Source organism: Sylvia atricapilla, chromosome 4 (assembly GCF_009819655.1).
Source record: "Sylvia atricapilla isolate bSylAtr1 chromosome 4, bSylAtr1.pri, whole genome shotgun sequence".
Classification (NCBI taxonomy): domain Eukaryota; kingdom Metazoa; phylum Chordata; class Aves; order Passeriformes; family Sylviidae; genus Sylvia; species Sylvia atricapilla.
In genome coordinates this window covers 66,221,947-66,337,409 of record NC_089143.1, presented here as the reverse complement: position 1 = coordinate 66,337,409, position 115,463 = coordinate 66,221,947, and the positions used below count along the sequence as shown (strand labels likewise).

Below are 115,463 nucleotides of genomic sequence, written 5' to 3'. Positions count from 1 at the left end.
GCTGAGAGCTTAAGCCTTGATGCTCGGCATGTACATTTTTTGGTCAAGGACCAAAAGAAAAGATCTTAAAAACTGGATATTATTACCCCAAAGATGGAATCTACTTGATGAACTTGCATAGCTTACCACTTAGCTTTGGTCATTTAGCTCTCTAATGAAAGTGTCTACAATGTATTACACAGTAGAATCGCTGTTTTCTTCCATATGTCTTAAACGTTGTCAAGGTCCAATGTATGTCCCAAATATATTCCAAATGCTCAGTCAGTCAGTGAGGTACTGCAGCACTTGCTAAAGCCAGTCACTATGGACTTCAAACCACCCTCCTATTACCAGAGAGGGAGTGGGCTACTTTTAACCATGAAAAGCGGTTTCTTTACCCAGCATAACAAACTAAAATAAGTTGCACTGTAATGCTTCAGTGACTTGAACTCTGTCCCAGAAACAAATCCAGATGTTAACCAGGCACTCCTGCAGCAGTTCTCCCATAGGAGGTGTTGCTGTTGTAAACAAGTGAAGAATCCCAATCTTGTTTCTGGGTTTGGCAGCTGTTCTATCTTCAGCCGTGCCCTTCATCTTCTACTGCTGTTCATGCTACAAAAAACAGTTCATGACTCTTGGGAGAGGTGAATATCCTCACATAAAAAGGAAGCATCATTTATGGCTGTACATAAATCTGCCAGACTAGTTCAAAGTGCTGGAATTGTATCTTTGTGACTGACATGAAGTGACTGAGGCGCAGGTACTTTGCTCTCATTCCTGTTCCTCTTACTCAGCTGTAAGTTGGCATGTTTAATGCCCTTGAACAAAAACGGAGTGACCCTGAGGAGAGCTGTTCTCAGTGTTGAGTTCTGCCATGGCAGTCACACCTCTGGCACAGAGTGGGGGACTGTACTGCAGCATCAGCTGTCCTCTCAGGCTGAGCTGGCTTTAACACCGTGCGTATCCTAATGGCTTTTACCACAGCAGCGTCAGGAGTAGCATTCTCAAGTACTGGCTTCCTAAAGTGCAGCTGCACAATAATTTGTCTAGGTAGACTTATTGGTACCTGTGGCAGAAGAGCACAAAACTGCAGAAATGTCCAGTGTCAGCTCTCCAGTAGCTAAAAGGTCATGTGCAAGAACAGAGTTTCCTCTGCTCATGGCCATCAGATGCTTAATACTACATCACAGATGTTCGAGGCAATGCTTAGGATAAAGGCTAGAATAATTCTGCACGCTTCAAAGCAGATATGGTTCAGACAAACAGTTGTAGTTAAGTTTTCTTACTAGAATAGCGTGGGTTTTTGCTGTGCATCTGGTCTGTCTCATGATCCCTGCTGAAGAGGAATGCTGCCCACAGAAGCTGGCTCTGAGGTCTGTGTTAGGACTCCTGTTTGGGAGAGCAGAGTTCATCTTTGCACAGTGAGGTTCACATTAATATATGACCTGCTTATACGTAATCTGTTTCCTGTTACAAAAAGGAGAGTTCACCAGGACAGATTTAAGTACTTACACACTTTGCACAGCTTGAGGTTTTCTGTGTCTACCCTGACAGCACCAGAGTGAGTGTCTGCAACATAAAGTTTTGTTAGGGAACCAGCGGTGGTCTGCTGCTCTGCCTCTTGTATATTGTAACAGCAGGTATTTGTTCATAATGTCTTACTTGAAACTTTCTGCTGAGGGCAAGATACATGTCTAATATTTGAAAATGTTCCCTCTGTCCCACAAAAAGGAAAAAAGAAACAACACTATCTTTGTAAAGGCCATAGAGTTTGTTTAAAATACAAAAGTTTTGTAAACCAGGTTCTGAAGTTTCATGTAAAGATCTAGTTACAAACCAGCATAAATACCTTGTTTCATTTTACCAGTAAGAGCTTCCTTCTTTCCTTTAAAGAGGACTCATTGTCTTCTGTCTGGAGCATTCATGGACTTGCTCAAGAAGGGACTTCGAAATTAATTTAATTTTCTTTACTAAGCTAAGTTTAGTTTACAACTGAGTTCCTTTCCACTTTTTTATTATGGTACTTTAGACTCCAAGGAGTTTCTTTGAATTTAGCATTAACTTTGAATGTAACATAAATAGATTTGTAACAGTTAAGTTGGGGTTATATGCTCTTATTTCTTGAAGCTGCTGCTTCATGACAAAATACCCCTTGATTTTGAATGAAGGTTTTGATTTTGTATGTCTGAATTTGAATGAAGACTCCTCTCCCTTGCTAGCTTCTGGCAGTGTCCTTGCACTGCTTAACTACTGCCTTTGGGGCATGTTTGCAAAGCATGGAGTGAGCAGCGGGGTCCTGATTGCTCAGAGGCAGCTGGGGAACTCCCAACCTGTATTCCACAGCCTGTGTTCCCTGTGCTCCCAAGGCCCCGGGGCAGGGCGAGGGGGAAGGTGCCCTGTCTGTGGCAGTGCAGCTCCAGCATTCTGGGCACCTGGTGGTGTGTGGGATGGAGGTTTTGCTTCTTCCACGTACAAGTGGAAGCTGTTAACGTAAAGCATCCGATCTGTGTGTTGGTGAGATTTCTTTGTCTCTTCAACATTTGAAATTCCTTCATATTTTCCAGCATCTCTGTGTGCTGAACTCCAATCTCTCCTACAGATTGCTAATAACAGTTCTCAAATACTCCATATTTAAGTGGGGGTTTTCGTGTAAGGATTATGTAAGTGTAAGTTCAGGAAACAAGGAGCTGGCAGGAGGCCTTTCTTCCCTGTTATTTTTTGACACCAGTGCGAAAAATGAACAGCCTTAACCAAACTTGGACTCTACACTTCTCAGAGCTCTGGTTTTCCATGCTGGTCAGTTAACCAATGCTAGCATCCAAAACACAAAGCTGTCTTGCAAATGTGCTGCGTGTGCTGGTTCAAAGCACCTGCCCAGCTGCTGTAGGAAAAGAAGCTCAGTTCAATTCCCAGAAATCAGTGCCACCATGAACCTCATTCCTCAAAGCAGGACTTTTCATTGCTGTGTAATCACACTGTAATATTTCCACACTTCTGTGAGCCCTTCTCAAGTGAAACTCAGATCCCTGAACTTGAGTTGTTGGCTGGTACAACAAGATCTGAGAGGGAAAAAGCTTATGCTGGTATAAATAAGCAGGTCTGCCTGATCATTGCCACTAGCTGTGAGTTTATTAACTGGATGGAGGAATATTCTGTTGCCTGTTACACTTCTGCTACTCTTAAGTTTTCTCTTTCAGGCACCAGGAGACAGAAACTCTTAAAGAGGTGGTTAAAAATATGTTTCTTATAACAAAAGGAGTTAATGCCTCATAAATTTTAATTTTGAACTCCCAAGATAGCACTTGGAGTATAAACACAAGCTACAGAAAGTGTGTGGTGGCTGACTCCTAGCTGAATTCTTAATTCTCTGCAGTTGAAATTTGAAGACTTCAACCACTTACTACACATGTAAGTAAGAGTGAAAACAACTAAATGTGACTGTTGGCACTGCAGAATACTAAACCAGGAATGTGCTTGATGTAACTTACTTGATACAGCTGTTAAACCTTGGTTTCCTTCTTTCCTGGTCAGAAGGAAATACGTCAAGCAAGGCAAACCAGGAATCATTGCATTGAAATCCATCAAGAATCATTTTAAACAAAAATGCAATTAAGAGCTACAACTGCCCACCGGCCAGCTCTACCAAGTGTTGAAATAGTTTAATAAAGTTGATCAAAAAAGCTGGTAGTCCCTGAATGTTGCAGTGGTTGGAAAAGTTTCTTTCCATAGTCAGTAACTTTCCATATCTCCACGGGTTGAGGGGGGAAGAGAGGGGAGCGTCAGAATTTCAAGCGGTGTTTAAGTCTGGCAAATGTTTACGATGTATGTAAATGGGATTCTTAGTAGTGACAGATCATGTGCAAATGGACAAGACTTCAATTTATTTTTGAATGGCAATATAGATTGTCAAGGTTGTGTATAATGATAATAAATATATAAACCGCTACTTGAACCATAAATGACCACCCAAGACCTCATTTTTCCATCAGTGTTGTCAGAAGCAGCTTTGTCTGTGCTCTGGGTTGATACAATGTGAGTTTGTCCACAAGGCCACAGGTAAGATAAAGATGGTTTTGGTGCCTCACCCTTCTGTCCCAGGCTGCTGCAGCCCAAACAGCGCTGCTTTGCCTCTGGGGAACTGCAGTTATTTCCACAGCTGCCATCCCATCTCTGTGTTTGGATGAACGCAGATTCCCAAGGTTCCAGTAACTGACCTTTCATGAATGACTTAACTGCAGCATAAAAGTTCCAGGCAGTTTTCCTGTGCCCTGAACTGCTGGGGGAAATGGATGGCTTCGGGCACAGTAGATGTCTGAGGACATGAAGAAGTGCAGCTGGAAGCAGCAACCTGTGGGATTCCTACAGTTTTTTTTCTATGTGCTAGCAGTGTAACAGGAATCCCTGTGTCCTCCACCAGGATGCAGTGACTGTAGAATTCTCCACAACCAATACAAATGCACCAAAACAACATGATTCAACATTTTTATATCCCTCTTCCTCAGTACACTTCAAAAGCTCCTCAAAGTCTGCATTTCTTCCAGGCTTTGCATTCTTAGATCTCAATAAATAATAAAATATTTCAGCTATATTAATTTCACAGGCCAGGTTTGGGATTTAGGGGTGGGGAAAGGTTCTTCCTTATTGAAAGAATTAAATGTTTACATGTATATCTGTGCATGTATATAGTGCATATGTAAAAATGAACTTGATACCTTATCAGAACAGGGGCAAATGCTGCCCTTAACGTGCTCTGCTGTCCCAGCACCTCAGACCACTCAATCAGCCCCTTCACTCCAGGGTTTACCAGCTGTGCAAGGCTGTTCACCACCAGGAAAAGTATCCCATTGTCACACTGCAAAAGGACAGTTCTAGCAAAATAAGGTCAATGTTGAAAGGGTCACAGAATATCCTGAGTTGAAAGGGACACACAAGGATCATCCAAGTCCAACTCCTTGCCCTGAACAGGACACCCCAGCATTCCCACCATTGTCCAAATGCTTCCTGAGCTCTGCCAGGCTGGTGCTGTGGCCACTCCCATGGGGAGCCTGTTCAGTGCCCAGCCACCCTCTGGGTGAAGAACCTTTTCCTGATACCCAGCCTAAACCTTCCCTGACACGGCTTCAAGCCATTCCCTCGGTGCTGTCAGCTGAGGTAGCCAGGAGTTAAAAGCACTTTCAAGGAATTAAAAGCCACGATGTAAGGCTAATGACATTTCCACCAAAATACTGAAATACATTGTGAGGCCCTAGATTTCAAATTTTGCCTGAAAACCAGCTTCTCTGAGCTGTAATATCCTAACACTGCCTCAAGGGGCTGGCTCGGTGCAGTTTCAGGGAGAAACGAGCTGCTTGCAGATTAAAAACAATTTATTCCCAGGGACTGTGTTTGTCACAGAGCTTCTGAAACAGGAGTGTCCCCGTGATCATTGCCATGGCTGCAACTAAATATTATCCTTTACTTTCTCAGCATAACTGTGTCCTACATTCTTCATTCTCCCTGCAAATATCAGTGTGCTCTTCCTTTATAAGGTTAATTAGACTTTCAGTAGTGCTGAAGCACTTGCAATTACGAAGAAGAAAATGACACCTTCTACAGCAAATACAACGTTTAAAAACTGCTGGTCAAGAGCATTTTACTTACAAATTTCTTCAGCAAATAGCCTTATCCTCACGTGAGAGAACACTCCAGGAATAAAACTGAACATTTTATAAGCAGTGAACAGACAAAAGTAAATGTGGGTTACTACTTAGGCCTCTGAAGGACAGTGAAATTGAGTGATTCAGTCAAATCACAAAATATGTACTGCAGGGGCAAAACATGCTATATTCCCAGAAAGGGAGCCAACAGCATCAGGTAGGCAACACACCAGCACAAAAACCTTAGGCCAGAGCTTTGAGTTCTCCTACCTGGAAAATAAAATGACAAAACAAAACAGGAAACATTTGTCTTGACAACACTGCAGGAAGATGTGGCCCAAGAAGCTTCCTTTCTCAACCACAAATAACCTTTCCCATTTTACTTGCTCTTTTCACACCTTTCAGATGCTCCTGTTGCAATATTCTCCACCTACTGCATCGCCTACCTGCACTGCCTTGTCTACAATGTCAAGGACAAAATACTCTTATATGGTGATTTTAGCATGGAGGGTGGAGATGGAAAATGAGATCCAAAGATCACTCACTCTATTTATGATGGCATTCCTAAACCTGTACTTTGCAAAGTCACTGATGAAATAACCACACCAGCTCTTGCAAGCTCTTATTAAGTGAAGATTAACAGCCAGCTCACAGATATTTCAGAAAAGTCACTGGCCATCCCCTTTGCTGGCTTTGAGTGCTAATTTACAAAGAACAAACAACCCAGTTTATCTCTCTGTTGCTTTTTCAAAAGCATTTTCCTGTAGCATCAAACACCAAAAGAAGTTTACCAGGCTGACACCTCCAGGCCTTAGAATGACAGTGGAGGAAGTATTCAGTGAGTCAAACAGAAGCAAGCTTCTGCCACAGGAAACTTTCCTTTTCTTCCACATTACAGAAAGTATGAAATACATTTTCATAAATCTCATTTGACTGGTAGAAATATAAAATGTATCTGAATTCACTAAATTGCAAAGACTATGGAAATTGTAGAGATAATTTTCCTACAACTTTTAATTACACAAATAGAGTATTTGCATTTGTTTTTGCTTGCAAGATAAACAACCATAGTCCAATTTGCTAAATTTTCATGTTAGTGCTTTTTCAAGACAAACTAACTGAGCTCAGACAACAATAACTTATTTTTCAGTATCATCCTGGGGGTGGAACAAGCTACCAGGGAAGTATTTTGTATTGCTTTCCTTTAATATTGTGTCAGAATAAACCACTACAACAACCTGCTTGCCCCACAAACAGCAGTAAGAAATGTCTTAATACGTTATTTGTCTCAATATGCTAAACTGTTGATCAAAATCCTTTCTAAACAACTGACAAATGCAAAAATCACACCTTTATGCTGGTGACATTTTGTTTTCATGGATTACATCAGTAAACCAATTTTCAAAGCCAGAGGAGCAGACACATATCCTGATGGTGAAGCATGACCTGAAAAAAAAAAGGGGGGGGGGATATAATTAGTATTTTAGTTACACTTAGGACAATTAAATTATATTTTATTGAGGAAGTTTTCAAACCTCACACTGCATCCATTGTTACCATCTTGACATCCACCTGAATGAACTCAGCAGATATGATTACCCAAGGGATTCAGCTTCTTTGCAAATCCAGCTGCTTGCTTGGTAACTTAAGTGCTAGTTACAGCTAAAAATTTACACAAGTTAGTTCAAAGGGAGTCAATCAAGATTTCCAAGAGAACACCCTAGGAAAATACTGAACAGATTTGTATTTAAATTGGGTTTTAGCTCTAGGTATCCAAGTAGCAGTGTTGCTACACCGACAAATCTGTCCTTGGCTTTTCAGTTGGTCTCACTTTGCAGGGCAGAGCATCACTCATAAGGGCACACGATGCAAGTGCCAACCCTGAGTATCTGCACTGGTATCAAACTCCTTCAGCTGTGCTGTGATAATGTTATTTTCACTTCGGGGTGAGGAATTCTTTTCACTGCTGTGAATTTCTGCACTGTGTGATGGATTTAATGATAATTCCAGACCAAGTGAGGTTTTCTTAATAAACAGTTCAAATACTGGGACCACCCTTTTTCATGGAATTTATTTTGACTTGCAAAAGTTTTCTCTACGAGAAACTATCACTTAGTGCTCCCAAGAACAGTACAGTCAAAAGAATCACAGAAAAGGCTAATGGAAAAATTTACCCAGTGGTTCATGCCCTGCTCAGGAACAGGGCACAGTCTGGGGCTGTATTCCATACAGCAACAAAAACAGACATCTGCAACAGAGGCATCAGCCAAATTAGCAAATCATTCCAACGACCTCATTGTTTCCATAACACAGGCATGATGTCAGCCTGCCTCTCGTGCTAAATCACTGACTAAGCTCAGCCTTGGTATCTACAGAGACAGGCCCAACTATACCACACAGTTACAAATTCTCTAATTCACTAAGATGGACAAAAGACCTGAGGGGCAAAAAGCTTATGCTGGTATAAATGGGCTACCAAACGCTGCCATTACAGTCCAACACAGTAAAAACAAAATACCCACCTGTCTTTGACAGTAAAAACAGTCAGTAAAAACAAAATACCCACCTGTCTTTGACAGCACTAACACAAGCAACACAAGATTCCTGTAGCACAGACTTTAGGCCACGGCTGCAGAGCCAGTAACTTCATAGGAGCGTTCAAATGTCCATAAAAATGTGTTAGTCATTGCAACAAAGCCTTCTGCCACACCAAGGATTTTACTCAAAACAGATTACATTTAATAAGCAGCTTCTCAGAAATAATCATTCTTTCAACAAACTATTTTTTTCTACACTTATATTACAAATTACTTCCCTCCAGCCACACTCCTCAGCTAAGGCTGAAACATGTTGTCAGCTTTACAGATGAGTAAACTAAATCACATGGCTAACAAGTTTGACTTGTTTCTTAAAGATTTAAATAAAAAATCCCTCCTCAGAAATAGACTGAATTTCACTACAAAAGAAGTAGGGGAGGTGAGGAAACAATTTTCCCACATCTTTTTTCTGGATCAGCACAGCAGTGGCACAGTCAGATCCAGGATGAAGAAGTTTCCAGGGGTTTTTTTTCTGTCTGAAACGTGTTCCCCCTGGAGAACTCGCTATCATACAGGTGAGAGCTGCAGCCCTTTCCTGGGTGAGGCAAAGCAGCAAAAGTGACCCAGATCCCAAGATATTTGTTTAACTCCCAGCCTTAATCAACACAGAGATTCTGCCATCTGAATTCACATTTCCTCTGAGCAGGCTGAAGAGAGAGATGTCATTCTCCTGACCAGTTACATGAGGAATCTGAAGTGCAGAAAGTTTTAAAAAACCCCAACCAAAACCTGGGCTACTGAAAGTGAAAACAGGCTGTACTGCTCTAGTAGCTACTGTTAGTCAGACTTAAGCAATAAACATGCCATGGAAAGTTCTCAAGGAAACCAGTCTGGTCTCCCTGGTAGGAGAGGATACCAGGAAGGAGAACTAAGAGCTCAATAATTAAAGCTGAGCATAGCCTTTTGCTTAAGAAAGGAGTTTCAAGGCTAAGCTTTGAACACACTGCTTCGTGTACCTCCAAACTTCAGGCACATGGCAAATACACCCGTGCCAGTTTGGAATTGCCTTGTTTGAGTCCTGGTGCAGCTGCAGCAGCACAAAGCTCCACACAGGCTACTTAATCCTCAAACACGGGCCCAGCCTCAGGCGCCAGTAAAACCAGGCAAGCGTGTGGTTCTAAGAGAAGTGACACAGATGGGAAGCAATTAACTCAAAGTACTTCTGAGACTGCAACATGCAGAAGGGAAAAAAAAAGCCAAACCAACCAACCAATGTGAATTTGGGTAAAAAAAAAACCCCAAACAAACCATTATTCTGATTTTTTGTCCTATTCAGTATAAGCAAAGCTGTCCACTATTGAGCTGCAAATATCACAGCAGAAACATAACATCCCTGCTTTTGAAAAATTTAAATCCCAACCTAGGAATCAAATTGCACCTTTGTACAAAGCTATACAACTGCTCTAATTTCAGTGGGACTACAGCTGCTTATGCTTACAGCTGAAAATAGTCCACTACAGCTTCTGTCCTTGGAAAATTCTGTCCTGTGATTGCTTCAGAGGAGCTGCATGCTCTAAGCAGGCACTTCAAACTTATTTCCAGCCAAGATGATGAGAAATAACCACATTCATTTAGTTAGTGAGTGGTTCTATTGCTAAAACTGACAGAAATCTTATCCTCTTTTCCTAAGCTCCTCCCTCATATTTTAGAGGAAGAGGAAGCTGAGGTTGTTACAGCACAGCAGCTCCATGAATGTCACAGGTTGTCTAGGATCCCAGGAATACAGCAAAAGTCACTTCAGCTTCTTCATTCCCCCAACAAAGCTTCTGTGCTTCATGTGACACAAGGTAATGCCTGATGGCTGAGTGAATAATCCTATATATTCACAGGACAAATAATTACATTGTGCTGCATGTGACAGGTATGTATGATTCCTCCTTTGCTGCTTGTGTGAAGCATAAAGACAGAGTAAATCCATTCATTCTCTTCTGACAGAAGAATAAACAGTTTTACCAAGGCAGATTAACTCAATCTTTTTACCCAGGATGTCTTAAAAAAAGCTCTGTACTCAGTAAGATGTGGGCTTTTTAACTCTAAAAGACAATTGAGATATGAATGCTTCATGTATTTAATATCAAAATTGTTTCTTACTGTATTTTCCTGCATGGAGGCATTAACGTGCCACTCAAAATCCAGTTGTTTTCAACTGGACCTCAAAATTCAGAGGTCTTTCTGCTTTCTATGGGACACAGGCAAGCTTCATGTGCTCGCAGTGAGCTTGGTGTACAGGTAAGTGCTAATCCCTGAGTTCTGAACACATAAATAAGAACAAATGCTAATTGGGAAAAGGATTAACATATAAGACAGTAATTACTCTCATGACTGTTGGATATGGCTCGGAAACACCATTAACACAGGAATTGTGCCTAAGGGAGCAGTCCACCTTTGCAAGTAAGACGCTGTCAACACCGGCAGCTACACCCACTGCTGCCAATTGAATATTCATCAAGAGAGACCAAGGAAAACTCCAGCCAACACCAAATGAACTCTTAGGAAGGTGGAAACAATGCTGGCATCGGGCAGGGATAAAAACAAGAGACCAGTGAGTCCTCAGACACCAAACCACACTGAGTTTTACTTTTGTTTACACTTCACTCAATGCCTACCTGTGCAGGGTTGCATTTCCAGTGACTGTGTCACTCAGCTGCCAAGAGAAAAGGCAAAGAAAACACCGGTGAAAAGGTTTACAGAGCAGAAGATAAACAAATAAAATTCCACCTGAGGATAAACTGGAGACCAGCATCACCTCTGGATTTTGTGATGTTCAAGATGGAAAGAGGGAGAAATAGTAGACTGAAGCCTTAACATGAATAAAATGCATTTGCAATAAATTGGTGCTGCAGTCTCCTCATTTTTTAGGCTGAATTCAGCTCAGATTAAGTCTGAGGTGGAATGTGCCTTGCATAAGCAAATAAAATAATAATTTTTTTGGGTTTTTTTTGTTTTGTTTTGTTTGTTTTGTTTGGTTTTTTTTTTTTTTTTTTTTTTTTTTTTTTTTTGTTTTTTTTGGGTTTTTTTGGGGGTTTTTTTGTTTTTTTTTCCCCAGGTTATCTTCTGAGTCATAGAAGAACACTAAACTATTTGGCTAGATTGCACCTAAGAGCACCAAATAAATTTACAGACAGTGAAGGTGTGGATACTAACCATAAGGAACAGGTCATACGCTCCTAATGGAGCACAGTCAGAGCCAAAATTTTAATAAGTTTTACTCCAAGCTTCAGCATAATCAAGACTCAGAGGTTTTGTTCTCACAAATTTTGGCCCAGTTCCTTTTAAGATATAGTATGGGAGTGGAAACCCCTTTTTCTGCTCATCTGTAAGATGTACTTATTGCAATTAAGACATTACTACATTTAATTTAAGAAGCAGAGTATGAAGACTGCAGACCACTGTAAACAGGGAACATCCAGCAAGTATGTTCCAAAATTCCTCATCAAACTGCTGAAATACCTGACTGAAGCGAGTGCCTGGAAATAAATTGTTACTGATAGAAATTTTGCTTTTCACCACTCAAGTTTTTATCTGACAGGGGATTCTAAATGACAAGAGCAGGGTTTCTCATCTCTGAGAGCAGAGCTGAAAGGTGAGCTCCAAAAGCATTTGTGTAGGTGGGCACAAAAATCAAAGCAAATTCTCATTTGATAAAATTTTATATTCTTTGTAGAAACACAGAATTCAATTTAATGAAAAGGAGACAGAAGCAGCCAAGTCTCCATGGTCACAATACTTTCCCTTGAATAAAGCAAATTAACAAAAAACACACAACAAATTCACTGCAAACATAATCTGGATTTGATTCAATTTTGGTTTGGGTAAATCACTCCTTCCCTGACCAAGTTTTGTAGCATTACCATCCAGAATGAAGAATATGGAAGAAAACAATCTATAACAGCACCTGGAACGAGCCTCTCTTGCACAGGGAAATCATGATAAATAGGAAAACAAAAGATGCATTTCGGTGCTGTTAGACATGAAAACACCCCACTGAAGTTTTGGGACTGTGTCACTACAAAGCTCAGTTTTGAAAAGTAAATTGTTCTTGACAGCAGGAGTTGGCCACAGAGTTGCACTGACTCTCTCGGGTTGCTGACACACCCTGGCAGGCTCGCAGGGGTGCTGGGTGCTTGTCCTGCTGTGCTGCCCCAGCTGCAGTGACACTGAAACACGAGATCTGTCACAGCCATCTCCTCAGCAGGTGCTGGGGAAGGTAAGGCACCATTTATTCAAATGCTTAGACTAGAAAGTTGAAATATCAAAGCAGAATCAGACACGGATCCTTCCAACCCCTTCCTATGCCACACCTTAATTGCCTTAAGTGAGTAAATGATGCCCTATGTGGATCATTTCCTTTTCTCCCCTCCACCTGAGCTCACGCTGAATGTGTTATTTCTGTCATCCTCACATATTAAGGCAGTCATAAGTGGGAGTAGTTATGCAAACTTTAAAAAAGAGAGGCAAACACATTGCCAGTGCTCTTCCTTCTCTTCAGCATGGACAGCAATGTCTGACTGACTGTCTGATCTTGGCAGCTGCAGCAGAGTAACTCAAAGATTTCTGTGTTTCTCTCTTGGTTTGAGCGTATTTTAGGCACACGTCTGGCAAAAGGCAAAACTTTGGATCCTAAATGACCAATCTAATTTAATAATTACCGCAGAAAGCCTAACTCAATTAATTTTGTTGTTAAGATTGTAGAACACGTTGATGATGTGACAGACAAAATAAACCAGAACTACTGTCAATAAAGCAGGGTCGAATCAACTAGGGGATTCCAAACTGGGATTCATACACCCCACTGCAGTGGGATAAGAAGTCCAGAAAAGAGAGAATCAGACTCAAATATTGGTGAAGTGTTCTTGTGTGATTAGAAGAAGAAATATTAGAGAGCATAGTGCCAGTGTGAGAAAAGAGTTCAGCAGTTTTAAAGAAGCTCTCTGACAGTCCTGGTCACAGAGACAGAGAGGGGTGGAGTGGCACTACCTGGAATCAGGACTGGCAACCAGCAAAATGACCTCTAAAACCCCTGCTTAGAGAAAATAATCACAGAACTACCCCTGTCTCAGTTCAACAAAAATACAATCCTTGGATATGAAGATTTTGGAACTGAAGGTGTGGAGAAAGCTTAGATTTGTTTTTTATCAAAGGTGTAAAATATTGAAAATCTAGATGACCACTGATGTCCCTGTTATAAAAACATGAGGGCTGCAAGAATAGGCTTTATTGACGGCACAGAATTAGAAGGCATCATAAAACCAGAGGGCTAGGTATCCTAGATGATGAATCAGATGACTCTCAGAATTCGGAGGTGAAATAAAATCCAGTAATACATATTGAAGGGTCATGCATGATGTGTGGATTAATAAAAAAAATAATTATGCTATGAGAAGATGTTTCTAAACTTGAAAAATGGTAACAAAGGAAGGATTTTAATGCAATTGTCGTGAAGACTATTATAAACTGCCAGTATAACAGGACTGAAAAAGTAAAATGTGATCTTCTGAAGTACCAGGAGAAGTATCTCTACTAAAAGAACAGCATCGCCCCCTAAGTGTTAATTTAACACCAGCAACTCACTCTGATAAAAAGGTGGACTTCACTTGATGAAGTACGTCCTAAATCTTCACATTTTGGGCATGCAATAAAGTTGAAGGAAGGTCTGCACGCCCTGTTTTAAGGGAGTCCTATTACTATCTAAAAGCTCTTTAAAGAAGACTTTGTGGTACCATTTCTTTCAATGCTTAAGCCTTGAGAACAAGATTAGGTAGCTCAGCTCTCTGATAAAAAAGAGTCAGCCAAGGATTTGTTACATCGTTGGTTCGTCTCACAAGCTCTGCTCGCAGCAGATGCTGACCCCTGCAGTCATAAATGCAGACCAACAACAGAAGAGCGATTCGAGTTCCTTTTCAGTGAGACAGAGGAAAGCATCATTTCACCGCATGTTGCAGGCTGGGCAATCAGTGGAGGTGCAGCTTCATCACTCTTCAGGTAAATAATCTAGCCTTGAAATTAAATTAAAACTCTCCTTTTTACTAATCTTGTTACTGAAGCCAGTGATGACTGTTCATGTTCCACAGCTCCACAAACCGGGTCTGTTCAATCACTCACACAGCTCCGGGTTTACCTGTAAGGATCCTCAGGGATTGACACCAACACTTCTCCACAATCCATTTTACACCCATTAAGGAGTGCATGAAGGAGAACGTGCAGTTTGATTACAAGCCACCTCTGTATTTTATTTCAACAATGAAAGTTGGCAGGTGGTGGGAGAACTGCTCGGGTTTACAGCCACAAGGTGGCAAACGCCAAAGAAGGTGAAGTGCTAAATCTCTCCACCTCCTCCTTGTATTCTGGATGTCTGCCGTAGCGAAAATAACTTCGGGAGCGTTTCCCTGGTTAGAAGGAGCCAGCAAGAGATGTTTATGAGGTGGGATAATTCAGAGGGCAGGTTAAACAAACAGAAACCAATAAAAATAAAAAGTTTTCCCAAGCTCGAACCAATTTTTTGCTCTGCTTCGCTGTGTGGCTGGCTTCATGAACACAAAAGTCCTGTCACACAAAAGAGGACAGAGCTTCAGCTTGTGTAACAGTGCTGCATCTGAACACCAAGAAGGAAACAAAAACACAACTGAACAACCAGTTGAAAAGTAAGGAATGGAAAAAAAAAGATTTTATCAAACACTGGGGAAAATTTGTTCTGTGCAAGAAATTGCCACCAGCTCACTACAGGGATTGAGTCTAAATATTGTTTGAAGGCATGCTTGCCCAAAAATTAATTTAACTTTTTAATAGAGCAGCCACAGATAGAAAAGTACATGAGATTGGAGGGAGATAATTGTCCAATTATCTATTAAACTGCTGAGGTAACGGAGCTTGAACATGTTCCCTCACATTTTAAATTCACCTTAACTACAGTAAGGAAATTCATCAATGACAACAGGCATCCAGCCAAGTCTATCCCATAGATAGAAGGCTTCTATACCATAAAAATAAATTTGTTTCAACTCTGTTGCTTTGTTTCACGTCAGCCATGAAGTGCTGTTGAGCAGGTCTAATTGCTATTGTGACAAAATAAACAAAAGTTAAATGAAGGAGCCAAAGGACACATGAGAATCCCCATACATGGCTCCAGGGTTTTGTTTTACCCTGTATTTTAGATAAAACACACTGCAAAAGGGTCAATACCCAATACTTTTAAAGTCACATGCAGACACATCACTCAGAGATCTGCCCAATAAAGTGTTAGCACCTCAGGGTAAAGGAAGATTTGTGGCAAGAAGAGCATGCTAAGGACAAATGATGGAATGAGGTTCATTCCTGATTATCTTGTGTTTTTCTTTAAATTTGCAGTTCAGAAATTGTTTCAGCATAAAAAATAGCTGGAAATAGCATTTACAGAAAATTAAACAAGGTACTTGGGAATTAAATCCACAAAAGGATTAAAGCAGCTGCTCTGCCTTTGCCTCTCAGTTTTGCCTGACACTCATCGCACCTCTTTGTCAGAGAAGACAATTCAAGAAAAGCTGTGCTGCATTCAAACAATAATTACAGGAATGACCACCACAAAACCAGCACAATTCCTATCTGGAACTCCTCCTATTAGTCTGGAACACACTAACAGAAGTGGGACTTGCAGTGCCTTTGAAAAAGGTTAAAGACTCAGGAGGAATTTGTTTGCAAAAAACCATGACATACGTCTAAAAGCATTGTCCCTCAGATCAGTACTGGGGTCAATACTGTTCAACATCTTGGTTGGTGACATGGGCAGTGGGATCAAGTGCAGCCTCAGCAAATTTGCTGACAGCTCCAAGCTGTTGGAGCACTCGACTCGCTGGAGGGAAGTGATGCCACCCTGAGGGACCTTGACAGGCTGAGGGTGGGCTGAGCAAACCTCACACAGTCCACCAAAGCCAAGTGCCAGGTCCTACACCTGGGTCGTGGCAACCCCAGGCTGGGCAGAGAAGTGACCGAGAGCAGCCCTGCAGAGAAATGGGGGTGATGATTGATAAAAAATTCAGCATGAGCTGGCAGTGAGCCCTCAGGGCCCAGAAAGCCAAGGGAATCCTGGGCTGCATCCAAAGGAGCATGGCCAGCAGGTCACGGGAGGTGATTCTTTCCCTCTGCCCTGGTGAGACCCCACCTGGAGGGCTGCTAATAGTTCTGGTGTCCCTGGTGTGAGGACACAGAACTGCTGGAGCCAGCGCAGAGGAGGGCCATAAGGCTGGCGAGGAGGGGAGCACTGCCCTGTGAGGCCAGGCTGAGACAGCCGGGATTGCTCAGCCCACAGCACACTGAGCCGGGAGCTCAGAGCAACCTTCCAGTGTGTGAAGGGAGCCAGTAAGGAACGGGGATAGCGACTCTTCATCGGAACTGTAGCGATGGGACAAGTACTGCATACACATTGAAAGCAGGGAAATATATTCGATATTAGGGAAAAAAGATTACTGTGAGAGCGCTGAGACACCGCGACAGGCTGCCCAGGGAGGTTGCGGACTCCCCATTACGAGCAGTATTCAAAGCCAGGTGGGGTAAGGCCCCATGTAACTGGACCGAGGGGTGTGTGCCTGCCCCCGGCAGCGGGATTCGGGACCGGATGATCCCCAGGACACCCCTCAGTATTCCAGGGCTCTCCCAGCCTGGGACACGGCGGGCTGAGGAGACCCGCGCGCGCCGCGCCGCTCCCGCGCTCCCCTCAGAGCGCACGCGCGGTAACGGCTGCCCGGCCCCGCCCCCCGCCCGCCCGCCCGCGAGGGCAGCGCGCGCGCCGCGGCGCGACGCGATTGCGTCAGACGCAGCCTCGTCCCGCGGCAGGGCGGGGCCCGGGGATAACGGCGCGACTTTTCAAAATGTCGGCGGGGGGGGCGCCGAGCGGCCGCCCCCGGGCCCGGGAGCGAGCGGCGCTGCGCCGGGGCGGGCGGCCCGGGGCGCCCTAATGGGCAACCGCGGCCCGGGGCCTCGGCACGACCGGTAGCGGGACCCGAGGGAGAGCGGTCGGCGCCATGGCGACCTGCATCGGCGAGAGGATAGAGGTGCGGCGCGCAGCCCCGCCCGTCGGGGCCGCGGGGCGCGGAGGGGCCGGGCGCGGGCTCGTCCCGCTCCCGGCGGGTGTTTGTGGGAGCGCGATTCCTCCGCGCCTTGGCCCCGCGCCCACGTGTTTGCGGGGAGCGGCCGCTGCCATGGCAGCCGGGGGCGGTGTGTCCCGCGGCCCGGGAGCGGCGGCGGGAAGGCGGCCCGGGCAGGCCGGCGCCGCTGCGCTGCCGGCAGGAGCATGCAGCGGGGGTGGCTGTGCGGCCCTGCCGGGCCCCGCCGCCGTGCCCCGGAGAGCTCCCTGCAGGTACCGCCCCGGGGTTTGCCCGCGCCTCGGCCGTGTGCGGGCTCCCCAGCTCTGGTGGAGGGTCCGCCTCGGGAGAGGCGCTGTGCGAAGCCCGGCTGACAAAGCCCCGGCCTAACGAGGGTGGTTTGTTCATCCTGCAGGATTTCAAGGTGGGCAACCTCCTGGGGAAGGGCTCCTTCGCAGGGGTCTACAGAGCAGTATCCCTGAAAACCGGCCTGGAAGTGGCCATCAAAATGGTAAGGCAGCCGGCCGAGGAGGTATCTGTGTCCCTAGAGACGAAATGCAGGGTTGCAACAGGTTGGGGTTACGCGGTTGGGCGCTGATGTTTGAGGTGAATGTTTGTACATTACGGACATTAAAATTGCGGCTCGATCCTCAAAGATGCTCCGCAACCAAACAGACTTCCTAATTAATAGAAATGCTTTTTAGTGCTGACTATATTTAGCCTATCTGCATAGCAAAATCAGATTTAAGTTTCTCTGCTTAAATATTTCAGAAAAAAATAATAAATGTTAGTCTTGATAATGTTAACACTTGACTGCTTTCAGTTGTCTCCCTCCAATTATCTATTATACTTGTTCATTAAAAGGGTATATTAAGTTAAGCTATGTGAAAACGTGCTTATGCTGAAATATTGCCAGGCAAACATGCACTGACCATCTTAAGTTATGCTGTGATCCACTTACAGATAGATAAAAAAGCCATGCACAAAGTTGGAATGGTACAGAGGGTTCAGAATGAGGTGAAAATACATTGTCAGCTAAAGCATCCATCTATACTTGAGGTAAGAACCATGGGGTTTCTAGAGAGGGCTGTATATGTGACTTCCTCCATAGTCTACAAAATGGGATTTCTTTTTTTCCTTGTTTTATGTTCCAGCTTTATAACTATTTTGAAGACAGCAACTACGTCTATCTGATACTTGAGATATGTCACAATGGTGAAATGAGCAGATACATAAAGAACAGAAAGAAACCCTTTTCAGAGGATGAAGGTGAGCTTTCCTTGGTCTGTGGAACCCTCTGCATTAATGTTTTGGCTCACTCAATAAATGTTTAATTTTAGAGGAAGAATATTCAAAGCTGCCATCACAGTTTCTATCCTTTAAAATCTTGTGTAAGTGATATTCTAGAGATTATTATTGTTCATATATTCACTTGCATTTCTATATACATTTGTTTCTGTTCGTGCTATTTGGAGTATAAAAAGATGGTGGTCTTAGAAGGCAGAGACAGATAGAAGGTAGAGCTTACCTTTGTAATTAGAATTGTGTTGAAATGCAGGTCAAGACTGGGAAGAGGAAAGAAGAACAGGAAAACTGGCAACTTCCACCTTTACTGCTTCCAGACTCACCTCACTGCTCACCTCTTGCTCAGTTCTTCCAGCTCACCTGCTTCTCTATCAGTTTCTCATTTAATTCCATGATACTGCTACAGATAGGGATTTTTTGGGACCCAGGCCACAGGACTGCATTAATGGGGTACTGCTATACAGGTGTCATTAGCTTAACTTGTATCTGTGTCCAAAAGTGATGAGCAACTTAGCTTTAATTCTTAAGAACCTGATTTTAGAAAGTTTGGGCCAATTGAGAATATTTCCAGTCCCATTTCCTGTTTTCTATAAGTTTTCATGTTTTAGAACAAAGCTGTGCCATTTTGCTTAAAGTGGAAAGGAGAAAGGTAATTCCAGTTTCACTAGTCTGACACCTTAACAGCCTTGTAACATTCTTTTATTAAAAATAAGAAAAAAAAAGAGAAGCAAGATGAATAGGAGTCTTAAAGCTGAGTTATCTTCAGAGCTGTGATTTCAAATCAACATCTGGTTTTGCTTTGACAGCGCGACACTTCTTGCACCAGATCATCACAGGTATGCTGTACCTCCATTCCCATGGAATACTGCACCGGGACCTCACCCTGTCCAATATCCTCCTCACCAATAACATGAATGTGAAGATTGCTGACTTTGGGCTGGCCACTCAGCTGAAGATGCCTCACGAGAAGCATTACACCATGTGCGGGACTCCCAATTACATTTCCCCGGAGATAGCCACGAGGAGCCCGCACGGGCTGGAGTCGGACGTGTGGTCTCTGGGCTGCATGTTCTACACTCTGCTCATTGGGAAGCCGCCTTTTGACACGGACACGGTGAGGAACACGCTGAATAAAGTGGTGCTGGCGGACTATGAAATGCCAGCCTTCCTGTCGAGAGAGGCGCAGGACCTCATTCACAGGTTACTGCGCAAAAACCCCGCAGATCGCCTCAGTCTGTCCTCAGTCTTGGATCATCCTTTTATGGCCAGGGCTAGCTCTGCACGGAGCAGAGATTTGGGAACCTCAGAAGATTCCATGGACAGTGGAAATGCCACCATCTCTACAACCTTCACAGGCTCTTCCAGCATCAGCACCAGCGGTTGCTTGAAGGAAAAGAAGAAGCTGTTAGTTGGCCAGCCGCTCCCGAATAAAATTACTTTTTTTCCTACCAACAAGAATTCCAGTAATAATTCCTCGGGAGACGGGAGCGGTTCTTTCCGACAGTGGGGAATCCAGGGAAAGGAAATGGGCCTGAGTGGCAGGGGAAGAACTGCTCAGGCTGGTGAGGAGAGGCCACATTCCCGCTACCTCCGAAGAGCCCACTCCTCTGACAGGTCTGGCACGTCCCACAGCCACACTCAGGGCATATCCAACATCGTGGATCGATGTCACTCCTTGGAAGTGCTTTCCAAGCCTAAAATAGGAACAAGAGAAAACACTGAATACTTTTCACCTGGCAACAGCTATGCTGATATAGGAGAAATATTTAAGGAGAAGACTTCTAGTACTTCTGGCTCTTTTGAAGAGCAGATATCTCCACCTGTAAAAGATCAACCACAGTAAGAATCAGTTTTTTATTCAGATGAAATTTACAGCTGCGTCATTGTCTTCTTTCCACTTGCAGCAAGTTGATTGTTTCTTTCCCCACAGTAATTGTAGTAGAGAGCTTTGCTAATTGTTCTTTGTAGAAGAGACAGATGAAGGAAGAAGGCATTCAAAGTGCAATTTTCAACATTTTTACTTGCTGATCTCTTGAGGAGACTTTTTTCTTACGCTTAGAGAGGATAAAACAAAAATTTAGTAAAGATTAGGCAGAGATTATAAAAGATTATGAAGGTGGTGTACCAGAAAGGAAAATGTCAATCATAGATCATTATCTGAAATTGAGTTCTGTACTTATTTTTAGCTTCTTTGTGAAAACCTTGACTTCTTTCTATAGGCCTTACATGAGAAGAATATCAAAAAAATTGTCTTGTGTTAGTTCCTGCATTTCTCTCCACATTAAGAACTGGCATAATTTCCTATATTTTCTCTTTGCAAATAAGTTCAAGGAAAAGACAAAGAAGCACTTCTCCCTGTAAAACAAGTAAATGGAGTAAGAAGATTTTCTTGACTGTTCTCAAGAAATTTGACATAAGCAAAGTTCAGTGCTGTTGTGCATTGTTTCTAGTTTGAGAAACGTTTGATGAATCAAAAATTTATGCAAATGTTACCATAATGTTTTCTCATTCATAAAGCCATGCTGAATGTAAACATGAGAGAATATTAATGTGAGGGGGATTAACTTAATGGTTACATCTTTTTTGACACAGTTGATTCCAGGAAAGCCTCTTAGACCTGTAGTTAGCTTGCACAGCAATCTTAAATGCAAGGTCCTCAGACTTGTTTTAGATGGTTTAAATTCTGTGGTTTTAGGGTGGTTTTCTTAAGTGAGCCCTTACCAATGGTGAAGTAGTTATCACCACAAGAAAGTGCAGACAGGTTCAGGCTATATTCTGTGAGATTAAAAACCTCACAGGAGTTTAGTGTGAGTTTACAACAGATCAGTGACTCTGCAGTAACTGGTTTTGTGTGTGTATTTATCCTTCAACACGTGGATTATATCTTGAGTTCACCTGTGGCTACATATATATCATCATCATATAAAAAGCTGCTAAAAAAGCTATATAATTTTTGGGATTGACTGTATTTTATATCAATTCAAATTATTTTGGGTGGTAGGCTTGGCATCTTTCAGCTGCCTGTTTGTTATGCTGAGATACATGGGGGTGTCAAGGCTGTCATGTCATCACTGGGTCTTCTCCAAGGCTGGGAATTCAGAGCCAGATGTGAGAACAGCTACTGCTGGCAGCATTATCATAACTTTTCATTCCATCTGGAAACTATTTTATTTTCCTATTCTTGACCCCATGAGAAAGAAGTATGTCCTGTGCTGTCTAGAGCTACAAAATGCCACCTGCGTTTCCTAAATGTATTAAGTGGTTTCTTCAGCTGTAGCATTATAACTTTTGTTGTGCAAGTGTCTTTGCTGCAACCTTGATTATGTGTGTAACTTTTATTTTGTAGCTCAAATTATCTGTGCCCAGTGAAGCCTCAGGTTGGTTTGTTAGAGCAGAAGTCCCAGGCTGAGACGATGCAGCAGTGGCTTGGAAGCATGCAAACAAATGGTGTGTTACTCATCACTTGTGTGTTTTTGCACTCAAGTTAGTGACTTGTAATAGTTTCAGTGGGATTTTCTATTCCTTTTAATTTTTTTGTACATTGAATTTGAATACATAGTTTCCTAAAACAAGCTTGTGATTTTCTACTGCTATCTTATAAAAGAAACCCAAAACCAAAGAGAAAACCAGAATTTTAGACCCTGACATAACTACTCAGTTGTGTAAATGTCTCAGTGTAAATATATGAGACAATATTAACAGGTGACTTGATAGCCCTGTTAATTTATTTGTGCAAATAGAACTCAATAAGAGGAGATGGGACCTCAATGAATGAGAAAGATAATAAGGCTGCAGAAGGATGGGTGGAGGAAAGGACAAAGACACAGAAGGGAAGGAGGTGTTCTTTGTTGTGCATCATATTACATCATTTGCAAATAATGTAATTTAATCGTAAGAATAAACATAAATCCATTCTGGCCTTTTTGGAGGTGTTGATATTACTGGTCTCCTTCCCTTCCTGTCTACAGGGAATTGGAATCAGAGAACATATGGTCTGAATAATCCTTTTTAATTTTTGGTCCCTTCTCAACTGTTCAGCCACACAGCAGAAGGAGCACAATAGTGATGTGTGTGAGGTGAAAGTTGATCAAGGGCTTAAATATCAAAACTAGGGAAGGAGTTATAGGAAGGTTAAATATAAAAACAAATGTTTAAATGAAATAAATACAAGAATTTTAAAAATAAAGCAAGGGATTTGGAATATGCATATAACATTTGAGTACTAAAATTTCTGGTAGATGGTAAAACACTAGGCAGATAAACGAGTGGTTATCTGGATGCCAGCTACTAGTAACAGTTATCTGAATGGTAAATAAGATATTTTTCAATAGATTAAACTAATTCTTGTGCAAGAAGAATTAGTAATCTATTTGATTGTAATCATTGTGTAATCTATTTGAAGTCTTTGTGTTTTGTTTATAAATTATTCTTAAAAATTATTTGATGTATAAAAACTGAAGACCATTCTAACTGAAATACAGGAACAGCTTATTTTAAGTAGCACTGGAATTTTGCTAGCACAGATATTGATGGTACTAAAGGGCCTGATGATTTGGACTGAGGATTAAAGAAATCCCATTGTTCCCTTAAATAAGCCTTCTAAGACAATCCCTTGAAAAGCTTTTAAAGCTATACTAGATATTTTTCCTTCTGCCTATGACTCTTTGAATCTCCAGTGTCCCTTTGTGGTGCTTTCAGTTCCTCTGAGACCACCTGCAGACCTGACTGGCAAGAGTAATGCATGTGGAGGTTTTCGGTACCATCTGGATGTGCAGCAGGATGCACCAAGAAATGCATGGAACACCTTAAAAGATATAAGGAATCATGATCCATCTGGGGACTGTCCACATTCTTTAAACCAGAGAAACCCAAAGAACTGCATCCCTGGAGTTGTCTGCAAAAATGAGAACATTCAATCAACATGTGGCCTTTGGTCAGCTCCAGAACAAAACCAGCCTTGGGGCCAAGAACCTTCAGCACAGCAGAAACCTACACTGCGGAGTGTTGTGTCACCTCTCACTGCTCACAGGCTGAAACCCATCAGGCAAAAAACCAAAAATGCAGTGGTGAGGATCAGGTCCAAAAATGAGAACAGTTGAAGTGCTTAATACAGTGTGACTGTCTCTTAAAAATCTTGGTAAAAAGAAAATCTTGGTAAAAAAAATCTTTTTCTTGGTAAAATAGAAACGTATGTCTTTAGGAAACTTAATCTAGAATAATTTAATTTAAAATCATATTAATAAGATGCATCTTGGTTTTTGTATAGAGAATGCTTAAAGCATAATAATAATATAATAGAACTTAATAACATATACAATAATTTGAACTAAGCAATAGTAAACAATAATTACTAAACATAACAATAATTTTGGACTAAAACACAGACAGGTCTGCTCTATTATTATTATGTTTTAAGTTAATAATAACTTGAAGCATAATAACAATAATAGAGCAGACCTGTTTGTGTTTGATTTGTCACTTAAGAAGCCTCACCCTCACTTACCAGGTGATACCCATCCTGAAGTGCTCTCTTTTACAAAAAATAGCACTAATAACAAAAGTTACTGTAAGAAGCCAGTTTGAAGTGCACTTTAGGAAAAAGAAAAGCATTTATTAAAGCATTTATGGGGGAAAAAAAAGTGGTATCTTAGCTTTTGTAGAAAGTAAAGGTCCTTTTGTTTAACTTTATATTTAATATAATTTAGGTGAGCATTCTTGATACTGGGGAAGTGTGTATGGAGTTTCTGAAAGAACACCGCTCACAGGAACTTGTGAAAGAAGTTCTCAGAATATCTTGTGATGGCAATGTTGTGAGTATATTTGTGATTTCTTCACTGGTTATAAAGTGCTTAGAGTTCATTCAGAGCTGTTTTTTTTTTGAAGTGATTGTCTTTTGGAATCCACTGTTTATATATGCACGGCTGTAAACTTTGTCCCTCCATAATAAAGCCATATAAATATAGGGAGCAAGCAATTATTTCAGAAAATTTGGACTTGATTTTTGGAATCGGTAAAGGATTGGTGAAAAAGCGCTGCTGTTAAATAGTTACTTAGAGGAATAGAGCTTTCATGGTGAATCATAGTAATTAATTAAAATGTGAGTTATTTCCATACCTGTTATAAGTGCAGAGTGCTGTAGTAAGTCGTAACCACACACAATTTTTGTTCCCTTTTTGTAGATTGCAGTTTATCATCCAAATGAAGGAAGAGGTTTCCTTCTTGATGACAGACCTCCTGCTCTTCCTGAAGGCATCTGCACATATAATTTTGACAACTTGCCAGGTAACCTGAAATTTATTTTAAAATTATGATGATCAATGTGATATTTTAAGTGAATCTTTTGACTTTATAGCTTTTATCTATTACTTTTCAGATAACTCTGAAGTAAAACTCCTTTCAGAATTAGATTCAAATTACAGTTTAACTGGAAAATGTTTTGAAACTTGAGAAGGAAGTGTAACCCACAGGTTTTGATTCCTTTTATATGGAAGCTTAAAGGATTCTCCCCTTTACATTGTAGCGTACTAAAATTAAAGCTCTTGTCTTTTCCTCATTCATACTGGGAGCTGTTGGTGGAAATAAGTCAGTTTCTTTAAACACACCTCTCAGGAACTTAAGTATTACTCACAACCTTCAGCTATCAAATAGATAATTTAAATTACTTCTCTTCAAGCTGGTGCACAGTGTTAGAATCTGCTAAATTCTAATTTTTTTTATTTTCCTTTTTAGAAAAGTACTGGAAAAAATACCAGTATGCAGCTAAGTTTGTGCAGTTGGTGAGAACAAAAACTCCCAAAGTGACGTTTTATACAAGATACGCCAAGTGCATGTTGATGGAAAATTCACCCCCTGCAGATGTTGAAATTTGCTTTTATGATGGTATGTATTCATTTTTGCAGTTATGCAAATAGGTAAGTCATGATTTTAGGGTTGCACTAAAATATTGCCTAACACTAAACAAGCACCACTCCAGTTTGAAGAAAATATTGCACTATAAGCAGTTTTTTGGACACTCACTCTGCCTTTATTCTAGCACTTGTAGATCAGTAGATTATTTAATTCCTTACTGATGCCTTCTTCAGGAAGTACATGTTGCAAAAGTGTTATTTAAGTTATACTTTGATTTTATTCATGAGCTCTTCTTTACATCTACCTGTTATAGTTAACCTGCTTAGTAAGAGGCATGTCCCTGCTCCAAGTCTTCCATGGTTAACTTATTTCATACAGCTCACACTGAGTGTTCACATTTTCTTGCAGGAGCAAAGATTCATAAGACAGCTGGTATAACTCGTGTGATTGAAAAGTCAGGGAAATCCTTCACTTTGAAAGGAGAAAGTGAAGCAGGATTGAAGAAGGAAATCCAGGCTTATATGGATCATGCAAATGAGGTAAGGTGTTTTACAGAGACTTTTTCCAGTGCAAAGCAACTTCCTGAAAATTCAGCTTTCACAAATGTGCTTCCTGTGTTGCTTTGCATGTTTTTCATTACACTGTTAAGGAGGGAGGATGGTGGTTTTTGGAAGAGCAAATATCAGTAGAGGTCATGGTTACAATCCCTCCCAAGTGAGACTGAGAAGAAATTAGTACTGGTGTTGTAAAGCAGGTTTGCCTGTCTGGTGAAAGGATTAAACACAACAGATGAAGCTGCTTTATACAACTTGAAAAATTCACTACTGTTGAAATTTCCTTGTGTGGGCTCACTTGGCACACTAAACGTTTATGAAATAGTTACACAAGTCTCAATTTCCAACGTTAATAAATTCCTCTTTCAGGGACATCGTATATGCCTTGCACTGGAATGTGCTGTTTTGGAAGAAGAGAAAAGAAGTGGAAGTGCTCCATTTTTTCCAATAATTGTTGGAAGGTAATATCTTTCAGTTCAAAATACTGATGTCTTTGAATATTTATGTATTTATTGAATATTTATTGAATACTTAGGCATTTGAACTGAAAAACAGTTCTGCAGAAGACTCCTGCCATCAGGTGCTTTGGATGGTCCATGGTAAAATGAAGGAAGAGCTGTATCTCCTCACTTGTTTCTTTAACCCTTTTGGACAGACCTTTTCCCTATTTTTCTCATTCTTCCAGAAAACCTGGTAATACTGAATCACCACAGGCTGTAGCACCTCCACTGTTGGACAAGACAAATTATTCAAAAGAAGTTATGGCATTTGATAGAAGTAAAGCTGCCAGTTCTATTCCAGTTCAGACTCCAGCCTGTGCCCCTGTAAGTACACAAGGATGTAGCATGGAGACCAGTCTCCCCTATTGATGTTTTACTTGAATTAGTGGAATTGGATTTGCATGGGCATAGGCTTTTATTAGCCATTTGTGAGCATACTGACTAGAAATGTTAACTTTGATTTCAACTACCTTTTGGTCTCTGGATTTAAGAGCATCTAAAAAATGAGAAGACTCCAAAAGCTTACCACAAATGCCTCCTGGGAAGAGAGTTTTAAAATTGCTTACTTGTGTTAGACAACAGAGTTTTCAGTTTGAGAGCTCTGGTGCACTCTGTGCTCTATAACAAATGGTGTCACAAAGGGTATTGGCATTTGATGTTGTTCTGAAATAATCAAGTGTTGGTGTGTCTGTAAAACAAGGGTAAGTGAGAATATATGTGTAGCCAGTAAGGTTTTGTGAGCAATTTCATCTGGCTTGTTTAAAGGGCCCACCAAGCTTTGGTTCCTCATACAACTTCCTCAGCTGATGAATTACACTGGGGTCCTGGCACACTGAGTTCGTACTGTGAGCTTTGTTGAATATCCATCAATCTACATTTGGTTGATCTGCATCTGTTTGATTGTGTAGTTCGTGTCCCTAGGACAGAATCTGACCATTTCCACCTGGCTGAAGTGAGCTGACAACAGAAATTGGTGTCCCTGTGGGGTTTCTGTACTGTAAAGCTGTTAAATGAAGCATAGAGGCTAAATCTCTCTGTATACATGAACAGGTGGCAATTGACCACTACAGCCCATCAGGAGGATTAATGCCAAGGCTGTTAATTCTGTGCATCTCTGGTTTTAGGTGGTGTCCTATGAAAAGCCTACGTTTCTGACTAACACTGTTGAACAGACGTGCTCCTCTGTTCATCAAACGGAATGCAGTCCAAATTCAGCCCAACTTGTTAAATCTGTTTTTGTGAAAAACGTTGGTTGGGCTTCTCAGGTGAGAAATTAATAAAGGAGTCATGTCTATTCTTCCTACTAATTTGAGATGTGTTTTAAGTCATTATGTGAACTTTAAACTTGATTTGTGAGGAATCATTCAGTTGTGAATTACAGTAAGTCTAAAATTTGTATGCACAAAGACACTTTTAAATAAGTATCTCACATAAAAACCATGGTGAATTATGTAAGTGGAAGAAACCAAAATAATAGCATCGGTATCTCACTAACCGCAGTTTTCCTGTGGCTACTACTGCCTATTTCAGTGTCCTTTGTCATTTAAATGTTCCTGTAGTAAAAAAACTGAAACTGTTTAACTTCTCCGTTCACTAAGACAGAATCAAAGGTGTCATGACAAAGTTTTTAATACATATGTACCAGATCTGTACAAGGGAAATGCATCTTCCTCTACAACAGGAAAAGCTGTTCCCTTGCAAAGTCATTTTCCCCCTCTGCTTTTCTGTTGGATAAGCTTTAGGTTTAAAACATTGTTCTTGGCAATCCAGATAAAGTAAGCTTCCTGTCCTAACAGAAGTTCTCTTGATAGATATAATCTTTAACTTATGTATAGCTGTGAACTCTCACAAATGGGCCTCTTTTTACTGTTTGGCCCTTCATAGAATTTCTTTAGGTGTGGTTAAGCTAAACATAATTCTTTATTTATCTGACACTGACAGGGATAGCTAAAGCCAAACACCTGAAACCTGAGGAAGTCAGCATGAGACTACTTCCTCCAAAGTAATAGCCATACAATCTTTACCTTTAAAAGACTGACCAAAGTACCTAAGTCCTGTCAGCAATTTTGAAAAGCTTTTAGCTTCCATTACTAGAAAAGTTCTAAGTTTATAATTTTGTATTTCATCTGCTCAAACCACAATGTAACTTCTCTCATCAGCTGACCAGCGGAGCAGTATGGGTTCAGTTCAATGATGGATCCCAGCTGGTAGCCCAAGCAGGCGTCTCTTCCATCACTTACACTTCTCCAGATGGCCAGACAGCCAGGTGAGTCTGCCCCTGCCATAAAAACATCCAGGTAACTCAGCACCAGGCTGTTGTACATCAGGGAGCTGTTGATTTTGGTTTGTACATTATATACATCAGCACTGCCATCACTTCACAGTTGGTTAGCTTATGTTAGCCTATTAAATAAAGAGAAGCACCCATAGCTGAACTCTGGATAACAAATGAGTAAAACAAGATGGGAATGCATCTACTTGGTCTCCAGAGTACAGCTACTCTGTATATGCATGAATATGCACGGTATTAAAAACAGGGGGGTTGAGGAAAGTAGTATTTTGAAGTAACTATGCTGTCATGAAATAAAACAAATTATTTAAGCATCTCCATTTTTCTGTGCTGCTTTGCCACTCTAGGTATGGAGAAGATGATAAGTTGCCAGAATACATCAAAGAGAAGCTGCACTGTCTGTCTTCTATTCTTGTAATGTTTACCAATCCAGCTGGTCCTCACTGATTAAAGGAAATGCCACAAGAGCTTAATAAAAAACTCACTCACTGACTTCCCATCAGAGTGACTGATCTTACTCAGCTTATGCAGAGATTCTTACAAAATCTGGTAAAAAGTTAGGAAGGGGAGGGTCACTCTCTTTATGTGTAGCAAATTGTGTGTGAAGTATCATACAAAACATACTTTTCATTAAAGTGATGGATAAACTCGCTCAAGCAGAACTTTGAGGAACTTAGTTCTTGACTGCATTAAGTCTTTGGAAACAATCTGAATCTATTGTATTTTTTCTTACTCCACTGCTTACTCAGTGCCAACAATCAAGGAAAATGCATCTGTGCTGTTCAAGTATTTGTATTTGTAAATAACTTGTATTTTTATGTCTTACAAGTAATATATGTAAATATGTATATGTTTTATAACTGTTTTTATTTTTTTGTAGCAGCAGCTTAAAACTTCCCTGCACAAGCATGTTATACAAAAAAAAATAAATGCAGTGGTAATTGTCTGGATCTATTTATTTGTGTCATGGTCAAGTAATGTTTAAAGGAGAAAAGCTAATAACTTTAGGTAGTTTTACCTTGTTTTACAGTTGAGTAATATGTACAGCAACTGAAGTAGCATTAACTGTAGCTCTTCTCTTAAGCATTTGGCTTCAAGTTGTGCTAACAGTCCTGACAGTGCTTGTATCTGTACTTAAATACTCTATGGCTTCCTTATCAGGCAGGAAAAGGAAGTCCTTAAATGGACTGGGATCCAAAAGGGTACTGGAGGGGGGAGGATGAAGAGTTTCAGAGGAGCTGGTGCTGGCTGTGTGCAAGCACAGCTCAGCTGAACTAATTCAAGCCAGTTCTCCTTGTTCAACTACTGTTTAAAAGACAGAACTTGAGTTGCTTTGTCACGTCCAAATCAAGTAAGTCAGCTTGCAAATTAAGAATTTAGCACTAGGAACATCAAGAACCATATACAAGTAGCACTTACTATGAATTAGCTTATAAAAGTGAAGTCCTTTTTCACAACATTTAGTGACTGTACCAGGAATAAAACTTCTGTATCCCCTTCAGTCAGTATTGAAAAAAACATATTTTAATTCAGTAGTCTTAGTGTTTGCACAATTGAGTACATAGGAATACATAATCACATTTATTAAATTCAAATAGTAGAGATATTAGACAGCAGCCACAACTCTCATACTGGAGTTATTCCAGAGGGTTTTCTTCCCCAGTAGCATTAAAACAGCTTAACAAACCCGTACAGACAAGCTTAGGCCCCATTCTGAAGGAAAATTGCAGTCCCACTTTTTAAAATCAAGTCTGAATGACTAAAACATTGTAAATTCTTGTTTCTTGTACCCTAATATCAGAAAAAATAGAAGTCTGCAGATAATAGTGAACACCTAGCAGCCATTTTTCTCCTTTCACTTAATTCAACACTGCTCAGCACAGTGCATTCAATCTCACCAGCACAAAAGTGTAAACTATTGTGCTTAGGAGTTTTTTCCTTGTTAAGAAAACTGCGTATTTCAATGCTGCAGGTTATCCTTGCTAGAGAAAGGCATTCAGCAAAACAGTAGAGGAAAAATTGCACATTTGGGTCACTGGAGTTCAAGTAACAGCTGCTCAAACTGATTTTCAGTGGCTCTTGGTCAACCTAAAGACCAAAACCTCACATCAACTACCTGTGTGGAGGGCACCAACCTTCCTCTATGCTCCTGTCACCTGTCATTTGGATTCCTGGAGGAGATGTACCAGGCTCCAGAACCAGATGGCCTGTGTTAACCAGTGCTTACAAGCCAACAAAACCAACATCAGAAGGTTTGCTCAAGTAAGGGTGTCTTCACACAAAGTGCATGCAGCTCAACTAATCTTGTAGTTACAAAAGAGTTACTAATCCTGATTCACAGAATCAAGATAATATTTCTTTTACTTCTTTCTGGAAAGGATGCACATAACCTGTGACCTTCACAGCTGCACTCAGTGCACATGTACATGATATAAACTACACTGTCAAATGTGCCATTGTATTGCTCTAACCTGTGACATTCCTTCTGCTGCTAGAAAAGCAGGACACAAAAGCCAGCTGCAGCAGGGGTAACCACACACTGGGCTTTGACCAGGTTAAGTGTTCTGTCAATGTGTAAGTACAGGTCACAGCCAACAAGGTCAGTGGTTAGGTACTCCTCTTTCAAAAGCAGTAAGTATTACTTCTGCTTGGTTTTACTGTTTGGTTGGGTTTTTTTAAATATGTATTTTAACAAGTCTCTTCCTGCATCCTCCCATATCTGACAGAAAATGCAATTAGTCTCTTGTACACTATCTCCAAGAGTAAGAGAGAGACTACAACTACTCCACAGATCAAGCTGAATGCCCAGCGTGGCCCCAGGTGAGTGTAGATTTGGCTCACAAAAACAGGGCCAAGGATCCGTGCTCCACTTCCAGAGGCAGTCAGCCATCCCATGTAGACACCCTACAGCAGATCAAAAGCTTATGTCAGTGATACAGGCATTATTTAGCTTGCCCTTAATTCCAACCCATTAGCCTAACTAGGAAATTTAGAAGTATTTAAACAACCACTTATCTTCCTTAACTCATTAAGACACTGATTACTTTGTTTCCAAGAGTACTGCTCAGCCTCTCCAAGCTTTTGTTCCAAGGATCCACTCATAGGTACTCTTCTGCTTTCTAACGTTCTGGCTCAAAGCATGAAGTCTCTTTCACCAAAATATAACATGAAAAAAATGGGCAAAGGGATTTTTTTTTTCTGTTAAGCAATAATATAAGTTTGCTATAGTGTTTCACTACTAAAAATGCCCATACTGGAGGTCTAGTAGCATTTGTAGTCTTTATATAATAAACTTAGTAAAAAATATTATTTCATACTGGTATTCCACACCTGTAATTGGTAGTTACAAAAAGGACTCTGCCAGAACAGTAATGAATTTTTCACATTTTAAAATTTGCATAAATAGCACCAGCCTTGCTTTATAATTCCCCTACAGACTTGCCTTGGATTTTAAAAAAGATTGGAGCTCCTCAAAGTTCTCCTCTGCTTAAAACACTGTATTATTTGGCTGATGACAAAAGGAATTTTAGCTAACAGTTAAATATTGTCATTCTAATAAAGAGAGTGCAGGTCTTGCAGAGCAAATGAAATAAAACCATTGAGGGCTGGTGCTCACCTGAGGCTTTGGTCCTAGGACTTTTGAGTATAAAGTGTAGGACATGACATTACAAACAGGATAGCCCAGCCCTATGAGCACATCCGAGCTGATGTACTGGGCCAGGTAGATCCTGGGAGTGTTCAGGCACCAGGACTGTGTGACAGGGCAGCCCACGGGTTCTGCTGAGTGGTTGGATGGCAGCTGCAGCTCTGGCAAACTCCAGAAAGGTGCTAACATTTCACTGGGGGCTGTTCTGGGAATGGAGTTGTTCTTTATTTCTGTAAAAATGAATTATTCATATCATCAAGAACGAAAGTGTAATGAAAGGCTTTCAAAGGAACACTACAAAGGTGGCTTAGTAAGACTTGAACTATACCTTGCCACTGGATATTTGGTAGTTTCTTCCCCCAGGGCAGTAAAATAAAGAATCCAACCAAGACAACCAGTAAGCCTGCATGGAGTATGGCACGCTCACCAGTCCTAACAAACAATGAAATTGCAGTGAAATGCATCATTTAATTAATATAAAACTTGAATAGCTGCTCATAACATAGCCCATTAGTTTGTGGAAATGATATCTGACCAAAAAAAACACTGGCAAGAAAAGTTACAAAATCACAGTAATCTAAAACCAGCTTTTCTTCAGCAATTCAAGGGTAAAAGACAGTCAAATAAGAGGGTTATGTTAACACAATAAAGAACAATCACAACAATTAAGCTGTGCCAAAACTGGAAGTATTTCATTATCATAGTAAACCCAGACTCATTACCAAGTAAAAGACTTGCCATAAAGCTTTTCATATTTAGCCAACATAAGTCATAAAATCCCAAAAACTTACTTTTTGGATAGTGTTTTAACCACCATGAAAACAATAACTGATTCAATGCCAATGGCGCTAAGGATTATTCCATTATAAAAAACAGCTTCTTTCCTGGTCCAGGAATACATATCCATTGTCAGTGGAGTAGCTATACTGAAATGACAGAACAAAAATACAGTCAGCATTAAAAGCTTCTTCCATACATGAGTATCCATATATAAATCATCCCAAACATCAATGCACTACAGCAGCCACACTCTGAAGCATCATTCATCTGTTTTTGATAGTTCATGAAAAAACGGTGGAGTGAAAGCCAAGCTAGGGTAATAGGGACAGAAAAAAGTCAGACCCTGAGAGAACAAAAAAAATAAACTTTTGATACTGTTTAAGTTTTAGCGACCAACCAGTCTCTAAAAGCGTAGTTTTCGAAAAATAATGCAACTTACGACAGAGCCATATTGTAAAACAAATTTTAACTACATTAGAGCTCAAAAAACTTGCAGAATCAATCTGAAATCCTCAAACTATTTCCTAAGTAAAAAAAAAAAAAAAAAGAGCCTGAGAGAATGATGTAATGTTTTACTTTTTTTTTTATACACAGAGAATTTAGGAGTGAATAACATACCTCTTTAAGCTAAAAAAACCCCAGTCACTTAAAACAATGTATTTCAGAATACAACTGCATTAACTCTATCTAACAATTGTTTTAATCATTACTAAAATAAAAGATGCACTGAAGCTTTTGGACATAATCAGAATCATACTAAGACATCACACAAAACCAAAACAAAAAATATAGAACAAGATACTCAACTGAAAACATGTTTTCTCTGAAGACTTTAGGTAGCTCAAGTTAAGCCTTTTTTTTTTTTTTTAATACTTAAAAAGTTGAGGATATGGGTTTGCCTCCATTCAAAAGCTTTTCCATTTGTTTTCTATACCACAAACTGTACACATCTTTAGTTATTACTGACCTTTAATTCATTACTCTGTATCAGTACACATCAACCTGATTGCCTATGGTTTTGGACTTCTGCTTAGGAAGTCAGGAAGATGAGTGGAACAGAAAAGCCTCTATATGTCTGAATATTTTGAGAGCAAATAGACAAACTTACGTTTCAAAGACAGCAAACACAAAGAGGATGACAAAGAAGAGAATGTTCAGTGCTACCACAGCAACGTGGTCAATGCTTCCTTCTGTGTTCTGATCCAGAACATCACTTCCTGCAGCAACACAAAAGAATTACCTCAACTGCACACTGAGCTTTTTCTTATACCATCACAAATTACAAACAGGAATGATTCCTTAAGTCTTCTAAGTATTTAGCATGCAAGCTGGTGGGCAGCTGGGCAGTTATACTTTGACAGTCAAAGTATAAAATTTTTACATCAAAATAGTTGTTGAAATTTCAGTTCTGCTGGCAATTAGAGAAAATTATTTCCAAACTGGTTACATGTTTTCCCAGTGAGTCCCGAGTGACAGCAAAATAAGCAAACTTCTTGAAAATTCTGAACAATGGAAACCAAAACATTCTCTTCAAAGCTCAAAATTACACAGCAGAATTCTCAGGGTGAAAATATGGAAGGATCCATATTTTTTTTTTCTTGTTTTGCTACCAGCATTATGGACACAACATGACTAATGAAGCAATTTCTGGACCAGCTACAGAGAGATACAGCCTATTTTCCACACCAACTTCCCAGTGCATCAGACTTTAGAATACTTCTAAATGCTTCTATGCAATAAGAGAGTACTTCAAAATTATAATCACAGAATGAGTTTTCAAGGAAACACTGGTACCTTCTCCATCAGAATTGATACTTTTGTATTGCCGTCCCATGTCATCCACCCGATGCTCCCTAGAAATTTAGAACTGTTTTCATTAATACACATATTTATTTGATCTATTATTGAGTTAAGTTTCTATTAAAATAATTGTAAATGGTATCATCTATATGATAATTATTTGTAGCTCCATTAAACATTATCTACCAAGCTGACACCTGGCTGCAGTGAACACTAACCTATACAACAAAGGAAATATTCTAGTGGGAGAATATCATGTATCCATATGCATCTGCACCAATGGGATAATGAATAAAAATCCTCCCTGAGATTCTTAAAGGAAAAACAGTGAGATCCCTACAGGCAAACCAACCTTATTTCTCCTTGCAGAAAAAACACGGACAGCAACTACCAACATTAAAACTACATCAAGCCTAATAGTCTAATAGCTTCAACTTTTTAAATCAGTTTACATTCTAACCATAACATCACCAAGATTCATTTATGAGCATCAGAAAAATAAAGGTATTAAAGAAGGTAGAAATACTGAAAAAATAAATAACAACTTACAGTTTTAGCATTCCAGATTTCAGGTTTATTACCCCTCCTGCTGAGCGGCATATTATTTGCTACAAGTCACCCATAAAAACAAGGTAGGGTATTTATAATTTTTTTTTTACTTAATTACCTGAATATGGCAAAGATGAGAATGATATTAATAACCCCTAAGAGAGCTCCAAATAAAACTGGTGTTGTGTACATATTCAGCTGAAGACAAAGGAATTTCCACGTTACTCCTTCTTCTCCAATAAGTGTAAAACATGTCTGAAAAACTTAAAAACATCGATGTACTGTGAAAATCTCGAGAACCATTAAAAAAACATTAGAACGCATAAGAAAAGTTGTTCTAATTGCCAAGCAAAATTTAAGTATTATACCTGTGAAATCTTTTACATTTTGAGAATTCTACTCTAAATAAACAAAATGGATACCAGTGGGATCTTGGCTAGCCAGGAAAGTACTTGATTACATAAAATATACAGTATAAACAGCATCATGACACTTATGGAACTGAATTCTGAGTGCACCAATAGTTAATTTTCTTGGCAGACAGACAATTTACTCTTCTTTTCCTTCTTGCTCCTACATGGAAAACCTTGGTCCTGAGACTGGATTATCCCTCGTGCTAAGGGCAAACTAGAGAGTAAAGATGCAGAGGGAGAGTGTTTAAATTAAATTTTCAATTGGTGCAGAGCAATTGCACAAGAATGTTTCATTTATACTGGCTTACAGAAGTACAGATGAGTGGACCCCATTTATTCAATTGTGACATTATTGACAAACTAAGCCTTAAAACCCCCTGCATACAGCTGATGAGGATTCCTGCTTCCAATGCCCAGTGTCAACCTGACAAGAGAAGTGAGGAAAGAAGCTTTTGCTTTACCTGGCCCTAATATGAAGCCAACTGCTTGGCAGGCACTGGTATTGGCCATGGCACTCGTTCTTTCTGTCAGAGAAGTGGCACCCGCAATATACGATCGAACTACAGCCACATTTCCTGCAAAAAACCCCAAAACCAAGCAAGTGTTCAGGTAAATATCAAGTTCACCTTGTTAAACTGTTGAGTGACATTTATTTTAGGCGTTTGCTTCTTATTTTGCAAGATAACAAAAGCCAGCACTCGCCCCAGTATTTTTACACAACAGCCCAATTACACAATTTTGTTACAAACCACTACGGGCCAACCCTTTGTTAAATATTAAATTATCATTCACATAATGGTAAATCTGGTATTAAAACACTATGTTAACCACCTTACACGAGACACAGAATGTAACAATGTCCAGAAATGGGAATGCTGCTGTGCTTACCTGCTCCAAACCCCACGAGAGCACGGGCAGTCAGCATGTAGTACTTGTTGTGGGAATGGGGCACGTGGACATAGGCATAGAGACAATTAGCAGCTACTGAAATAGCGGTGGAAATGACCAGAGGTTCTCTCCTGGGCCTGTAGTTGGACCACAAGCCAAAGAGGGGAGAGGCGACCATTTGGCCAATGCTGTATGAAGCTATGATCCAGCCCAGGAAGCTCGCATCCGCTGTCGGATCAATCTGCAGGAACACACGAGTCAGCTCTGTGGGTAAAGCACTGGAGTGTTTTTTATTATCACTAACACCCTTTTACAATGAGGACCTGGGACACCAAGGACTCTGTACTGTAATGCTTTGGCTGGGGTAATAAACCTTGGCTCACTCTCAGCAATGCACCAAGCCAATACAATCTGCTTGGCTTCCAAGCCTGGGGATGGCTCACTTGCAGCAAACTCCAGGAGCTTTTGTGGAGCTGTGTTCTGGGCTAGAGACAGAACCTCAGCAGCATGGCAGGCACTTTCCATGCCAGCAGCAAGGAGTCACTTCCATTGTCTCTGCACACGCCTGAATCTGTCCTGATTTACAAGGCTGGTCATGCATTTTCTTGTCTTCTGCAAGAATTCAGCATCAGCCCCACTTTCAGTGACACCTCTAGGTCCCTGCCCAGGTTATATTCTTCCAAATTCGCATTGGAAACTGCCTTCTGCAGTTCCAGGGGCACTAAAATCCTAGCACAGATTAAAATGAAGTTTTAGGGACTTTTGTGCTGCTTTTAAGATCACAAGTAAGAGGTGAAAAAACCCCAAAGAAACTAAAATCACTGTACAGGAACAAAGGCAATCCTCTGTTAGGAGTATAAAGATGTATGTGCAATAATGTGACATTTACAGAGTCACTTCTACCTCCAGTTTCCCCCTTCTTTTTTTTTTTTTTTTCCCCAAAGCACAGACAAGTCTTGTCTACTATGTTTTCATAACAAGACTTCTATTGATTTACTCTCCAAGAAATCATGGGATTAGAAACCCAAACATTTCTGGATTACGATGTACCTTTATCAACTCAGGAAAAAAACTGACAGATTTTGCAAGAAATAATAAAAGCTGTCTAAGTGGATGGCAGAACAAAAAAAGGGCTTCTCTTAAAGCCACACACCTCCCTCAACTTTTTCTCTTCCTAAATAAAATGCCAGGTTTTGTATCACCTTCTTTCTGAGCAGAAGTTTTCTGTTCTTAATTATTTTAAAAAAACCCCGTATTTACAAACCTTTTGGAGATACGGCCACACAGACATAATTACAATTGAGAAACCTGTAACACAGTAAAAACTGGAGTTATTTTATTTGCCATTTTTATCAGTTATTTTCTTTCCTGAAACACATTACAAGTTCATTCTTCTGCCTCTAAATGTGTTCTAGTATAAACCTGTGTATTTCCTGCTTTTTTAAAGGCATGGTAGTTCCTCCTAACCGGAGGAACTATTTTCAAAAGATCACTTTATAGGTGCATACACACTAAACAAAAAAACTCCTATCTTGTCCTCCCAGTGGAAAGACAACAAGGTCTCCAAAGTAAAAACAATTTCTTGACATACTGACATATCTATACTCATTTGCCAAACAGATTTTAATTCCTAAAAAAAAAAAAAAAAAGAAAAAAAAAAAAAGAAAAAAAAAAGTTACTAAAGTATCTTAGCAACTGCAAGATAATTTCCAGACCCACAGAAAGTCATCACAGGTCAAAATTCAACAACATTCTTGTTTCTGAAGGGAGTTATTTAGGAATAAAATTTCAATTTGTCCTGCAATGGAGATGCAAAGTCCAGTAGGAGAAAACAGGTTTTGATACATATTTCGAAAGAGACAGCACACAGTCCCATAAAGATCTTACCTCCTAAGAACTCCACGTTATTCCTGTTTTCATTCCCTAGAAGTTTCACTCTGGATGATAAAAGTGCAACCTTTGTTTTGTTCAGTTCTGAGCAATACCCTTACCTTGCCACTACCTTCTGCCACTTGCAAACTATTAGTGGGAATAGTTTAACCCACAGACGTATGTAACACATCACTTTGTATAAACCCAGCTTTATTACTTATCTCATTAGATGTAACTTTCTGTTTGATTTGCTAGATTCACATATTCTCTTCTGAGGAATCAAACAAATGCAGCACCTCTTTTGAGGTTAGAACAGCAGCACTAAAGAAGCTCTGTAGTTGGAATTTAGAAAGCCCTGTCATTTTCAAACCAAAGTATATTAATTAAACAAGCAACATCGGATTCCACGTGTATTTACTCACCTACACTACTGAGAAACATGGTCAGGTACATGATCCAGATGGATCTCCACCTGCTCTTATAATGTTCCTGCGTTTCCACAACATCCCTGCGTTTACAACAAAAAGCAAGAGAGAGAAAGAAATCATTAACAGATCCTCTTCCAGTTGCTCTCACATGCCACTGAAAACATTTTTCACCAAGCTCTCAATGCAGTTGTGTAACTGGTTAAGCAGAAGTGGATTTCCGCTCAGCAAAGACTATAAAGAATTTATTTTTCGCTGGAAAAATACTAGATTGGCAAATCAAACAAAATAACAAAAATGCTATCACACCTCAGATGTCACACAGGGAGATCTTGATCAACGGAGGTCTTCAATTCTACAAACTTTTTATATAGAATCATATAAAAGCTTGGAGAATCTAATGATTCATATAAAAACTTTGGAGAATTACAGATCATATAAAAGCTTTAAAAAGTGGGTGTTACACCATAAACCCCCAGACATTTCCTCACAGTTGTCAGCTGAAAAGAACCATAAACCTGGGCAACTCTTAACTTGACTGAGAGCTACAGCCAGTCTGTTCTTATGATGAGAAAATAACAAGATACAGTGTGTAAAAGATATTACTGTAGATTGCAAGGACTTAAAAAAAATAAAATAGAAGTTACAAACCAAGTTGCAAAGTAACCTCTATTCAGATGATGTAGACTCAGGTTACAGCTATATAGATGCCTAAACATAGTTTATAAAGGCTCTGTATGCAAGTCGTACCTAGACTTAGACATATCTGCGATTTTAAGTTCAAGACACTTGTTCTGCTGTCGGAGGAAAAAACCTCAAGAGACGAACAGCTGCCCACACATGAAGGCTGCTACAAACACGCAGACTTCTGCCCCACACCGGTCCTGTCCGGCGTTCTGCAGGACCTTCCCGAGCCACTGAGGTTTGTGTATTCCCACAGAGGGAAGCAGCCCCCGGCCCGCTCCCGCGGCCGGGCCCGGGGCGGACGGAGGCCGGGGCTCGGGCTCCGGGGCGCTGCGGCCGGCGGCTGAGGGCAGCGGCAGGCTCGGGCTCCCGGAGCGGGGCGGCCACCGAGCCGGCAGCCCCGGGCGGCTCCTCGCCTCACCCGCGGCGGCGGCGCCCCGCCTCCCGGCGGCACCAGCCCCTACCTGCTGTCTTCCTCCTCGCCCTCATCCGCCGCAGCCCCTGCGGACCCCAGCAGGGGCTCGTGTCCCTCGGGACGCGCCTCCGGAGCGGAGCCCGCGGCCGCCATGGCCCCGCAGCGCCGGGCCCCGCCCGCGCCCGCCTCAGGCCCGCCGCCAGGGGGCGCCCGAGCGCGCACCGCCGCCTGATCGCCGCTGGGGGGCGCTGCCTGCCGGGGCCGAGCGGCGCGCGGGGGGCGGGGCGGGGCACGCGGGGCTGAGGGGGCGGGGCACGGCACGCGGGGCTGAGGGGGCGGGGCACGCGGGGCTGAGGGGGCGGGGCTGGCGGGGCTGAGGGGGCGGGGCTGGCGGGCCTGAGGGGGCGGGGCCCGCGGGGCTGAGGGGGCGGGGCTGGCGGGGCTGAGGGGGCGGGGCTGGCGGGGCGGGGCACGCGGGGCTGAGCGGGCGGGGCTGGCGGGGCTGAGGGGGCGGGGCCCGCGGGGCTGAGGGGGCGGGGCTGGCGGGGCTGAGGGGGCGGGGCTGGCGGGGCGGGGCACGCGGGGCTGAGCGGGCGGGGCTGGCGGGGCTGAGGGGGCGGGGCTGGCGGGGCTGAGGGGGCGGGGCCCGCGGGGCTGAGGGGGCGGGGCTGGCGGGGCTGAGGGGCGGGGCTGGCGGGGCGGGGCACGCGGGGCTGAGCGGGCGGGGCTGGCGGGGCTGAGGGGCGGGGCTGGCGGGGCTGAGGGGGCGGGGCTGAGCGGGCGGGGCTGGCGGGGCTGAGCGGGCGGGGCTGGCGGGGCTGAGGGGGCGGGGCTGGCGGGGCGGGGCACGCGGGGCTGAGCGGGCGGGGCTGGCGGGGCTGAGGGGGCGGGGCTGGCGGGGCTGAGGGGGCGGGGCTGAGCGGGCGGGGCTGGCGGGGCTGAGCGGGCGGGGCTGGCGGGGCTGAGGGGGCGGGGCTGGCGGGGCGGGGCCTCGCCTCCCGCGCGCGCGCGCGCCCCCACGCCCGAGTGTCCCGCGCGCGCACGCGCGCTCGCCAGGCCCGCGCGCGTGAGGCGCGTCCCGTCCCCTCCTGTCCCGTCCCGTCCTGTCCCGCCCTTCGCCCTCCCCTCCTCCTCCTCCTCCTCCTCTTCTTCTTCCAACGCTTCCCGCTCCCGCCCTCCCATGAGGTGCCCCAGCACCAGCGGCGCTTCGGGTGAGCACGGGTGACCTTCGCGGGCCGGGCCGGGGGGTGGCCGTGCCGCCCGCCCGGGGAGCGGCGGTGGCGGAGCAGATCCCGCTGAGGGCGGCAGCTGCCGGAGCGGCTCCCCTCACGGCACTGCCCGCCCCGGGGGGAGGCTGAGGGGGGCGGAGGGGCCGCGGGGCCGTGTCCCTGTCCCGCCGCGGGCGCTGGGGCAGCGCCGGTCCCGCCCAGGCTGGGAGGGGACACGGCACAGGTTTGGGGTCGGGGTCCCGCCAGGGCCCGCGGCAGGCGTGCGGCGGGCGGCTCGCAGCCTTGCTTTAGGCCCCGCTGTTTATCCGCCTGGGTGGCTGCTGGGCGTCCGTCCCGTTCTGTGCAGGTATTGCGGGGCTTGTGTCTGCCCTGCCGGGACACCTCTGTCATTTCTTTGGTTTTTAAGCAGTCGTTTCTTCTATCAGAAGAGGACCTGGCGTTCATTGTAAGAGAGGGTTTTTTAAATAGGGAGGGTAGGGAAGTTGACAGCTCCGCCTTCTCAAACAGAGAGTCCGTGGTTTTTTCAGGGAGCTTCCTCACAACCATGTATAGAATAGAAACTGCACTGTGTGAAGTCCTGTGCTTTCCAGGGGTGTTTTTCTTGTAACTGAAGCTGTTTGCACGGGTAAAAAGCAACAGCTGACCTTTTGTGTGCTGGATTTTGGATGCATTTATGTGTCTGTTTCTGTTTCTTCTTAATGTGCTGTTGTATCTGCTGCAGTTTCCATTCCCAGATCATTCTGTGTGAAGCTTTCAGTGTTAACAATATATTCATTCAAGATTCGTAGGCACAGATCCTGCCTCTCGGGCCACACAGCATCGTTGTCAGGTCACTGCTTCCAGCTGACCTGGCTCGCGGTGGGATCGGGATGTGCCACGTGTGCTGTCAAGTGGAGGAAGCCAGGTTTCATTCTGAAACAGCCTCGCCTGATTCTTTCACCCATGTGAAGTCCTCACTGCTGAAATACTTCTGTTGATGTGAAATGATAAACTTACAAGCTCCAGCTGCTGGATTTGCCTTTCCTGGCTGTAGAACTGTTTGTGATTGTCTTGGCATGGATGGGCAGTGAGTGGAGCATGTCCTGCCCTTTTGGCACAGAGATGCAGTAGGGGACATCCTCCCAAATTTTTTATCTCAGTGATATTTCTGAGAAGTTCTATGCAGCATACTTCACATACTAGGAATGTGTTTTTGTTGTTGTTGTTTTAGCGTTTCCTGTACTCTTTCCAGTAGTGCTTTTATCTTGATGCTGATTAATTGAAATATCCCAGGTTACTTCAGAGTCTCCATTCCATCAATGGAGCAGAAGGGAGGATGAGGCAACGCTTTTGTCTCAATCAATATTGCATTTAAATATAATGTACTTGCCTAGAAAGTTGTTTTGGCACTCCCTTGGTGCAGCAGAGAGCTTGTCAGGCCAGACTTAGGACTCAAAATAAAATCTACATCTTCTTTTAAAGCAAAGCATCCCCCCTATGGCTTTCTGTTCATTTAATGTGTTTATTTTTACCCTGTAATGATTGGACCATCCTAGAGCCATTGTGGCTTTCTAGCATGCTTGTTCTAAAATTCAAGTGCCTATAATTTCTTTCGATAGTAATTTATTCTAGGTGTTAAAGAGTTCTCCTTTTTTTTTTCCCTGAATATTGGTTCTTAAATATTTGCTTTGTAGAAGTGCAGAGGAATGTTTTTGTTAATTTGACCACGATTTTGACTTGTTAAAGTCGAACAAGTTTATTTTTAAATATATTGGAGTGTGGCAGAATAAGTGCTTTTGGATGAAAATAAAATTTCAAAACCCCCATATATAATTAATCACTGTTTTGGAGTGTGATGAGATTACTGAGTACATTTAGTATGGAGGGATCTGGGACCAGAAAATGCCTGAAGTGAACTTACTAACCAAGTATTTGATTATTAAATCTGTTGTTTTCTTAGGTGTACACCAATCCTGGACTTTAATTGAGTAACCTGTATCCCACTGACCAAGAAACCAGATTTAAATTCTCCTTTTTAGTAGAATTTGGGTTTGTTTTTTTTTTTTTCTTCCTTGTTGGAAGAGCTCAGCCGTGGCTCCCTGTTCACTTCAGTAAGTATTGCTTTGCAAATAATACTCAGCTTGCCTAAAATCTCATTAGATTTAGCTCTATTTGGTGTATTTGTTGAAAGAGAAATGATCCTGGTGAGGATTTCGAGGGTGTGATTTCCTCCCAGAAAGGAGTGAGAGGAGCATTCTTTGAAAACTGTAAGAAATAGCAGAATTAGAAAGAAATTGATAAAACGAGGATTGGGATATACGTTTTACACACCAATGAAGGCAAGATTACAAAAAACAGTTTTCTCTGCAGCAGCAGTGACTGGAACAACATTCTTTCCCTCCTCCTCTCTCTCCTTCTCTCCATTAAGAAGATGAAGAGATGAAGTCTTCTGGTGGTTTAACCCCAAACATTGTTTCAAGCTCCATTCTGAGACATATTTATGACAGCCCACACTGACTGAAGAGCTGTTGAGAGGACAGGGATCAGTGCTACTCTTTGTTTAACCAGTTTAAGTAAAGTACAGTTAGGACTGGTTGAAGATGTAATTTTGATTAGTCCTGGCTTGTGGCGTAATGAATATCTGGTTTTAATTAGCATTTTAAATTCCTACATGTTGTATCAACTGCCTTTATATTTCGGTCAAAATGAAAAGAGTTGACTTGAATAGCCAGGTTAAATTTTTTGTAATACATTAGATGGCTTTTCCTTAATGCAGAAACCAGAATAAGAAGCCCCTTTGTGTTACAATCAATGAATTTGCCACTCATGTAGAGTTTAACTGCCTTGTTTTTCCCTCTGCTTTTCCCCTAGATGACAGTGTGCTGCTAATGGGTGTAAGTAAATTAGATGTCTTGTACCGGAAGCTTCTCCTCACTAAACTTTTCATCCGAGGATGGGGAAAGCCAGAGGATCTGAAAAGGTGACTTGTTAAAAAGTAACAGCAGAAATGATATGTTACAGTAAAAAAAAAAACAACCTTTGAAGTAGCAACAGTAGTTGCTATCCTGTATTTAAAATACCAAAAGTGTTTAAGCTGTTTCTGTTCAAGAGATATTTGTTTCTATACCAAGTGAGTAACTGGATTTAAAAGAAGTCTTAAAAGGATTTGCAGTTTTTTTCTGTTTAAAGAGGCTGTTGAGAGAATATCTGTGTGTCCAACGATATTTTTACTTATGTTTATCTAATGACTTCAAACAGCATTTTCTTCCAAGACAAAGCTTGATGAATTTCTGCAGAAGAATTGTTTCTGTTTAACATTAAAGTGGCTCTGGCTATCTTTCTGTAACTTCCTAATCAGTTTTAAAAGTGAAAGATTTAATCAGAAGTTTCTCTCACAACCCAAAGTGGTAAACTCATTCTTTTTAGATGTCTTGAAAATAAGAAAGAAATGGAAGTGCCTCTTAATTTTTAAGCATTTGATTATTTTTTAATTACTCTTGAGATTAGCACCTGGAAGTTGAGCATTTGTATTTCTTAAGTATAAAAATGAAGTGACAGTATATATATTCTGCATTGTGCAGTATTTAAATAGGAAGTGATAAACCTGCATTTAATAAGCTCACTCTTATGTGCATGAAAATCAATAAAGTGAACTTTGAAAACTACTGAAATAAAATTTTGTGCACTGGATAGCAGTGGAGTTTTATGGGAGGTTTTTTAAGTCCATGTGGAAGATCTGATCTGGAAATGGCACTTGGATTCTTTGTGTGTCTGTCTTCAGTTGACTTTTTCTCTTAAGCAGCAGAGTTTCCTGCAAAATGAGAATGTTTGCTTTGATTGGAATAACCAAAACCAGTGGGGTTTGTTTTGATGGCAGCATTTCTGTGTTCTATTCCATGTGTGTATCCAAAATGGGATATTTTAATGTTACCAAACTCCTCTCTTCCAGAGGCCTTTGGGTTCTTGGTGGGACACAGTGGAGTTTCAGTGTCCCCTCTCCATCCCCCTGCAGTCCAAGGGGTGTCTCTGTACAGGGAGCCTCTGGCTGATGCTTCTGCTCAGCAGTGCAAGGCTTGCCTGGGCTCTGCAGGGTGATCACACCCACACCAAACTGGGGAGTGTTGCTGCTGCTAGCAGTGATTTCAGCTACAGTTCCTCCTTCATGCAGGGGAAAAACTCTCTCCAGTTCACTGCCTTACTCAGATCCAAAGGGGTGGGGGAAGCAGGAGGCAAGCTTGCTGGTCTGCAAAGGGGAGGAAAGTTTTATTCTCTGTGTTGCCCCTGACTGGGCTGAAGATGAGCTGCTCCTCAGCAGCCTAGCTTCACCTGGATGAAGGAGGAAGAATATTTCCTTCTCCTGACTCCTCACACTGGTTTGTGGGAGGAGGGGTTTTATTTTTGTTTGTTAACTCATCACTGTGAAGCTCCATTATTAAATTTTTTATACTCCAGGCATTATCTGAGATTGAATGACAGAATACTCTGCCTAATCTCAAATTGTGTGCACACTCTTGATGTGATGAATGTTAATATCCTAACTCTTTGTCCTCAGCTCATTAGCAAGGGTGGAAATTCCTCAGCAGAGGCAAGATTTAGCCTTCAGTATCCACTTAACTATAAAAAGTACATAAATGCAGTATTTTAGAAGATACATAGTCAAATGAAACATCTCTTTGTTTAGCTTACCCTCCAGACTCACATCTCACATCTTTACCCTTGCTTTCTCAGAAATACTTAGTGCACTTGTTGTTTTCTATAAGAAAAGCAAAGGTTATAAAGTAGAGCTATTTTTTGTGTGGTGATGAACTGGTTTTCTCTCCATTCTTTGGGTTCTCTGTGGTGTTGGGGAGGTGAAAAGGTCATTCCTCTGTACTTTTCACTCAAAACTGATGTACCTTGTCAGGTAAAGTGTGTATTTATGAACATAGGAATGAGCAAGTCATGGAGTACTTAAAGTTGAAAGGGCCAATTTGAGGGCATCAAGCCAAAATCCCTGTTCAAAACAAAGCTGACTTCATTTATTCAAGTCACTTGGCACTCCATTCACTTGAAGGGCACTTCATCCCTTGAAGGTGAAGATAATTTATAGTTTCCCTGGGCTATTTTTTCATGTGCTTAACTGTGAAAGCAATCTTTCACTTTGTTCCAGGAGGGATTTCTGACACGGCAGCACACGACCATTGCCTCTTCAGTGTTCATGTCCGTCAGCAATCTTGTCCTCTCACTGTACACCTCAGAAGAGCCTTTTTTTTTAATTTACTCTGTGTGGCTCTTCAGCCCATTTAAGTAGCAGAAGAAAGCAGCCAGATTTGCCTCTTAGCTTTTTGTTCCCCAGCAAGGTACCTGAGACTTTTTTAACTTAAAAGCATCCTATGGTAGCTACCTACCCTATGGTGGCCTGATTGAGTCTGTGAATGCAAAGCTGGCTTCGTAACTTTTATTTGTTTGTAGCTTACTTTAGCTCCTGAAATTTTATATAAATGTGTCTCTTCTTTTTTTTAGATTAAAAGCTGAATCTTCTCTACTTGTTTCCTTTCAACAGAATAGTTGAGTTCAGAAAGATTATTGGAAACAGGGAAAAATGCCAGACGCTGGTTTCGAAAGATTACCCAGTGTTCATTGACAAGGTACTTCAAAGCAAAAGATTATGTGATTTAACTACATTTATTTTCCTAAGGGTATAAAAAGGTGAAATATCTTGGTGCTTAACACCAGGCTACTTTTATAGGCTACTACAAGAGAATGGGAGGAAATAGAGACTAAAGCAGTGCCTGTACAGACACTAATTTTTTTTTTTTCCCCCTAGTAATACAATAGTTGGGCAGTGAGATGTCAAATGTTAAAACTCATGAAGTTTTCAAAACTTAGTCTATGTTATTGAATGTGTTTAAAATGGGACAGCATTCCACCTTTCTTTGAATCCTGTAAAAGGTTATTTAATAAAAGTAAAGTTGAAAAAAAGTGGTTTGACCCTGTTGATAACATGTATCCCTATTTTTCAGAGGAGGCCTCAGCTTTGGGGTTTTTTAAGCTCGTTTTTTATCCTATAACAAATTCCACTTTAAGAGATTTGCTTTCAGGGCAAGTTAAAGACTGACATTATATTTATTGCTATTGTCTCATTCTTTCTGCAGGTTGAGGGGCAATCAGACTGTAAAATCCTCGAGGGGCACTTCATTTCCCCCTTGGCTCATTGTGTCCCAGGTATCCTGCCAGTCGAATCTCTTGTAGCAAGGTAAGAGAAACCAAGAGGTATTTCTGAAATTCCTGCTGCAGAGAAATAATGGTCTGTAAGTACTTTTATTGTGCAACTAATTGGTTGTAATGCAAACAATCTGTAAGATCTTATTCATGTGATAGTTCAATTTGTGTATTAAAAAATTCACTAGCAGAGTATTACTTTATTGTTTTTTTTAAATTTAGAAATCATATTGCACAAAGCTGTGGAATACCCTGAGGTTTTTTTAATTACTTGGGGTTTTTTTCCAAATGAGAGGGATGCTGGAAATGAAGAACAGCAGTTATTGTTTTATATGTAGCAGGAGAAGCTGTTTATATCAAACTGTATCATATTGTATTTGAAGGATCCGTTCCAGCTTTCCATTTCCATTGAATATGAAAACTGTGTGTGTGTGTGTGTGTGTGAGATAAAGTAACAAGCTTATTTTATTGTAGCCAGAGAATCTGGTTTCTTTCTTATTTGGCAAACAAAACAACAAACAAACAAATCCAAAACATAACAAAAAAAAAAACAGTAACAAAAAAAGCCCAAAACCAAAACAAAAATTAAAAATAAAAGCACACAGAAACAAAAGAAAACAAAACAAAAGAAATGTTCTCACAGAAAGGTGGAGGTTCCCTAACAGTGCAGTTTCACACTAACACTTCTTTGCAGATGAGGAGTGGGTTTGCAAAGGGGACATAATTTCTGTTTGCTTTTAGTTCTGAGCTGTACTGTCATGATGAATTTTTTTTCCCAGACTCGGTTTATTTAATCACATAAACATCAAAGTATGTCAGCTCAAATTGATTCTGATGTTGTAAATTTTGTCAGTGATGCTGGTTGGTGTTTTAAATGTGTGCTTAAGCATGTAACATTGAAGACTGTGAGAAGAAGGTTGATAGTGAAGAAATCAGTTCTGTTCCACCTCTACTGGTTAGAGAAAGAAACTGTCTGTTAACGTTACCAGACTAATTAGTGCCATTTGGAAAATGCAATATGCTCATAGTTTCCTTATCTCTGTTCTCTTGTGCTTTGTAGCCAAGTTATGATAATTGTTACTTTGGCCAGTGCTGTGACAGTTTCAAAAAACTGTACACATTTCCCTCAAGATGGTCTGCATGTATTTCCTGAAGTGTAACACTCTTATAGGTAACAGTGCTCCATCTTGTGGGGAAAATAGTGGTGGCTCAGAAGGGATTGGTTTTTTTCAGTATTTTATACTGTAAATAAGTAGCAGCAGAAGACATTAATTGATTGATGTTGAGCATAATTTCATGGTTTGTATGTTGGGGTATTGATTTTTTTTTTTTTTTAATTTATTGCTCATCTTAATCTTCAATTTCAGCTGTTGTGCCTTCAGGAGAAAAATAGCAGTGATGCCTAGGAGAGCTGGACATGCTTGTTTAGGCTGCTCTCTATCTGAAGTTGCATTTCTCCACTCTGCAAAGTTTAAATTGTGATGATGAGGTAGTAGTCTTTTTTAGGAACATGATCTTTCATCTTGGCTCCTTTTCTTGTTTGGCCTTTCTTCTGTCCTACTTTCGGATTCCTTTGTTTGCTGAGTGTGTTCATGAAAAATGATGTTGCTGAATTGCTGGCAGTTTGCCTGCATGGGTTACAAATACTTCTGTTGTTACGGTTTTTTGTTGTTTTTTTTTTTAATTAATTTCTCTTGATGCAGCTTGTTAATAGATATTCTTACTCTGCTAAAATAGGTGTTCATTTCTCACAGGTTTCAGTTCATTGTACCCAGAAGATGGAATGGCAAGCACAGACCTGTGTGCATCCATTTAGCAGGCACTGGAGACCATGTGAGTGTGCAAAATGTAAAATTGATATTGAGAAATTCAATCATCAAATTCTGTCTTTACCTATATTATTTGTGCATCTTGTCTTTAGCACTTCTGGAGGAGACGCACGTTAATGGCACGGCCAATGATTAAAGAAGCCTGTATGGCTTCCCTGCTGCTAGAAAATCCTTACTATATCCTTTTGTGGAAAACACAGGAGCTACTCCTAATGCTCACACTCGTAAAATAGCAGCTTTTTGGCACCCAGTGGGTAGAAGAAATTATGACCATTATGTGAAACACAGTTCTGTGGTATCTCAGGTAACTTCTGGGAGACAGGTAACTTGCTGTTACCACTTCAGATTTGAGTGGTTTTTTTAAAAAACAAATAAGGGTTTTTTTGTCACCTTATATAACAGTATTATTTTGTTTCATTAAATAGGATCTCGGGATACCCTTTTTTCCTACCCATCTATCTGACAACAGTAAAATGTTGCAAACTGCACCATTGAAATAGATTGAATTTAATTTAGTGACAGTTAAATACTCGGAGTTTAAATTCCAAATTTCAAATAATTCTTGCTATTTATGCATATTATTTTTTTATCTGTGTTTTTTTTAAATGACCAATTTTGATCAAGCCTTTTTTACTTTCTTTAACTGGAGTGTTTTACATGGCTGTAGAAAACCTAAGGATCAATTGTAAGTATTCCTGTTACATTTATGGATACTATGCTTTTAAAATACCATTTTTCTTTTTTACTCTTTCGAGCCAAAAGTTGCTTAAACTTTGAGAGCTTATTAAGAAAAGAACATTTTAAAAAATCACTTGTGACCTGCCAATGTGAAATTGTCTGCCCTTGGCTGAAGTGCTTTGGGTGTTGTGTCAGGAGATCTCAGGGATCAGGAAAGTTTGCACAGGAGGAACTTGCAGTATAGAGTGGGATGCAAACATTTTGTGTGAGTACAAGCCAGGGCTATTTTATTTTCCTGACTCACAACTGCATGCACAAGTGTCGCTGTTGTATTTCAGTCAGCTCTGAATAATCTTTGCTCAGATAGTGTATTTCTATAGTGATTGCTAGGATTTTGCTTTTTCAAGATCTTTTAAGGATTTTCAGGCATACGAGTAAATCTAGTCTTGATTAGTTTTTAGGATGCAATATTCAGTATTTTACAGGATTTGTTTCTTCAGTCAGTTCCTTAAATTGGAATTTGGAAGCCTAATTAGGCAGTCTTGGTTTTTTACTTCTTACATTTTCCAAACCACAGATGTATTATCAGAATTCAACAGGATGTGTCTGAGGCAAAGCTTTTAGTCTCACCATATTTCTGGAAGTCCAGATATGAGTTGAGTTTTAATCCTTTTTATTCCTAACTCAGACATTTAACGTGGCTAGAAGACACAGAGAAGGTGTTTTTTGTAGAACTGTAGGAAACTGACAGGATAAAGTGTGTGCTGGAATGCATCCATTGGTAGGTTAATTTCCAGTTATGGGTAATCTGATGCAGAAGAAAGAATTGAATAACTCTGTTCTCCGTTGTCCAGTGTGTCAGGATTGTTTCAAGGTGGGGGGTGCTCAGTCTAATACCCCAAGAGGTGATTGTCATTCTCCAACAGAGGCTTACACAGCACCAGTGAAACAGGTGACAGTGTTCAATAAATACAGCAGAGGGCTGAGGAATCTCATGGAGCTGTATTAAAGAATTACTGTAAATGCTGCTCTGCAGCAGCTATGTTCATTTCTGTGTGACTTCACAGTGAGCTTTGTCCTTGTGCTTCAGAGTGTCACAAATGTGATGGTGGCATGCTGGCAGGAGGGGCCAGGAGCCCTTTGTAACCTGCCTGTGGTACTGAAAATACTCAGTCCCCCTCCCCTAGTTAGAGGTCTATTAGTTTTAGAGTCCCTCTGATGGCTCAGCCAAATAGATTTCTACTTTTTTTGTGTGTCTTCTGTGTTTTAATGCTTTGCAGTACACTGCCTGAATTTCTCAATACCGTGACAAACTTCCCACTTTACAGTTTCAGTCTTACAGTGACACTGATGAGTGCTTCCAAAGCTGACATACTGATTGCTCTTCAAATGTTGTGTGCAATTTTTCAATGATGTAAAACAGGTAAATAAGAAAAAAAAACCCTTGTTTCTGCAAACGAGCTAGTGTATGCCTAGGACTGTATCACTTTGATGCTATTTCTAAAATATCTGTTACAACTTCACAGGACAGAATATTGCTACTAATGAGATGCTAATGTTGGTAATTGTTTCCAAAAGACCAAGCTGTCAGTGATATTACATTAAAAGCATAGGCAGGTGCCTATTTCTAGTCCTCATTTGGATGAAAAATTGCAAGTGCCAGAAAATCTGGGCTTGCTTTTTGCTCCTGTTGAATCAACAGGAGTTCAGCTCCAGAATTCTCTGGGATTGTGATGAAGCTGTGTATAAAAGTATGTATAGAATGATAAGAACTGTCAGAGTCTAATGTTAGAAAATAAACCCTCTCTTTTCCTTTTCTGGGGAGAAAAGACGGTCATGTTTAAAAAATGTCTCGGACCTGTTTGTGATGGGAGGAGCTCTAATTCTAGAGTCGGCAGCTCTTTTGCACTGGCTAGAGAGAGAAGGCTATGGACCACTAGGGATGACTGGAATATCCATGGGAGGACATGTAAGCTTTTATATCTCCTGTTCAGTAATTTCTGGTTTAACTTCTTATTTGATCGTGTAGCATACGGAAATAATTTGTTTTACAGTGTTGATCTCAGAAGTGCTTTTAAATAAACACTTAGAGTCATGAGAAACAAATTGTTGGCAATTCTCATGTTCTGTGGTGCTGAATTAGTGTAATCCTTAATATGTACTGACAAATCATAGAGCCCTTTGTCAGCCATCTCCCAGCAGGCTTAATAAGAATATAAACTTCTCACATAATTGGTTTTTTTTTCCACAAGGGTGGGGGGCAGAAATGTTTGCTGAAAGAAAGTCTGCACTGATTGATTGCTGATTCTCTCTCTTTTCCTCCTTTCTTCTTGCTTAAACCTTTGTGTTTCAATGCACTGTGTGAAATACCCCCTCTTTGTAGGCATGTTGTAATTGAGGTGACTTTTGCTGTCAGGGATCATTGGTACTGATCAGAGATTTCTTGGTGAGGTGGATAACATTTTCTGTGTGACACTGTGCATACTCAAACTAAACCAGCAGTGTACAACTAAGGTGCTTCAAAGACTAATACACATTTAAAATGTTACTGCATGTGTCTCTGCAGATTATCACAGCTCTGTGAGACACAGGTGCAAAGCTTATTAAAACAACATGCCTTTCTCTGTTTGATAGGAGCTGTGTAAATAATGGTGGTAATGGTAGTGTTTCCCAAAAGGAAAGTATTCCCCTAAAGCACAGCTTTATAACTGTAAATGTCATAAAGGTACAGAGCACCTCTGGTTTACGTCAACATCACCCTGCTGAATCAGAAACTTCTGTGAAATAAGTGATATTTGATATTGATCCTCCACAAGAGTGTGTTTTACAATGGAAGGTTGTAAGAATGATTTCAGTTCTACTAAAGGGGAGAGACTTCTGCTACTGGAGAGAATCAGAACATGCATGTGTGGTGTTCTTGTAACTTTTTATTAATAAAAATAATTAGAATAGAATTATAGTTCAGTTGCAAAAATCCACTTAATTGAACATCTAGAAACACACACGAGGTGTTTCGTATTAATAAAATAAAACTTGTCAAGAACATACGTATGGAATTCTGTACATCAAACTTACTTGCTCTGGCTTTTTCTGGGATAAACAGAATAGTCACAAAAATCTGTTCTGAAAACTGATGCAAAACTAATAATTCAAACTTAAAGTACAGAAAAAGTGTGTGTTTAACATGTAGAATTATTCTTCTTCAAATTTTGTTTCTTGTATACAGATTTTGGAAGTATAAGATTTTAAATAGTCCATCTCATATATTTCCTTTGTTTTGCCTTGAAATAAACCTGCAGGAGCTTGGTAGAAAGCTTTATAGAAGCTTTTTTAATAATGGTTTTAAAAAACTAATAACTTGTATGAGTTTTTATCATTATAATTATAATTAATGGATTAAAAATAAAGTTATTGAATTGTAATTGTAATTAATGGAATATTTAGTAAATATTCCATTGGTAGTTCTTATAACCAAATCCCATTCAGCCTTCGGATGAGTCCTTTCCAGAACAATGTTTATTTTTTAAAAAATCACTGGAGATTAGATAGTAACTTCTAAATAAGTGAAAGTCTATCCAGCTGCCACAGTCCTTAACTCTTTGGCACCATGTGTTTCCTAAATACCATGTAAACAAAGAAATTGAAGATGAGAGAGGTTTTTTTGCCATATTGTGAGTAATTCAATATAAAAGTGTGTAATAAGTGCCTTTGATTCCAGATGGCTTCTCTGGCAGTGACAAACTGGCCTAAACCATTGCCATTGATTCCTTGTCTTTCCTGGTCAACAGCCTCTGCAGTCTTCACTACGGTAATTAACAAATTACAAACCAGACTTCTGTTAATATATTAGATTATGATCAGAAATGTTGGGCTGACAACAAGGGAGGTGGCATTCCATGTCCTGTGTGCTTGTGCTTTGATGGCAATATTTCTGAGGGCTGTCTGGGAATAGAATTCCACTGAAAAAATCAGGAGGAGCAGGTCAATTTCCTGCATGTATCTTTATTTTAGAATGACCTCTGGGTTTTACCTGTGTACTGAATGCTTTTGTTCATCATCTCAGGGAGTGCTGAGTAAGGCAGTGAACTGGAGAGAGCTGGAGAAACAGTATTTTACACAAACTGTGTATGAAGAAGAAATCATTCAAATGCTTGAATATTGTGGAGTAAGTATGGTTTGTTTTACCTATCTGCAAATATTTACATGTGCAAATCTAGCAAATGATGCAACTTCTTTTTACTTCCACTAAAAGTAGACAGTTGTTAGCTAGAGCATACTGGCATGTTGTTTCTTTATGCTTTGATAAATTCAGTCTTTGAAGGAAAAACCTGAGAAACAAAATGAATGTTCTGTTTGTATAATGAGTTTAAAGTGTAGCCCTTGGAACAAGTTTTTCCTTTGATCACACTTAATGTGATCTACAACATAAAATTATTCAATCAAAATTCTGATAAATACCTTTTTTCCTCTAAGATTCTTTCCTTTGTGATAGTTCTTTTTCTAATTCCTCACGGCAGGAGAAGAGGAGCTGGGCTCAGATAGTTGTTACTTGGGCACTTGTTATTTTTAAGTCATATTCACTCCAGCAACACTGATGAAGAGACAAAATGAAAAGGAAAAAACATTTTTCAAGATGTTCAGCTTGTGTCTCCCTAGTATTTAGAGACTGTCAGTTTTTGGTCCTAAACATAACATTAGACCTGGTCACATATGTTCATTTTTCTGTTGTTATTGTTATTATAATTAGGCCATTTAAGCTTAAATGACTGTAATTACAAATTCAGAGTTTAATATGGAAAGAAAAACAATTGTTTATATCACAAGCTTCTGTATATGTAAGTACCTCCTGCATTTTTTTAAACTGACAGAAAGGTAGAATGAAATTATCAAGAGGTGATGATGATCAGGATTTAATTGAATGATCTTCTAGCAGAAAATAGAAGTGAACAGTGCTGGTAGTGTCTTCTTTATTTTTTTTTATTATTATTATTATGAGTTCAACTTAAAAATAAAATTAACCAAGTGGTTTAAGGGAGAAACCCTGAATTGTTGTCTTTGTTTAGACGGATTCTTTCAAGATGGGACAAGAATTTGTGAAGAACTTCCCTGACAGTGTGGACAGTCTGGCAGACATGGATGTGACTTCCAGAATATTCAGCTTTGAGTCCTTGAATGACACTGTATCTAAGGAGTCTGTTCACAGCTTTGCCACAAATAGAAGTGCTCTAAGTGCCTCTTCAGAAAGACTCTTAATGCAGGATGCTCCTAAAATGCAGTGCATAAATCAAACCTTTTCCACCAGTAGCAGCAGCAATAAAAACTTAACCAGCCCACAAGGACACAGGATAAACACCAGGAGAAGGAGTGACACTTTACAGAGAGAATCCTTAATGTTCATGAAGGGAGTAATGGATGAATGTACCCACGTAGCTAACTTCCCAGGTATGTATCTCTTTATTTCCATGTGCACTTTGGAATGCTGAATAAAATACAGTGAAGGGAAAGGTATTTTCTTCATTCTCCAGGTGTAAACCTGCTGGCATCTTTGCTGAAATATGGAAATATTGTGAGCATTATTCTGTAGCATCTATTTACTACTCCATTTCCTAATTGTTTCTCTGTTCCTTTTTGACGGCAAACTAATGACAAAGTTAATTAAAAGTTTGCCTCTCGGTATCTTTGCACATTTTTCTCCTCTGCCTTGCTGTGGGTTTTTTCAGATACGAGTTAGTGCAAATTTGCATTATCTAAAGGAAGAAAACACCTGTGCGATGTGAGTAATACCTAGGTCAATTTAATCTTAATTAATCTGCTAATAAAGATTTTTCAAGCAGAAATCTCATGCTGACTTCAGATAGAAAGTCTCCGGCATAGCTGAGCACCAAGCTTGAATGGTTCTGCCAGTAAAAACATTTTGAGGGTCTTTCTGGGCTGGTGCAGGCTGGTGAGGACTATTTCCCAGAACAGGCATAGCATATAGGGGGAGCTGTAGTCCAACATTCCTTGGCGTTCAGAACAAGCCCTTTCCAGCAAGGCAAACAAGTGATTCCTCCCTAGAGCAGCCTTAAAAGGTTCCCTTGGAGTGGGGGCTCGGAATTCCTTTCGTGGCAGTTCATGGTTTGGCTGTGCATGAACCTCCTGAAGGCACCTCCTACAACTTGCTCTGATTTCAGACAGAGTTGTCTTTTAGTGTCAAAGCTTTCTTGATACTGAACCCCCTCATTTCTTAATTCTGGCATTCAGTACTCCATTGGTACAAGTGTTTAAGTTCAAATAAACGTTAAAAATAAAAGGAAACACACAATAAAAGGAATCTACACTAGTGTAGATTCTTTCACTGCTAGCCAGAGATGTTTTGTGATGAGTACCAGTGAAGTGCTTTCCTTAAAGTTTTTAAAATTATTTCAATAGACAGAAAAAGCCCTGTTAGTTTTAGTCTATGTACAGACTTTCTTGTTTATCTAGACTTATCTGGGTATCACTTAGCTAAGCACTGATCTCTCTTGGAACTTAAAAGGATCTGTGATACTGATGCACTTGTCAAAGTGATGGAGTCCATTGTGTCAATAGTCTCTCAGGTCTTGTCATTCTCTGGGAGACTTTGCATCCCCTGCCAGGGTATCCTTGGAGTGAGGCCAGAGCAGAGCTTCAGAAAATCTGCCTAATGCTCAGATTTCATGGAAAGTTGAATGGAAGACTGGAATTTTTCTTAGCGTTGCATATTCTCTGTATTTAATTTAGGATGAGAGAAGGAAGGGTTTAAATTATTTGTGACACCCCACAGACATCTTGGCTGGTCACTCTTTAACTTATCACATATTTTCTTTTTGAAGGGAGAAATGTTCTGTGTTCAACATGATTTTGGTGCTGTTTTTCTCAACATCATATTGGTGTTATTCCTGCTAGTAATCTGATTGGTGCAGTTGTGGTTATGAGTAATAAATATGTATAACAATATGTTGGGATTTTTATGTTGCAAGTAAACCATGTAGGAAACAGGGAAAAAAGTGAACATAGGCCGTACTTTCTGACCTCTTGTATGAAAAGTTGTCTTTTTTCCTCCCTGAGGGGAAAAAAATGTATGAAACTTCTATTCTGTTGAATTTCATAGATCTTTTTTGCTAGTAAAAAGGACTCTCAAAGAACTGACATGAATGCTATAGAGTTTCGTTGATAAGAGGGAAGAATTCTCCTGTCAACTTCACAAGTCTTTGAGGAATTTCTGCTCTAGGGGTGGGAAGGGGAAGGGTTAGTTTGTTTTTCCACTGATGGCCTCACTACTGTAACATCAAAAACCAGATGAATTCTGCTGGAGACTTTAGAACATGTAATTTTATTAAAGCTTCAAATAATTTAATTTTTTGGGAAAACAGCATTTTGGCAACAGAAGCCTCAGCTGTTATCTTTCCATTTTTCTTACCACAGATGAATTCAGTTTTGTTTTGTTTTCCTTTAGTTCCAGTTGACCCAAGTTTAATCATAGTGGTACAAGCCAAGGAGGATGCGTACATTCCCCGCACCGGCGTGCGCAGCCTCCAGGAGATCTGGCCAGGGTGTGAAATCAGGTATCTGGATGGAGGTCATGTCAGTGCCTACCTCTTCAAACAAGGACTCTTCAGGTAAGGTGAACAGAAAAGTTTAAAATTAAATCTTAGATTGAATCAAAATGAAAGCTTGACTAAGTAGTGCTTGCATGAATTCGTGCCCTAGTAATATTAGGTGTTGTTTTTTCTAAAGACAGTTATGTAAATCAGTTTTATGAATGCAGTTCTGTAGTTTTCAAAAAGTTAAATACTTGTGCTCTTGATTTTAAAATCCAGGGAATTAGGAAGATTATGCACACCATTTAGTCTAAGCAACAACAATAAGAATAGCATTATATCAGGTCAATGTATGCTGACGAGTAGTTTATTATAACTTCAGCCTTACTTTTTATGATAGTTTCTCAAAAGTTTCAAGCTCTGCATGTTTCTTGAGTAGAAAATTCCTAAGCCATTTACATTTCCACTTGCATTAAAGTTGGAAAATAGCCCCACTCATTCCTGAAACACAAATACATTACTAGATTGAAGTGAGAGATCCCAGAAATAAAGGAAGGGGAAAATACCACCAAATTTTTATTGAACGCTGTTTTGAAATTGTGATGATAGCTTTGTAGATATATTTGTAGATGTATGGAAAGTTGCCACTTGCATCTGCTCTTTCCCAAATTATACAAATTCTCTTGTCTTTTCTGGTTTCAGACAAGCGATTTACGACGCGTTTGACCGCTTCCTCCAGAAATACACCATGTGATCTTTCTAATGCATTCAGACTGATCTCATTTGTAATTCAGCTTACTGGAACTCGTGTTTGGAAAACAAGCCTCTTGTAGTGTTGAGCAGATGGTCACTGACTGTTGTAGGTAACGATTACCAGAAGTGGTAAAGTACCAGCATTGCTTTCATTTCAACTCAGTGCCATTCTGACACAGCTGCTTCAGCATTACCTGTGAAAAAACAACAGCAGCATCTGTCAGTGCATGAATGGTTCATGTACTTCATGCCTAATCAGATTGTGTGTTCCTTCGGTTCTGAATAAATTCTGAATTGTGTGTCAGTAGAAAACAGACCAATCAAGTATTGGAAGAATGTAAAATGTGCTGTGGGGCTAAGCTGCTCTCTTGTGTTTAGTGTAGTTTTGGTTTGTTCCAGATACCTCGGTTACCTCTTGCTTCCTCATGGCCTTGCTGTTCCTAATGTGTTGTACTGTGGCTTTGCCAGCACTCAGCCTCTTGTGTTTGTCACTGCTTTTCTCTTCCATTGTGAATTGGAAATGAGCCTTAGCAGAAGGCTCAGCACCACATCTTGCGAAGAGAGACTTTGACAATTCAAGGAAAAGTGAGAGAGAGACATTTTCATTCAATACGTCGCTGAAGTTTTCCTGCCACTGAATTAAACTGTGCCATTACAGAAGGATCATGTAGCAATTCATCAACCAGGTTCACAAAACTGGAATAAGTGAAAATCAAGTGTCTGGTAATTGATTGTTTACATTCATTCAGTTGGATAACATAAGCTTTTAGATTTCTTTTCTTTTTTTTCTGGTTTTTTTGAATGATAGATGAAATATCATCACTTTACTTTCTAAGCACTGGCTGATTCTAAGCAGTTAAACTGACAGCAGATTATATGGTGCTATAAAGACCTGTTGGAAATACTTCAACAGATGTCCTTTCTAAAGTGCACTCAGCACTGATATGCAAAATACACTTGCACTGTATAATTGAAAAGATACGTGAGACTAAAGGTTATTGAAACAGTTAGGTTTGCTCCTTATTTTTCAACACTTGTCGTTTTTAATTGGATGGAAAATAAAGAAACTTGGATTTTGAACACACTTAAGAAAATCCAAAGTCTGTTGTTTTGTCTTTTGGGATCAAAAATGCCAACAAATTACAGTAGAATAAAAGGTTGTCAAATACCAACTGTGTGGGTATCTCTCCACATCTTTTCTTTTTTTTTTTTTTTTTTTTTTTTTTTGTGGTAATCTCCAATAACGTTCTTTTTAAACCAATTTGCCGAGAAGTTGGAAACTGAAACACTTCAGCATTTAATACAGTCACAGCCAGGATTACTCTGAAAAAAACAGAAAAATCCAGCCATTTCTCAGGATGTGTGACTTCTGCATCTTCACAGTCAAGCACTTTTGATCTCCGTGGTTACTGTAAAAGTTTTTAGTAGGCAGAGTATGGAGCAAACAAAGCTCAGTTTATATATTCTGTTGAATTTTAGTCAAGTAGACAGGATTAGTAACTGTGAAGAAATCATGGTTCATTTGAAAATCAGGTGTGTTCACATAAAAATGAAGAGCAACGATTTTGAATAACCCACGTAATGTAACATACAAAATTACTGAATATGCAGAAGAGGTTCTAATCTGTTGGGAGTTAAATTGCTTCTTTCATATAGTTTTACATCATTTCTTTGGACAGTGTTGGTTTTATATGTGGGGAGCAAGTATGAAGTGACTAGCACATTTAAACATCAAATATTTGGAAGGTTTGAAATTGAATATTAGTAAGTTTACAAATTTAGAATTGAAGTCTTGCCTGGTGTGCTAAAAGATTCACAGGGTTTACAAGCATATTCATCAACTAAGAGTGCTTTACCACCAGTCTGCTGTTCAGCAGCTTTTGTAGCTGTCACATTTTAAATGGAATTGTGTGCTTTGTGTCCTGCTTCTGTTGCAGCTATGAGAAAGGGAGATGACTGGTGGCAAGGGAAAGGGCTTGAATAAATTCAAGAGAGAAAAGACAGATTTTGTAAAGGCCAGGAGTAAGCACAAAAAAAATCAACTATGCTACAAAGTATAACATGCCAAAGTCAATATTTTCAAAGCGCACAATACTGGGAATTACACAACTGATGGGAACTCTGCATCCTGAGGTTAGTGTCCCCATGTTATTATTACTAACAAGGTTTAACTTCCCAAAAGGGCACAGAAGGAGGTTTAGCCTAACACCACTCCTGCTGTGAGAGTGGCTTTTGGGGCAAATTCTACTCCTGGTTCTGAGAGTCTTGTGGGACAAGCAGTGGAAGACTGGTTTCTGACAAGAATAAGGAGCCACACTTCGCTCTGTAACTGGAGTTGTGTTGCCAAATGTGAAAGCCCAGTAAGCATTATTTAAGGAATTTCTCAGGTTAGAATAACAAAAAAAAAGGAAAAATGAGCTCAGTGGTCTGTTTCTGCCAGTTATCAGACATAGGGAGCTGGTATGTGAAGGGGGAATCTTGCTGTGTACACGTTTTTAACCCTTTGAAAACTGACTTTTTAAATCATATTTTAAGGTTAAATCCTAAGGAAGTATAAATAATCCATTTTGATGTTAAATGAGAATGTGGTTTTAATTCAGGAGTTGCATGAGAGAAATACTGTAAAAACATTTCTTCCATGTAGCGGGTAAATGATTCTGTATGTCTTAAATTTATTGTGAAACTGGCCTTGGTAATTTTTTGGTTTTAAATTTTTTCAATAAAAGTCCTAAAAACATTTAGGTGTGAGGTTTTGGGTTTTTTTAATTCTCTCTTGTTAACAGGTGTTCAAAATGCATCCCACTGTCATCCTGTAATCCCTTCTGTTCCTGCCAGAGCTGTAGCACGAGGAGAGCAGGTAATCTACAGGACATGATAAAAGCTTCACACAACAAACACTGGTGCTGCTTTGATGTTTTTCTACATGCCTAGAAACCCAGTAAAGAAAACAAGCTTGTATCAGCTAATTAAGGTACCATTGTGATTCCAGTTTTACACTTGCCAGTGCAGAACACATCTAATAATTGTCAGATGGAGCGTTTTCTAATTTTTTCCCCAAGGCAAATAAAACCCCCCCAACAGCTAAAAAGGAACCACTCAGGATTTTTTTTTTATTATTATTATTTAAAAAAAATAGCAATGATAGATCACTTGTGTTTTATTACTCCAGAAAGAGCAAAAAGGAAACACTATATGAAGGAATGGAGTCTTGCTGCTTTTTCTTTCTTCTTACTGGAATGTCAAATGCCTGTAATGGAGATACTGTAAACAATAGAAAAGGGAAAATCCTTAGATCCTTGGAATACTATTTTTGTTTGATAGCTGCTAACATTTTGAGGCAGGTTGTGGTTTTTTTGTTGTTTTTTTTGTTTTGTTTTGTTTTGTTTTTTAATTTCTCTTAATTGTGTTAGGTTTTTTTAAAATGTTGATCTGAATTGCTGTTGGTTGGGCAGGGAAGTCTCTTTATCTCAGGCTGTCAGGTTCTCTGCCAGCTTGGCAGCAATGATAAGTTACACGGTATGGAAAGGAGCTTTGGGGTGGTCTGTAACCATGTCATTCCTCCTGAATTTTTACCTCTATGAGTAAAATGCTGCTGTTCCAGGCAATCCTGGAATTTACAGTGTTCCATGTAGGCTTGGATGCTTCCACACAAGATAAAACACGAGCATTAAAGCATAAATAAGAATTGTTATTATTTTGGTGTCATTTGGTGTATTTCAGCCCCTTTTCCAAACACGGGCATTTTAAGTACTGTGTCCCCAAAGGAGAGTTTTGTCAAAGAGGGCTGACTGGTGCTGCTAGAAAGTAACAAGGAGGATGATACAAGTGGACAAAATGTGAAGGATGAGTCCTAGCAACTGTAAAAGTGTTTTATATCCTCTTCAGTCCCAGTCCATCCAACAAAGTATGCAGGAAGCTCCATCCTATAGAGTTAGCAAAGCAAGTATGGACAAAAACTTCTCAAGTGCCACTTAACCGATCAACTTTAGTGCTTCCCCCCCATTATTAGCCCTTAATTAGTTTCCTGTTTTTTCCTGCTCTGTTTAGGTTCCCGCACTGCAGTATCACTAAAGTTCCAGCTGGCCTACTCCTCTGCTTCCTTATCTTCTAACACTTGTATGGGAAAAAGAGAAACAAGAGGTTAATCCCCTTCTTACCCGTGATACAGGTAGGGCCTCTTTACTTTCATATCACTCTAACCTCTGCTTAACTTCTGAGTTTGGGACACCAAATAAAAGAAATGGAAATTGTTGTAGTGTGACTGATTCGCCTTTTTTCAGGAATGTAAACATATGGCATCTGGAAAAAAAAAAAAAAAAAAAAAAAAAAAAAAAACCAAAACAATGATTTCTTGATATTAAAAAAAAAAAAATGCCTATAAGGGTTTGAAGATTTGCTGTAATTTTAGTCATTCTACCTTTTGTAGTCTTTCTTGAGATAATTTTAAAAAGAAAATACATGTCACTTTTGGTACAAAAAATGCTTAGAAGCAGGAGTGATGTTTTGTCTCTGTTTATGAAAATTCCTCTAATGTTTGGAGCTGGAATCTGCAATTACAGGAATGTGCATTAACAAGTATATGTGGTTTGCTCCTTGTCACATAGCAATTGTAGCAGATGCTTTCATTTCAAGCCTTTAGCACAGCAGGACGTTAATTTCCAAATATCTCGAACAAAGCAGCAGGCACCTGGAGTTTGCTTTGAGGTCGGCCTGGACTTCCACCAGGTCATCTCATCTGCTACTACTGGATACACAGTTCCAGAATAATCCTAAAAATGTTTCAGTGCCTGAAGTGTCAGCTGTGGTGGGAATTTGTTGAGTTTTCGGTTGATTTGCAGTGGAATTTTTTTTTTTTTTCTTATGAAGGGGTAAAACTCCACGCGACCTCATTAGAGCAGAGAACATTACCCTGAACACAACATATTTTACTGCTGCAAAACCCAGGAGATTTGTTTATTTGTGACACTGCTTCAAAAACATTTGACTTGTTTTATAGAAGCCTATTCGGGAATTTCATTAGAGAAATGTTGCTGTTATTTTTTGGAAGAGTTTCTCCCATAAGAAAGGGAGTAAAACACAACTGAGAGATGAATGAAAGAAATGGGAAAGGAGCAGGTGTGTTAAGGTGTAATCAAAGAGAACCGTGGGAGCACTAGGAGCTGGCAAAGAGGGAAAGGGGTGATTAACGTCGTGCTGTGGTGGCTTTCCTGGTCCTGTGACCGTCGTGCTTGTGGGATAATGCAGAGAGAGGTGTGGGTATTACCAGTGACCGTGGAATGGGCGCTACCGGGAGGTGATTTTTCTGCGGGAATTTTGGCGGAGGAGAGATGGTGGGATGCAGAGGTACCAGTCTGCTGGAATGATTAAATGATACGGGATTCCCTCGCTGCCGGGACCTCCAGTCCGTTCTCCGGGCCCCGCGGAGCCCCTCGGCAGCAGCGAGACGCGCTCATCCTCCCGCTCCCCGCCGGCGGAGCGCCGCGCAGGTGCGGGCGCGGCCCGCAGAGCCGAAATGTCCGAAGGGGCCCGGAAAACCTCCCGGCCGCGTGAGGTCACGGCGCACGGGAGAGCCGCGGTCCCTCCCCCGCGCGGGCGGGGCCGAGGCAGCGCGCCCGGAGCGCCGCCCGTCCCTCGGCAGGCGGCGGCGGTGGCCCCGGCGGGTCGCGGTGCCCGTCGCTGTCTGGGCGCGTCGCCCCCCGCGGCAGCGAGCGGCCGCAGGGCAGCGGGCAGCCGGCGGCGCTCGGCCCGGCCGGGGGGAGCCGGCGGCGGGGCGGGGCGGCCGGCGGAGGAGGCGGGTTCCCCTTCCCCCGCCGCGGGCTCCCGGCCTCGGCCGCCCCGGCTGCGGCCCCTCCGGCGGGCGCACGGCCGGGCATGTCCGCGGCGCAGGTGTCGGAGCGGCGGGGCTGGGCGCCGGCCCGGGAGCCCCGGCGGCCCGAGCCCGGCTCGCCCCGCGGGGAGGAGGCGGCGGAGGAGGGCGGCCGGAGCGGGGAAGCCCCGGCGCCCAAGGAGAACGCGTGGACGCGGCGCAGAGCCCGGCGGGACAGCGCTTCCCCGCCCGCGGGGCCGGACGGGCGCCTGGGACCGCAGGAGCCAGGTGCGGGGCCGGGAGCGTGTGCGCGGCGCCTGGGTGGCATCCGAGTGGGTTTGGTGGGGTTTATGGGGTTTTGGGGTGTTTTTTTTAGGAAGGCGAAGCGCGCGTTTGTCGGCGGCCGCGGAGCCGGGCCCGTGCGCAGCGCGGCGGGCGCTGGGTTTGACATACATGGGCACGGGAGGCAGCGCTCGGGGCGGGGGACACGGCCGGGGACAGCAGCGCCGGGCTCCCTGCGCGTCCCGGGGCTTGCGAGTGGCCAGCCCGGGCCGGCGGTGACCTCCGGCCGGCCCCTGGCGCTCGCAGAGAGCGCTGCTCGCCCACTCGTCTCCTTTCGCCTCCTTCAGAAGCGCCGCTTTGCCGCAGCTCTTTTTTGGTTAATTATGTAGCGAGGCCCTCGGAACGATCCGTTACTTGGGTTTGGTTTCCAGAATGGGCTTGCGGAGGCTCTAAGCGCTGATAAAAGCGGGCAGTTCGCTGGCTGTTGGGATTTGGTGTGTTTACAGAGGAAGAGATGGGAGGGAGAGTAGCCACGGGATAATTTCCTGGCCTTAAATCACTACATGTAAGATAAAGCCGCTTTATAGGCACCACGCTGACTGAACGGGCGTATGGCTTCACAAAGCTGGTCGGCAGGGACCTAACTTCAAATTGCCAGGCTTTATGCTTAGGCTAGCAAAGAGTTCCTAGAAGTTTGTAGCTTCTTGGAGTATTGTTCTTGGCTGCAAGTAAACTGCTGACCTCAAAATAAGTACTTCAACCAGCGCTTCCCGAGAATTTCAATCTCAGCACTTGCTCCCGAGGGCACCTGACAAACCTTTTTTGTGATCTCACAGTCACTTTTATCCTTGAATTAAACGTGTTCTTCCTGGACAAAGAGAAAGATGTAATTTTCAGTTTCAAGTATACAGGTCATACAAACGGAGGCCGCATTCCAGACCACAAAATCTCTACTTGGCTGAAGAGCAGAACTTTCGGCAGCATCTGTGCCCGTCTTTATTATCTGGCCTGTTTTGTTTATGTGTACTGACGCGCTCCTAAGTACCTGTTTGTGCCGAGCTTCCAAAAATCCGGCTGGCTGGGCAAGCAGCTTGTGGTCTGCTTCATGCATGAAAGGGGACTTGTCACTCCTTTGCCTTGCTGCGGCAGGAATAACAGCAGTGCTGCATCAGAAGCGCTGGGAAAGCTGCTTTTGTTAGCACCTTGTGTGCTTCACCTCTGTGAAGTTTGCTTTTCCAGCAAAGATAAAACACACAAATAGCTGTTGAAGGAAGGAGGAGGCAGGAAGCAGTGCAGCCGTACACTGTGCGCATTGCCTGCTTCGTTTCATGATTTTGGAGAGCCTTATATTGTTTTTCTCCTGCAAGAAGTTGTGCTTACCATTCGTGGAATTAATGATTAAGCTGAGGAGTTGTACTAGAACCTAATTTTCAGTGGCCAGGTGTATAACTGAGCAAATAAGGGAGTCAGCGTTGCTGGCAGTGGCACTGGTGAAGAACACACAGCAGGGTGTGTGTTTTGGTTTGGCCACCACCAGAAGCACTGTGAGGAAGCCACCTTTCTTACCCTTGTGAAAGGCAAAGCAGCTGATCCTTCCTGCCTGTTTGAAGGAAGAAATTGCCATGTGCCTCCACCCGCAACAAGGGATGTATTTGGAAGGAACTAATTGCACGTTGGCCAAGCAAAATCTGTCACACTAGGCCCTTATGAATGTTGTAGTATGGAAATTAGTCATGTGAAATAATAAGTGGATGAGCAGAAATACTACTGGGATGGAATGCAGAACTATCCGTAAAGAGGATAATAAAATGTAAAAGCATCTCACATCAAAGCAGTGGCTGGATCCTGTTAGACTTGTTGATCCTGGCATAATTTGTTAAAAGTTTCCTGAGACATGCACCTACAGTAAGTTCAGTGATAGTTACAGACTTGAGAAAATTGGCTCCAGCCTGTCATCTTTGGACTTCCAATTTATCATGGGATTGGTTTGTGATAGAGGCAAACGTAGCTCTTGGTACTGAAATAAACTGTTAATGTCACCTGATGCTACTGGGAAAATGCAAAATTTTGGCAGAAGAATTTGGTCCAAGCGTTGTTAGTACAACTGATTATATTTTTGTCTCAGATACCTTAGTAGGTTTTAGTCGTTGCAGTAAACCAAACACCCAGTGCAAACATATCTGAACTTTTCACGGTGTGTTTGTTACCACAGTTCAGTGTTTCTGACCAAGCGTTTCGTTAAACTTTGCTTTTAATCAGAATAACTTCAGAAGCTGCTTTTACATCCTCATCTGCTTTTAACTTGTGTGGAAGGGCTCAAATCAGGTATGAAATTGCTAGTGAAATTTAGGCTTCTCCCTAGTTCCGGAAGAATTGTTTCCTTCTTAATTTTTTAAGAGAGTGGTTAAGCTTTGAGGGAGGTGTGGAGTGTCAGTCCCTGGAGGGGTTCAAGAAATCACTCAGTGCCAGGGTTTAGTTGACAGGGTGGTGTTTGGTCATAGGTTGGACTCGATAATTTTGGAGGTCTTTTCCAACCTTAGTGATTCCACAGTTCTAATCCTGGTGATTGTGGTCGGAGGGGGTGAGCTTTAGCAGAGGCTGCCAAGTGATGAAAGTGGCTTCTGTGATGTGCCTCCATCCCCTTGCTGTGCCAAGCCAATGTATGGCAGTAAGTCCTCAGTTCTTTGGGTTGAAACTTTCCCGTCCTCCACATAAATGATTCGCCGAGAATTGAGTGGTTGAAATAATTTTATTTCAAAAGTTCTCCCACCTCTTGGTTTGGTGAAACCTTTGGCACTGCCCTTTTTGTGAGGTTGCAGAAAGGGAATCTGAATGACAAGTTCTCAAGTCTTCCTGTGATTTGTATAGCCAGTGTGGGTCTCTAATGATTTATTAGATGATTATTCAAAAATTGTTCATGAAGTTCATGAAAATAGCCAGTGAAGCAAAATACTTGTGCTGCTGAAGTGGTTGAAGCAAGTTTGCCTACTAGCTTGTGCTTAAATGATGTAGCTAATTAAAAAAAAACTGTACACTTCATTCTTTTATTTTATGCATATTTATTTCTGGGCATCAAAGAATGTATTTTACCAGTTTGGTGTTTTGGTGGCAGAACCATTTCACTGTAGTGCTATTGTATAAATCAATTTGCTTTAGTCTGGTAGCAAAACAGGCTGTAAAGGTACAGTTCAGTGAAGGTACACTGTGCTGCTAGGAATAGCAAACCTTAGATGAGTAACTTCATAAATGATCTGATTATCAGATTTTTTGTGTGTACTTAAGGCAGGTGTTCTCATTAGTTCTTATGAATTCATGGAGCGTTTTAATAGCAGAGTCTAAAAATGATTCAAAGCATTATCAGAAGTTTTAGCGTTGACAATTTCCCCAACCCTAAAGGGATTAAAAAAAAATTATCCTTACAAAGCTGCTGCCTGTATTTTAGTAGTGCATAACAGCACGTGTTGGTTTTCATACTGTGCATAACAGTGTGGTTATTTTTTGTCTGGGGTTTTTGTTTCTAAACTGGAGATCTGTTGTGAAACCGAAACACCTCTCCGTGCTATGGCAAGTGCTTCATTTAACTGTGAAAACTTCAGTAGAAATTGAGTCACAGGTTGCAGTTTTCTATGAAGAAGCTAAGGAAACAATGAACTGAGAAATTAAATATGGGGAAAACAAATAGCTTTGTGGTGAATCAAGCCCCCCCCTCCTCCCATGTTGAAAAATTGATGGGTTTTGAACATAAATAGGTGGAAGGGTGCAGGTGTCATACATCACTGCCTTGGTTAATTGTTCAAATAGTGTGGAGATTGACAATCTAATAATGTAGATTTTGCAATAAAATGTTAGGACTCTTGTAGAGCAGAATGTTAGGATAGTAATGAGGATTATTTTTGATTGTTTTGCAGAATCTCTGCTCTAAGCCCATGCTCTGGATTTCAATGAATGATATTTTCCAAGGAATAATTTTTGTTACATTTGCAGTACTTCATCTGTTAAAACAATAGATTTAAGCGTAGCTTACCTTGTTTAAAAATGAAATATACTGTCAAGCTTCAAACTGAGCATTGAAAGGAAAATATGGTACAAGTTCAACACACAGGCTCCAATTAAGTTGTGAAGAGCTGGGTGATTTTATCTGCTTCCTGAAGCACTTCTGTTATTTATGTGATGCTGTTCCTTCACAAAAGGAACACATGTGCAGTCCAAGTGAAAAATAAAACCTGAATATTGTCTAGAAAGCCTCACAGCATAACCAATGTTTGTATCAAAAATCAGAATGTATTCCACCTATATTAATAGACTTTGCTTTCAGAAGAAATTGGCAATATCATCCTTCCCTTTCCATCAGAAAAAAATTACTTGCTGACTATTTATTTGCAGAGCTTCAAACAATCCTTTCTGAAGTCCTATTACTTGTAATCCCATTGTCTTGTGGCCCTATTGTGATGGTGATCTGGGGTATTTTGGTGAGAGATCTTACCTACAAACTCTGCTCCTCAGCCATCCAGTCTGCTTTTTTTCTGTTGCTGTTGTCCCAGAGGACTGCTGCAGTTTTGGTGGTTCTAAAATTCATTTTTCAGACCTGTTGCTCCATTTATCTTGATGTGGTGCACACAGCGTGTTTGTACAGCCTTGTCTTTCTGCATCTCCTGTTAGGATGTGGTCTGCTAGGAAACGTGGAAGAACCATAATAAAAATGGCTTTGGAGACTCATTTCTGTTTTCATATGAATGCCATCTCGACTGCATGGAGTTCAGTGATTGAAAGATCACTGAACTTTCATTGGCAATTAAACGGCCTCATCCTTGAGGCAATTTAAATTCATACTTTATTCATTTCTCCCAAACCCTCCAAACTCTGAAGCCCAGTGAGTGAAATCGTTGAAGATCAGTGAATTACTTTATCAACACAGCATGCCACTAATGGGCAGGTCCCTTGTATTGTACCACGGGATAAACCATTTTAATGCACTTGTGTTGGGATTAACAAGTGAAATAGTTTATTTGGAAGGCTTGTTGAGTTCTGCTGAAACTAAAGATGCCATTTCAGGGTGCCCGACACTGTTATGGGCTGTTAAAACCAAACCCCCAGAGTGATGTTGAGCAGAGGGCTTTTATCTGAACACGAGTGTTGCCTGAAGAGCGGCTCCAGGTCTGCTCATGACAGCAGAACAGGTGTGACCTGGGCAGAACCTTTCAGTGATCTCGTGTTATGTTCTTTTACTCTCCCACCCTCCTCCTTGTTTTCCCTTGCCCTTTATCTTCCCTTTCGTGCTTCACACTGAAGTCCAGCTCCCGCGTGATAAGCCCCAGAAAGCTGGCCAGGAAGGACCTGTTAAATTTGGGTTTGAGCGTGGCTGTTTTGGGAGGACAAGGAACTCTGTGGAGGTGTTGCCAGGTAGGGAAGTACAGGGTGAGATGAGATCTCGAGCCCTTTGAGTTCCAAAAGAGCATCATCCACCAGGCGCTGCGTTGCCTAATATTTTCTTTTTGTTTAGCTTCCAAATGCATCTTCCAAGTCTTGGATTACTCCATTCAGATAAGAGAGATTCCTTAGAACGAGTTGGGTCTCATTCTGCTCCATTCAGACAGCCTCTCCTGCCGCCTGGAATAAATTATATCCCATGACTAAGACAGTGCAGCAACAATGGGTCTTGCACTTCTGAGTGCCTCGCTACGCCCTGCTGACACACAGAGCAGAAGTTCTGGCAGAGCGCTCCTTCAGCAGCAATTGAAGTAAAAGTGCTGTGAGATGGAAAAAGGGCTTCAGTCAGGTAATTGGACAGAGACGTGTGTTTACAGCCACGCCGTGGCCACTCCGTTTACCTGCACGGGTAATTGGCAGTTCTCTTGGAGAGCATTACAAATTTGTTTGCTGCTCCACCCCTGCAGTCGTTTGTCTTGTTTTGTAAAAGGGCAATTAGTTTACTACTGAGTGGCGAGTGGAAATTAGGGTTACACGGTCACTGTGTGTTCCTTAAACCACTCGGTCTGAAGTTAATTGAGATGTGTGTTTTGTCCTTGTTTTAAAAAGCAGATCTGTAGGGGAGGCAGAAACCTGCTGGCAAATGGTGGTCAGGATTCACTGGATTCGTGTCTGGTGAGATGTCCAAGTTGTATAAAGCATAGACACGAACTCCATAATTTATATGGCTATAAACGCTATAAAAATCTAGATGGGAATGTGGAGTAAGCATTAGTTTGTGCTTCTAACGTTCGCTGTGTATTCCAGGAAGCAGACAGAGCCTTTCCAGAGTCACTGGGGCACAAGGGTGGGGTTCCCAGTGTGGAGCCCTGATAAGGGAGATTAGTCACTGGATGTGAGAGAGATAAGGGCTGAGGAGGTGATGTTATCCCCTTATAAAATAATCCACTTGTGATTTCAGACACGTTCAGTGTTTCAGACTTGTCTTGCAATAAAACACTGAATAAGAAGTTTCAAGGAATGGTTGTGAGTCCCGTCTGTGTGGGCAGGCACTGGGAGAAGCAGGGCTTAACAGAAAAAAATTAAGAGATGGTTTCCTCTTGCTCAGGAGATCAGATGGGATCGTTATTATAATGTTGAGCCTTTAACTAAGTAGTATTTTTCTCTTTTCATAGTTTTCTTTTTTTTTTTTGTATGTTTGTTTTTGTTTTGTTTTTTACTTTGGCATGGTTTTGAGCTACATGGCTAAACACTATTTGGTGTCTGAGTAATTACTTATAAAAGAAAATTACTATGAATTCGGGAATACATAATTGTTTCTATGTTTCTTTTCCCTTGCTTGCTTAATTAAAGATTTCATAAATTCTATCTTCTAAGGTACCTTCAATTCTACTTTCAATGGGAGAACTTATTAAATGTATATCAGGGGTTTTCTTTGCCACTTGTTAGATTAAAATACCAGCATTTTGACATAGCCTTGACCTTCTTAGTTGAAAAAAAAGCTTAAATACAGAGTAAGGCAGCATCTTGTACACCTGGTTTGCAAGAGGATTTACACTTACTATGAATGTAAGTTTTCAGAGTCATGTGCTATTAGTGACTTTATTCACAAAAAAAAATAAAAGTTGATTGACTTTGATATCAAGCCCTCAGAAACACTTTGGTGTAGTATGATAGAGCATGGCAGAGTTGTTTGCACACCTGCCTTATTCACTTGAAGTGGAACCTAATTCTTCACCTGAAAAATGTTTCTCTTCCTTTTCAGAACTACAAAATTCCACTAAAGTGATAAAAGCGGGGAAACCCAGGACAAGAAAAAGCAGCAAGGTTTGTATTTTTGCCTGTAAATATTCTGTATGATAAATAGTTGATACTGCTTTAATAAAAAGATAGAAGGTATTTTGAAGTTCCAACAGAAATGTAATGTTATGCCCTGGTAATAGGCAATTTCAAACACAGAAATTAATTAAAAAAAAAAAAAAGGGAAATTAAAAATTGGGAGAGCTGCTAAATTGGTGTAGGCATGAGGGATAAACAAAGGCACTTCTGTTTAAAAAATCAGTGGGATTGCGTAAAACTGTGAAGGGACTGCAAAGAAACGGCATCACTTGAGCACAAGTGATGCTGGATTGGTTTTGGAAATCCTCTTTGCATCTTATGTGATGAATGTCCTTTATGTGCATAAAATCACCATTACAACCACAGGAGACACCAAGTTCTTTTATTGAAACATGAGGTTCCTAAAATTTTGTACAGCCACCCCCGTTTTAGGTTGGTTTATAGCTGTTAAGGTTTTCCAAAAACTAAAAGCCTTGAGCAGTAGATGCCTTTAAATCTCATATGTGTAAGATAACATTTAATCTGGCAATTGTTGGATGTCAGCTCAATTTTTTTTCAAAAATTGTGTGTTTTCCATTGTATTTCTTGCCTTTTTTTTTTTTTTTTTTAAATTGCTACTTTTAACAGCTCTGCTCCAGGGAGTATTCTGGCTCTCTGAGCTATGATTGACATCTTTCCTGTGTTAAAAGGGGCTAAATCAAGGAAGGAATATAAACTGTTTGTCACCTTTGCAGGCTGATGATTTGGGCGATATCACAAGCTGGCCGACCCCGAGTGAAATAGCAAACAATGAAGTAAGTGTCCTTTGGAATCCTCAGGATTGTTATTTTTTTTTAAAACCATGTTGGCTTATCTGTTCAATACTGTTCCCCCCAGAATGTGCTTTGGGTGTTGTAGGGTTTCAGTAGAAGTTTGGTCAGTAATTCAGGATACTGGCGTGTGCTTCACTGTCTGCACTGGTACTGGAATTTCTACATTAAATAGTGCCTTATTTTTTAACTCCACTGTTTCAGAAGTTTCATTTACCTTTTCTGCTGTTTTCATCTGTTTGTGCACAGATGAGAGGGCCTTTGGAGTTGTGAACGTGCTGCCTTCTCTCGTGGCTCAGAGCACTTTGTGCCCATTGTCTGAACACAATTTAGTTATTCTTAGTTTTCTTATTCCTCTGATATATTTTTCCCCTTCTGGGTTTTAAGTTAACGTCTATTCTGTCAAATTATCTTCCTTTATCTCCAGTGATAAGTGCATAATGTATTTTAGACCTCTCTGATGCTATTTAAAACAAGAAGAGAGCACAGATTATTGCTAATGATGAGGTGCCATTTCACTGTGCTGTAGCTCTGCAGCAGCATCCCTGTGGTGCTTTTACTGTGGTCTTGGTCAGGGAAACCACAACATTTGGGCCCAACAACATGCATTTTATAGCTGAAAGTGTCCAAATTTATGTGATGTCTGTAAAACAAAATAACATTTGGTTTGTGCTTAAACTTATTTTAAGTTTATTTGTCTAGGGGAAGGCTTTGTGTTCAAACTAATTATGGCACAGTACTGCCGTATCTGCTGTGTGTATTCCAGCAGGTTCAAAGCTGTCTCCAGAACACAGGAATATTCTTTCTCTTTAGCAGAAATGTCTGCAACACTTCCCATTTTGCAGGTAGAAATTCTATCTGATCACAGAATGATTTGGGTTGGAAGGGACCTTTAAAGGTTTTCTAGTCCAGCCTCTGCCAGCCCGAGTGGAAGGAACATCTTTGATGAAGTGAGCTTCATCCAGCATGGCCTTGAATGTTTCCCAGCATGTCCCAGGGACATCCAACCACCTCTCTGGGCAACTGTGCCACTGTCTCACCACTCTCATTGTGACAAATTTCTTCCTGTACCTTGTCTGAAACTCTTTTAATTTAAAACCCCTTTGTCCTATTGCTACAGGCCCTGCTAAAAATCGCCCTTTAAGCATTGAAAGGCCATGGAAAGGTCTCCCTGAAGCCTTCTTTTCTCCAGGCTGAACAATCTCAGCTCTGAGCTTGTCTTCACTGGAGAGGTGCTTCATCTCTCTCATCCTCCTTGGCTGCCCCTGGGCTCTCTCCAGCAGTTCCCATATTTTCATGTTGGGACCCCAGAGCTGCAGACAGCACTGCAGGTGGGCTCTCACCAGAGTGGGGCAGAGGCAGAATCCCCTCCTTTCCTGTATTCTGTGAGCCCAGCTTTTTAAAGGTGATAAGTCTGAACAGTAGATACTAATGAGAATATTCCTTTCTTTCTTAAATAATAAATTTTCATGTCTGAAGTCGTGATTGTTGTGCACACTGCCATTTTACATCTTCTGTTAAAAACAAAAAACTTTCTTAATCTAAAAATTCATTTCATGCTCTTGCCATGGTAGCGTAAAATAAAACTGTTTGAAAAGAGACTTCACAAAACAAGACAATCCTTAAAGTTCACCCTGTTGAAGAAGCTGAGAACCGGTAATAAAAAAAGGAATTTTAATAGCTAAAGGAAATGTGCACCTCCTGCTATCAGCAGCTATACTGCCAGTAATAATTACCTGTGTCTTTTACAGTGTAAGACTGTAAGTCATAGCAAGAAGCCAACAAATAGAAGAGAAAAGGAGGAGAAATCTGATCAAAAAAGCAATAATGGAATCAAGGACAACCTGGAGGCAAAGCCAGATGGTCCAGCAGATAACACTAGTGAAGATGAAGCTCAAACTAATAACCAAAGGAAAAAAGGTAAGTTTAGGCATTGTGTGCAATGCACTAATGCACTGTTGATACAGCTGCATCGATTCCAGTTGAGTGACTCGATAAAACTTCTCCTGACTTGCATTTGCTGGGTGAGTACAGAATATATTCTAGCCTCAGCCAGGCTGCCTCCCTCAGGGTTTGGAGCATTCTGTTCAGTCAAGTAGGAGTTCTGGGGGAAAAGCAGCTCGTGCTCTGTTGCTGGTCCTTGGAGCTCTGATGATTTCTGGAAGATTTTGTCGTGGCTGTACAAGCCATTATTGTCTCTGATATCTTTGTTTCCCTTGATAAGTAGCACTGTGTTAATTTAACTTAGTGCATATATGTGTGTGTATTACTGCATATGCACCAGCACTTCCATTTTCATGCTTTACTATTAGCTTGCACATTGTAGTGAAATTTGAAAACTAAACCAGGTTGTTTGCTTCCTTTTGAGCCAATCTGTTACACTAAAAATGGGAAGCAGACCTGTATCTCATTTGGTCAGGAGCTTGGAATAGGCTGGAGAAACAGCAGAAGAAGCTTATTTAAAGATCAGCTGCTTTTTTGTCTTGCTTTGTTTCTTAGCCACAAAAGAATGGAGCCTACAATACCCTAATCAATATTCTAGTTAAAAAAATTGTTAGTGGATACTTTAGGCTAGCCTGCAAATAAAACAAAATAAAGCTTTGCTAGTAACTTTTGATGCATGTGAATGAACTTTGAATATCTTCAGGTGAAAGTACAGTTCCACAGCTAAATTGTATGATTTGTGATTGAAATTTTTATTGCAGTGGTTAATTTTATATGTTATTTTTTTCTACCTCAAATTCATATACAAGTTGTGAAATTATATAGCAAGGAATTTACTGTCTGTATTTAACACTGACATAGCTGTAAATTCTTGATCATGGAGCATCTAAAAAGCCAATAAATAAAGTGTTTGCCTTTATTTCTTATATTTGAAGCCTAGGTGAGGTTACATTTCAGTTTGAGAAATTCTTGTTTACTGCTTTTATTATTTAATCATTGGTAATATCTTTAAATTCCAGCATTAAGCTTCTCCCGCTTGTTAAAATTTGAAATTAACTGCTGCTAGTTTTACAAGGAAAATTCTGTAGAGTCTTTTCAGGAGCTGAAACCTCAAGTGTTAGTATAATTAAGAGTAATACATTAACTTTTCAAGGTAACAAGCAGAAATGGGTGCCGCTTCACTTGGACGACGTGAGGTCAGACAGTCAAGACAGAGCAGGCTCTCGAACGAGCTCCAGATTTCTGCTGGAAACAAACAAGTTAATACCTCATAACAACAGAAGGAATGAGGCAAGAAGTAAGTAGTTCTCAGTCTCTGGGTCTTGCTCTTGGTGGCAAATAAAGTGTAATATCACACGAGCTGGCAGTTTATGTTGAAACGTAGCTCTACCTATGGTAGGTAAAACCTGGTGTTTATATTTGCCAGTGACCAGCAGAATATATATTCCTCTTCATGGTGCCCTGCACCATCTTGTCCCACAGTTTTACACTGCAGAAAGTTTGGAAAAAGCCTCAGAAGGTGTCTGCTCAGTCCTGCTCTGCTGCTATTCCCACAGCTTGTTGCTAGCAGAGCAGTTGCTTGTGGAGCTACACTTTGAACTCTGCTTTGGCAGTTCTACTGATGTTGTTTTTGCCTCCGAGCTGGACTGATTCCCTCAGCTCCCTGACCTATTTCTCAGCACAGCTCTGCAAAAAGCTGTACTAACACCACAACTGGTGCTGCTTCTGGTGCTCAGGTGTTGTGAACACGGCTGGTTAGGTGGTACAAGTCCTAGGCTGGGTGAAAGTTGGGTGGTTTAAGTTTTAAAATTGCAATATACATTCACAGTTTGAATGTTTGCTCTGTTTGACTGGTTGCTACTGACATGGAATTTATGGAGGCATTTTAGGAACATGGATGAGAGTTTGATCTGGATGTTTGAATGGACAGAGAGTGAGGGGAGGATTCTTATCACTTCCTTCAGCAGTTTTTCCTTAGGATGGTCAAATGACTGAAAACCACACACGTACATACAGATTCAGAGACTTATTTGACAGGACTTGAGTGTATGAGCATAATGTGTGGTTGTAGGGTTCACTAAAAATCGTTGCCAAACAAAGATTTTTAATACATATATTTATTCAGTCCTTTGTTAAATTTAGCAGCTCTCAATTTGATCCAGTAGGGGCTGTATCCCCAGGCATTCCTGTGGCAAAGTGGTCTCCCTGGCATCTGAAAGACTATCCAATTACAACTTAGGGAAACTTTCAGCAAAGGTGACTGACTGAACATGGAAGTCTCTGCGAGTGTTGGGAAAAGAGACAATTAAACCCTCTCTCACACAGTTCCTCTCACGAGTGAAGTGGGAATTGCACCTGTCCCTAAGTTTTGGGCTGGATGAAGCCGAGGTCCCTGGGGACTGGTTTGGAGAGTTGCTGTTCAATGGGCAGAGTCAGGGGAGTGTTTGGCAGCTGCTGCCAGGGACAGAAGGGAGATTGCAGAGAGCCACTGCTGTGGGATCCTGTCATCAAGGGCCGGGCAAAGGGATCGAGTGCACCCTCAGCACATTTGGAGATGAGCCCAGGCTGGGTGCTGCAGCTGACATGCCTGAAGGACAGGATGCCACCCAGAGGGACCTGGGCAAGCTTGGGAATTGGCCCATGGGAACCTCATGAGGTTTAACAAGACCAGGTGCCAGTGCTGCAGCTGGATGAGGGCAATCCCTGGCATCAACCCAGGCTGGGGATGAGCAGATGGAGAGCTGCCCTGCCCAGAAGGACTTGGGGGTGCTGCTGGAGCAGGGGCTGGACATGACCCAGCCATGGCACTCACAGCCCAGAGAGCCAAAGGTGTCCTGAGCTCATCCAGAGCCCCGTGGGCAGCAGGGGAGGGAGGGGATTGTGCCCCTCTGCTCTGCTCTGCTGAGAGCCCACCTGCAGGGCTGCATCAGCTCTGGGCTCCCAGCACAGGGAGGACATGGAGCTGCTGGAGTGAGTCCACAGGAGACCAGCAAGATGATCAGAGGGCTGGATCACCTCTCCTGTGCTGGGGGAACTGGGTTTGTTTGGCCTGAAAAAGCAAAGGCTTTGGGGTGACCTAATCGTGGCCTTCAGTACCTGACGGGAGGACAAGGTGGACAGAGACTGTATAAAAGGGCATGGAATTACAGGATGGAGGGGATGGTTTTAAAGTGAAAGTAAGTAGGTTTAGATTTAATATTAGGAAAAATAATACTGTTAGGATGGTGAGGCCCTGGCACAGGTTACCCAGAAAAGCTGTGGATGCTCCATCCCTGGAAGTGTTCAAGGGCAGGTCGAATGAAGCTCTGAGGAACCTGATCTAGTGGAAGGTGCCCCTGCCCATGACAGGGGGGTTGGAACTGGATGGTCTTTGAGTCCTTCCAAGCCAAGCCATCCTGCAGTTCTGTGATTCCCATCTCTCTCCAGCAGTAGTGAGAGCTGTCTGCAGGAGGACACTGAACTGCCGTGATCATTCCTTCCTGCCCCGAGCTGATCATAGGTACTCTGAGCTGGCACCAGGGCGTCCAGTAGCTTCAGAAGCATTTGGGATTGACTGCCAGTCCCTGGATTACCTCCTTGCTGCTGACCCTCCTGCCTGACTGAGGGCTGGCAGACCTTTCCTGCTCTCCCCCTGCAGCTTCAGCTCTGACCCCCTCAGCACGGCCGGGGCTTTGCCTGGGCTCAGGCTGAGAACTCTGGTGGCTTAAGGGACTCGCAGGCACCAGGAGGTTCCGCTGTGATTGCAGGGGGTTTGTGGTGTTTTGTTTTCTCTTGAAGATTGGCGTCGTGAGCGAGAAAAGAGGGACGACCATGATGAGGTGTGCAGCGTGAGGAGCGAGGGGGGCAGCGTCCGAGGCTTCTCCAGAGGCAGAGGAAGGGGGAGAAGCAGAGGAAGAGGACGAGGCAGAGGAAACCCCAGCAGTATGCAAAGAAATGGATGCTTGGCAAAAAAATTTCAAAACCACGGTTATTTCATAACTGTGGTTGTGATGTTGTTGTTTTCATTTTCTAACGTTGTTGTTTTTATGTTCTCTTTCATGTTGAAGTGAACTATGACTATTCAGTGGGTTATCAAGAGCTGTACGGTGAAGGAATTGACCAAGTGTTTCAGCCTGAGCTTAACCCTGGTGTGATTTATTACTATGGTGATGGAACAGGAGTGCAGATGTATTCTGTGGATGAAGCGCTTCTCAAGGAATATATAAAACACCAAATGTAAGTGGATTGCTTAATGTGTAAATAATTTCAGAGATCTAGTTAAGATAAAAGAACTCATTTCAAGCAGTGTTGAATCATTATTATCCACGTTAAGTTTGGAGACTGAGGCGTTTCAGCTTAACTTTTTGAGTTAACTTTGACCATTGCTAGTGTCAGTTTGAATTTATTCACTGGTGGGGTGGAAAAACTTGAGTAATGGGGGAGGAGTTTTATGGAAGCTGTTTCTGCATCTTGTGCTGTAGTCTGGCTCTAACTCGTAGAACTGCTTTATTTATGGTACACAGCCCTCTTTGTTGTCATGTAATTGAGATATGGATGTCTCTGAGCTTGTGCTTTTGAGTACTGTTGGTCTGTTTGCCTGTAAAGCTCTTCTTGGGTGATGTTTCCCCTATTTGCTCTCAATTTCACCTGGAGAAGTCTTGTTGGTTTGATGTTTTCAGTGTGTTTCGCCTGGAACGTGTAACTGAGAGAGAGAGTAGTTTTGCAATGATACTTGATTTTTCAATAATCTGAAATGTTTACTTTCTCGTATATACCATTAGGCAATGAGAAACCATCTGGAAGACTGGTTATCACCAGGAGACAAGTCAAAAAGGGCCTGGAAAGCACTAGTTCATTTTAAAGAGACAGTTTCCACCACTGGCAGATATTTCATCCTCTGTACTTGCATTTCTCTGCGATGCCTCTGTGGTGGTTTTTGATTGCCCTCGTGTTCCATGCAGCAACTTGCTTATTTTATTCTCGCTTCTTTTGTTACAGTTGACGCAAAAAGGAAGAGAAAAGCCTCTTTAAAGGGCAGAAAGTATCTGACATGTGGCTATCAACTTCAAAACTTCTATTGCAGTCTTTTTTTGCTCTTGCTGCCAGGCCCCTATGAGACCTGACAGTGGACATGTACCCCCATGTCAGGATAATCGGCCTTCACTGTCCTCAGACAAGTGGGGGAGGAGCACAGCCACTCCACTGTTGGCCAGATTTCTGGGCATGCAGTGTAGAATCCAGACCTCCTAAGGTAGGACATGACAATGTCCCCCTCTGCTGAGAAAAATGTCAGTTACAGCACTGGTCACATCTGACTTCTGGGTGTATTTGTATTCCCTTCTGGCACCGAGAGCCTGGCAGGTGTTGGTAGAAGACTTGGCATGGCTGGATAACCACAGCCACTGGTTGCTTGCCTGGTGTGAACCCCTAAGGCATTTGGTTATGGAGTTTGCTTTCTATGAGAGGGAGATTCCTGAGCAGATTTAGAACAGAGCTTCACTAGTATTTTATTCACCCTAGACCAAAAAAAAAAAAAAAAAAAAAAAAAAAAGAAGAAGTGGTTTTTATTTATTCCCTTCTTTTACCACATTAATAATGATGGGAAACACACTTTATTCGGTTACTTATCTTATTAGCCTCTAAATTGGGGTGGCTTTGTCTGCCTTTCTTAATTCAGCTATAAAATATTAAAGTGTCTCTGCCAAAGAAGGAAACATAAATGGAATAAAGGCACACAAGATCATTAGATCTCAGCATTCCTATTGGAGCCCAAGGTAAATCAGGATATATTAAAGAAGTGAGACTGAATCCTAGTGCATGAATAAATTTTAAAAGTTTACCTGCTTAATAGAGAAGAATTTTAGACACTGTCCAACTGAGCTGATGTGTAGTTACAGGAAGAAACACACTGCTATCAAGCAATTTATGCTTGTCCCAAGAACCAGCTCGATCTACAAGAGAGTAATATTGCATGCAAAAGTATGTTCCATGTTTTTAACCACAGGCTGAAGTTGTCAGCCTGAAAATATCCAGTGCTTAGCAGCTCCTCATTCTGCAACATGCAGCAGAACTCTATTTAAGAAGTCCTCTTGCTTTAGAAAACAGACAAATAAAAGTTTAAATATGAATTCAAGAATAGGAAAGGGACTCTGAGGAAGAAGGGAAAAGCTGGAGGGGATGTGTGTATTTAGGTTTGTCCCTCTACTTGGAGCAAGCTTGTGCATTGTCTTCATTTATCATTAATGGTCTTTCACATTCCTTTTTCTAGAGTGATGGACATCAAGTGAGGCAGTTTGAGTCAAGTTCAGTCATTGTCCATTTCTGCTTGTGGAATTTTTAACTAGGTGAATCGTTACAGGATTTTACCTTTACTGTATGATTGTAAAGGTAACACTAGTAAAATGTTGGTATATGGCATTTGTGCTTGCTTATCTTCTAGACTGGGAGGGGAAAAGGAACCTAGCAGCTCAGAACAGTAGACAGGATGTTCTTGAAAGAAACTCTCTTTGTGCCCAGTTGCTTCACTGATCATACTTGGCTCTGAGTAAGAGCTTAATTCTCCAAAAGCCTTGTTCTCTTCTCTGTTTGCTTTGATTTAATAGCAGTGTTTCCATTTGTCCTGTCTTGTCCAGCATTGAGACTTTAAATTCATTCTGTCTTGGAGCTGAGTGTTGGTCAGAGCACGGCGCTGATACTGCCAAGGTCTCAGGGTCGGTCCCTGCATGGGCCATTCATTGGGAGCTGGACTCGAGGATCCTTGTGGGTCCCTTCCAGCTCAGAATATTCTGTGTGTGATTCCATGTGTTTCATAGAGCCACCTTTTGCTTCAAATTTCTTCAGCTACAAAAAATTAGAGAAAGAAATGGTATCAAGGTGCTGCTTGGGTCAGTGATGGCATCAGAGTGCCCTGCTCTTGGAGACTTTGGCCTTGATCCCACCTTCAGTGAAGAGACTTGTTTTATTCTTTGTTGAAAGTCGAATGATCTTTATTCACATTTGCATGTGCAGCTTTCTTCCTCAGCATTTTAATACCCTCTCATTTTTTTTGCACTACCTCTGTTTTTGTCATAGAATTCTAGCTGCTTTCCATTAAGTCTTTCTCTACCTGCATTTTTCTGAATGTGATGAGGAGTTAGTATTCCTGGATGTACTGTGCAAAATCATGGTATGATGTGTAAGCTCTAAGAAAGGCCTAGATTTCAGTCGTGTAAATCGAGGGGGGTTTCCATTCTTTTTCACAGGACATTTTCTCATTCCATTGCTCTGTGTGACAGCTCATGATTTAAATTACTTACTTTTTGTCTTCACTAAGTGTAAAACCTCTTGACACCTGGATTATTTCCTAGAGCAGCTTTATTGTTGAAAATTTCTCTTCCTGCTGTTTGTCCCTCGTCTCTGTGGTGTTACCAGATTCCTGAAATGTCCTTGTCCTTCAACACCATCTATTCTTTCAGACTTTTTTTCTCCATGAACTGTTGTGCCTTTTTGGTATGCTAAATGCAACATTACTGGTTTTATTTTTCTCATCTTCCCACAAGCATGCTTGATGATTCAGGGTATAACATGTCTCAGCACTCAGATAGGGTACTTCCAATGCACTGGAAACTGGGACAATAAAAGATGAGCTGGTGCTGCTGTGTGGGGACATAACTTATGTTCTGACTGTAGCAGTGCTTGTCCTTCATCTCTATGGAGGCCAAGACAATGTTGTTCCCTTCTGTCCATGTAAGTAATGAGGGAGGGGGTGGCTGAAGGAAAACTGGAGCCTAGTTTTTTGTTGTGCAAATGTAACAAGGCTTTGATTTTTACCCCTCTGTGCTGTAATGAGTCCTAAGTCTGTCTGAGACTATCGAGCATGCTTGCTGCTCTCTGGGTCTTCTGCTGAAGAATGGTTTGGAATGTCAAAATGCTCTGGTTTTTTAATGGAAGACTTTAACAAGGAATCTAGCTTGCTGCTTTATGATTTCCTTTAACCATAGAATAAGCTCAGGTTTGTATGTTTTGTTCTGCAGTGAGTATTATTTCAGCACAGAAAATCTGGAGAGAGACTTCTTTCTGAGGAGGAAGATGGACAAACAAGGATTTTTGCCCGTGTCATTGATCGCCAGTTTCCGTCGGATGCAAGCTCTCACTACAAATGCTGCACTCATTTTGGAGGTAAAATCATTCAGGAGCATGCATTTGAAAAGTTGCTTGGTTAATTCTGTGCTGCCATAGCCTCAGAGTTAAGAAAAAATTCTGTTTGTAATGACAAGGATACTATAAATTGCCGGGTTGTTTGGTTTTTTTTTTTTTTCCTTTTTTTTTTGGACAATTTTTAATGTTATAATATGCTTGTCACACAGGCCCTAAAGGACAGTACAGAAGTTGAAACTGTGGATCAGAAACTAAGAAAAAGGGTTGATCCAGAAAAGTGGCCAATTCCAGGTCCTCCTCCATGCAACCTGCCTCCAACTGACTTTTCTCAGCTCATCAATTGTCCAGAATTCATACCAGGCCAAACTTTTGGCTCACATACTGGTAAAGGATTTATTTTACAGAAACATAAGTTCAGGGCTGTCTGTCTAGCTTAGGAAATTTGCCTCCTGATACTGATTTCATAATAGAAGCTGTACTTTTGGTAATGGCTTACTCAGCTGCTCTGCCTGCCAGCCTTGCACTTGCCAAGTCACATGGCTGATGTGAAATGGATGAAAATGTCTCTTGTGTGTTATGGCTGTGACAATTCTCCAGAATATAGAATGGTGGACTACAGTCCTATGGCATTAGTAATCTTAAACTAGTCCTAAAATCTGCTTCATTTTTGTGGCAGCTGAGAGTTCATTCTTTATTTGGGGCGTCCTTGTTTTGGATGGGAAACCCGTTCACATTTTTAATAGGGAGATGCATTTGTTAGCTGACAACCCTTGGCAAGGGAATCTTTTCCTAAACTGTTGAGTGAAATTAAATGGGAGGAATGAAGATGGAGGTAGGCATCCATCCACAGAGCTAGAGAATGACACGGAGAAAACACGATCCTAATGATGCTGCTCTTTTTCTTCTCCTCAACAACACGTAATGTCTCACAGGCTGTGAAGAAACTTTCCATGGAAATAAATTCTTAGAATTGATTTTATTCTGAAATGTTGAGTGAACTGTGAAAAGCTGTCTCTTAAAAATGAGAAATTCTTTGAGCAGCGTTATGTTTATCCAGAGAGGTAGAAAAATGGTAGCTGTAGTTAAAAGAAAGGTCAGTGAAACAATTTAAAAACGAGCAAAATAGAACCAAAGCAATCCACAACAGGATTGTCTGCTGTTTTCTACTGCTAGAGTCTGCACCAAGTTCTCCAAGAGTGGGAAGCCCGCTGAGTCCAAAGGAAAATGCTGAATCAAGTAATTTTCAGACAATGTCTAAAGGACTGTCTACAAGTTTGCCTGATTTGGACTCTGAACCTTGGATAGAAGTCAAGAAGAGGCATCGTGCATCCACTGTCAAGCTAAAGGTAAAATCAAAAACCTTTGTTATGTTAAAAAAAAAAAAAAGGCAAAACCAACTTTGAGGTTACACTGTAAACCAAGGTTTAAACATCTTAACATATGTGATGCTTGAGAATGCAATAAAGTTTGGAAAATCATTATTCAATTCAAACATAAAACCTTTTCCAACTTAGGAGACTGTTCCTGTACCTGATCAAACAGCAGATCAACACCAGCCACCCCCACCTCCAGAGGAACAAGAACAGGAAGAACTTGAATTTTTGTTTGATGAAGAGATGGAACAAAATCAGTGTCGGAAGAATAAGTTTACTGATTGGTCAGACAGTGATTCTGATTATGAAATTGACGATCAGGATGTAAACAAGATTTTGATTGTAACACAGACACCACCATGTGTGAAAAAACATCCCTGTGGAGACCGCGCCGGCAGCCGTGTGTGCCGTGCAAAAATTACATCAGAACTCGCTAAAGTCATTAATGATGGCTTATACTACTACGAGCAGGATTTGTGGATGGATCAAAGTGAAAATGATGCCATGATGAAGGTAATTGTCTTTAATTTTTGACTTGAAAACCATGCCTGTCCAAATAGTTTCCAAATCAGTTTCAGCCTTCTGCTGTGTAGTTGTAAAATGCTACAGGAGAGTGACAGTAATTTGCAGATCTGCTGAATTTTCTTTACAGTTGAAAGCAAACCCAAATTTTTCCTGCCACACGCTTGACCAAAAACACTGAGTGAATTTTTTTTTTTGTAACATTTTGGAGATGGTTCAAGTTTTCCAATGTTTTCTTCTTCTATGAGCAGTTTGTTTCATAACAACTGCAAACCTCCACCCAGAGGGGAAAGGGGGTACATGTCAAAGATGAGATGATGACAGAGGAGTAATACAGTCATTTTAAAGTCATTTTATGTTAAGGTTCTGTTTGCCTTGTAGTTTGTTAGAACAATAATTAGAATGAAGTTACCTAAACACTGAGTGTTGAGGGAAAGGAGCATCATTTGTGCACAAAGAGGGGGATGTAGCTTCATGGACAAATGGAGCAAGTTTGTACAAAACCAACATGACAAAGGTTGAAATGGTTGTTGAGAATAAGAGCAAGAAATAAAAGTAGAATTTAGAATATGGATTAGAATGGACCAAGAAAACCAGCAAACATGAAGAGGGCAGTGAGAAATAGCAAACTGCAAGAGAAAATATTTCCTTTTTTGTTGTTGTTATGGACTTGACAATGATTTGATGAGATTTTTCATGCACAGCATGCACATGTCCCACCTGAGACAGGTGTGTGGGGGTACTTGAGTGTCAGTTCTGGCTTATTTTCTCTTCATGAAATGCATCTCTTTCTCAGGATGGTATCTATCACCCTGCTTTGCATTTACAATTTGCTTTCTCTAATGCAGCAAGAGATTGAGAACTTCAAGAAGCTAAACCTCATTCATAAGGACGAATGTGTTAGTCTTGCACCAGAAACTGCTGATCCAACCCAAGAAGTTCCTCCAAGACCTCCAGGGTTACAGAAAGGTAAGTATGCAAGTATTTGTTTTTTTTAATCTCTGTAATAAAGAACAACTCTGGAGGTGTTTTGACTCTTTCTGCCTGTGCAGAATTTTAATTTTGGTTCAGTCAGCAGTCTGAGGGGGTTTTTCTTTGCTGATTTTTCAAACTGTCAACTGTTCATGGGTAGCGTGGTTTCAGTTGAATGACAAGCTGGCACTTGCTCTGCTTTGTTGTCACTCTCCACCAGCACCAGGTGCTCTTCGTGTTGTTACCAATTTATGACCAAAAGCCAATTATGGTTTCCAATTGAAATTTTATTAATTACAGCAAGCAAAGCAAAAGCAGTTTCAGCGCTGGGCGACAGGTGGGCTCTTCGTCCCACAAACCCGCCGCGCCGATCCGGGGTCTCTGGTGTCCTCTTATACAGTTCTGTTCCTTGTCGACGTGACTGTCCTCGATGTACTCTGCGCATGTCCATCCTGTGTTGCTAGGGTCTTGATTAGCCTTTCCTCAGATGCAGTTAATCATCGCAATTAGCGTGTCCCTGAAAATGTTTATCTCAACAGGAAGGGGTCAGTAAAGTTATACAATTTATCTATCTCTTGATTTAGTGAGCAGACATTCTTTATCTATCTCCCTTCATCCTTGATTTAGTGAACGGACATACCTTACTTATCTCCCTTCACTCCTTCTAGTGAACAAATGTACTTTATTACATCTATATCCCATCACCCTTCTAGTGAACAAATGTACTTTATTACATCTATATCCCATCACCCTTCTAGTGAACAAATGTACTTTATTACATCTATATCCCATCACCCTTCTAGTGAACAAATGTACTTTATTACATCTATATCCTATTACCCTTCTAGTGAATAAAACATCTATTTCCCTTCACCCTTCTAGTGAGCAAAGCATCTATATCCCTTCACCCAGATTTAGTGAACAAACACACTTTATCACAATCCCCCCTTTTTCTTTCAGGCTATTTTGTTTTGTTCATTAAATCGCTTTAGCTCTTGTCTGCTCCATTCTAATTCTTCTTCCATTTCAAGTGGTTCATACTTGGCTCTTACTAACATTAGGTGGGCTGCTTCTAGTAATGTTTGGGAATTGTCCCACCTTATCAAGGACCACTTAAACGGTTGATGTGTCGGTTCACCCCAACATCTTTCAAATAAACTTAACATGATAGTCATCTTAATTGTCAGCCTTAAACTAGTGGTCTCTCCTTTGTAATAACAGGTACGATTTTGGATAGGAGGGTCATTCCCACTCTTGGGGCATTTCCTGGACCATAACCTCTTGATTCCACTGATATCGGGGCGACCTCCTCCACAGTCTTTGTCTCCTCTGCCTCGCCCGTCGACTCGGTTGCTTCGAGCCACGGGGTGTACCATCTTCTCGGCAGCAAGAGTATTCTTCAGGAGGGGAGTTTTGCCCCCTTCGGGTTGTCTTTTGAATGTAAGTGTTCCAATTATGGTCTTTGACCTCTGGAACGTTACAATTGATGCTCTTTGCCCTTTTGCGGCACAGTCCTGCTATAATGTGCGCCACGAAAGGCACTGGTTCGTTTGAATGATAACAGTAAAGGTCCGGATTAACCCCTTCTGCAAAAATATTCCACCATTCATTAGATCCTAATATTAAGTTTCCAGTGGCCACCCTCTGGGCCAATGTCCAATTAGTTATTTCTCGTTGGAGAGACCAACAGGAATAACAAACTCCTTTTGGTGGGTACCCGTTATTACAATGGGTCCACCACCTGTCTTTACACACTAAGCATTGATAGCATACAAATGGATAACAGGTTCCCCTACAATATAAATCCGTACACTTTATTTGCACATCTTGTGCATATACATTCCCCTTATCATCCCTTCTAGCCCCAGGTAAATATTTTATTCTAAAGGTTCTATGCTTATGTTCCCTATCCATTAACCACTTCTCTTTTATTCCATAAGGTTAAACAATATATATGTATCCTTTGTATGTTTCCCCAATGTCTGTATTTAAAAGATGTAGAAGTCAAGAGGACCAGAATCAGTCAGATTCAATCGGTGTCTTTCTCAAGTGGGGTTCCCCCCCCCTTTACGAGCCAGTTTAAGTTTCAAGTCTCCGGCTGGGCTCTTGACCTCCCACTCGTCCTTGGGTATAGGCCCTTTTATGCGGCTGGCATGAGTCCACCCTCTCTCTGCAGTTCGCACCGCTGTATTGGTGGTCAATAATACCAAGTACGGGCCATCCCACCGAGGTTGCAGAGTGGTTTCTTTCCACGTTTTTATAAGGATCCAATCTCCGGGCTTTACCTGGTGTAAAGTAATATCAAGAGGGGGACGCTGGATTAATTGTCCTTTTTTCCATAATTCTTGTCTGTATCTCATCAATTCATTAATATATGTTTGAATGATTTTGTCTGTAATTCCAGGGTGATCCTGTGGTATTCCAGCATCATAGGGCATTCCATATAACATCTCAAAAGGAGATATTCCTATATCAGCTCGAGGTTGGGCCCTAAGATTTAATAAGGCAAGGGGAATACACTTTATCCAAGAGAGCTTGGTTTCTATCGTTAACTTGGCTAATTGCTTCTTCAATTCCCCATTCATTCTTTCTACTCTTCCAGAACTTTGAGGATGCCAAGGGGTGTGTTCATCCCACCTTATTCCCAAAGCCTCAGCAAGGTTTTTGACTATCTTGGAGGTAAAGTGTGGTCCCTGATCAGAATCTATAACCTCAGTTACCCCGTACCTAGGTATTATTTGTTCCAACAAAATTTTAGACACCGTTTGCGCAGTTGCTCTAGTGGTAGGGAAAGCTTCAACATAATGGGTTAGGTGGTCTACTATAACTAGTACATATTTATATCTTCCTACTTTAGGGAATTCAGTAAAGTCTATTTGAATTTTAGAAAATGGTCTGGTAGCTAAAGGTCTCCCCCCCAATGGCAATTTTCTTTGTACTGATCTGTTAACTCTCAAGCAGGTGGGGCATCCCTGGGTAATGTGCTTAGCTAAGTCGTGCAGTCCGATACACATGTATTTGGTGGCAAAATGGTCTATCAAAGCCTGGCTTCCCCAGTGTGTTTGTTTATGTAACCTGGTTAGCACTCGAGTAGCTATTGATTTAGATAACACCTCTCGCCCATCTGCTAAGTGCCACTTCCCTTCTGCGTTCTTTGAAATACCCATCCGGGTCAATTTCTGTTCTTCTTGTGTCGTAAATAATAGGGCCGAGGAATCCTGTCTGGGCTCCTCTTGTTCTTTCTGAGTTACAATTAACTCTTTAAATGCTGCCTGTTTGGCCTCTTGATCAGCAGCGTTATTCCCTCTGGTTTTAAAATCCACTCCCCTTTGATGTCCTCTGAGATGTACCACTGCTACCCTTTTTGGCTTACGTAGAGCTACTAACACCTTCTTTATTAATTCTTGATGCACCAAATCTTTCCCCTGTGAGTTTACTAGCCCTCTTTCTTCCCAGATTTTTCCAAAAGTATGTATTATTCCATAGCTATATTTGGAGTCTGTGTATATTGTTCCTTCCTTCCCTTGTAATCTGTTTAGGGCCTGCAATACAGCATATAGTTCGCAGGCTTGGGCTGACCAGGTGCCACTCAGGGGTCCTGATTCTAACACTTTAAGGGTTTTCCCGTCTATCACAGCATATCCCGACTTCCTTTTGCCTTCCACTACTCTGGAGGACCCATCTACAAAAATCCTTTCTCCCTCTTCTAATTCTTCTTCCTCTAAGTCAGGCCTAATTTTTGTTTGTTCTTCTATAGTCTGGAGACAATTATGTACTAATTTTGTGTCATCTGGTTCCCCATACAAAAATTGTGCAGGATTTTGCAAGCTGGTAGTTTCTAAAGTCAGATTGGGGGCTTCTAGTAAGATACTTTCATACTTTAAGAGCCGAGTATCCGATATCCATTTCTCAGCCTTTTGTTGGAGTACATTCCTAACATTGTGGGGAGATAGTACTTTAAGATTGCTATTGAAAGTGATTTTTTTAGCTTCCCCTACCAGGAGGGCACATCCTACTATTGCCTGTAAGCAAGTGGGCCATCCCCGGCTCACAGGATCTAATAACTTTGACAAGTATCCCACCGGCTTCTTTTTCCCTGCCCAATCTTGGGTTAGGACCCCATAAGCTGTACCATTATCTATGTTGACAAACAGATAAAAGGGTCTTTTTAAGTCTGGTAGGCTTAGGACCGGAGCGTTAACGAGATCCTCCCGTAGCCTCTGTAGTTTTCCCTTATCTTCCTCACTCCATTTTAATAACCCGTCTGTGCTAAGTTTCTGGTACAGGAACTTTACCTTGCTACTATAGTTCTCAATCCATTGCCTACAGTACCCTACTAACCCCAGCAATTGTCTGATCTGCTTCTTATTCCCCGGAGTTGGTAAGGATAATATTCCTTTTATTCTTTCCGGATCTATCTTTTTTTCCCCCTTACTGATATAATGGCCCAAATATCTCACTTCTTCTTCTACAAACTGTAATTTCGTTTTTGATACTTTAAGTCCTTTCAATCCCAAAAAATTTAACAATTTAATGCTTTCTTTTCTGACTTTTTCTTCCTCTTTTCCTGCAATCAATAAATCATCCACATATTGGATTAATGTTATTTCAGGGTGGGGTTGATATTCTTGCAGGAGTTGCTCCAGGGCCTGCCCAAATAGATTGGGTGACTCCGTGAAGCCCTGGGGAAGAACTCGCCACCTTAATTGTTGTTTTCTATTGGTATCAGGATCCTCCCATTCAAAGGCAAAGTAATCTCTACATGATTCGTCCAGGGGGCAGGCCCAAAAGGCATCTTTAGGTCAATCACACTATACCATAAATTATCAGGTCCCAGTTTGCTCAGTAGGGTATATGGATTCGCTACCACCGGGAACCGGGAAACCGTTCGCTTATTGATTTCCCTTAAATCATGGACTAGTCTGTATGTCCCATCCGGTTTTTTTACTGGTAAGATGGGAGTGTTAAATGGGGACATGCAGGGTTCTAGCAATCCCCTGTTTATTAATCTTTCTACTTCAGGCTTTAATCCTCTCCTACCTTCCAAGGATATAGGGTACTGTTTTAATTTTATCGGGATCTCAGGGTTTTTAATTTTGACCATAAAGGGAGGTATCTTTAATTGTCCTGCACTTTCAGGTGTATACCAAACTTCAGGATTTATTTCTTGTTCATCTTCTACTCTAAGAGGACAGAGTCTTATTTTCAGTTCTTTTCCCTTAACTTCCAAATTTATTCCCAATTCAATTATCAAGTCTCGTCCCAATAGATTAAATTCAGCTTCGGGTACTATCAAAAAATCCCCCACCCCCAGTTTGGATTCTGCTTCTATTAAAATGTCTTTAGCCACCCCGGCTTTGAACGGAATCCCACTCGCTCCCACAACGAGGGCTGTTTCCCGTGATGAATTACACCCGGGAGGCAGACTCTGTAAGGTGGACCTTTCAGCCCCCGAATCCACCAGAAACTCTACCTCCTTAGCTTGGGGACCTAGTTTTAATTTTATCAAGGGCTCTGGATGTTTCGGGGTCCCCAATATGTAGAGCCCCTGACTCCCCTAATCTTCTTTAAACATTTTTTCATCCTGTATCCTGACTCTGCAGTCTCTTTTAAAGTGTCCCCGTTTACCACAATAGAAGCAAGTCTTTTCTTCTTTCTTCTCTACCGGTCCCCCTTGCTTTGGGGTGGTCTCCGGGTTCTCTCCCCCTTACCCTGCCTATCCGATTCTCTACTTTCCCTGACTGCAGCCACCATCATTCTAACTTGTCTCTTATGACCCTCTTCTTCCCTCCTAACATATACCCTCTGTGCTTCTCTTAATAGCTCATCCAAACCTCTATCTTGCCAATCTTCCAATTTTTCAAGTTTCTTCCGAATATCCTCCCATGATTTTGCTACAAAATGTGTTTTTAGTAATGCTTGTCCTAACGGTGTTTCAGGGTCTAGGCCCGAATACAACTGCAGATTTTTTCGTAATCTCTCCAGCCATTCCGTGGGGGTTTCATCTTTCTTTTGTCTTTCATTGAATGCTTTATTAATATTTTGGCCTCTTGGAACAGCCTCTCTAATACCCTGGATGATAATAGTCCTAAGGTCTTGCATGTGTCCTCTATGGTTTTGGTCTTGATGATTCCAGAGAGGATTCTGTAAGGGCCATTTGGTATCGGCTAAGGGCCCCTGGACATGCTGGGCGTCCCAAATGCGCATCCCAGCACGTCTGATCATATTCTTTTCCTCTGCGGTAAATAATATGTTCAGAATGGACTGCAACTCCTCCCATGTGTATATGTTAGGTCCTAGGAATTGATCCACTCTTTCTGCTACCCCTAAAGGGTCTTCCAGGATGTTTCCCATCTCTCTTTTAAAATCCCGTACGTCACCTGAGTTAAGAGGTACGGATATAAATCCCATCTGTGGTTGGGGACCCCCCATCGGCATTTCCCTTAAGGGAAATAGGTTATGTTGCCGGGTTTTGCTACGTGTTTGCGGTCCCTGCTCCAGTTCCTCCTGCTCACTTTGCTCGGGGTGAGGCGGAGGGGGAGCCAGTGGTGACGGGGGTATATAAGGTGGGGGTCCCATGGGAATTTCTTCCTCTTTTCGAGCCTTATGTTCCTTAGATCTTTTTTCCTCTGAAAGTTTGAAAATAGCGACCCCTGGTGTCGTCAGCCAAACTGCCGCATAGTCACTTTCCTCCTGACTGAAAGGGGTTTTGGAGTTCACCCAAAAGTTCAATAACTGCTGTACCCAATCATCAGCTGACCCATACATCGGCCAACACACATCTTTTGATATTTTCTGCCCTCCCCAAACCTTTACACAATAATGTATCATTTTAGACTTATCTTTCTCCCTTATCCCGGGATAATGTTCCCAATTCTCCAGCATGAATCCTAGCGGGGAGTTCCTAAGTACTGGAGGGGGCTTTATGGGTGGAGGGGGCTTGCTTTTCCCCTGTCCCATCTTCCGGAGTGCCTTCTTTTCACACGTATTCACTCGCTTCCCCTGGTTCGTGGCTCACGCCCTCGCGGGCAATGAGAAACGCACTACTGAGGGTCCGCTCTCACTTGGGAAATCCGGCTGCCGGTTTCCCTCTCACGCACACATCATACGTCACACTCCGGGATTCCCGACCCCGACCGAACGGATTCCCCTGCTCAACGGGCAGTACTCACGCGCTCCTGCGTCTTCGTCCGGACTCCTGTGCACAGAATTTATAGGGTCGACCGGTCTTTTCCCTGCCTTTGCTTTGAATTTCGGATCGTCGGTGGGAGTGGGGTGAAGACCGGGAGCCAAGGCCACCTATTATTGTAGGTGGGGCGCCTCCTCAAGCCCCTCACGAGTCCACCAGCATTCCCATCCGAGTCACGGCACCAAATTGTTACCAATTTATGACCAAAAGCCAATTATGGTTTCCAATTGAAATTTTATTAATTACAGCAAGCAAAGCAAAAGCAGTTTCAGCGCTGGGCGACAGGTGGGCTCTTCGTCCCACAAACCCGCCGCGCCGATCCGGGGTCTCTGGTGTCCTCTTATACAGTTCTGTTCCTTGTCGACGTGACTGTCCTCGATGTACTCTGCGCATGTCCATCCTGTGTTGCTAGGGTCTTGATTAGCCTTTCCTCAGATGCAGTTAATCATCGCAATTAGCGTGTCCCTGAAAATGTTTATCTCAACAGGAAGGGGTCAGTAAAGTTATACAATTTATCTATCTCTTGATTTAGTGAGCAGACATTCTTTATCTATCTCCCTTCATCCTTGATTTAGTGAACGGACATACCTTACTTATCTCCCTTCACTCCTTCTAGTGAACAAATGTACTTTATTACATCTATATCCCATCACCCTTCTAGTGAACAAATGTACTTTATTACATCTATATCCTATTACCCTTCTAGTGAATAAAACATCTATTTCCCTTCACCCTTCTAGTGAGCAAAGCATCTATATCCCTTCACCCAGATTTAGTGAACAAACACACTTTATCACAGTGTGACTTGGAATTTACAATGTGTAAAGTTTTAAACTGTAGCTGTGAAACATTTTATAGAAACCAGCATTTTTTTATGGGCTACAAGGATGGAAGGAAATGAGATAGAAGAATTTACTACTTGTATCATACCATTACTGAGCAGTCGCAGCGTTCAAATCTTACCTCCTGTGGTATTTCTGCTACTACTAACATTTACTGGGTTACGTGCTAATAGCATCTCTAAAGCAGCTCAGTAAAAGCAGCTCCCTTTCTCCTTCCTGCCTCCCTATTCAGCAGAGGAGCTGGCCCGTAGTTTCCTAAGTACTGAAGCACCTGTAACAGCAGGAATGGCTCGATCGCTGCCAACAGCAGTCCCAGATTCCCCCCGTTTCCACCCTGGCTTCATCCCACGAACACCTCGCACCCCAAGGCTCCAGGACCCCAACAAAACACCCAGGTTCTACCCTGTTGTTAAGGAAGCACGATCCTTTGATGTAAAGGTAAATGGAAAAACATTTAAAAAAAAAAACAAAACAAAACCAGCAAAGGCCTGTAAAACTCATGTTTGTACCTACAGTTTAACAAGAATTAAAAGGCAAAATGCTCGTACTCCTATTGCTTAACTCCAAAATATTTACTGTATTCACTATATTTAAATATTCACAAAATGTTTACTATATTTCTATCAAATGTTTTTTGAGTCTTCTTCTTGAAAGTCCTTACTAAAAGAAGTGCAGTGCTTAAGATTTTTGGTTAGTTACATAAGACTAATCTTCAGGTTATGAAACTCTGGTCTTGTGACTTTTCTATTCTGTTAGATAACAGAATAGAAAACTTCTAGATCTCTGTTTTAAAAGGGAGGGAGGGAGTGAAGTCAAATTAGGGAAACAAATCCTTTATTTACTTTCTTAGACTCCAAGGAAAAGAAAAACGCGCCACAGTACAAATCCTCCCTTAGAATGCCATGTTGGTTGGGTGATGGATTCCAGAGACCACAGGCCAAGAACTTCCTCTGTGAGGTAAATGTTGTTGCTGTCATTCAAAATTGATTTGCAGGTACTAATGGAGAAGCAGGCTATAAAACACAATTTATTAATACAATGGAAGCAAGAAAAGAATGATCAAAAGAGACAAAAATCTGGAATACAGATCAGAATTCCAGCTTGTCTGGAAACAAGATTGGTGTTCATAGTGTTGTTTCCTCCATGATGTAGCAGCAGTAGTGTTATTTGAGGCACTGATGTTCACTTCAGTGGTCATTTAAAATCAAGCAGGACAGTAATGTTTAATTATCATTGTCCAAAACTGTTTTATTTTTGACATATTAGCACAAAATCTGAATTTCTTGATGTCCACCCAAACCCAGGTGACCACACTTCAGCTCTTACATAGGTCTGGGTGGGTGACAGCTGATTCTGCAGAAAAGCTCTGTTTACAGGGCAGAAATATGTTGGGTTTTCTTCTCCAGCAGTTCCAATGCCTCACCTTCAGAAGGAGCTCCAGTGGCAGGTTATGGCTGTACTCCAAATTCTCTTCCCAAATTCCAGCACCCGTCTCACGAACTGTTAAAGGAAAATGGCTTTACTCAGCAAGTGTACCACAAATACCGGCGGAGGTGTTTAACAGGTAAGCTGCTCCATGCATTTCCTAAAACCTTTTGAAGCTTCCAGGTGTTGTCTGATACCAGTTTTCTTCCCATTGTTCCTCATCCCTTATTTTTCTTGGGAAAGGCAAGCAAAATTTATTTGGTGCCTCTGCTTCAGGAACTCTGCTTTCCATTTAGTTTTACATTCCCTGACAAAAAAACCACCCTCAAATTTGAACTAAAGTTACCAGAAGGTCTGGTGTGGTTTTTTACCAAAAGGCAAGGTCCTTTAAAATATTCTGGTGAAAATTTAAAATAGTGGTTTTGTTCTTCCCTTACTTTTTTTTTTTCTTCCAGAGAGGAAACGGTTGGGAATTGGCCAGTCCCAAGAAATGAACACACTTTTTCGTTTCTGGTCCTTTTTTCTGAGAGATCACTTCAACAAGAAAATGTACGAAGAATTCAAACAGCTTGCTCTAGAGGATGCAAAAGAACACTACAGGTATTTTTTCCTGAGGCCTTACCATTCCTTTTAATGACTCTGAAGTTTACATACATCGGGAGTGAACGCTACATTTTCAGTATTGCCTTTGACTTATAAATATTTAAAATAGTGGTGTGTGTAAGTTAACAGCAAAAATCATTATATAATTGTGCTCTGCAGATGAAAGGCTGACTTTGCAGCATTTCCTGACCTGCAATCAGTTCTGAATTCTACAAAATCCTGTAATTTGTTGACCACCATGAGTCAGTTCTGTGCTAAATCCTCAGATTCTTCCTTCTGTAGGTGAAGACATTCTTAGGCTCATTTTACTTGTTCAAACTTGTTCTTGCCTTACAAAAATACCAGAAAAATGACCACAAAGGAAATTGTCACTGCCCTTGAGTTCCTGGATAGAATTCCCTTCCTTCCACCCAGTTCCCCCACGTCTATTTCTCTGAGCCAAAGAGACAGGGTGGATTTTTGTACCTCTCTGTTCTGTTCCAGGTACGGCTTGGAATGCTTGTTCAGGTTTTACAGCTATGGCCTGGAGAAGAAATTCAGGAAAGAAATATTCGATGATTTCCAGCAAGAAACTAAGAGGGACTATGAAGCTGGTAATTATCACAGGCCTGTCAATGCTCACACTATGGCAACATTAGTTGAAGATTATCCCAATGCCTTGGCCAAGATTATCCCAATAACTTGTTAACCAAGAACAGCTTTTATTCATATTCTTTTTATCTTCAGTTCTCTTAAAAATATAGTTACTGGTGAATAATTAAGTTTATAATTAAATTTGACCTTTGCAAAACGGTAAAATTATCTTTTTCTGTAACTAGGTCAGCTGTATGGACTGGAAAAATTTTGGGCTTACCTAAAATACTCTCAGCACAAGACTCCAGCTGTTGACCCCAAACTGCAAGAATACCTGAGTCAGTTTAAGAGACTGGAGGACTTCAGGGTGGATGTAAGTTTCAATGCCTGTTTTAAATAATATTTGGTGTACTGATATTTTCATTGCAAGGTAATCTGAGAGCACTGATTTCATGAGAAAGGCAGCCTGATAAATTCTAAGGGCCTAATCCTCTCAGTCCTACAAGTCTGTGGAGAAGCAAAACCACCTGGGCTTTATGCAAAACACCTAACAGGTTGCCCCCGTTTATTTTCAGCCTCCTATTGGTGAAGAATGTGGCAGGAGGAGAGCAGGGGAGGATTCGGGTCATCGCAGACATCAGTCCAACTCTTCCAAAAGCCTTTCCAAAGCTGCTGCTGCCTGTCAGCCCCGGGCACTGGGAAGCGTTTCCTGTGGCAATTCCACTGGCCATAGCAATGCAGCCACAAAATCTATAGAGAGTGATGTCCCAGAAAAATAAGACTTTGGATGAGCTTGTGCCCTCGAGAATCAACTTTGGCATCACTCCCCTGATCTGGAAGTCTTCAAGGCGAGGCAATCTCTACCACGTGATTTAAAATGTATGGAAAGACAAAGGATTCTGTTTTTCACGGGATATAGTTCCAAAACACTTGCCCAAGGAGAGTTGCTCTTGGTTATGGGATCATTGGAAGGATCCTAGGGAAGATTCTTTGGCTTCAGTATTGCTTTCCTCAAGCTTTTGTTTACAAAGAACTGCATTCCTTGCATATGCAAAAAAAAAAAAAAAAAAAAACAAAACAAAAAAAACAACTTCGAGGGATGCCTTACATTTCAGCCCAGATTTCTTAGAAAAAGGTATGATATATACCCATGTTATTTACTGTGCTGTCCTCACCCATATTTCCCCCTTACTTGTACTTTACCAAAGCAAAGAAGATGACATTATATGTAGAATATTAAATGGAAAGGAAGGATCTATGTGACTGGTTTGCTTCCAAGGCTTACTATCAAGAAGTATGTCTTTCTGCAAAAGCACATTGGAGAACATGCAGCTGTATATGAAACTGCATTTCTGGATTCTATTTAAAGATATAGTTTCTATTTTTTTTTTCAGAGTCTCCACAGTTAGTATTTTATTAAGTATGGAGTTTGAGTGGACATAACTGGGATAGTTCTGCAGATATTTCCTTCAGTGCTGATTCTTTAATAACTCAAGCAACAGAAAACTACAGGGGGAAACTGAGCTTTTGATTTCATAGTGTCTTAAATTAACATTCAGTATCTACAGTTTGTGCAGATTGTTAAAATAGCCAACAATTAATACTCTGGGCTTGAGAGGTGTCTTCATTTGAATTCTCTTATGATTATGAAGTCTAGCAGGAGAGGCATAATTCTGAAATTTTTTTTCTCCATATTTCAAGTAATAATTAGTTTGGAGGGAAACAAAGTATTCCTTGTAAATTTTAATTTGCTTTGCAATATCTGAATGAAGTTCTGCTTAAATTGTGCTTGCTAAGCCTAAATGATTTCAAACAGGTCTAAAGACAATTTCACTGAATTTAAGTTATTCAAATACAAATCCATTTTTGTAGCTGAAAGAGGGGGATGTTTGTAACCTGTCATGTCTTACTAACTTCATTACTTTGTTTTTAAAGACTCAAGAAGAACCAAGTGAATAACTACTCTTCCAGGGGTAGGTGAGAGGAATTCCATCTTTTTGTTAGTTAACTGTAGAATTACTACAGTTAACTTTTAAAGTTATAAAATGATATCTAGCACAGATGCCTTAAACTGACTGCACAGCTATGGATGGAGCTTTAAACTACCAGCTGTCAGAGATTATAATGAATGTTAATTTTTCAATCACTGTCCTGTCAATCTCACTGAGACAAATCATGGATGTTTGCATTGAAAAGAGTGGATGGTAGAAGTGACTTTCCCCACAGTTTATACCATTTCAGCACAAAATGCAGCCTTTTGTCAGTGGCCTGTTTTAAGTGAATTTAAATGAATGCATACCAAGATTTGAAGTAAATATCCTATAAATATGCTGAAGTGACACATCTCAATCCTGTGTTTGATCCATGCCTTTTGCTACCCATGAAAATGATGCGAATGTAAATTTGGATTGAAATTGTATATACAAGTAATAAATTTAAGATATTTCAATTTTTCATTGGAAAATGTGCAGATTAAGCTTTTAGTGTGTGTAATTTTGTGATATCTCGAAAAATTTTATAAAAACAACAAAAAAACCCTAATAGTGTTGTATATCAAGTTTTTTTTCCCCCAAAAGTGAAGAAAAACACTTGAAAGAACATAAGGCTGTAGTTTTGCATGGGAATTTCTGCTGCACTGAGGTGTTGGGGAAACCCAACCAGGGAAAGGTGGAAGTGCTTCTTGGAATGCAAGCCAGCTTTCTTCAAAAATATCAAAAGAAGAATATTGATTTATTTTTGTCATGTGATTGTCAAAAACATGACCGGTGAAGCATAAACAATGGGGCAGGGCTAGGAGAGTAAGTACTTCACCTGCTGGCCTCTTGAGTTGCTCAGTGTCCCTTTAGTGAGCTGGACAAAACCACCACCCAAGTCCATCCACAGCTCTGGCTGCCTCTCAGGAATGCCCTTCACTTCCCATGGGCTTGAATCTTCCCTCTCTTCCTGTGCAGATGGTGGAGAAAACAATCCTTGCATCACGGATGCTTTCACTGTCTGGCTTCAAGTGGTTCATCACCTCTCAGTAATTGATGGACCTTGGTGCAGGGCCAGAACTCTGAACATGCATAGTTGCGTATCCAGCATCCCTTCCCAAGCCTTTTGGTTTATTCCAACCTTAACTACATCTTAAGACTGGCTGTCTTCTAACAGTGCTCTGTGACTGACCACTTTGCAAGTCTCTGAAAATCCTATGTGCTTGCTGAAGAATTTCCAGGTTTGTCTTTATTTCTTCTGTTGACAAATAACCATACAAGAACTTTAAAACATTCCCCTGCCTAAACCCAGATTTTTGTCATGCTCAAAATACTGGATTCGAACAGCTTTTTAAAACAGAAGATTCAAGCTGGCTCTTTTTCCTGTTGGAGGCCAGGTAATGTTTTCCTACGCTGAGCAGCAGTAGCCTGTCTGTGTTTTAACGGGGATTTGGATTTCTGTGGGAGATAAAGCATGAGAAATGGATGGTTTGTATTCACGGCAGCCCCCATGCTGCAGCCTTTGCTTCAGGCACTGCTGAGGTGACTAACGACACTCCCTTGGCTCCAGGCTGAGAGGACACTTCAGAGTGGCTGAGGATCTCTTCCTGACAAATCCCACAGCTACATCAGGCTCCATCTGTCACCTCAAGAGCTTTCTTCTCTGCTGTCTTCAGCCTCTGTGCTTTTGGGATTGCAGGTAAACAACCCTTCACCTGCCTTTCAGCCAACCCTGCCTGGCACACAGGTTCTGTCACAGCAAGCTTAAACCCAACCTGTAAACATCTGTTAAGAAACATTCACCTTTAACCATAAATTACAAGCCAGGAGGATTTGCTTTTCATCTGTAAGCAAGTGTGCAAGGGCAGGGAATAAATAGCCAAATCTTCTGTACTATTCTGTACAGAGGAATAGTACCTCTTCCTAGAGGAAACAAACCCCCACAAACTCTTACTGTATTGTCAGAATACTGGCAAAGAGACTCAAACAAAACCTATGAAACGTTTAACTCCTCCCTGCCCTTTAGAGCAAAGACAGTAAAATCAAACTGATTTTGAGGAAGAAAAAGTTAGAAAATAGCTCAGAACTGAGATCCTGAAAGAACATCCATAGCAGAGTTCCAAGCCGATTTTATATGCTGTGTGCAACTCTGAACGATAGAAAATTTAAGCCTTAGTCAAGGAAAATTAGATCTAGCTCAATAAAAAGATACAAACAAGTACAAGCATGTGAGATAATTCTGTAGTCCTTACTGGAAATTCAAAATGTTCAGAATAAGTAACAACATGGGGGGGTTTTTTGTTTGGGTTTTTTTTTTTTTTTTTTTTTTTTTAACCAAGGAGGTTTGAAAATACATCTCCTGCCAAAATGAAGCATTTTTGGGAAGTGGTGTACAAAATGAGGCAGAAGTGTCAAAACAAATGATGACTGAAACTAATTTAACAGCAAGTCTAGCCTAGGAAAACAAGTCATATATTAAACTGGAAATGTATTTTGTTTCTGAAGATGAGACACTCTTCCATCAAGACGCTCATGTTGCTTAAACAAAATTTACCACAGTATCAACGTGCCTGTCATTTTACCTAACACTGAATTTTGACCAAGTGATTGACACAAATGTTCCAAAGCTGAACACCTCCATCAAATTTTTATAATTGCACTGAAGCTTGGATCGATCTGTTATGCTGAATGATGCTGTGTGTCAACTTTTCATAAACATGAAAGCTACAGTGTGCTTTAAAGCACTTTTTTTAGGTTATGAGCTTTAGATCACTAATGACTTTGCATGTAGGATGGATGAGGTTAATTTAAATCCACTAGACATAGAGATTAAGTTTATGCAATGTTCTGTTGCCATGGGACAAGTTTTGTAATCTTCACAGTTACCATTAAGGTGCTTTAAGACAAAACTCACCCTTTACCCCTCTAGTTGCTCAGGTAATCTTGAAAGTTAAATTTTAAGCATTGTCCTCCTGAAGCAATTTTAAACCTAGCAACAGAACTACATCTAACTTCAATGTGGTTGAGCTTCACTGCCTTCCTGATAGCAAGGGGAAGGAAGAGACTACACTAGGGCTAGTAAGTCATAGCAGATACAAAACTACTCTTCCTTCGCAAGTTACCTTTCTTTCAACAGTAGGAAATTAGTCCATCAAGTCTATCGAGGCATGAGGAGCAGCTGTGCCACACTTAGCAATACCAACAGCTGCACTGAGTGAAGAGCAGAGAAACTCACAGCAAGTGTCAAGAACTTCCAGCTATGACTCTGGATAGCAGAAGCTGTAACACATACGTGTATTTTCACGTGGAAGCCTGGGGACAACCAGCTTATCCAATTGTTCTAAGGGATAGTTGGGCAAGCTGCCTTTTCTTGTTCCACAACTAGACAGGCTGAGGTGCAACAGCCATGCAATAGCTAAAAGTGAAAGGCATACTGTAAATGTAGTGTAAAATCTTTTATAGTGACACTTACTTAAAAGAAAAAAAATCCCTAGTGAAACATCCAGATACAGAACTGGTGTTTAATTACTCCCAGCCTCTGTCCTATGCAAGGAGGCTTTTATTTATCCTGTTGGTTCCCACTGCTCCATCTGAACCACATATTTCTGTGGTTAGTTACAGCAGCATGCCCAGCATTTCAGCAGAGTTAGATGATTAGCAGACACTCAATCCAAGCCTGGACACGACACCGTTGCTCGGCTTATAAGGATGTGACTCAAGCAGAAGCCAGAGCTTGCTGAATTCACACCTCCCAGGAGTGGCCCAGCCTCTACCGGAGCCTGCAAACACAACTTCTGTGGAGAAACAGCTCCATTTCTGTTACTTCTTCCATGCCAAAACAATCACAGTTCAAGGCTGGAGATGAAAGAAAGAGAATTCATCCTGCCTTCTAGGACAGGTGAGTTAACACACGATTTCACAGGAGTTTTTTGTTTATTTGTTTCATTTACATCAAAATCAATCTCTTTCAGTCAAATAGGAATAAAAAAAGTAGTCATCCCTGGAATTTCAGAGTTTACAGTTCAACAGAATGTATATATATAAATTGTTACTGTAGACTTAACACAGGTGAAATCTGCAACCAGAGGTACAAACATAAGCCAGGAGGCTGCTGTTCTTGTCCTGTTAATGCCATGTGACATATTCCTTATACTCTATGTTGCACTCAGTTACTAAAATGCTTCATTTATCACCTTTTCCCTCCCATCATAAATTCACTGACATAGGTTTAGTCTCTTAAATACAGCTTACCTGAGTAAGTCTTCGAGATTCTTCAACAGCTGGGACTTGAAAAGGAAAATAACTCCACCAGGACAAAGAGCAGTATTACCAGCAGTGGCTGCTTCATCTATCCCAGACTTCTCCCCCTTTTTATTGCATCACACTCCAGCTCTGCTCAGCAGCTTCTAGACAAAGTCTGACAGCACGTGTGGTATTGTACATGCTTTATTAAAATGGTACTCGTATTTACAATATCTGCAGAAACAATCCCTCCCAAGTCTTGCATTCAGACAGACACACACACGGACACACGCGCGCAACGCCCCTTCACTCTACGGGGGTGTGAAGGCTATGCTCCCAAAAGTTAGGCAGCTTCTGGAAGAGGAGGAAGGGAGACTTCTTTTGTGTGTTTGTAATTCATTAAAAAGAAGCATGGGAGTATGCATTTGGCCATCACAATGCTAATTTAAGTATATGTAGTATTAACATATGGCAGTAACACTGAGTACTCCTCTTTTACATTCTATACACAGAATGACATCAAGGTTTTCCAGTCAACAGAACATTCCAATTCAGTCTCACTGCTGCTTGTAGTGACTATGAAACCAGAATTTGGGGGCTGTCCCTTAAAACAATTCAAGTCTATGTAAGCGAAATAAGGCACAATTAATATCTGATTTGATTTAGAGGATGGGAAAAAAGGGGAGAGGCAGGCTTCAGATAACAGTTGTTGTAGAAGAAACTTTTTTACCCAGTCCTTTTGAGAAAAGGATGACTTTTATCCCCATCCCAATCTACATGGACTTACTTCTCTTAGAGAACTGAAGTATTCTGCCAGGCTACTAACGCCCACATAGAAAACAAAATTGGAAATTCACATTTTTAACACCGGCTTAAGTAGTCTAACTTACTGATGCTGATGTGGATGAGTACATCTTTCTTTTAATGCTGAAGGAGAAGACACACACGAAACAAGATTCAAACCTTCCTCTGAGCTTGAAGACTCACGTCTTTTAGAGAGCTTGTAAGGTACACTAGTTGAAGGCTTCAGCTTACTGATAAAAAGGAATAGCATTTTTGCCTTTAAATCCCTGGCCCCTCTTCACTTACGAAGCCTAACCAGACATTACAAATAAACTGCAACAAAAAATTTGGCAGCACAAAGAATGTCTAGTATTCAAATCTTCATTTGTGAGTATATTATTTTCCTTGTACAAAACCTGTTGAATGTTTTTTCGCAGCAGATGAACTGTACCCAAAGATGCAGGACATTCTGTGATGGGGAATAAGAGGTTGCAGTTCCGAAGGCCCCTGACTTTGGTTGTTTACAAAGTTCATTCCTGTTTTGTGTGATCCTTGGTATCTTCCTCATCTGTGTATTCTGATGGTTCTTCCCCTGGTTTTAGGAGTCTACCTACGTAGTCATACTTTTCTGAAAGAGATTTATGATTCCATTACAATTAAATACAGCTGCATTTGCTTGCTAGCCCATACTACTGTAAATTCACTTTTTCTCCTACACACTACAATTCTAAATCTCAATCACTGAAATTGATGGCAATTTAGCAGCAAGCTCAGCCTCCTAAAGCAATCTTTCTACCATTACTTCCTCTAACTGTGAGTACTTTGTTTCCATTTTCCTCCAGCTGATCAGGCAAGATTTATCACCCAAGGGCTAAAAACCACTGCTCTTCAATCCTTCAGCCTGTTTTGATTTCAATTAGCATGAAAAGTTATTCCCCCTCCCTCCAGAGACAAACTTCCACATTTGTCAGAAATTATTTCAAGACAAACTCGTTCAACCCTTTATGTTAAAACAACTCTTAGTCCTAATGATAATTTCATGGCATCCAAAGCCAACAACCTCGAGCGGGAGTTCCACCAGCTGAGTTGATGAGATTTTGGAGTGAAATTCTGTGCCAAAGAGCAAAGAGAACAGTTTTCTTGTAAAAAATTAAAAGGTTAAAAAAGCTATAGTGACATATAGCGAAAGACTCTGTGGAAGAAAGGCCCAAAAACCCCTGGTCTGGTCTTGACTTTAGGGGGACCTCGCTGCAGTCTACAGCCCCCTTATGAGGGGCAGACACTTCACTGTGGTGACCAGTGACACAACACTCAGGCTGGGTCACAGGAGGGTGAGGTTGGGTGTTAGAGAAAGGTTCTTCACCCACAGGGTGGTTGGACACTGGCACAGGCTCCCCAGCATGCCAGGGCACCAGCCTGAGAGTTCAAGCAGCATCTGGACAAGGCTCTCAGGCACAGGGTGGGGTTTTTGGGGATGGTCCTGTGCAGGGCTAGGAGTTGAAATCGATGATCCTTTGAGGTCCCTTCCAACTCAGCATATTCTGTGATAATATTACTGTCAACACCTCTTTAAAAGCTTCCCCAAGCCCAAATCAGTCATTTTTATTAAAAACATTTCCTTAAGCTGATAATTTGAGAATTTACCTTTAAATTGCATTTCCCACTCTCTTACACTTTCCATCTGTACAGCATTTAAGTCCGATAGGTCATCATATTCATCTCTGAGTGCATCTTTATCTAGACAGAAAGTTGCTAGTCCCCTGGAGGCATCTCTGCCAGCAAATATTCCATACGGCCCCTCTGAAAACAAAAAGACAAAATTGATACCTTCATGTCTTTGTTTATGGTGACCAAACCTCAGTTCTTTACATAGTCTGCCAAAGCCATACATTAAATTCCTGCAGTGATGGGAACAGCAGCAGTTCCAATGCCATGGCTGTTTGACATTCAACAGCACTGCAATTCAATCTTTAATATCACTAGGAGATAAAGTCTGCTGAGAGAAGCAGAACCAGGAAAATAGCTTTGAAGGGATATCTGGAAAAATCCCTGCCAGTTGATGGAAGCCCGTTGATGCAAATTCCAAAGGGACCAGAAGCTGGAATTCAAAAGAAATACACTTCTATTAAGCAACACATTGAATATTTACAAGTTAGGTATGAACAGAAGCAAACTGCATAGACATCTTAATTAGAAATCCATCATTATAAATAAACGGAACTTAAGAGGGCTAATTAATGATTTCAGTTCACTTACAGAATCACATGAACTTTCTACATCTTTTGTGACATTTCTTACTTCTGAGGAAATCATCTCACTTATTTTGGGCAGCATATCCCCTATACCCTTAGTCTGTAATGCTCTTGAAAATGGCATAAATTGTCACACTAGAATATAAATCAACTGCTTCCTCTGTGCTTTTTGACCAATGCAAAGCCACAGAAAGACTCCAATAAAATTTTGAGCAATGACTGAAATACATACTATTACCAAGAGAAATGGATGATTTGTAAACCAACAATTTGCAGGATAACTGGCTTTCCCAAATTTTAATGAACTGAAAGAATCTTAAGCATATAATTTCTTAAGATTTTCTTGACCTCTAACCAAATACCTTAAATCCAGATCAATTAAAAAACCTAAACCAATACAAAAGAAAAGCCACACTTTAAAATTTTCTGCACTAACTGCAGCAGCCTCACACCATGGAGATACCCAAGGCTTGCTACAGAGCAGTCTCTGCTTGGGGGTGGACAGGCCAGAACCCTCCTCTGGCTTACTCTAACAGTGGTCCTCAGCCTGCAGAAAAGGCAGCACCCACGGGCAAGAACGAACACAAGCAAGCGGCAACACACTGTCCTTCAGCCCCTCTATTGCCTGCTGGAGCAGCTCAGGCCTCCTGTGCAGCAGGGTGAGCCATGGGGAATGATTCCTTCAGGCCGGTTCCTGCCAGGCCACCACAGCTATCTGCTGCTGTGGGCATTGGCTCCAGGGCTGACTCACGGCTGAGTGCAGCAGGGACAACTCCTCAAGTGGGGAACCCCAGCACCGTATGGATTACATCAAACTACGTCCTCACCACAACTGCTGTCGTCTCCCAGCCCACAGCGCTTGGCACTGTAAGCTGCTTACAGTCAAACCTGAGAACAGAAGGTCGTCCTGTGTGCCAACGGCAGTGCCCTCGTCTCTCTGGAAATAAACCAACTGATCCCAAAGCACAACTTCACAAAAGTGGATATTAGAGAATGAACTATCAGATGGAAGTTTGCACTGTACCAGTCTGACCATAATGATGAACAGCATCTCTGTGCTCCTCCTGTCAGGTATTTAGCTCCAAGAATCGCATTCATGAGAACTACCTCAGGGATCAGAGAGTACAGGTATGGCACCTCAGGGAAACAAAGTCAGGAGGGCTATCTTTCCTATCTGCATCCTGAATTAGGTATACTTTTGAAAAGCAGGATTTAGAGACTGAAACCAATCCTGTACCAATGCACTCTGCATGCTCAGTCACTTCCACAGGACAGGCTAAGAGGCAGCAATGACCACCATCGGCAACACAAGTTTCTTCAAACACAAAGTCCTGCTTCAAGTGATCTCGTTTTTGATGTTCTGAATGAAGAACATGGGAGCTATAAACAGCTCTTACAAACACCACAATTAGTAAATCCTTAAAAGCAATTAGACATTGCCACATAGTGACCCCACCAACAGTATTCTGTCCCAAGTTTTTCCTTTCTCTGAATTGTTTGAAACAAATATGTCCATAAATCCTATTATTTGCACAGGGTGTTTTCCAAACTCTGGCTAATCAGAGGCTAGCACCCTGCTCCCCTTCCCTTCTACCCTGCAGTTAGTGGTTTGTGAAGTTTCACAGCACCTGTTGAGATGGCACCTCTTGGTCTACCAGCTTGATTCCAATTACTTAAATTAAAAAGAGAATAATATTACATTGATCTGTATCAAGCACTGAACATTGTTAAGTCTCAATAACACTTAATTGAAACCATGAACACTTTTAGAATACATCAGTTTCCATTAAGATTAATGGATGAAAAATTTGTGCAAGTATCTTGTAATAATCTCAGACACTGTTACACCAGTATCTTTTTTCTTTCCTAAAACTGAATTTGAACTACCATTCAAGAATGTTTACTACAGAAGTATTCAGAAGCCACAGAGGAATCATCAAGCCAGGTCCAAGCACTCAGTGGAATGCTAACTTGTAAAAAACAACCTTTGGACTCAGTGGACAGCATTTTAAATTCCAGCTCTGCAAATGTAACTTAGAAATGTGTACTATTCTTTAATCCTATACGAAAAGGTAAATATTGAATTGTGATTATTAGTAAATGGTGCAAGCTTGGCTTCACCTTAGTTCCTAAAGCAGAAGTTCCGAGATCTCAGTGTGAGCAGCCCACTTCAAGATGTAAAGCTTCCATTCAGGTGCTTCTATGCAGAGTTTAACTACAGTATTTTATATTAATATAAAACATACAGGTCTGGGGTTCTGCTCTAAGCCCTAGCCTATGACTCACTTTTATATAAAAAACTGATGCAACAGAATGAAAAAGCTATTTTGCTTATCAGATTTCACTGCACTTGGAGAAGTGTCCAGGAAAGCGCCAGCACACAAAATCCCAGGGAGAAAATATCTTTCAGGAACATGATTGAAGCAGAGACATCAGTGCAATCCTAGACACACTCCCACGGAGTTCTTTCATGGCCTGATGCAATTTACTCTGCAAGCCCTACCCACAGTCCTTCTTTCCTTTCCTTTTGTCTGCCCACCTATTTAGCCTGGCTCCTGCTGTAAATAATTGATTGCAGCATGACATGACAGGCACGCTGAGGAGAGGGCAGGAAGAGCAGCTTGCAGCACAGGTATGTAAACCAAAGCAGGTTTCCAAGACCGTATCACAAAGTTTCAGTGGTGTTCTTTAGGTGGTGGGTTTTTTTTCCCTGTATCCCCAAATTAGCCATTTCACAGTCAAATATGTCTTTAAAAAATTCTCCTCCCATTCCCATTTGGCATAGTACAACAACAAGAGTCAGGGAAGTGTCAAAATCAATTAAACCACGTCAGCTACAGGTTCCTTGGTTATATGGAGGTACGAGTCTTCCATAAGGAAAGGTGTTCTTGAAGAATGCTTTGCTTCCCATCGTGGCTTTCACATTTAAAGAACTCTGTTTCAGAGCCTTTGTTTATTTTAGCCCTGAGACCAGTTATCAAGCCCACATATTTGCCTGCCTATCTCCACATGTACACCTCCACGTTCATACACTGCATTTCCCCTGTGTAAAGTCCTCACCTACCTTACAACTCACCTCGTATAAAGTACACCCTTCTCTGAGCTACAACACATGCAAAACGTTGCTACTCACCACCTGCAGAGCTTCACCTGCTCTTAGAAGCCAGTTAAGAATTTAGCAGCCTTGATGAATTTGACACCCTGTTCAGCCTGACATTTGTCTCTATTCACAATAAACTGGGTACCTTTGGTAAAGTCAAAGTCTCTTCAGACATAAAAATGCATTCAAGATTTCTGCATCTCCTAGCACTGTTTTGGTTCTCTAACGAAGATTCAATTTCTCTTTGCAGACAAGGAAAAAATCTATTCAACCTAAAGCAACTTATTAAAATTTCCAAATGAAGTTTTTATTTGGAAGCAGTGCTTCTAGTCACTTCCTCCAAAGAGGGTAAACTGCATCTTGGAACAGCACATGTTTCAATTTTCAGCCAGTTTGGCCAATAGCTCCCGCAGCAAGCCTATGCTGGTCTCCAACTCCAGAGCATATCCCTGATTGCCAAAGAGGCTCCCTGACCATTTCAGTTTGGTGGCAGCTTTGTGGAACATCCCAGACTATTACTCCAGCACCAGTAACAAAGGTGAATGTTGCACACTGAACTTTGGATCGCTCCAACGGGGCAGCACGGGAATACACCACAGATAGCCACTGGTGGACTTTATAGCTAATGAAGTGATAGGTGAGCTAAGAATTGTATTCGTTATCACAAGGTCCATGTGATTCCTCTAAAGAAGCCACACAGCTTAACAACAAGGTTCAGTTTTAAACCAGCAGCTTTGGTTTCTTCAAATACTCAAAAAGCACTTCAAAGCAATCATCAAATATGCATCTCTGGGCTTCATACAGCTACTGGAAATAAACCCCAGTTATGTCTGAAGTTTAGATACTCATGGACAACACTTGTTAATCTGCAGACAAGAAAGAATAAGGACTAATCTCCCCTTTCATGTGAGTTAGGGCAAAGGGGGACAGGCTACAAAATTATTAACAACTGCGTTATTCTATCGCTTTGCCTACTTTTTCCACTCCAAATTGAAGTGAAACCTTCACTGGCTGTTTCACATTTTCTATCTGAATCCTGGCACCTGTTTGTTCAGTGTTGGATCTTTCATGAGAGAATGAAAAAGCTGAAAGTTAGATTAAGCCATTTGGAGATGCAGCTTGAAAGCAGAAGGTTTCTAATAACATTTATCACCAGGAATTTGAGGTGACATAACTTTAACGTTACTGTTCCAGATTTACATGAAAGGGAAGATGTGGGTCAATTTAAAGTTACAACTTGCACGTAAAGTACATGTTCTTAGGAGACCAATCCCACATGCTAAACGGGAACTCTCCAGATGTGAAGCCTACATGCTATGATGGGAACTGCACAGAAACAGGGGTCTAAACCTGATTCCTTAGGCACAAGGCCAGAGTCTCATTCTCTCTTTGCTTACTTGCTTTTTAACTCTGAGGTTAAAAAAAAAAAAAAAAAAAAAAAGGGTGCAGGAATCAATGACCCAATTTCAAACTAAAGGGGCAGATAACTAGCACTGGTTAGAGAGCCTGTAGCCAGCAGTAAGGAGCCTTCTGGAAGATGGCTGCATTCTTGAGAAGGACCTAGATTCCACATCTTGGTTGAGTGAGAAATACTCTGACCACCAGTCTATTTCCTAATAAGCAATGCTGGCCAGGCTTTTTGGTTCAATGAGGGCAATGCTGATGTGTATTGGACTTAACACCTACATGTCACTAACAACGATGTCACTATCACATTGCATTTCTCTTGCTTTGAGCACACCTGCTTGAAAATGTCAGGTGACTCAATGATCTCAGAGTTTTTTTCCAGCCTAATCAATTCTGTGTCTGGAACATGATTGGTTTAAAGGGGAACTAGGAATTTACACAGACCTCTTATGAAACACAGAGTTGTTCAAGTTTTAAGGAATATACTGAGGTTGTGAAACAGGGAAAAAGAAATTTAGAAAACAAAGAAAGAGAGCTGACAGACACACAGAGGGGAAGCAGAGAAGGAGACAGAGTGCTGATCTTCCAGCACAAAAGCACTTTACTGCTCTCCAGAGCATGGCCTGGAGGCTCAGAACAACCTCTACCCTGGTAGCAAGGCACTACTGCTCCCTTTAACCAGAAGTAAGGAAATAATCTCTCACCAATATTCGTGAGAAGTGTTTTTTACACCTTTTAGTTTCACTGCTTCTGGATTTCCAGAAAATCCTATTTCTCCGAAAAGCTGAATCCCAGGGCAAGAGACACCTCCACTACACGGACAACCAAAGAGCTGACAAACATCAGAACCACTGAGACCTTTCACACTCTACAGAAAACATTTCTCCAGTCTTATCCTCTGTACTTATCTGCAACCCCTCAGCCTGTTGTGTTCTTCGGATAAGGCCAGCCTTAACAGTATTCTCCAAATACAACACATGCAGAGTCCCTCCTGCAAAACTTCACTCTAACCATACCCCTGGAAAGGATGTATGGAAAAGCACCATTGCCATGTGGTCAACAGTGAAATTTATGGCACTCAGTTCCAAAGAAAGTCTAACAGCAGCAGAGTATTCTTATATAAATTATCGGAAAAAATGACGGCTGTTTATTCCAATGAAATGACGGCAGTTTTCCCTTCACGGAAAACGAATTATGATGGAATATTTTTTGTGGAAGGAACTACTACTATCTAATCTATTCTCTTGGCAAACCTGGACAATCAGGAATCTTCATGACATCGTGACAGACAAGTGGAATGCAAAATGAGTTGACAGTGACAACATATTGCAGTGAAGGGAAAGTCAGGAAATTGATTTTTTTAAGATCATGAAACATTAAGGACCAAGAAAGTGACGTGAACAGTTGCACACTCAGGGTTGCACATAATCTTGCTTTGTCATGCTCAAAGAGGGGTATTTTCATAAATGCATAAAGTATTTACTATATTAATCAAAACCTGTTTACAGCATTACCCTGGCATGCAAATTTAACTGCTAAATATTAAGATTTGCTGCCATAAAGTACACTAACTCTTACAATGCTCTTCTACTGACAAATATGTTACAATCAATGAAAATAAAACCTATCTCTCATTGTAAGATATAAAACCAACACAGCACACACAGAAGGTATTAATGACTAGACCCTAAGTCATGAGATGTGATTACAGATGGGAAATTGCCCCAGTAGAGGTTGTCTGACAGTCTGGTTATGTGGTATCTTTAATAGTGAACCCCTAATTGTTTACTTTATTTCTTTTGGAGTTTGTGGATGATAAAGAGAAAGGCAATTAATTAGATTTAATAATCAGGCAAAGCATTCTAGGTCACTTACTCATCCTGGACACAAGCAGAAGTGGAATTTAATACACCTAAGTGAAGTCTTGAAACAAGCGGTGTATTGGCAGGACAGAGCAGCATTTTGGGAAAGAATTTAGCAAGTTTTAAATTCAGAGTTCAATGTCAGCAAGTGGTTTTTGGGGCACAGACTGTTACATGTGCAGTGTAGCCTTTTACTTTTCACTAAAATACATTAAGAGATACCAACGACTAACAGGATACCAATGAGAGAAACTGCGGAAGGCTTAAAGAAGACAACACGAGAAAAACAAAACAAAAAAAAATTGGGCAGATTAAATGTTTGAGAAATGAAGTTTTCAGTCATGGCTGTCTGCAAGGATGGCTTCAAGACTCTAGCATTACTTAAAGTACCTTAACTGTATGTATGGAAAGGGCTCTTCGATTAAACGGACCAAAGTTAACAGGATTTGTGGATAGAAACTTAAAACCAGGAGAACGTTGAATAAAATCAGAAGTTTGGTGGAAACTTATTGGAATCTCAACTGTTGGACAAAAATCTGGAATAGATGACGATTTTGTGCATTTTACACTTTCTGCTCTAAGCAGAAAAAAAAAAAAAGGAACACCTTGGCATCCAAACGACACTGAAGGAGAAAACCAGACCTTACTATGAAGATGTGAGAAGCCCCTGAGGCAGCCACGTTATCCAACATTAACCCAGCCCTCCAGACTTGCTGAAGACTCACAGTGAGCCTCAGCTGCTGCTCCCCACTGCCTTCAAAGCTGGAGCACTCTCTCTTCACATCAGTACCTCAACAAGCTACTAAAGGCCCCCAGTCAGAGCCTGAAATACCAGCAAAGCCAATGTCCTCAGCTCTTCCTTCTGTTAAAATTCGGCCATGCTTTGTTGGTATGATTTGCACTTCCCTTGCCACACTCCAGCTATGAGACATAAAATTTCCACTGAGAACTGCTGTGGACATCTGGCTGCTCTGCCTGAAGCCTTTCTGAAGAGATCTCAACCAGCTGCAGGAGACTTTTCCACCTGAAGTCGTCTCAGATTTTTAAGGCCTGCAAACTACTTACTAGCATTTTTCTTGTCAGCCCCCAAAAAGTTGCAAGAAAAAATTCCCTGATATGTATCCAAAAAGGGAAACCATGTCAGCACAATTCAAAAATCATCATGTTTGGCAGAGAACACAGAGCTGATGATGCACTGGTTGAGCTTTACATGCAACATCCCAAGTTACAGCTCTGACAGAGGAAAACTGATGGCACTTTTGTTAGAAAAACCCAATCTTTCACTACAGGGACAAAAAAAAACAAAATAAAAAAAAGAAGACTTTGTCCCTCTCAACGAAAAGCTAGAAGCACTGCTTTTAAGGAAACCAGCTGCTACCAGTTCTCAAAAAGCAGACTGATGTCCTAGAACATTAAGTTTTAGCCTTCTCACAATAACAGGCCTCCAAAGGTTGACAGTGGGAACTACTGATGGTATCTGGAGGGGAGAGCCTAACATTTCACTGAAGCTTGATACACAAAAGGGAGAAAGTGAATGTTTACATCATGGTTCAACATTATTTACAGAGCACTCTGCCAGCTTACTGGTGTTTTAAGTTTTGTGCAGCATGCTTGTTACCTGCATTTTATGGCAGCACACAGGTCTCAGTTTAAAAACCCCTGAACAAGAGAGACAAAAGAACTAGCCTGATAAAGTGTCATGAAAGCTGCAGGTCACCAGGCTGCATTTTCTCAGATTTACTGGTTAATAAACAACATAAAGCATGGCGAGGTACTTCGGATTCCACTGTGAACTTTTACAGTACCCAGCCAAAAAAGCATTTCAATTCAATTACAGCAGTTGCACTTTCTGCAGCTGGTATCACAAACTTTGAGAATAAAGTAGTTACAATATTCTAGCCCAGTTCAGCCATAGAACTGCTTGTGCCTTCCCTGCCAAGAGCCAAAGGCTCGTGACATGCCAGCTTTGTATTTTCTTTTTGTAACCTCAGTTATTAAATAATAATAAATGATTACTTAACTTGAGCTATTTCCTGGGGGAGTGGGAAGTATCCTCTCTCCCCTCCACCCTTCTCACAAGGAAGACTGCCATGCCTACTATGAAAACCCCTGCATAGTTTGATTAGAGCAAGTTTTCCAAACCACCATTGTTTAAAGAAGAAAATTATCAGCAGTCATAACCTCATTTCCTTTGGCATCACTCGTGAACACACTGCTCGCCAGTAAGTTTACCCACCTCATTACTAAAAATGTTGTTTATCATGAGAAAATAGGCTGCAGTTTCACAGTGTGCAAGGTGAATACAAAACCACAACGTTTCTTTGAAGGTTGATTTCCTGAACCTCTGAAATACACATTTCCTCTCCTAACAGGAGTGCTGTCTGTCTGTCTGTTTATGAGACTGGCTTGATTTCTGCACTCTTCCCACCAGCAATAACACATTAGTCCCTGAGCTCTCCTTGCCTACCTCTATCCTGACTGAAAGTCACACTCACTATGGCATTTACACCTAAATAAATACCAGCTGGTTGTTTCCTCTCCTGAGCCGTAAGCACAACAACGAAGAAAGCACTGCTCAGCTGCACTTGAGAAACCTACTAGAAGAGACAGAAGGGGGGGAAAAATAGAATTAACCACGGCACATCTAATCGAGGCATCTGGGAAAATGACGGCTGCCTGAGGAGAACCCAGACCCGCCGAGCATCACCAGTGTGACACCGCCGCCGGGTCCCAGGCCGGGACCGCCCCCATCCCCCCGCCGTCTCCACCGGGCCCGTAGAACTGCTGCCTTTGGTCACGTCGAAGACTTTGCCGTTGACAGCCAGGAGGATGCGAGGGTTGCGAGCGCCGTCGAACTCGCGCAGCTGCTCCAGCGAGAAATCCCGGCGCTTCATGCGCGGCAGCGCGGCGGCCTCGCCCTGCCGGGCCGCGCCCCCCGGCCCGTTCCGCGTTCCCCACCGCAGGTACAGCCGGTAGGCCGCCAGCAGCGCCAGGGCCAGCAGCCCCACGCCCAGCAGCATCTCGCCGCTCGCCGCGGCCGCGCCGCCCGCCCGGCCGCCCTCAGTCCTGAGCCGCCCCTGCCCATCGTCCGCCATCGCTGCCCGGACAGCGCGCGCCCGCCCGGGACACGCCCGGCCGCGGCCACGCCCCCGCCCGCCGCCCCTCCCGCTTCCCATTGGCCGCCGGCCCGAGCCGGCCCCGCCCCCGCCCGGCTCGCGCCCCGCCGGCGAATCGGGACGCGGGCACGCCCCGCGCCGGCCCAACGGCGCGCGCGCGCCGCTCGCGCGAGAAGCGCCGCGGCCCCCAGCGCGCGTGCGTGCGCGACGGCCCCCCGCCCCCGGCTCCCCCTTCCCGTCCCCCCGCGCGCCCAGCTGGCGTTGGCGGGAGCGGCGCGCGGGGGGCCGCTGGCGCCGGCGCCTCACGGCGGAGGGCGGGAATGGCCGGGGACGGCGGCGGGCTGTGGGGGCGCCGCGTTAGGGCCGCGGGGCCGGGCACGGGGAGGGGGATCGCAGGAGGCGCCCGCCACCGGGCAGGGGGTCGGAGGCCGGCGGTGTTCGGCCACCGCGGTGCGGCCACGTCGTGCAGCGCCCGGCCGGCGGCTGCTGGCTGAGCGACACGTCTGCCTGCGCAGGGCTGTGAGGCGGCGGCGCTGCCCGCTCGGGTGACACAGGGCCCGTC

At 41.7% G+C, this 115,463-nt stretch overlaps 5 protein-coding genes and 3 long non-coding RNA genes across 16 annotated transcripts; 5 read left to right on the top strand and 3 right to left on the bottom strand.

Moving 5' to 3' along the window:
• The first annotated feature begins 17,118 nt into the window (after positions 1–17,118).
• Positions 17,119–29,704, top strand: PLK4 (polo like kinase 4). Its single transcript, XM_066318172.1, has 16 exons — positions 17,119–17,235; positions 17,681–17,776; positions 18,229–18,324; positions 18,420–18,534; positions 19,377–20,409; positions 21,917–22,017; positions 23,269–23,636; positions 24,276–24,380; positions 24,750–24,852; positions 25,300–25,449; positions 25,828–25,958; positions 26,343–26,434; positions 26,659–26,797; positions 27,598–27,738; positions 28,633–28,739; positions 29,111–29,704. Exons 1-16 carry the CDS (start codon positions 17,206–17,208, stop codon positions 29,208–29,210), a joined length of 2,907 nt encoding a protein of 968 aa, XP_066174269.1. The 5' UTR covers positions 17,119–17,205; the 3' UTR covers positions 29,211–29,704.
• Positions 29,701–40,424, bottom strand: MFSD8 (major facilitator superfamily domain containing 8). Of its 2 annotated transcripts, none has more exons than XM_066318173.1 (12): positions 40,285–40,424; positions 39,134–39,219; positions 38,104–38,147; positions 36,840–37,080; positions 36,413–36,526; positions 35,657–35,801; positions 34,984–35,042; positions 34,298–34,406; positions 33,201–33,335; positions 32,738–32,841; positions 32,380–32,639; positions 29,701–31,667 (listed from the first exon to the last, which is right to left on the bottom strand). In XM_066318173.1, exons 1-12 carry the CDS (start codon positions 40,386–40,388, stop codon positions 31,452–31,454), a joined length of 1,617 nt encoding a protein of 538 aa, XP_066174270.1. In that variant the 5' UTR covers positions 40,389–40,424; the 3' UTR covers positions 29,701–31,451. The 2 variants fall into 2 exon arrangements, with proteins under 2 accessions (XP_066174270.1, XP_066174271.1); XM_066318174.1 differs by lacking the exon at positions 40,285–40,424 and adding an exon at positions 39,887–40,002.
• Positions 40,425–41,242: 818 nt separating this feature from the next.
• On the top strand, positions 41,243–58,459 carry ABHD18 (abhydrolase domain containing 18). 3 transcript variants are annotated; one of them, XM_066318168.1, is made up of 14 exons: positions 41,243–41,446; positions 43,404–43,554; positions 44,315–44,423; positions 46,986–47,070; positions 47,578–47,678; positions 49,399–49,477; positions 49,566–49,652; positions 50,133–50,158; positions 51,982–52,120; positions 53,870–53,959; positions 54,215–54,316; positions 55,215–55,593; positions 57,608–57,770; positions 58,395–58,459. In XM_066318168.1, exons 3-14 carry the CDS (start codon positions 44,332–44,334, stop codon positions 58,444–58,446), a joined length of 1,395 nt encoding a protein of 464 aa, XP_066174265.1. In that variant the 5' UTR covers positions 41,243–41,446; positions 43,404–43,554; positions 44,315–44,331; the 3' UTR covers positions 58,447–58,459. The 3 variants fall into 3 exon arrangements, with proteins under 3 accessions (XP_066174265.1, XP_066174266.1, XP_066174267.1); XM_066318169.1 differs by lacking the exon at positions 41,243–41,446 and having other exon boundaries at positions 43,099–43,554; XM_066318170.1 differs by lacking the exons at positions 41,243–41,446; positions 43,404–43,554; positions 44,315–44,423; ... (3 more) ...; positions 49,566–49,652; positions 50,133–50,158 and adding an exon at positions 51,552–51,574.
• Positions 57,456–70,635, bottom strand: LOC136360697 (uncharacterized). Its single transcript, XR_010743498.1, has 3 exons — positions 70,362–70,635; positions 69,017–70,280; positions 57,456–58,639 (listed from the first exon to the last, which is right to left on the bottom strand). It is a non-coding gene; the product is annotated as an uncharacterized lncRNA (long non-coding RNA).
• Positions 61,263–62,697, top strand: LOC136360698 (uncharacterized). Its single transcript, XR_010743499.1, has 2 exons — positions 61,263–61,302; positions 62,493–62,697. It is a non-coding gene; the product is annotated as an uncharacterized lncRNA (long non-coding RNA).
• On the top strand, positions 64,232–98,703 carry LARP1B (La ribonucleoprotein 1B). Of its 6 annotated transcripts, none has more exons than XM_066318164.1 (19): positions 64,232–64,539; positions 71,726–71,787; positions 72,534–72,593; positions 74,360–74,528; positions 75,706–75,849; positions 78,330–78,473; positions 78,599–78,767; positions 82,544–82,688; positions 82,877–83,051; positions 83,841–84,013; positions 84,182–84,553; positions 85,411–85,531; positions 93,801–94,003; positions 94,416–94,522; positions 94,972–95,129; positions 95,446–95,590; positions 96,077–96,186; positions 96,412–96,539; positions 96,742–98,703. In XM_066318164.1, the coding sequence occupies exons 1-19, from the start codon at positions 64,317–64,319 to the stop codon at positions 96,943–96,945; spliced, it is 3,012 nt and encodes a 1,003-aa protein (XP_066174261.1). In that variant the 5' UTR covers positions 64,232–64,316; the 3' UTR covers positions 96,946–98,703. The 6 variants fall into 6 exon arrangements, with proteins under 6 accessions (XP_066174261.1, XP_066174262.1, XP_066174260.1 ...); XM_066318163.1 differs by having other exon boundaries at positions 64,233–64,539; positions 93,798–94,003; positions 94,975–95,129; XM_066318162.1 differs by having other exon boundaries at positions 64,233–64,539; positions 93,798–94,003.
• A 930-nt stretch (positions 98,704–99,633) lies between these two features.
• On the top strand, positions 99,634–108,819 carry LOC136360696 (uncharacterized). Its single transcript, XR_010743497.1, has 5 exons — positions 99,634–99,838; positions 101,755–102,037; positions 105,858–106,487; positions 107,312–107,445; positions 107,964–108,819. It is a non-coding gene; the product is annotated as an uncharacterized lncRNA (long non-coding RNA).
• PGRMC2 (progesterone receptor membrane component 2) lies at positions 102,570–114,932 on the bottom strand. Its single transcript, XM_066318171.1, is given in 4 exon segments — positions 102,570–103,792; positions 104,809–104,964; positions 114,554–114,568; positions 114,571–114,932. Coding segments are annotated over 4 exon segments (579 nt in total). The 5' UTR covers positions 114,881–114,932; the 3' UTR covers positions 102,570–103,694.
• Between the last annotated feature and the right edge of the window lie 531 nt (positions 114,933–115,463).

Excerpts from the sequence above, each read along its gene's own strand:
- MFSD8 (XM_066318173.1), bottom strand. The coding sequence starts at position 40,388 with ATGGCGGCCGCGGGCTCCGCTCCGGAGGCGCGTCCCGAGGGACACGAG. Across the intron at positions 39,220-40,284 it reads GGCGAGGAGGAAGACAGCAG|GGATGTTGTGGAAACGCAGG; the intron begins GTAGGGGCTGGT and ends TTGTAAACGCAG. Across the intron at positions 38,148-39,133 it reads CATGTTTCTCAGTAGTGTAG|GTTTCTCAATTGTAATTATG; the intron begins GTGAGTAAATAC and ends ACTGTGTTACAG.
- ABHD18 (XM_066318168.1), top strand. The coding sequence starts at position 44,332 with ATGGGTGTAAGTAAATTAGATGTCTTGTACCGGAAGCTTCTCCTCACT. Across the intron at positions 44,424-46,985 it reads AAGCCAGAGGATCTGAAAAG|AATAGTTGAGTTCAGAAAGA; the intron begins GTGACTTGTTAA and ends TCCTTTCAACAG. Across the intron at positions 47,679-49,398 it reads GTCGAATCTCTTGTAGCAAG|GTTTCAGTTCATTGTACCCA; the intron begins GTAAGAGAAACC and ends CATTTCTCACAG.
- PLK4 (XM_066318172.1), top strand. The coding sequence starts at position 17,206 with ATGGCGACCTGCATCGGCGAGAGGATAGAG. Across the intron at positions 18,535-19,376 it reads ACCCTTTTCAGAGGATGAAG|CGCGACACTTCTTGCACCAG; the intron begins GTGAGCTTTCCT and ends TTGCTTTGACAG. Across the intron at positions 26,798-27,597 it reads AGACTCCAGCCTGTGCCCCT|GTGGTGTCCTATGAAAAGCC; the intron begins GTAAGTACACAA and ends CTCTGGTTTTAG.
- LARP1B (XM_066318162.1), top strand. The coding sequence starts at position 64,317 with ATGTCCGCGGCGCAGGTGTCGGAGCGGCGGGGCTGGGCGCCGGCCCGG. Across the intron at positions 71,788-72,533 it reads GGACAAGAAAAAGCAGCAAG|GCTGATGATTTGGGCGATAT; the intron begins GTTTGTATTTTT and ends TCACCTTTGCAG. Across the intron at positions 74,529-75,705 it reads TAATAACCAAAGGAAAAAAG|GTAACAAGCAGAAATGGGTG; the intron begins GTAAGTTTAGGC and ends TAACTTTTCAAG.